The following is a 121,896-nucleotide window of genomic DNA, read 5'->3' as shown; positions in this document are numbered from 1 at the left end:
GAACGTAAATTTTGGACACCGATGGGTACGCAACAGAATGGCACTTGGAGATTCCAATCAGACCACGTGTCGTTACCAAACCTGTCACGGATCCTACTCCTATGGAATCCTGCCGTGTGTTTAAAATGCTTAACCCTTGCTATAACCCAAACAAGTCGACGTTATGGTCGGGATGGAGACTCGTCGTGTTATACAAAAAGAAATGAATCCTCTTCTTGGTTCTTTCGGTAAAGTCACGTAGGATGGAAATAATAAAATAATAAAAATAAAACATAATAAAATAATTCTCACGACGTTTCGGCCACAACGCAAGCAGCCGTCCTCAGGTGGAGAACAGGTCTGTCGGGAAGACAGCGTCTGACGCTATTTCCCTTCTACGTGACTTTACCGAAAGAACCAAGAAGATGAATCCCTGCAGTCACGAAAGCTTTAAATAGAAATAAATCCTTTAAGCTTGTACATGCTCGAAGTTGGGGCCCTTTTGGTGGCATTACTTTTGGGTTTCCAGTGCAGTTTCCTTACACGTGGCCAAATTCGACAAACTGTTCAAACGCGAACGCTCTGGTGGTAGAGCTGCCTTGCAGACGGCCACGCTCACAAAAGCACCTTGGGCGCATCTCACGTCCGGACGACAGGTAGAGGCCCCCGCTTATTTTTACAAGGGTTTAATAAAAAACTTTCAAGAGTAATCTTAAGGCACTTTTGGGGTTCTTTTTTTTAAAGTAGAGTATTAAACAACTATAAATATATATTTTTAACTATATACACTTTAAAACATATTGAAAAGTGCCAATAATAACACTGTACTGTAATGTTAATAAGCCGTCATTACGCATCATATAAATGGACTCCACGATTGAAATCATGGAAATTAAAGGCAAAGATATTAGACGAATATATTTTTTACTTACACGGACGATGGAATACAAATCATTGTTGTTGCAAAGGGATGGGCTTGCCGCTACTCCACCCATTAATGTGGGTGGGTATTTCTTTCCCTTCATGAACTGCTTTTCTTTGTAGGCTTCCCATTATAAAAACAAAACACACACAAACAAGGATTGCACATACACACAGCCTCTCCAAAAACCCCACACTTGTTTCTCACCACCCCCCCGCCCCCCCATAGCGATTTTACAGCAACTTCAGTGGGCAGGTTGCGTTTTAAACACTCACAACAACATTGGGGTCACTGCTCTGCAATGTTTTGTCCCACTCGCGACGTTCCCTCGGAAGAGAACAACTTGCGAAGAATTCTCACGGTGGCTGCAACTTCAACGTGGAGCTCCCCCCGATTGTTCATCGCACGCGCTGCACCCCCTTCCACCCCCGCCATCGTTCACGGCGCGGGATGCGGTGGGTCCGAGAAACGTACGGCGGCAGATCGACTGCTCTAAATAAACGTTGTTCGGGAAATAAAAAAAAATAGGCGGACGAAGGAAGCCGCCTGCATTCTTCCACCTTCACAGCTTATCCATCCTAAAGCCTTATTAACACTGCAGTGGTTGCCACTCGTGGTTAGCGGAAGCTGCTCCACGGACGAGCGGGATCTTTTTAGTGTTTGAACGTCCGTCCGCCCGTCCGCGCCCGTCCGCGCGGCGGCGGAGCGTGGCGGACCAGCGAAGAGGTACGCGCACGTGGCACGCCGCTTGCGATGGGACCTGTCGCTGTCGTCCTCGGCTCGGCTTCACGGTTGCCGATGAGACACCAACGGCTGGCTCCGGCAGAGGGCAGCAAGCTGCCTTCGAATGAAAAAACCCGGTTCTCTCCGACCACAAGTTTGCTCGTGGGCAGCGTCTCGTCTCGCCGCGCAGGTCAAATCGTAAAATGTTTGGAACGTTCCTCCTACCGCGGGCGGCTGGCCAGCGCCGCGGAGCGTGGGAGAGGGAACCGCTGAGCGAGTTGTTTGGGCGAAGGGAGAGTTTTTTGCTTTGTTTTTGCGGCTATCGACTCTTCGGGGAGGTTCTCAGCCGTCCTCGTAAAAGGGTGCCACGCTGCGGCGAATGTCGGCCTCGGAGCCGCAGAGGGGGATGAGCGAGAGGCCCCCGAGTCTCCGCAGGGTGGACTGCCCTCGCTCGTCTGCCGATTTCTGCGCCTCCGTCGAACGCCCGACGGGCCACACGTCCCCGTTGTGCTGTGAGATCGTCGGAAATTGTCATTAGCAACAACAACAACAACCGTCATTCGCCGCTAAGTGGAGGTGACGTCACCACGGCCCTTGTGCCAGGCTACGTGCACGTTGAGGCTACCACGTGAAGTGTCAAACGCCTGCTGGCAGGATGTCACGGGGCAGACCCAGGTGCCACGGGTCGACTGACTGAGACGACTGGCTGATGCACCACCTGTGCTGCCTACATCATTAACACCGCCATGACCACCACCACCACAATAATCATCATCGTCGTCATTATAGTTTTATATACCGCCATTGTCATTATTGTGAGTGCACTGCACTGCAAACCCAGTGATCCGAGTTCAGTTCCCGGCCATGACTAATATTGGTGACGATAAATAAAGTTTTGTGTTTAGTTTGTTGTCCTTCCCCCGCACCTCCGATTAGCACGGGTGGCTACGTACGGTGTGAAAGAATTTCAACATACATACATCTGATACATGTGCTGAGCTCCAATTTCATGAACCCGCACTGATCAGTCTGGTGAAGTATGGTTAGAGAACTGTCTTGACCGACATGGTATGTAAAGATTTGACCAAGGGCTGTATATTATTAATACTGTTATCACTACCGCATCACTGTAGTTTTCAATAATATCACCATCATCATTATTTGGCTCATCAGCGTAACCAAGGGTATGTGAAAGTCCTATTTCTTGAGCATGGTAAGAAAAAGTCTTCCCACCCCTGTTTTGCACAAACGAGATTCCATACGTACATATGTACGTTGACCTTCTTTCGCACCGTACGTAGCCAAGCGCGCTAATCGTAGATCAGATCTCATGAGGAGCATCACCTCGTCCTTTGGTGCCTGCGACTGATAAACTACGCAACTCCCGATCCTCTCGGCACACCTCACCTGCAGGTGGAGGATGCTCGCGTACAGCTCGCGCATGTCCGCCTCCTTATCACAGCACAGGTACCTGTGGGTGGCGGCAGAGAAACAAAAAAATGAAACAGACCAAAACACCTGCAATGCGCCTTGATCCCATCACACCTCGGAGGCCAAGGAGGTTTGAGCGTTGACAGTGATCGGATGGGCCACCACCAGGCTATACAATGTGCGCAGGAAGGCGTTGCGGGCAGTGCAGCCAAAATCCACCTTCACCAACCTGCCCTAAGGAGGCATGGTGAGGTATGGTCAAATAACCCTCAGTGACTGCATGGCATGGGGAGGCCCTCATCCAGCAGCGGATTGACAAACGGGCTCTCCATGCACTATTGTAGAGGTGCAATAGGCATTGCCCCACTGGGGTTTGCGAGATGTTACTACATGGCATGTAGGCGTGGAATAATGTGCCCCCCACCTCCCCTTGTGATTCAATGGTTGATGTTTAAGATAAAACAATGAAATCAAAGTACATTATATAGGAATGTTTGAACCAAAACGGATTCGTGCACACACGATTAAGTGCGTGCATTGCGAGATTACGTATCAGTAATCATCGATGCATCCCTTTCAGGCAGGGGTTGTCGTGGTTATTTTGTCGTTAACATTCTTCAATTGTATTGCCACTACCCCTGTAATGCATGTGGGCTTGAGTCAACCACAGAGTCTGCCTACCTTGGGCCGCTAAAGATCGCAAAATAAAGAACTTGTCTGCAGGTCTCTGCACGCTACTCGGTACAGAGATGAAAGATAAAAGGTGGAAACCCTCAACCAACGCAGGCCCCTCCCAGCGAGTCTAATTCAATGTTGAGCTTCACCGAATCTTATGACTCTTCTCCTCCAAATACATTATCCCTTGGCTTAATTCCCCCATATCTGAAAGATGATTTTGTGTGCGTGTGTGTTAACAACCCGGCCTTGGCATTGCTACATAATATATGCGCTTGTCATTTGAAGGGCAATGTTTAAAAAACAAAAATTCCGCATCATTACTTTTTTGTTGCACTGCATTTAATCCTGAGAAATATTGTCCCGCTACAGAACCCCGTTTGTGCTTTCGTCTGTTTTACTTTGCTCAAAGATGCTACTTTAGCTCTTCTGTTTTCATTGTTATAGACTGCGGTGAATTAACTTTGCCCAAACGGGACCATTTTGTAATGCTTCATCCGTATCGCATCTTACGCAAAACCCCTAAAGTGTGACGTGCGTCGGCGGTACTGAGCGCTTTGCGTGTCGTACCATTGCTGCTTGCCTTGAAAAATCGTGAAGCAATGCCTATTGAAACAAACACAGAGAGCAAGGGTAAGAAAGCAATGCACAGTAGCGAACACCTCAGCAGACATGCATGTAAACACGCACACACACACCTAATGTCATGTCGCATACACACATCGCGAGTCGTGAAGCCGTGGCCCGAATGGACGATGGCCGATGGTCGAGACTAACGATCGAGTGGCATTCAAAGGAGCGAACGCGCCCAGAGAGCGCTTCTAAATGCACGTATATTTGTTGAATTTCATTCGCACCGTTCGTAGCCAACCGTGCTAATCGGAGGTGGGGGTGAAGGGATGACCATCAGCTCATGTGCAGCAACTGGTGAGATTGCTGCATCGCAAGACCATGAGCGACGGTGAAATCTCGGTGAGGCTTTCAGCCGGCAGTGGACAGGCCACGGCTGATAATGATGATGCTGTTTGTAACTCACTCGGTCGGAGGCTTTAGCCGTTTCTTCATTCCCAGGTAAATCTTCAAGGAGCTGATGTTCCATTCCTTCTCCCCTTTATTGGTCTGCAGTGAACACGGGTAATGCGGTCAGAGTCTCAAAACGACGCAGCGTTCATTTGCGAACACACAGACGCACCCGGCCGACTTTTCCCACGTGCCCCTGGGGGGGCCAAGTGTGCGGGCACGGCACGCGCGGCGCATAGGCGGCTACGCGCCGTAGAGAGCTTGAGCGCGCCTGCGTACCCGCGTGTCCTTGTACATGACCAGCTTGTGCCCCATGAACATGAAGTACTTCTCCTGGAAACGAGACACCCGGAAGTCGCTCATCCAGCCGCCCTCCTCGCGGAACCGCAGGAGCCCGTGCCACGTGTCCACCTTGCGGTTCGCTGTTGGCGCCATCGTCACCGCCGCCACCGCCGCCACCCCAACCGAGAATCAACACAAACGTCAGTCAACGGAGGTAGGGAGAATTATTTGGAACTGAGTGGCAATCCATACTTAAAATCATGTTTATAGACTCTGCGGGCTCATACTGTGTCATAAGTACGTACGTGTGTTGAGATGGTGAATATATGTGAGTGATTGGTTTTCTCATCATGGGTGCCTTTTAGTCCATGAGCTCCATACCAAATATTTCATTTCTCAGGCATCCATTTCGTGGTTCCGAATTGTCTAAGTATGTATGTTGAACTTACTTCGGCCCGCCCGTAGTCAACCGTGCTTATCAAAGGTACGGGGGAAGTTACAACGAACCTAACACAAGAAGGCAGTTCTCAAGAAGTAAGTTTTCAATCTAGATGATTTAAAAACGCATAGCTCCAGTGTCTTCCTATTATCGGAATGAAGAGCGTTCCAGACGGTGTCAGAGGCACTGAGCCAACACTCCTGAGATACTGGGTTTGAATCCGGGGTTCAGCCACTGCCCACGGTGAGACCACGTGGTATGGTCGTGTGGCGACGATCGTGTGGTGTGTCCGTGCGGCGTGGCCCTGCGGTGACGCCGTGTGCTGGTGTCACGTGGTGTGGCGGTCTCACCCAGGTGCCGCTGCATGTGCGTGCGCGCGGGATGCGGCCTGACAAGCAGGTAGTTGGTCTGGAAGTTCGGGCTGTTGCACCACTGCAGCACCAAGTCCAGAACCTTTTCCCGGTAGTGCAGAGGACGCTCTGCCGAGCGGTGACCGCACGCACGCAAACACAAGATTTTTAGATCGGGCCTGACATCAAAAAACACCAAACCAACAACCTGTTTAATGTATTTTCTCTGGCAAATATCACTTAAATAAATATTTTTGTAGTCTCGATGAGGGGATTATGTACGTATGTTGAACTTCTTTCGCACCGTACGTAGCTAACCGTGCTAATTGGAGGTGCGGGGGAAGGACAACAAACTAAACACGAAAAAGCAGTTCTAATAAAAATTAGTTTTCAATCTAGATTTAAAAGTGCATAACTCCAGTGGCTTCCTAATATCGGAAGGAGTGTTCCAGACGGGCGCAGAAGCGCGTCTGAAAGCGCGCGATGCGGCGACCGTCTTTGTTCGATGGGATCCCTCCTTGGATCCACCACTATATGAGTATTTGCGGGATGCTGTGTGACGGTGATGCGATGGTCACCCGACGGTGCGTGCGTGCGTGCGTGCGAGCGGTACCCAGCTCTCCGTTGCTGACCACCTCGAACACATCCCAGGGCCCCTGCTCGGGGGAGATGCCCCGGCGTTCCAGGACCTCGCACGTCAGCTCCTCCGCCGTCATGAACGCCGACACCTGCACACAGGCGGCAATGGGTTCAGTGTTCGCCATGGCCAATCTTGTAGAGCCGGCTGGCAGATGTATTGCGTAGGGATGAGTTTTGGATAAAAAACAAAAACTTTTTGGATTTTGAAGAACCATTTTCGGATCTTTTTCTTATTTTTTTATCACTTGCAAAGTACAGTGATTTAAATTGTCATCGTGCTAACAATAGTGGCATCGCCCAATGTCTCGTGACATCACTTTTTGAGCAGAAGGCAAAGGCAGTGATGCGATGAGAGTACTGTAATACCACTTCCTGGGACCTCGTACCTTTGAATCAATTAGAAACAAAAAAATACGTCAAATCGTCCGAAATTTAGCATCTAGCCTTGACTCTCAGTTAATTGGATGAATCAACGATTTAGGAACACATCACTAACAGCGGGATATCTTCAATTACTTGGAAGACATTTAATCAGTTCTATTTAATGTGATGCAGCACACGATCCACTAAACCATGGAGATGCAGTTCTCCACGTGATCCAAGTGGACTTTGGAAATTTTTATTTTTTTTATTTTACAACATCCAAGTTTCGTCACCGCTATTCATATCGTCGGCCACCACATGTGTATCCATGAACCTGTTTGTACTGAGTAGCTTCTTAAAAATATTTTAACCGCTGTCGCTTTTTAATCCACGACGTAACTCCGGATCTTATTTTCCCATTTTATTTGACCTCGGTTGAAAACACAGATGCGGATCTCGCGCTGCTTATCGCTCCCCCCAGACGCTTGGAATCTCACCTTCAAACCGAGGTTGCAGTCAGTGTCCTTCTTCTGGAAGTAAACCTCAATGATCATGTCACCTGCCGGAGCCTGCTGCAACACGAACATAGAAAAGAGAAATTAATCATACCTCCATCTCCCCGAGGAACAGTACTGTCGGAAGCTAGCGATCCCGCGTCTCAGGTTTCTGTTGATAATGACCTTAACAGAACATTTCATGTAGCTAATAATACTAGATTTGAAGTTTTCGTGACTGCAAGGATCCATACTCTTTGGTTCTTTCGGTAAAGTCACGTAGGTGAAAATAAAATAAAAATAAATTAAATAACGACAAAACAATTGCTGACATGTGTTTTGTCGCTGTGGTTGTTTCCACCTGATGATGGACGCTTGTGTTTCGCCCGAAACGTCGTGATTTTTATTTTATTTTATTTTCTCCTACGTGACTTTCCCGAAAGAACCAAAGAGTATAGTTAATAATAATTTACAGCCCTTTGCCAGTCTACTTCTGTATGAAGGCCTTCTCAAGCCGTGTCAGACGTGAACATTTTTGACGATACTTCGCTACGCAAGGCCAGCTGGTGAAGGGGAGTACCCAGGAACCGGTTGAGATACAGTTCACCACTGATGCTAGTTACCACTCTGAAATCAGACTCGGGCCACCGGGTACATAGCGCAGTGCGTGAAACCTCTGCTGCCATCGCTGCGGCGACAAAACATTAGCCCCAAACAACAACAAAAAACCATGCCAAACTTACACGTGAGAACGCACGAACAATCTGGGCAAAACGTTACCGTGACCGCAACCAAATTCGTGGGATAGCGTTTCAGGGTCGAGGGTCGACGATCACGTTTTACGGCGGTGACGGGAAGTGTCGGGGGCGGGTGGTGGGGAGAGTGACGCACCATTACTCCCGCGGGTTGTGAACTTCCCAGTTTCAGTTTACCCCGCAGACAGCCGCGGTATGTCTCAGACAGCGTCAGAACATCGCACGGCAGACGCGGCAACCTCTTACACCGACGGACATCGATAACAACCCGCAGGGGCAAATGCGGTCAGCGTCCTCAAACCGTGGACCGTGTGCGTACAAGCAGGACACGCCACTGGCCCACTTCGATCGTTCTCCGGCAGCGTTTCAGATGTTCACCAGGCTACTCGCGAAGCTGTCCACTTCCTCACAAACCTCGACGTGAACATCTAAGCATTGCAAAACCACTTGTCCGGTGACACTGCATTGGCAGTGGTGCGCAAGCACACTTTCGTCCATGACATTGTGGCCTTGAAACGAAAAATACATATTATAGGCGAAATTTCTAGCAATGGCGCTTCTTCATGAGCTATTAAGAAACATTGCCTATCATATGTATTTCCTTTTTAGACAGTCTTCTAAATATTTCTGGTCAACTACCCCACCGTACGATGGAAGCAGCGGATTCCTGTGGCCGCTTTCCCCACTGCTTGGGCCTGGTTGAGTGCACAGGGGTGGGCTCGCACCTGCTTGAAGGCCGTGCCGCTGAATTTGTGGACAATGTAGTCTGTCTCCTTCTTCCTCTGCATCAGCTGTTCCTGCGACACCTGTTCAGTCGGAGATGGCAGCGGAGAACAACACGCTCATTCTCGTCGTCGTCATCAACTTCATCATCAGCATTTTATTTACAATTAACGTTGTTTCACAAAACGGGCTTCAGGAGGGAGACTCTGCGCGTGTGGGGAATGTGATCGAGCGTGAAACGAAAAACTAAACTTTAAACTATTTTTTATTTTACCAGGTAAGGCCCACTGAGCTATATTGCTCTTTTCAGAAGCGACCTCGCCACAAATGACATGTGGAAATTCATAGCAGCCAAATACTCTAAACGCATGTTTTTAAAATGAGGGAAAAAACGGAGGACCCATCGAAAAATCCTAGTGAGGGGGTGAGTGAGGGAGAGGGTGGGTGAGCACGCGGGTGGATGAGCGAGTGAGAGTGTGGGGGAGTGGGCGAGTGAGAGGGTGGGCGAGCGAGCGGGCGAGGGAGGGAGCGGGCACCTCAAAGACGGCCGCGTAGTTCGTGATGAGCTCCTCGAGCAGCGCCGCCTCGCTCGAACTGTCACCGTCCGAGTGGAAGATGGACGGAGCGAACACGATGGCCAGGTTCTGCGCCGTCATGTGGTTGATGACGGAGTAGAGTTGCACGCTGTGGGGCCACGTGGCATCAACGTCACACACACACACACGTAACATCGGTTTTGAAAGCGCCGTGTACAGAAGGAGACTGAATTTCAGATGCTGAGTTAAAATCCAAATTGCTACCAATTACGAGCATTTGAAATATCCCCATCTAAATGCCAATGGTTAAATCAGCCGGAATGCACCCGCCGTATTTCGTGAGATCCCGGCCGCTAAGCAGAGTTGAGTCTGGATAGCGCGTCCACGGGTGCCCACTGTGCACAGCTGGTTGTTACAGTAGGTGGCGACGTGGTGGTCAGAAGTGGGCATCATGGCAAAATTCATCTCATATTGTCACTTCTCAAATTACGGACCATTGCCGGAATCATCAGTCTATAGATTTTCCGTAATAATTCAGTCTTAATGACAAATGCAATAATTTTATATTTATTCATTATTTTTGAAGAGTGTTCTGCTTGTCGGAGGTAACCAGTTTAAAAGGAGAAAACCCATGCACACAAGTGGACAAAGGTTCGCACAGATGGGTTCATGAACCCACATTGTGTCCTGCCGTCTCCTGGCCAAGTTGCAGCATCACAAGTCTTGAATTTTCACTCAGTTGTGTTTTTGCCCACCAACCTTTGTGTCCCGGCGTCACCAGGGCTGTCTGATTATGGCAATGCTGACGTTGACACCAAAATCAACGGGGGCATGTGACCACGTGGTTCTGGCAATCACGATGATTGCAACTGCGCAATCGCTCCCGTGACATTGCGCAATGACAATCTTAGCGCAATGGTGCTGGGGGTAGCCGGCGGTTGATGGTTGCGGTGGTGAATGGTGGTTTGGTAAATTTTGGTGGCACATCCTTGCACACCGCCGCCGACGGCGTAACCAATGAAAATGACGATGACGATGATAACGACGATCAAACGCACTGGCGGCGGCCCCACCCACCTGTGCAGATGTTCAACGAGCGCAGTGAGGGTGGCACGGTTGACGCTCGGCAAGTCCTGCAGCAGTGAGCCGTACTTGGCGACTCTGGTCTGAAGGTCCGTATTCCCTGGGGTAGCGAAAAGACATTGTCAGGGTCGTCGCGAGCCAGCGCAAATAATTACGATGTGCGTAGTTGAGGTTCTTGGGTTAGATCGCGTGAATATAAATGTGTCGTTAAAACTGCCACCACCCGACACAGCCAATGACTAAGGTTTGTCACGTAAACAGAACGTGCCAATCACGATGTGCGCACGAACGCCTTCAATTGTGGAAAATGAATAACGAGCCACAGGAGTGAGACTGTGGCCATGCAACCCAAACTGCGGACCGCATCGTAGTAAACCACTGTTATTTGTGCTCCTTTAACGCAGGAATATCAAAACTCCACGAACTCTCTTCTGAAGCCCTCTCGTGGCTATCAGACCTCGACATTGGCGTTCGGCTGCTGAACGTATTGCCATACGCACGAGCAGAAGAACTCTTAAAGCTATGCTTAAACGGTTCGTGCGTTAATTATTACGGTGTTCTCTGTATTATTAGCCGCTACGGAAAGTAAGCCGCACCCCAAATTTGTGCCGAGAATCAATTACGTTCATAACGTTGAAACAACGTTCACACAACGTGGTTACAAAGGCACACACGCACACCTAGCGAAATATCAGACGCACCCACAACTTTTGCTTTCCATTACAGGGGAAGAGGGGGAGGGGCGGTGGAAATTGAGTCCTATAATACAAAGGCAACTCAAGTGCACCGAAGTTGTCCTGATCTATTCCCCAAGTTGAGGTAAGATGAAAGACAACTCCACGTGGTTGAAAAGTGGCGTTGCCCCGGTTATAATCGGAGTTGGTCGGTTTGCCACGCGGGTGAGGTGGGCTTTTGCAGAAACGTTTCCCAGGGCAGGAGAACTTTCAATACTTGCGGCCAAAAAAGGTCGACGAGAACGTATCGCTGACCGAATTAAATGTCAAATTAAATTGACAGTTTAATGTCCTCATTTCCGACAAACACATTTTTTTCTTTCTCGAGATGCTTGGTGATGCATCGCTGCTCAGCGCGACTCAACACTAATGTGAGCATCGTGTTCCAGGGAAGGGTCAATGTGACGTTAGTAGTTAACATGAGGGTTAGCGTGGTGTTAGGGGGTAGCGGTGGGGCTGGTCCAGTGTTAGGGGATAAGGTAAGTGTTAGGGGGTAGGGTAAGTGCAGGGTTAGGGAGTCGTGTTAGTGCAGGGTTAGGGGGTAGTGTTAGTGCAGGGTTAGGGGGTAGGTTTAGTGCAGGATTAGGGGGTAGTGTTAGTGCAGGGTTAGGGGGTAGTGTTAGTGCAGGGTTAGGGAGTCGTGTTAGTGTAGGGTTAGGGGGTAGGGTTAGTGCAGGGTTAGGGGGTAGTGTTAGTGCAGGGTTAGGGGGTAGTGTTAGTGCAGTGGTAGGGGGTAGTGTTAGTGCAGTGGTAGGGGGTAGTGTTAGTGCAGGGTTAGGGGGTAGGGTTAGTGCAGGGTTAGGGGGTAGGGTTAGTGCAGGGTTAGTAGCCCGACTTTTAAAGAGACGAAGCTGCTTGTGGAGCATCACGGCAAGGCGGGTACCGGCGGCGTCCACCCATCGCGAGCGCGCCGCGCACGGCACCACGGCGTCGTCGCTCTCGCGCAGGAAGCGCCTCAGCACCGTCGCCACGTCATCCAGCTGCGTCTCGCCGGCGCGCGGCTGGACGCTCCGCGCGTCCTCGCGGAACGCCGCCAGCAGCGCCGACACGCGAGAGCCCACGCCCGCCTTGCGGTACACGCCCTCCCACGCCAGGCCTAGAGCACGAGCGGACGCGCGCGCATGGTCAGGTTCCGGGCGCTCAACGGGCACGCGCGGAGACAAGCATCCGCCGCCTGCGCAGCCTCGACAGAGTCGCTGGGGCAAGCGCCGTAAGCGAGCGGCGCCTACGAAGTGACGGCACGGCACACGGAGGGGGCGGGTGGACGGCACCGCGCCCGGCCGCCTTTGTGGCGATGTTGACCACGTCGGCGCTCGGGCGGCCCCTCGCCCCGTTCACCGGCTCGACTTCCGCGGTGTAAAAACGAGCCGGCGCCCTCCCCCCGCCGAGGTGTGCCCGGTCCTGTCTCGGCGCTGGGCCTCCCCCGGGCGCTCACCGTGCTGCGTGATGAAGGCGATGCAGGTGTCGACCGTGACGGGGACGTCGGCGTCCGTGAGCTGCTGCGTGGAGAGCGCCCCCCCGCGGCCCGCCGCTCCCCTCCGCACGGCCGCGTGCCACCCCGCGAAGTCGGCACGGCCGCCGCACTGCAGGTACAGCGTCCTGCACGCGCGCGCGCGAGTAAGCGCGGTCAAGCGTACGCACACGCGTGCACAAAGCGGGCGGGGGGGTTGTGGTACGTGCGACGAGGGTAGATGGCTGCCGCGGCGTAACGGTCAGCAGAGGCGGCGGGTGTCGTTCAATCTCCCGGTGCGGCAGTTGAAACCAACGGTACAAGTTTCGTAAATCCCTCCCGCATCTGTCCACCCAGCGGTACAAAATGGGCACAACCCATTGGCGAGGTCGGGTGTGGTGGGGTAAAATGTGGGTAATCTCAACTCTTCCAAGAAGTGTAAACCAGCGTAGAAGAGCTCCGTCCAGCGGAGGCCCTTCCGCCAGAAGTGGCGTGAACCAGCAATTGCAGGGCTGCGCCTTTACATCAGCATTGGGATGTTTAGACAAATTCCAATTAATGGATTGTGGGAGGAACGGGTCGATCGCGGCTGAGGATGACGGTGGTGAGATACGAGCAGACGTGTTTGCTTCGCGACGCTTCATCGTTGACACCCCGTGTCGGTGTCAATACCAAACGTGTCAGAGCTACTGTTTATCTGTGGGCGGTGAAGCAGGCTGACATCAACAGCACAGCGCCCTACCGTCTTTTTTCCCGCAGAAGTAAAACCTCCTTTTGGCCATTGCGTTCCGCGGGGTTGGCCAAGCCTGGTGGTGGCGGGAAGACAAAGGGGTTCAAAATGTATATTGTTAAACATACACACAAAGCACAAATGTTTTTTTTATATATATATAGTCAAGGGAGCAATACGGAGCAATATATAATACATTTATAATTATTTATTTCACCGAGCCCCAACACCCTTTTCCAGAAATGGTCCTAATTTGGAATATTTGGTCCAATTCCCATAATGAGTGTTTTGCTTGTGTATGAGATAACACTCAAATGTCCGCATAGATGGGTTCCCAGATCCACTTGTGGCAGTACCATCTCACACATCTATGTAACCCACCGACCCTTGCCTCCAATGCACACGATGGCTTTTGCACGATCACGCCCCAAGATGATGATATCCTTTATGAGGCATCTTGGATGGGGCCCTCGGGATGGAATTGGAGACGACATTACAAACGTAACTTCATTGCGAGAAACCATTCTAACTAGTCAGATGTGTTTTTACACGCTCCGTGTTCAAGTTCAAGTTCATGTATTAGGTATAGCCCTGTGAGCCATTCGGCTCTTGAATCGGGTGCAACCGCAATAAACAAAAAACAAAACATGAACAAAAAAACATCTTAAAGTGAATATGTGACTGAGTGCAAACAGAAAATCCAAGAAAAGACAGCAAAATATTGCAGAAAAAAATCACCGACACCAACGCTGTGTGCAAAAATCCCAGTAGGATGCAAGTCAAACAACCAACAACAACCACAAGACAACTTAGATTAAGGCCATCAGTCCAACTCCGCACCACAACAAACAAACATGGCTAAACCAATACACTTTTCGAAATCACCAATCAATTGATCAATGATGATGATGATGGTGATGATGATGATAGCGATGATGGTGGTGATGGCGATAATTGCGGTGATGGCGACGGTGGTTGGTGATGAACCGTTTTGCGCGACCGGGGCAGCGAGCGCTCACCCAGCTCCTGGAGCTTGTTGAGCTGCAGCGTCTCGACGGGCGATGGCCGCAGCGGCGCCAGCGCCGTCGTCTTTCCGTCGCCGAGCGTGGGCTCAGCGCGGAAGTGCAGGCAGGGGCCGGCGAGCGCCAGCCAGCCCTGACGAGCCTCGCGAGCGCAGCCATCCCGCAGGCTGGCGCGGCCCACGCGCTCCAAGCCCAGTGGCATGAGCCCGCCGGAGCCCAGCTCCGCCGCCGAAACGAACGCCTGCTCGCGACACGCACGGCGACTCTCCGTGTTGACGACGCTACATCGTGCGTGTGTGTGTATATATTTACCAACTATGATTTTTATTTCATATTTTACCAGGTAAGGCCTGAGACTGGCCACAGGGCGAGGGAGGCACAAAGAGGGACGGTAGAGACTGGGGGCGTAGAGGATGGGATGGGACGGAGTAGTAGGATGTCAACTCATTGCACTTGAGAGCATGGTATAATAACGTGCGACTGAAACCAAAGTTCAAATCCAGGATCGGTTAGCCTCTCCGACCCTGGCCATCTGGCCATCTCAGGGGGGTGGGCGGTCTGTCTGACGGTGCCACGGGAGGCCCCGGGGGCCCCGGGAAGGACTTCACTCGGCCGGGCCTGGGGCGACGAACCTGCATGACGGCCGTGCTCCACTCCTTGTTCATCTCCTCGCTGTCCGTGCCGAAGAGGTAGACCTTCTCGGAGTCGCCCTGCCGCGCGTACAGCTCCATCGTGTACGGGAACCTGCAGGGCAGACCGGCCGTGGGGCGCGCAAAGCTCGACACCACTGCGCGCACGCACGAGTTCCGCAACGTTTTCCAACCGTGCGTTTTGTCCTCGGAAGGATTTAACCGGTGGTAATCGCGTTACCGCTGGAGCCGCGTAAAGAGTCGAGATGACGTCACGCGTAATGACGTCACGTGGGGGGGGGGTTGAGGCATGCGCATGGCATATGACGTCAGCTCCTCGGTCGAGAAAGCTTATCCAGTTGGTGCCTGGTTTTCGATCGAGGTGTTTTCAGTAACCCTTTGACCAATTTGGCCAGTTTCCAAAACGAGCAATAGCAACAAAACCGAACACTCAAAATTAGATAGAGTTTGATCACATTGACGAGGCGCACAACCTTAGCTGCAGGGCATCACTGGCTCTCTCAGTATTCTCTTTCAGGAGCCTCCTGCATCGGGACATTCTAAGGGCAATCGGCGAACGGGCGACCTGAACGGAAGTGGCACCCGCCGTGCCCGGGTCGTCGCTGGCTCACCCGTGCCGCACGTCCGAGTCGGGGGAGGTGAGCGCGAGGCAGCTCAGGGTCTGAAGGTCGATCTTGCCGCTGGGCGCCACGCTGCGGTCGCTGTCGAAGTAGCTCAGGACCCCGGCCTCGAGGACGCAGCGCCGGCGGCTGAAGTCTGCGCGCGCGCCGACGACACGGCACGGGAAACGCGTCACGACCGTCACAAAGAGCGCTTGAACGTCCACTGCGAAGCGGACGGCGCGCACTCCTTGTGCTAAGCAGGGTGGTCACCTGGGTGGTTCGAACCGCGAAACAGTCTCCAAACGAGCGGCGAAACGCCGGCTCGCGGCCACCGGCCCCCAGTTTCCTCACCGTCCCTGGCGCGCGGCTCCGTCACGGCCTTGCTGGAAGTCGACGCCTTGTGCAGGTATCCCGTGCAGAAGGGAGTCCCGGAGGTGTGCGCGATGGAGCGGTTGCCAACGACGGGCTCCGGCTTGTTCGTGTCTGCAGGGCGGCAGGGGGCAGCGCGCAAACACTAAGTCAACAATGGCAGTAGCTGAGAGGAGGCGTGTGCCCAGCTAAGCGGGATTATAACACCCGTGACAAAACCATCAGCAGTATATATATATAGATTTACAGGTTTCCCGGCCGGGCGTGGGGTTGGCCACCCACCTCCTAGTGTGGCGGGCCGACCTTCATAGGTGCTTGCTAACAGCACTTGCCCCAAAAGTCCGTTAAGGCTATACGGGTGATCTTTGTCTTTGTCTGTGTGCGTGCGCACCCAGGTTACGGTTGTGCAGCAGCATCTGCAGCTGGAGCTTCTGGCCGGCCTGCTCGGCCAGGAGGAGCGGGTCGTCGTCCGGGCTGCACCCCGGAGCGCCGGTGACGTCGGCGCCGCAGAACACCAGCGCCATGCTCTCCAGCACTTCCGAGGTCACCACCGCCGAGCACAGCGCCTGCGGGCCCGCCACGCGTCAAACCCACAGAGGTCCCGTCGCGGCGAGTTCACAGGTCACCGGCCTTGATGCTCGTGCAGGCAACTTGGATATCGGGCTACGTGGTGGGCAGCAGAGGGCAGTGATAATGATGATGATCATCATTATCACTGGTGAACAGCAGAAGGCAGTGATGATGATTTGAATGATCATCATCATCATCACCGCCCTCTGCTGCCCACCTCTTTATCATCATATAATCATCATTGATTTATTTAAATGTCATTATTCTCAGCAATCTATTACCCTCTGCTCTTGGAAGTCTAAGGTCAATGACACCGTTAAATATATTAAATAGTTGTACGATGACGACGACGGAGCAGGTGATCGTCAAGCAATCTCGGCCACGTTCCACTTGGCTCTGTGGAGCGAGCTCCGCTCACCCGGTTGAGCTCGGCCTGGTCCCCGAAGAACTCGTGGTAGCGCCGGTATTTCCCGCTGCGGTACTTGGCGACGACGAATTCCCGGCGCTCATTGGGCATCGAGGCGGGGTCGATCTCCTCGCTGGGAGGGACGTTCGCAGCCCAGAACTCGTTCACCCGCTCGTTCCCGATTTGGACAAAGAGCTGTGGTGGCACAGCGCAGCGGCGGGGGCAGGGAACAATGTTTTTACACTTTTCAAACGAAGTCGACACAGTATTGATGAGTTGGTAAGCCTGAACATTTGTTGGTGCACACGCGTGTGAGTCAGGTCCATCACGCACGCGAGCAGAGCACGCACACTAAGCTCTTTGGAATAACAATTTACAGTCCGTTGCAAAACTGGCTCAGACTCGAGGATGGATATGCTCTGTCCGTTCGTCTGTCTAGAAAATTCTTGGAGCAGGATAAAGATAAATTCAATACCTAACCAAATTTTAAATATTTTTTTACATGATGTTTTTTTTTGTGTGTGCGGTAAATTATAACCCTTCTAAAGTATACATATAATTGACATAATCGATCAAGTCAGTCACGATCGCTTCCATGTATGAGAAACAGAACAATACGGTGAAGATTATTACAAAATCAAGTTAGAAGACAACCACGCTTGCCTCGATCAAATCGTCCGTCCAGATCTTCTTGTCCATTTTGAGGCTCCGCACCTTGGAGATGTTAGGCCCCAAGGCTCGGTGCTGGCCTGCGGGAGGAGAGAGGGGCAGGTGCACTGTCAGGCAACTCCACTTCCAATAGTGCTGCTCACCTTGAACAGCGGGCAGGGGGTTGTAATGAATACACACGACGCTTATTTAACATTAAATATCAATATATCCATAATCATTAATGAATATATATAACAGGCAACATTTCGGGCAATGGACCTTCTTCTTTGCGCATCCTAAATAATGTATTTAGCCTTGCTCTAAAGAGGAGCAGAGGTAGATTAGTTCATACACTGCGCTACGAATCCGGCGACCCGGGTTCGATTCCATTTGATTCCTGACCAAGCAAAGCATCAGCGGTGAGTGACGTCCCAAACAGTACTGTAACCTCCCCCACCGCCCCTCCGATCAGGTGACAACAATCCTCCAGTTTAATCAGGTTGTTCTAGCTTTAATGTTACAATGATGGTCGCTCTTCCACCGTCATTAAGCAGTCACCTGAACCTTCAGATTACATCAGAATCTTTATTTATACTCGAGGAATCCGATGAGCTATGAAGCTCTTTTTCACGGATGTCAAGTATGGGCGGGTTAGAAAGTCCATTTAATAACAATGCTCCATCGAACTGCCGGAGGGGCTGAATCACTCAACCGATGATACGTCACAAAACCAAACATCGCCCTCCACCGCTGCCCCCCTGCCCCTCACAGCTGCATGATTCCTCGCGCGATCGCAACGCCTCTCCGCTGCCCGCGCGCGTGCTCACCCGCGCACAGCTTGCAGATGACGACGCACAGGTTGATGGAGGCCCACGCGGGCTTGGCGGCGCCGCAGTCGGCGCAGAGGCGGTTTGCCGGGAGGGCCCAGATGCGGTCGGCGATGTCGTGGGTCGACAGGGCCTCGGCGGTGCTCTCGCGCAGCGCCTCCATCCACTCCTCCTTGTCCGCCTCCACGTCCACCGTGAAGCTACGTCGGTACCATCGCGTCACGTTTCTGTTAGTCGGTCTGCTCTTGCGAATGAGGTCAGGGGATTGTTAGCGTCTGCCGTGAATCAGGCGGCGTGCGGTGTATAACGACTGTCACCAGGTTGGCCGCGAGATTTCGAACCGTAAACTTCTGCGAAGAGTGGCAAACGCGTGACTGCGAGGCTATGTGACCGCACAAACCATATAAATAAATGTATTGACTCTGTGGAATTACAAATGTATCTATATATAAAACAGCTTCATATGCAATCATTTGTAAGCGAGCTGAGACCATCAACCCTCTACACTCGAGAACTCGGTTTAATCTCGGTGCTAAGCGTTTACGTAGAGGCTGATCGTTGTTAAAAAAAAGATCCGTCGGGGTCATGTCCCGAATAGCCACAGCGTGTTGTGCTCTAGGTGTCACTGTGGTGGCGAGATGTTATCTCCCTCGCCTGGTATACAAGAGGTCGTGGGTTCGATTCCGACCATGACGCCTGTATATGGGAGTTTTCGTGTTTCTCTCCCCGTGGCCGTGTGGATTATTCCCTCCACATTTAGAAACATGCGTTTAGAGTATTGGGCTCCTATAAATTTACACATGATAAGCCACTTCATTGGGCTATCATTTGTGGCCAGGTCGCTTCTGAAAAAGAGCTATGTAGCTCAGTGGGTCTTATCTATTAAAAAAAAAAAATTTTAGTTTAGTATCAAATCATCTGTAAGAAAGATATTGTTTCCCGCACCTCCGGTACAAACAGATGGACAACACCAACTAATTTACGTCCCGGTGGTGTACGCCCGTAATCCAGCACTGTGGAGCCAGCGAGGGTTGGCGGATCATCTCACAAATGTTGTGAAACTCCCTTCCTGTGAGCACCGAGGTGCTACGCCCTGGCTCTCCAGGAGAAGGCAGTACAGCAAGTGGACTAATCGCCATCTGATTCCGCCTGTTCGGGGACAGAGTGTTGCCCGCTCGCACGCGTGAGTTTACTCCGGGTGCTCCGGTTACCTCCCCACATGTGTAATAAACAACCACCATTAATTGTACATGCATATGTACGTTGAACTTCTTTCGCACCGTACGTAGCCAACCGTGCTGATCGGAGGTGCGGAATTTTTTAAAAAACTTCTTACGTAATTGGCTGAAAACATCTTGAAATATAAAACCCAACGCAGCAGCAGAACCCTCCTGAAAAAGAAGTACATTTGGTAGTGACACCATTCTTATCGCAGGAGGCTATCACAAAGGGATGCAGTCTGCGGGGGTGGCGATGTTGCTAAGTAGCCCTCCCCGATTACAACAAAACACGTCAGCACACTTGTCAAGAAAATAGTGGCCTGAAATGGAAAAGTAGATAAGAGGAGACGTTTCAGCAGTTGCTCTTCCTCACAGCATATACAGAAGCCAGAGAAGTTGGATTGCTACCCACTTGGGTCATTTGCAACAACAGCAATTTTCGAATGCTTGCGAACGCAGCCTAATCTTTTACGAATAAACGGCAAGGAACCTGTAACGGCCAATGTGAACGTAAAGCAGCAGACAGGCGCGCATTTTTAGCAAACACACGCCGCAGAGTATTGACGAGGGCGGCTGCTGGGCCCGAAACACAAACGTACGTATGTACGCCGAACTTCTTTCGCGCTGTACACAATCCAACCGCAAACAAGCGGCGAACCGCGCTAACTACTCGGCCGTGAGCGAGACTCACATGAAGGTCTTGTAGGGCGTGGTGAGCTCGAAGGAACGCCGATCGACGTCTTTGACCGTCGCCACGTTCATGTCGATCGCCGTGATGCCCACCCCCGTGTGGAAGTCCTGTTGCAAGGGAAAAGCGGGCAGCGTATGCCCGCGATCTTTTAGCCGTGAGCGGAAAGGAGGATTTGCCCAGATGAGGGCCTTCCTTACGCCATGCCGGTGTAAGACAGGATTTTGACGGCCGTAGAATTCTGAATCCAGGGGCTTAGAATACGATGTATTATTTGAAACCTGTGGTACTTTAACCGCTCGGCCTAATTCCGACCACGGAGGTAGAGAACCCTAACCCTCATTTTGACCCCAAGGGTAGGTGGGCGGAAAGCATATTTTTGCAACAGAATTTGTACCTTGGGGTTAAAATAACAAGTAACATTTTGGCCCCAGGGTCTAAAATAATATTATCTCACACCGGTCGTGGGGGATATTTGAGCATATTTGTTGAAGGTGGGTGGCTTAAACGTGAAAGCATCTAACAGTGCAACAATGGAATCTGGTGCAATGCCCTCTGCTGGCTCTCATGTAGTCCCGCAAAAGCCTGTTTCGTGCAAGGCGGCCGGTCATCCAAGCACTGCCCTAACCCTAATCCCGCCTAGCTATCAGGATCTGACGACAGCGGGAAACATTGCAGGTTATTTGGTCATGGGCCGGTCTTGTTCATATTGAGCTCTCCGTGTCCTGTCGTGATATCACTGGGACCTCTCACAAAGTGGCGGCGCATCAACCCGTGTAGCAGAGGAAGGCCCGCCGAAGGCGATGTCACAGAACTACTTCTGGCCATCCCTTCAAGCGGTCTCCATAATGCATCACGTCCTTGGTTATCCACGGATGAAAGCCACCTTGCAGTGGTATCCCAAATGTTCTAAATCCATCCTATTGTCTGCATTTTTTGGCGCGCAAATGCGGGTACTGTTGAAGAGACAGCAAATTCACTCCATCGTCCGTGTCGATTTGCTGATCACCGTGCAGATATCAGGAGTTATTTGTTGCGGATAACAGGATCTGGCTAGCGGCGCCCCCCCCCCCCTTCATGTCGACGCTAAAACAAGAGAAGTCACACTCAAATTATTATTGACGTAAAACATATTTCCACGACAAACACGGCCCGTTTCCGCTGTCGCCCAAGTGACCGCATCGTTGTTTTCGTCGCAGCGTGTCATTGTTTTGTCGTTCCCGAGTTTATTTTTTCGCGCGACTTCCCCCCCCCATCCCCAGCGCCACCGGTGGGGACAGCTGCGCCGATCCTCTAGGGGGGGCGGCGGGGGGGCGGGGGACGGGACTCGCCTGCCGGTTCTTGTAGAGCCACGTCCTCTCTCCGGCTACGGCCACGAAGAGGGCCTGGCGGCAACCCTTGAGCTCCAGGAAGCCGGAGCGCTCGCACGGTGGCGGCCGGTAGGGCGACGTCGCCACGGGGGACGCGGCGGAGACGGAGGGCGGCGCGGGCGACGCCGCCCCGAGTTCTCGGCGCTCGCGGGCCGCCCTCTGCAGCACCGACACCCACTCGCACTTCTCAGCTGTGACGCGCATGCAGGCAAGCACGCACCAACGCACGCACCAACGCACGCACCAGCGCACACACGGATGGACGCACCAACACACGGGCACACACACACAGAGCAGACAGGCCACGCACGCGCACGCACACAAACGCACGAGCAGGAGCAATATATTAAACCCCAATATTTGTATTGACAAAGGTCACCATTTGTGACCGCTTCATCACAGGCAAAATCGTAAGGAGTCATCCGGTGGTCATGATCACGGTGCATGCATCAACTAACATGTCTAATATTTAGCTTATTCTCAGTTCATATTCGTTGTACGCAATTACCTCATGGAAACCTGCAACCATTTTTTAGATAAGAGAAGGCAGCACAGCATCAGGTTCTTTCATCTATTTGTACGAAACTGAGGATTTTTTTTCCACTCGACTGTATGGGTTTTCTCCTTGCACCCTGATTTCCTTACACATTACCGAACATCATAGGATAGAACCCTCCCGGATAAAGACAGGGCATCACAATTATATTCTGCTCGGGATTAATTTCACACGTAGTCTTTCACAACCAATGTTACGATTCATAGTTACCTCTGGGTTAGGTCATCGTGCAGGTACAATGCAAATGTTCAGACACACCCTCCACCACCCGACAGAGGCAATCAAATCAAAGTTTTGTCACGTGGTCAAAGTTGTCTCGTGGTCAAAGTTTTCACGTGGACAAAATACGTCAATAGATTCCTTTTTTTATATCAAAACCCCTGGAATGGTAAAAAGCAACAAAAAAATTGACAAACATAATATAGTATTCTGGCGAATTGCCCGATGATGCTGGATGCAATTACCAGCGAAACGTCGTACTCAAATTGTAAATGTTGTGGTTTCACGCTTCAACACACCGGTGGGCTAAAGCAGTGAACTATTTGTCTTTTGTCAACGTGACACTTTTTTACTGATTGGCCGTGTCGGGTGGTGGAGGGTTACGACACATTTTTAAATAACGCGATCTAAACCCAAAAACGTTGATTATGAATAAAATGTCTTGCTTTTTAACATTCTGGTTTGCTGAGAAAAAAACACCAAACGACAATTAACGACAGTTTAACGTGAGATGCCGTGCCTCCGCTGGTCTCAAGAACACGCGTTTTGAGTATTTGGCGGCTAGAAAATCCCACGTGATAAGCCACTTCGGTGAGCTATCATTTATGGCCAGGCCCTCTTCTGAAAAAGAGCAATGCAGCTCACTGGGCCTTAACTGGTAAAATAACAATAGTGTAATCATTAAGTTTAATAGGTGCGGCGTAGCTGTGTTGCCCGATGTGGTGTACATCACGGCAAGGAGTACGCTCTTTAGTAAGGCTGTGCACCGCTTGCCTGCCTGTCTGCCTGTCTGCCTGCCTGCCCAGTTTCACATCGCGCACACAGGCTCCAAAGTGCGAGAGGCGATGTCAGGTCAGCCGCGGCGCCGTGCCAACGCTGCCGCCAACGACCCCGAGGGCCCAAAACGGCCGACCCCGGACCTCCGATCGGGCACTTGCCTTCCGTGTCGGCCCGGAAGGTGAACGTCCGGTGAGGCGTGCGCACTTCGAACTTGGCGTCGGACGACGTGGAGTCCACCCGGAGGATGGCGGAAATGTGGATCACGCCCTTGGAGTAAACTTCCTGGAGCATGCAGCCAAGCACGGGCCGCGAGAACGCGCGGTTTGCATGATGTATTTTGAATTTATTTCGCATCGTACGTAGCCAACCGTGCTCATCGGAGGTGCATTGCAACAATTAAGGCGTGGAAAGATTCCTCTTCTACTGGGGGGTGCGGTAAATTGCCACCATTCAGGGTTGTCATTCGATTCGACAATGATTTTTGTTTTTAAAACATCGCCGTGAACGGTCAGCGCCTCTAGTGGCCGCAGAAGTGATGATGAGGAGACCAGGATTGCAAGAGTGAGCTGGGGAAATAGTCTACAGTGGGGGGAGGCGGGGCAATGATTGTTATGAATAATCCTAATTGAGTAACATGCATATAATTTACAAATGTGGCAAATTTAGACCCTGACGCCACCACACAAGGGTCTGCTCTTGCGAATGAGGTCAGGCGATTGTTAGCGTCTGCCGTGAATCAGGCGGCGTGCGGTGTATAACGACTGTTACCAGTTTCAATTTAAAGCTTTCGTGACTGCAGGGATTCATCTTCTTGGTTCTTTCGGTAAAGTCACGTAGAATGGAAACAATAAAAATAAAACATAACAAAAAAATTCTCACGACGTTTCGGCCACAACGCAAGCAGCCGTCCTCAGGTGGAGAACAGAGTCATTCAGACTCTGTCTCCTCGACAGACCTGTTCTTCACCTGAGGACGGCTGCTTGCGTTGTGGCCGAAACGTCGTGAGAATTTTTTAATTATGTTTTATTTTTATTATTTTATTATTTCCATTCTACGTGACTTTACCGAAAGAACCAAGAAGACTGTTACCAGGTTGGCCGCGAGATTTCGAACCGTAAACTTCCGCGTCGAGTGGCGAACGCGTGACAGCGAGGCTATGTGACCGCACAAACCATATAAATACATCTACTGACTCTGTGGAATTACAAATATATCTATATATAAAACAGCTTCATATGCAATCATTTGTAAGCGAGCTGAGACCATCAACCCTCTACACCCGAGAATTAGATTTAATCGCGGGGCAAAAGGCACCCAGAATCGAACCCACGGCGTCAGTGGTATCAGCGCAGTGTCTCCCGACTTCTGAGACACCAAGCCACCTCTAAGTTCCGCACACACTAAGGAATATGCACAAGGGATGAGGAAGTAAAGCGAGTTTGATGAACTTGCACCTGCCTGCACGGCATCACATTTGTCAACTCCGAGTCACCTCTTCATTAATCGGGTGGAGGGAATCCAGCAAGTAATTTGCTCTTGCCAGTATCTGCGTGTTCTGGGTTTGAAGCTAGTCAGTGAAAACATTTTTACATTTAAACATCGGCCACTTCCAATGCACCGTCTATAAATGTTTTGAATGCAGCGGCGATGTTGCAGCGTCTCACCTTCTCGTTGTTGTAGTACGTCAGGTAATCGCCCTCGAACTTGACCCAGCGCCGCTGGAATCGGTATCCACTGTGAAATAACAGCGAGGGAAGAATTGCCGAGCAGTGTGAAGTCGCCGGCTGACGACAACAGCTTTAGTTTATTTTGTTTCACCAGGTTAGAACTCCTAAGAGGTCGGGAAAGTCTCAATCTGCGAAAGGTGACCTCGAGAGGTGACCTTGAGAGGTGACCTCGGTCACCAAAACGACGACCTCGAGTAAAACCAAATAAAAGACCGCGAGAAAAAATTCAAAGCGAAATCAGAGTGCACCGACCGCATTGCGGGAGATGTGAAAACAATTTACCTCACGAATATTTACCGATATTCAACAAGATGGCGGGTCTTGTTCAATGTTGATATTAATTTCAAAACATTCACAGTAACATGCTGCGAGAGAAAGCGTTGCGCACATTTAAGGTAATCATTGCACATTGAGGTAAACCGGCCAGGGTATATATAAACAAAGACAAAGATCCCCCGTGTAGCTTTAACAGACTGTTGGGGCAAGTGCTGTTAGCGAGCGCCTATGAAGGCCGGCATGGCACACGAGGGGGTCGGTGGCCAGCACCACGCCCGGCCGCCTTTCTCTCCCTAGTGGCGATGTTTACACACCGCACCAGGTACTCATTTGAAGCTGAGTCGACCTAGGGAAGACCCAGGACCGGTTCAGATAATCGTCACCGGTGTTGGCCGTGATCGGGAATCGAACTCGGGCTGCTGGGTTCTTAGTGCAGTGCGCTCACCGCTGCACCGCCGCTCCTCTACAACAACAACGACGACAACGAAAACAAGGTAGGTAAAAATAAAAATAAATTATAAAAATATTAATAGAAATAAAATAATAAATCACGACGTTTCGGAGCCAACACAAGTCTCCGTCATCAGGTGGGACCGTCACAGCTAAATTTACTGATACAGTAAATTCATCAGGTGGGACCGTCACAGCTAAATTTACTGATACAGTAAATTTAGCTGTGACGGTCCCACCTGATGAATTTGATACCTAATGAATTTGATACAGTAAATTTAGCTGTGACGGTCCCACCTGATGACGGAGACTTGTGTTGCCTCCGAAACGTCGTGATTTATTATTTTATTTCTATTAATATTTATTATTATTTATTTTGTTATTTTTACCTACGTGACTTTACCGAAAAAAACCTAAGAGTATGAATCCTTGCAGTCACGAAAGCTTCAAATCTAGAACCACAACACAAGCACGTTGTTGAGCGGCACTCACGATCCGGGCGGCTGCTTGTCGAGCCAGCCGGCCTTGGAGAGCGGCACGGGGCCGGCAAGGTCCGGCGCCGAGAAATGGAACCAGCCGGCGCTGCCGCTATTCGGCACGCGGAAGCACGGGGACGACCCGGCCGTGCCGTTTCCCTGCGAGCAGCCAAACAAAATACCAACAAACAAAAACCGTTGGGGTGACGCGGACCGAGGTCACCGAGGCACAAATATAACGGGACACATCACGGGCGGGAGAACATCTGAGGATGCCAGAAGAGGGGAGAACTGAATGTGAAGGAGTTGCCTTGAGCGCAGCGTTATTATTACGCAACTGACCCAAGGTCAGGACTTTTAATGTGCAGGAAAGACTTGCAGATTTCCCTGGACAGCTACGTCCGAGCGGAATAAGCAAAGAATGAGGGAGAGGAATTAACCGGTCCCCATTGACAAGCATGCGTGCGGGCTGACATCGGCTCCATGTACAGTGTTCCCTTTTTGTTCGCGAACTTGCTATCCGCCATTTTTGGCTATCCGCGAATCGCATCTAGAACTCTACACGACTGCATCGAGAGAAAGAAAAAGTAAGTGATGAGATGAAGTGTTAACGTACGTATGTGCATTGAACTTCTTTCGCGATATATATGAACCTTATGGCGGTACCCCGGGGTACCATAGTACCCGGCAGAGGTGTGGACTCGAGTCATGTGACTTGGACTCGAGTCAGACTCGAGTCATGAATTTGATGACTTGCGACTCGACTTGGACTTGCATAACAATGACTTTGTCCCACCTATGAGATGTGGACTCGAGTCATGTGACTTGGACTCGAGTCAGACTCGAGTCATGAATTTGATGACTTGCGACTCGACTTGGACTTGCATAACAATGACTTTGTCCCACCTCTGGTACCCGGGCTCTCATATAATGTCCGTGATGCAGTAATTTTTAGTCTGTTGATGGTCGGCGATGCGGCCATCGACTTATCTCGACGAGCTGTACACGATGCACCGCTACGGTGCGTACGAGCGTTCAGGGTTTCGGCGCAATCGTCCTCGCTGCGTTTCGACATCGCGGATTGGCACTGATTTCGGATTGATTGGTACCCCAGTCGCGGAGTTAAGTACACCCCTGGAAAAAATAGTGTCCCAGAAATAAAATATTTAATTGCCTCGGCCATTTTGTATTATATGGTACCCCGGGGTACTGGCTCAAGGATCATCTAGCCAACCGTGCTAATTGGAGGTGCGGGGGAAGGAAAACAAACTAAAAAGTAGTTACGTGATATCTACTTCCACGGGCCGTTCTCTAACACAGGGCAGTGCACCGAAGCTCTACGAGAGCTCGCAATGGACACTTCATCTCATGACACAACACCGAAGGCACCACTGGAATACAAGTACAATACGAAATAACAACTTCGCGAAAATCACCGCAACGAAATGTTTAATACTTCAAAAGGAAATTCGGAACACTCCCTCCTCCCCCTCACTCCCTGGTAGGCCCACGCACAGGCCAAGTGCTTGCTCACTCGACCGTGAAGCACTCACTTAGCGCGCGTCTCTCTCTGCCCCCGGTGGCAACAGATTTCTTGGGCGTTTGGGCCCGCGTAAAAGCTACATTTCGTGCTCAACAGACCGCATAAACGAGGCTCTTGCTCTTGTGCGCCGTGTACCCTTTCGCGCGACGGTAGTAACACAGGAAACTCTCGCTGAGTCACCAAGTCCTGATTCCGCGGGTGAGCAGTTCTGATCGGGATGTTTGGCCAATTTGCTTCAAAGCTATTTACGCGTGGGAGGAATTTTTATTTTTTACTTCCAGACGCAACCCACGGCCACATACAAGAGAGACGAACACCGATGGCACACGCGGCAGCCTACTCGGTGAGCTGTCCCTGCATAGGTGCAATCTGGAGGGGGCACCGTGAGCTTGCGCATCGTGGAGGCACCATCACCGTGTGATTAACCAGTGCCAGCCAAAAAACCCGGTTAAGACGCAACCCATGTTAAAAGGTCCTTCTGGTCGCAAATGGGCGATTGAACGGAATTACACAACTTAACGCGGGCGGGTTAGATGCGGAGATGGAGTGAGTGGTTTAATGCGCCATGCCATCTCGCTGTGCAAGAACGTTCAGAAACGATAAAAAGCCCCGCAGCCCGCTTCATAGGCAACGCGACAAAATTTAGGCAGCTTCACAGTCGAAATTTCAAAATCCTCTGAATACACACCAGGCATCATGTGGATCTCATGATCTATAGTTCTCGAAAACACGGCCCATTGATGAAACACGTCGATGGCTTGACAAGCGTGCAAGCGGGTTGCAGCCAACACCATCATCCCAGTGTGAATGAAGTCGGGTTCGTCTCTGACGACGTGCGACACCACCGCAGCATTTCCGGAGCATTGCTCCCTCATCAAGACAGGTGGACAAATGATTTGTGTGTGACGTCGTCCTAACTTGTTTATATGCTATCCACACGTATAAAACAAACTGAGTGAATTTAATCATGATTACCCACACCTACATCTTTAAAGCTACAGAGTGTGCAGGACGTGCAACTGCATCTGGCCCCATGGGCCGGGCGGGGCGGGGGGGGGGTTCAGGCGCCGTGGGAAATTGGACAGGAGGCCCGATTTCGTTCCGAGCTACTAGGCCCATGGCAACCACGCGATGGTACCGGCCACAAACTCGCATTGACGTCACGCTCCCCGTTTGCGTGCTCACCTGAACGCCCGTCTCCCCGTCGGAGGCGCCGCCCCGGTGTCGCGGTGAGCCGGGGAGGTGGTCGTCGGACAGGGAGAGGAGCGACTGAGTGTCGCTACGCACGGACAGGTGCGACGGGGAGCGGTCAGGCAGGCCCAGCCACGTCCTGTTCCACAGAGGAGTTACAGTTCACCGTGGCCATTATCACTCTTATCGTCGTCGTCATTCCCATCACAATAATTGTGACCATTGTGACCATGGTCATTGCAATCATCTTCATTGCCGCCAATGTCTATGGCACCACCATAATCATCATGGTCACTCTCGTCAAATACAATCAACGTCGGCCTAAAACCTTTTCATGTTCATCATTGTCATGAAGGTCCTTGGGATGTGATGATCACTCACACCCCCTACAAAGCGAGTTGATAAATATCACGAAGCAGGATCACGATTCTGGTATCGTCCCCCCATCATCCATGTCAGCATGAACATCATCATCATCATCGTTAATTACATTTATGCTCACTTTGTATGCAATGATTCATCCCCCCAAAATGGAGTTCATCAATCACGTGTACAGGCACACGCTATTACATTACAGTACAGAGCAATGCGTCATCACAAATCTGCTCATGACGTAACCGGCAAGCACATGCTTAGTTGCCTTATGCTGCCTGCCACAAAAACACAAAAGAGGAACCCTCATGCGCGGTGGAGTTTTGACAGCTGCGCGGCTCGGCATTGGTCTCTGGAGGAGCCGGATGGAGGCCAGCTTGTGTGGACTTGGTAGAGGGAAATCGATGGAGGTTGCGTGCGTTCGCCCTCCTTACTTGCTGTCGTCGTCGGCATCCTGAACCTCGTCGTCGCTGAACAAGCTGTCGCCCTGCCGCTCCTTCCTCCGCCTGTTCCCCGGTCGCATCATTGCCTTTTCCTGGGCCAGAGGTTACACGAGTTGCGCATTGACCGACGGATTCGGCAAAACATTTTTTAAGTATTCTTAGGTTTTTTTCGGTAAAGTCACGTAGGTAAAAAATTAAAATTAATGAAAGTAAAATAAAAAATAAAAATAAAATCACGACGTTTCGGAGGCAACACAAGCTTCCGTCTTCAGGTGGAACCGTCACAGCACGATAGCTGTATCAAGTGAGAGAAATTCTAAGAAACAGTTTTTGTAAATATACTGATTGAGGGTGGGAGGAGCCAAGGTAGGCCCTGAATATTATTTTTGTGAGGTTCTGTGCGGCTGAAGCACGCTGTTAGGAATGAGCCTTTGTTGTGTAAACTAGGTGCAGATGATGTATTACACACTGGGCTACTGGTGGGCACTAAATATGGTAACGCAGCCCCAATCTTTCACAATGAAGAATCCTATTATATGCACGTGGATTTTTTTCCAATCATCTGTAACTTATAGTGGATAATCTAGTCGCCCTGAGGTGGAAGCAATTTCATCTTATTGAAGGGATTCGGCTCATGCGGTGTTCAGCAAAGGTCTCTTTATTGATGAGCCACAGGCAATGCACACGGTCATACAGCAGGTAACACACACGCCAGCAACTCCACACTCAGAACTCCCCTCTGCTCTCCCTACCTCTGCTTTAATTGCCTCAGCGGCATCGAATCTACTCCGAATCAGGACCTAAACGCCAGAAAAGGAGGCTCAAGCCAAATCCCCACGAAACAACAGCCACTGCGTTTCATCTTGACTCTCTAAAAGTGACCTTCTGCGGCAACACCATGCGACACTGCCCCACGCCAACCAATCTCGGAGTGAAGCTGGACCGTACGCTAACGTTCCACGTTCCACCTGAAAAAAAGGTAGCCGCCAAGACCAAAACAAGGGGTCAACCTGGTCCAGAAACTGTCAAACACAAACTGGGGAGCATCAGCACCCTGAGTGCTACGGACATCGACGGTGGCCCTCGTGTATTCTGTAGCCGAGTACTGTGCCAATCCGCTGCTGGATGAAGGCCTCCCCCAAGCTGTGTCGGTCAAGAGAAGTGTCTTGGTTTTGGGGAGCCCCGAATGACCGGTTCAAATATCACCCCATCGCTTGATGTTAGATACGGTCCGGTGAAAAAAACTCACGTTTGCCAGGGTTCACGGCACAAGCAAACGGAGGACAATATACATCGTGGACTATACTGTTTAACATGTAGGAAGCTTTCGCGACCGATATTATCCATAATAGAGGGTTTTGGGTTAGGTCGCATAAATATAAATGTGTCGTTAAACCCGCCACCAATTAGTAAGGTTTGTCACGTAAACAGAACGTGGCCAATTCGTTACTAGCACAGCACACCGGTGCGTTGGAGATTAAATCCACAACATTTACAATTTGAGTACAACGTTTCGCCAATAATTACAACTAGCGTCATCAGGCTCCTGTTTCGTTCTTAAAAATCCTCCTGTTTCGTTATTTAACGACACATTTAAATGTACGCAGATCTAACCCAAAAACAACCTCTATTATGGGGAATATACTACGATTGAAAATGTCATAATACGTCCCCTGTTTATCTTTTATCGAGGACAGTCCGAATGAACCTCAATATACTGTTTCAGTTGGGGTTCCTCGGTTGGGATGTTTGACTGAATCAATTTACGAGCGTTTATCCTGTGGGAAGAAACTGGAGTAGCCAAAGGATAAAAAAAACAATGCATGGAAGGACCAAGCTCTAAAAGCTCCGTACGGATAGATTCAACAGAGCGATTCAATAATTAATTACAAAACCGCGATTTCACGGCCAAATTTCAGTCCCAGCCTACAACACCTGATGGGGTGCCGGTTAACATCTCACCACCGGGGAGCGCCGCCATGGCTAGATGCTAGCTACCTCGTCTGGTAAGCAGGAGGTCGTGGGTTCGATCCCGACCCTGACGCTTGCTGTATATTTGGAGTTTGCGTGTTTCTCTCCCCGTGATCTCGTGGATTTTTCTTCGGGTCTCCCGGTTTTTCCCTCAACATTTATAAACATTTCTTTGGAGTATTTGGCTGTTATAAACTTCCACGTGATAAGCCCCTTTGTTGAGCTAACAATTGTGGCCAGGTCGCTTCTGAAAAAGCGCTACGTAGAGTTATATAGCTCAGTGAGGCCTTACCTGCTAAAAAACAAACTTATATTTACAGGCAGTCACCCATCCAAGCATTAAGCCAGACTCAGCGCTGCTTAGTTTCTGATATCGGGAACATTCGGGGCGAATTAGTCACGACAGTTATTCGAGCATACTTTGAAAAATACTTGGATCAAAATATATATTTTACCTTCCATCTTTTTTGACGATTGTTGCCGCGTGAAGGAGTTGTTTTCAATTGAAGTTTGTTTTCGTTGATTATTATTTTCTTCATTCTAAACGTCTGTGCTCAATAACTCTACGGTTTCCAGGAAATCCAAAAGCGAGTTGTGACTGGGAAATGTGTTGTCGGCTAAGTGGCGGTTATTAGTTTAAAATAATCCGGCAAACCTTCCCCAAGAAACACGCAATTCACAAAGCTCACAAATAACTGCGACTGTCTGTATGGACTCTGGGAGGAAAGTAAGGGGAGACCGAATATGAAGTGAGAATTTTTGTCAATCAACTGACTTGGCACATAGGAAATGATGTCATCGGCTGCAAAACTTGTGGGCGACCTCAAAATGTAAAAAAAACTAAAACAGGTCGGCTTATTTAATTTCTACAAAACACTAGAAAATAATGTCTCTAAAAAAAACCAACGATTTGGTTAAACGAACGATATCATGATGATCTATGAATATAATAGTATCAAGAGTGTTTTCTCACGTTTGTTTGGTTGTCAATAATATACGTGCAACATTTATGAGGGGGCAGGGGGAGGGTGGAAATAAGGAAGCGCTTTGCACTTCGAAGAATGTTTCAAAACTTTAACATGAATGACAACGTGATCACCTTGTGACGGAAACCATTATGAATCATTTATGAATCATCCGTCTGTCCAACAGGCGAGTATAATTTGCCATGAACTCATCGCTTACAGTTTTTTTTGTATCACACGGTGATGCCATTTTTGTGAGCACACTGGGACACGAACCCCGTGTGTACGTCATGCCGCCCTTAATGCGAAGCCGTTGGCTGACACCATCCACTTGCTACACTTGATAAACCAGTTTAATTATGGGCGGCTTGGAACGTGGGATTCGAACTAAGGGCTCAGCGATGCTGGCTCAGCATTGTGACCTGTCCATAACCGAGTCACCTCCTGGTGAAACTTTTAATTGGGACAGCGAAGCATTTATAGCTGCATTTGTGTCTTGTACTCTAATATATTTATTGGCATGTGCAGGTTTCTTATTCTGTCTTCTGTTCCCGTAAACTGAGACCATAAACAAACCAACACACGAGAACCAATTCCTGACGTCGGCCCAGATTCAAACCCAGAATCTCAGGGAGTTTCTTTTTACTCAGCATGTCTGAAATGGCACGAGTTCCCCAGGCTGCATGGCCGTCACGAAACAACAAAAACCCCACGAAACAAAACGCTGCATTAAACTTTTCTATTCTTTTCATGACTAGGAAAACCTGAAGGTAAATCCGTGGGACCTCAAATTCCAACATGCGGTGGCGAAATTTGGAATCGAACAGCACGGTGAGAGCAAGCAAAACAAACACCAAAAACCATGGGTAAAAGCGCGCGGGCCAAATCGACGCATCGACTCACCGGTGCAGGGAGGAGATCATGTTTGGGAGACGGAGAGTTGAAGAGACGCTCTTCCGAGGAGGCCCTCACTCTGCCCGCCCGAGCTGGGGGGGGGGGGGGTCACGGAGAAGGGAAAGGTCACGTGACACGGCGTGGGAGAGATGTGGGCCTCAAGAGCCCAGGGCGTGCTAGCGCTGCCGTCCAATAATTTGGCATCTTGCGATGGCCGTGTTGATAAATGAGGATATGTAAATTGGGAGGCAACCCATTGAAGATGGCATGGCAACGCCACGCATTTCTCTGCCCTAATTAAAATCTGCGTCACGCAATCAATGGATCCCCACGGACAAACGCACTGACGTAAACATTTTTCAGTTTCTCAATTAAACCCATATCGTGTACGTGGTATGTGTGTAGGCATCTGCAACTGAATGGAAGGAATTCCCGTAATGTACTTATTATTGTATAACAAACCCGTGAATGTAACTTGCATTAAGTGACGCAGGAGGGGTTCAAATATCGCTCGGGTTCTGCAGTGGAAAACACAATCTGGCGCCTTCTGAGCCGCGCCAGGCTGGCCCCAGTGCGGCTCGGTTGTGCAGTGGAAAAGAGGCACGACAGTTGTGCCTGAGACTAGGATGTTGGCAATAACTTGAGTTTTATGTGAGCTCACAGTGTTTACAAGGCTGCACAATGCTGACAGCAAACGCAGGATGAAAACCAGACAGGAGCGGCTTAAAGCCTCTCAAGCGTAACAAACTAATAAACGTTGAGGTTTTTTTTATAAACCCAGCTCCTTGTAAATTACATCAACAACAAGTGGGGCGCGATGACACTTGTTGCGGTAACTGGTTGCAAAAAAACTGCCAGTCTGAAAAACCCAAAAAAACAATTACAAAAGAATTCCCAGACTGTCCCCGCTCCGTCGCTCCGCGCACACAGCTGAAATATTTAACACGTGCGTGGAATGAAAAAAGAATAAACGACGGGGAATCTCGCATCGCAAACAATTTGAATGTTTTTCTCAACCGCTGGAATTAGGCTAACCGAGACGGAAAGGAATGTGCCCCTTAAGCGGGGGGCTCAAGGTAAGGAACGCCGCTACCGCAGAGTAAAAACGCTCTCCCCCGCTCGACAATCGTGAACGCAGATAGAGCCAGCCGAGACGCGGGCCTGCGGAGGCACCGCTGAGCGCGCACGTTGCCAGCGTTCCGCGCTGGCACCGACGACCGCAAACGCAACCCCGGGGAGACGTGGCAGACAGATGCACCGCACGCCGACGAAATTCTGCGGACACAGCTGCTCGCCCAATGGTGGCGGCCTGCAAGCACCAGCCTAAGCAGTTGGCGCAGCTATCGAGTGTGCAGGCGGTGCGACGGTCACGGGGAGGGGGGGGGGAGCCGAGGCGCTGGGCTGGGCTGCAAAGAACGGGAAAGGCGAATTGGGTTGGGAGGACACCGATTTAACTCCTTGCATGTGTCAACCATGAGAAGCCACTGCCATAGGATCACACAGAGCCCCCCCCCCCATATACTCAGTTGTGATTAAAATGGGTTATCCGATAACAGTAATTATTATGGTTCTTTAGGTGAATAAATTATCCTCCAGGTATTAGTTCCTCCATAATAGGTTTTTTGGGTTAGATCGCGTAAATATATAGATGTGTCGTTAAACTCGCTACCACCCGACACAGCCAACTAGTAAGGGTTGTCACGTCAACAGAACGTGCCAATTCGTCACTAGTACAGCACACCGGTGTGTTGGAGAGCCAAGCCACAACTTTTACAATCTGAGTACGACGTTTCGGCAGTAATTACAACTAGCTTCATCAGGCGACAGCCAGATTTGTGGAGAAGTCCACCTGTTTCAATTACATTACTTCCTGCTATTTGCTGCTCATCTGTGTGGGTGTGCCGATGGCATCATGTCACCTATACAAGGAGGACATTTTCACTTCAGAAGTAAATTTCTGGAAATTGCCCAATGATGCTGGTTTGAAATATCAGTGGAACGTCGTAGCTGATTGTTAAACGTTGCAGATTGTTCAACAAACGGTGATCTGCTGAAGTACTCATTTGAGGCTGAGTCGACCTAGGGGAGGCCCAGGACCAGTTCAGATAATCGTCACTGGTGTTGACGGTGAGCGGGAATCGAACCCGCGTCGTCGGGTTCATAGCGCAGCTCGCTAACCACTGCACTCCCGCTCACCATCGAGATAAGCCAAGGCACACTTGAGCAGATGGTGCACAGCACAAGATGCCTCGGTGGTCAGTTAAAGTCAAGAGGCACGTCTGTGCTCGTGTTTGCTTGAAGACAGACGGCAGTTTGGCCACAAAAGACCCACAACCCACATGTCAATTCCATGACCTATTTAAATCATCTGTAAACAATAGCTTTTAAAAAATATATACCCATTTACTTCAAGTGCAATCTTGACTTAAAGCTTTCGTGACTGCAGGAATTCATATTCTTGGGTCTTTCGGTAAAGTCACGTAGATAGGTTCAAATAAAATAATTTAAAAAATAACATAAAACTACGACGTTTCGATCGCAACGCAATTGGTCGTCTTCAGGAAAAAAGTGGTTATCTAATGTGTGTGTTAGCCTTTTTTCCTGAAGACGACTGCTTGCGTTGCGATCGAAACGTCGTAGTTTTCTGTTATTTTTAATTTATTTTCTTTGAACCTATCTACGTGACTTTACCGAAAGACCCAAGAATACTTGAAGTGCGTTGTTCAAAATGGGCAGCTGGAATGCAGAACATCTGAGGGCCCACACAAATAATCACGTTGAGAATGGTTATGCTGCATTCAAGAAGAAACGTACTGCTTAAAGCCAGGTGTAAGGGTTATCTAATGTGTGTGTTAGCCAGTGGTGAAATCTGGCAGCCCAAATACAATCGCCACCACGCGTTCATCCCAAACGTGTGGGGAATCGACAGTCTTGGACCCCTTCCTGCCCCGTGTCCCTTGCACGACGAAACTCCTTCGTCTGTCCTTGTGAACCACAAGCGCTGCCTCGGTGCCTCGCCCAGACACCAACTTCTTAGTCTCTCACATTCCATCCCTTGCCCTCAATCGCTCCAGCAGCGTTCAAGTTTGACAAGCCCTATTGTCCCAAACGCATAGCAATCCTCGTCGTCATAGCCTTTACGAGTGGGCGACTGTGTTCTGTTCTTTTTTTATTAATACTCCTCAATTTACTGCTCTTTCGACACCCGACGATTTTCATAATTCTCCTTGGAATCCACATTTTTGTGCGAGCCAGATTTTGTTCTGTTTGAAGCGTCAAAATGTGACAGGCCGCATCTCAAGACGGCCGCACAAAACCGCGCGACGACAATGCACGTTGGCATCCCGTGGAGAACCATGAGGGATGTTTGTTGTTCGTGTGAAATTGGAGAGTTAGCGAGAGCAGGGTGACGGGAGAACATGATTTAAGCGACGCTTAAGACATGCTACTTTTAAATGAGATGCAATTGACACAGTCATATGAGGCTGAGAAGAAGAGGAAGGTCTTAGGCTTGGACTCAAAAACAAACGGATGGATTCAGTGATGACGTCATCTTGCTCTATTTAAGATCGGAAGCGGGTGGATTGCTTCACTTTTCTGGCAAATCGCGCAATGATGCTGGATGTAATTACCAGCGAAACGTCGTACTACTCAAATTGTAAATGTTGTGGATTTACTCTCCCTGGAACTCACTACATCTGCGATGGAAAGTGCAGCAGATTGCTCAACCAATGGATATTCTCACAAACTCATAACACACCGGTGGGCTGAAGTAGTTACTAATTGGCGCGTTGTTTACGTGACAAACCTTACTGGCCGTGTCGGGTGGTGGAGGGTTACGACACAACATTTATTCTTACGCGATCTAAACCAAACACCTTTATTATGGACGGGATGGAGTCAGCAGTTCGGATGGGCAGAGGGGCAATCCGGTTCCCCGGGGACAGGAGAGGAGAAGCAGAGTGACCACCCACGGAGGAGTTTAGACGGAACGGGGGGGGGGGGGCTCGGTTAGGGGACGAGAGTTGGGCACGGTCGCAGACCATGGGACAGAGGAAGACTCTCAGGGGATGGGGGGGGCAGTAGGATGTTGATGTTGTTGTTGATGATGGAGGCTACGAGCCTGCTGATCCCACGTCAACTAGACTTACCAAGGCACGGCATTACTGACCATTGGTTGGAACGAATGCACCGTCCATTGTATGCGATGGAAAGTGCAGCAGATTGCCCAACCAATGGATATTCTCACAAACTCATAACACACCGGTGGGCTGAAGTAGTAACTAACTGGCGCGTTGTTTGCGTGACAAACCTTACTGGCTGTGTCGGGTGGCGGAGGGTTACGGCACAACATTTATACTTACGCGAGCTAACCCAAAACCTTTATTGTGAATAATAACTGTCGCTAAAGCGTACGTGTTAAACTTCTCGCACACACAGTGAAGCCAACGCGCTATTGCACGCCGGACTCTTGGGATTCTCCAAGCACATTTCTGGGGGAGCACAACAGTTCTGAAAGATGGTCGGCGAAAGTAAAAAAAAATTGGCACCGTGAGCCTCGGATCATCATCGGCAGTCAGACGAACGGAAGAATGGACGGACGGACAGCGTGAGCTGTGCAGCTTGGGACAAAAACCACAGGGGCCCTGCACTCACATCCAACGCCAACACGCACGCTCGGCAGTGTGCGCTAAAAAAAAAATGTGTACAGTGCAACTGACCACAACTGCTGCCCGGAGTGGTGAAGGTTTTCCCCGACCTCTCGACAGCCGGCAGGCCTCAAACGCTTAAAAGAGTTCACGGCTGATCTTTAACAGCTACAAAAAAGCATGCCCCTAAAAATTCGCTCTTCTTCGGTTTGTCGTACGAACGCTTGGACGGGTAGTTTCACTCACGTCAACGTACCCAGGGTTTCCCAGAGCTGTCCACAAGTACGGTAAACCTTGTGCGCCGTTATGCGTGAGAATCTGCTGCGCTAAGCACGTGGTAGCTCCATCCAGCAGTGGGTTGATCCTGGCTGAAGATGATCGCGACGACGATTAGTTCGACAGATTTGCGGCGTTTTCGAAGCGTCTCGCGCAAATATGTATGGAGCACCGCCATGTCCCGTTTTTTTTTAAAGGAAGACACAACCCACAAAAAATATAAACAGCCCTTATCTTGTTTTGTCATTTTCTCATTCGGGTGACCCGGGTCACTCTTGGCCAAAATCGTTAAGGGTTACTGTGCAGAATGTTAACGACAGAGTAAATAGCGCGCCCTCTTCCCATATGTATCTCTTTACGTAAAAACAAATTGAAGTACCGTGTTTTTATACTCAACCCATGAGACACTTTGAATGTCAAAACCAGTCTGGAGTTTGCTGGCATTTTTTTGCGTACACAAACAAAAACTGTGTATTTATTTGGAGACAAATATGGGAAGGAAGCTTTATTTATATTGAAAATTAGCCTCTCCTGGTCTCTAGAGTTGTGATGTGCTGAAAGAAAGTTCACTAAACTGACTTGTAGATGTGTACCCAGCCTGTGTGTTTCTATGCTGTTGATCACAAGTTTGAAGCCTTAATGAGCAGAGAAAAATAGGGTTTGTAAGTTATATCTAGCAGTGGCCTGGTGCCAGTTCTAATATCAATACAGGGACATTGTTGAAAAGCCACACAGTAACTTGTATTGTGACTTTGATGTCTTATTATCATTAATGAGGCTTCAAACCCCACCAGACAGTCCTGGAACACACCATAAGCGCATATCAAGAGGATGAGCTGTTTTTGCTCTGGGTTACATTTAGCTTTAAATGCCCCGCAGTGATGTTTACACTCTGCCAGGCATTTCATCCAAAGAATGACAGCGTTTTCATTCAAATCAGAGGCCATTTAATACATCGCCTGGAATGTGCCCAAAGTTGCTAGATCATGGTAGCTAAGCAAGGCTGAGGGCTAGATTTTGCTCCGATGGGCGATCACCATTCGCAACAGGTTGTTATAGGCTGCACTTATATTCTTCCACGTCTATGCTCTCCGCCCTCGTCACCATTCCGCAGTGGCCAGCGCGGGGAGGCATGGTCAAATAACCCTTTACGACCCTCACGGCATGGGGAGAAGGCCCTCATCCAGCAGTGGATTGACAACAAGTGCGAGTGCGCGTATTGCGAGCCAGATGGAATGCATCAGGGAGCGCATTGCCACGGACGAGCGTCAAATTGCCGATCGGAATGTCCGAGCATTTCGGACGACAAAGCTAAGGGGGAGATTACATTTATAGAGCCCTGCACATTTAAACGGCGATCGTGAACGTTCACCACCCCACGCGCTTGCACGCACAGCACATACATCCGCACAGAGTTTAAGAGCCGACCACCTTGCAATGTCACAGATTAGGGGCCGTCCATAAATGACGTCACGCACCTAGGGGGGGGGGGGGAGTCAGACATTTGTGACGATGTGCGACGAGGGGGGGGGGGGTTGAGAAATGTGACGTCGCATCAAAATGCGCAACTTTAAATATAGAATTGTTATAACAACACTAATTGTTATAACAACACTCCTACAACATCAGAGTGCAGCGCCACATTAAATACGCACTACAATGACAACAGTTTAAATCGATTTGAAGCATGTTTTATTTTCAAAATGGAAATATGGTTTTGGGGGGGGGAGGGGCAGAGCTTTGTGACGTCATATTTGAGGGGGGGTCTGACTTTTTGTGACGCCGTGTGACGAGGGGGGTCAAAAATCGTCCAAAATCGCGTGACGTCATTTATGGACGGCCCCTTACCACGTTTTTATAGGGAAGGCAAAACGGTCTCCTCCACCTTCGCCCTTTGCCCGATCATTTGCTCAAGTGGCCTGGGCAAGCGGCCTAGAGAAATAGGGGATGTCCACTTCGGTGACTCGAATCTAATTGGGCCAAGACCGGCGGCTATAACAACAGAGGTGCAGAAATTTCCAAAACCGCAGATGCTGGCCTTTAATTTCTCTTTCTTACAATCCGTAAGTCGGTTTGCTGGCGGTTATCGCACATCGGCATCTTGTTAGAGGAGTAATTTTTTTTTTAAATGCGTTCTAAAAAAAACGTGTTCAAGGGCTCTTTGCTCGATACATTATTCGTCTAGTTTACACGATGCAACAAAAATGAGTTTGCATGCCAACTGTCGGGGGAAACAAATCGCCAGAAAAAAATGACAACACGTTCATTGCTAACCCTTTTATGAACGGGGAATATATACATGTATATGTTGATATATTTATGCAATAGGCGACGTTGCGGGAAATGACCCCTTCACGTGCGACGGAGAAGGAAACCTCGCGAATTATAAATATACCTTCTGTTGTTATTGCTTTTTCGGGCAGTCTTGTTGACAAATGGGTCGAGTTTTCATTGAGCGGGCTTGTGCACCGCTGCCAATGCAGCAGTTTAACACGGTAATGCGTCTTCTTGGTTCTTTCGGTAAAGTCACGTAGAAGGGAAATAATAAAATAATACAAATAAAACATAATAAAATAAAATTCTCACGACGTTTCGGCCACAACGCAAGCAGCCGTCCTCAGGTGAAGAACAGGGCTGTCGGAAAGACAGCGTACGAATGAACACCACCAAGCTTGGCAGCGTATATATAAGCTAACGGTAATGCGTTTAAAGGGACAAGGCAAGGTTTTCTTCATATATAGTGTCAAGCTATTGACATTATCATCATTGAAACACGTGACTTTACTAAATACCTGTTGCCACGTGAAAACGCCCGAGAGTTTTGCATACTTAAAACACGACTGCCATCGCAGAAATCAGCAATACTACGTGATGAAATGTACATTCATTTCGGTGGTTAAACGAGGCTGGTGTGGAGTGAGCGAGTGGCAGTGCAACGTTGAGCGCACTGTGCCATGAACCCAGAGCACAAGGGTTCAATTTCCGGCCACAGCAAACGTCGGTGGTGACTGAAATCTGAACCGGATCTGGCCCCCCCCCAACGCTCCATTTACCGGACCACACTGACCAGCGTGATGAAGTATTGTCAAACAGCTCCCATAACCATCACAGCATTAAAAGGCCTTTAACAATCAATGAATCAACAAATGAAGCTTATGGCGGGACCCATAAACCCCCAGCTCTCGCATAAACATTATATTATAATGTCAACAAAAACTTTGCTCTATTTCACCAATGGGTTTGAAGGATGGTGGCAAGTGTTGCCTTGTTAAACTATGCCTTTAAAACTGAAAATGACTTAACTGCAGTACCTCGATTTAAACACACTATCGAAAAAAATATTTACACCCCTCCGTCAATCATCGTGTTTCTCAGTGTGGATTTGTGAACACACTTTGTAAAAAGTACATACAATAGTACGCGTTTTCAATGCGCTGTTCATATTGTCACAAGCGTTTATACCAATGTTACTCTACAGAGTAGTGGGTCGCCGCTCCTCTTATCCACATTGATACGAGCGGTATGTGGGGACTGGCTTAACCGCAAAAAAAACCTATCTGCACAGATGAATACGGACAAGAGAAGTATTATCAAACAGGAGGAATCAACGGTGCAAAGCATCTCATCTGTTAAATATCTGCAGGTAATAGTATTGTCATCGATTGATCCTGGCTGCAGACATTGGTAGGTCACAAATAATATTGAAGATAAGAGAGCAGTTTCACTGTATTACGCATCCCGTTATGACAAATAAAGGACTTTAGTCGTGTAGGCAGTTTGAGCAGCTTTGGATAAGACTTATGATCCTGCCCATACCCGAGCATGGAGTGCATTCGCTTGTTCAGCTCTTTGCGCATTCGTCCTCGCTGCTGCGCTTGGACACGACATGACCACAGATCGATCTGAGCCAGGCGGGTCGCGGCATTCATGTGCGCGGTGGGATGGAGTCGCCAAAAATAAATTCATTAAGATTTTGACTTCCGTTTATTCGGGACCCCGGGGTCCCGCCATAAGGTTCAATTGACTGTAGGCCATTATTATTACTGTATGACTATATTCAATCATCCAGATCCACGTTTTATAGAATGACCATGTACCCATGTATTTATATAATAGAGAAACTGTTGTCCAGGAATAAAAGGGAAAAAAACTGTGTTAATGTTATTTGTCACACAATGATATAATCCTCCCTAAATCGGCGACTCAATAAACACACGGGGGATTCCCCAAAGCTCACTGTCTGCACAAAGACGGTTTGTAAACTTACCTAGGTGGGACATTTCTGGCACGTCATGAAGCCACGGTGAAACCTTGAAAAAACTTAAATGGTAAAGGTGCAGCCCTGTAATTGTTGGCTCAACCCACAGCTGGCAGAAGGGCCTCAACCAGTGACAGCTCAAGAGAATCTGGTGTACCCCACCAGAGGCTAATAAATTATAACCTATTTTCTTATTTCACCAGGTAAGGCCCCATTGAGCTACGGAGTGCTTTTTCAGAAGCGACCTGGCCACAAATGATAGCTCAACAAAGTGGCCAATCGTTTGGACATTTATAGCACCAAAATAATCTCAATGTCCAGTAGGGGCGGGTGAGAAAGTTACAACAAACAATCAACAAAAAACAATAGGAGTGCAAAGTGTAGGAAAGGTAAGCAAATCACGAAAAATAAACAAACTAAAACAAAGCAATTATTTTTTATTTCACCAGGTTAAGGCCCACTGAGCTATGTAGCTCTTTTTCAGAAGCGGCCTGGCTATCACCAATGATAGCTCAACGAAGTGGCTTATCACGTGGGAATTTATAGCAGCCAAATACTCCAAATGCAGAGGGAATAACCGGAGGACCCGGAGAAAAATCCACCCGACAACGGGGAGAGAGAGAGAGACACGCAGACCACAAATATACAACAGACGTCAGGGTCGGAATCGAACCCATGACCGGGCGAGGGAGTTTACATCTCGCCACCGTGGCGCCCTAACCTACTCCTCTTCCATGCTGGCTAGCCGTCTGGGATGCAGATGTGGAAGTTTCCACACTCTACCCCACCACACGTGACCTACCAGATTGACTAAGTGTGGTGCGAAACCGTGCAGGATGTTGAACGCTATACCACGGCCAGGAATAATTGTTTACACGACTTGGAAACTTCACACAAATGAGCACAGCCGTTACTGACTTTTCGACAGGGTGGTGCTCTCATTTTTATTGATGTCCGCGGGATGGGTAGGCCCGAGTTGAGCCCTGACGGCCCCACCTCTTAACTCACAACCTTCTCATCGCGACGCCGATAAATGACGCGGCCTCGTTCCGGGAAAGGAGCGCGGTGTGGAACGGTGGTGTCACAGAGAGGCAAGATTAACTAAGAAAATCAGAATCATTGTCTTTGCTTTGGCCAAGCAAGCCTCGCCGAGTCTCAACATTCCTTTTTTTAAAGGTGGATCCTGCATTGGGATGTATGACCAAATCCACCGATGAGCATTGTGCATGTGGGGAGAACCTGTTGTGAGCCAGAGAAAACCCACGCTTGCAAGGGGATAACAAATCAAATCCGCAGCGCAGATCCATTGAAGAATCCACTTGCTGCACTAATTCCTGGGCACGACGCAGCGCAAGCAGGTTTTTGGGAGTTCCACAAATGTCTGCGTCATCCACCAACCTCTGCCTCCACGCCCGCCCTTACGTGTGCAATTTATTAGGATTTACACTTACAAGGTACGACAATGCCCGGGAGGAAGTTGCGTGTGCATCCGACGCCGAAGCAACCGTGAGCGTGTACAACAATGCACCTTGTTCGCCATTTTTTTTAGAGGGTCGCCAAGATGGGCTGCTACGGCCTCGAGTGTGAGACTCGCAAGGCAAGCGTTTGCATTTCATTGCCAGATTATTTCATGAGTGCAGCGCGGGGGGTGTTATCGTTCTCGCCGCGCTGCCGTGTGTTTGTGCACAAGAGGGCGAACGTAAACAGTTTGTTGCTGAAAATCAATAACAAAGTGGAAAAAGAAACGGCAATAACCAGCGGAATTTACACAGCAGCAATGAAGAGGTGATCAGGTCTCAAGGCGCTTCACGAAGAGGAGATTAAATACAAATATAAACTTTTTGGTTGTATGTATGTTGGGCTTCTTTCGCACCGTACATAGCCAACTGTGTTAATCGGTGGCGTGGGGGAAGGCCAACAAAATAGACACAAAAAAGCAGTTCTAGAGAAAAGAGTTTTCAATCTAGATATAAAAGTGTATAGCTCTGGTGGCTTCCTTATATTGGTCGGAAGAGCATTCCAGATGGCCGCAGAAGTGGATCTGAAAGTGCGCGATGCAGTAAAACGCCTTTGTTCGAAAACAAAGGAGAGGCGGCTGGAGCCCATTGACCATTATATTTGACTTGTTTTCCGTTCTAAGGCACCGAATTTACTGAGATCCGTATTTGAATTGCGATGCGGACGCACACCGAGGCACTCTAAATCCAGAGTGCGAGAGTTGCAACTGCGGAGAGAGCCGACAGCCAAGGCACCGTTTGGTGCCTTCCCGCGAGCACTGCGGTTTAGGGACGCATGCCAAATAAACGTGGTGGTGGCGACGACAACGATGTAATTGTATTTATTGTACGTTCATGAATGCGGCCCAAGCACCGGCTCACCTGCGGGGATGTCCAACGGCACGGTGAGGAAGCAGGCATCGGTGCCGATCTCAGGTGACCGCGTCGCTGGAGAGTCATCGGCGCCGGCCGCCTTCAACTCGTTGCACTCCGGAGGGACCCTGCCACACATTTCACCCCGTGAGTTCGTCAGCTCCGTTCATTCGCAAGTGCTCGGGACGAGACGACGGTTTTGCGTCGGTTGTTGTTGCTGTTGTTTCGCTTTCCTCCCTGGTTTGTGCCCGGCCCGACTGTGCATCGCGTGACACACGGAGATTTAATCCTGCCCTCTTCGCTCTTCCAAAAAGCGCGCCTGGCTAGGAGGCGGGTGACGGAAGTCAGGATCTGCGTGTGCTCCAAGATAGTTCTGGTTATTTAATTAATTTTGTAAAGAATTAATAAAATGAAGGAAAAATGTACGCCCGCAAATCGAAGCACACCGGCGGTGGCTTCTTGCAGCAATTTCCTGAGCTGGGTTGTGGCCGACGCGTTCGCATGCGAGTGCGTGTGTGCGTGGGCCAGTGCCAGCGAGAACGCGTGTGTGCATGCGTGCATCCTGCTTTGCCATGAACTGTATTTGCAAACAAACGGGAGCGTTTGTGCATTTGCGAGTACGTGCCTTTGCAATTCTTCAGCCGAGTTCATGTTTGCGGACCGCCCGTTAAGGTCTGGCTAAGCACGCGAGTAGACGGCGGGGTTGACACTACGCCCAGCTAAGTGGTGCTGTTAGTGAGTGTGCAGGCGGTGCAACTGCACCGAGCCCCTTGGGCTGGAAATGTGCAGGCGCCAGGCATATGAAGAGGATGGAAATTTGTCAGGCATCCCCTCCACCCCATTTAATTCTTCACACCAGGACCAATGCCAATCACACTACGCCACGATGCAGACACACGAGGTACCGTGCCACTTTGGGCTGAGTAAAACTAACAAAAGCCTAGGCCAAGCTTACATACTAAATTTCCACCGGTGGGGTACAGCTGTGTGTACTCAATGTGTGCTCTACGCATGTGTGTGTGTGTGCGTAATGTAGCGGTTAGCGCGCTGCGCTTCGAACCTGGCGACCCAGGTTCGATTCCCGCCCACAGCCAACACCAGTGAGGATTATCTGAAGCGGTCCTGGGCCTCCCCTACATCGACTCAGCCTCAAATCAGAACCTGGTGTGGTGCGTAAAAACATCGCCACTAGGGAGACAAAGGCAACTGGGCGTGGTGCTGGCCACCCACCCCCTCGTGTGCCGTGCCAGCATTCATAGGTGCTTTGTGTGCGGTGGAGTGAGGTGGAGCGATACTGACACACGGCAAAGCGGTACAGTGGGGAAGCACATGTGGTGCATCTGCCAGTCATCTGGGTCACTTCAGCAAATAAACTGGGTTTGTGCCGTGACCTGCTGCCAACAAGCCTTCGACACTTCACTTAGCTTCAAACGTCGCCGTCGCTCAGTGGCGATTGGCGGGTGGCCGATTGCTACGTGCGGATCGGCGAATCTCTCAGCTTCGATCACGCAAACTCGCGTCTGGTCTGCTCTGCACCGCTAAAAACACTCTCGCGTTTGCGCAAACTAAATAATGAAGGGTCAAGCAGGTGGGGAAACCGAAGAGTTCGGCTACGAGACGTGTTGGCCAAGTCGAGAAGGCACGACACGGGAGTAAACACGTCCAGGCGTGGCGTGGACGCTGCCACAAACCCCCGGGCTCGCTCCGTCGCGAGCAGCTTTGAGCCGCGTCTTGCTCTGGTTTCAAGATCAGCGCTTCACACAGCCGCCGCCGCCGCCGCCACCGTCTTCACGGGGTTCTCACCTACGAATCGCTCCCCCGAGAGGTTGTCGTTCATGGCACACTGCTGCTGGTCCGCCGGTGATCAAGTCTACTTGCCAGTGGCGGCGCTAAGGCATAAAGCAAACTAAGCGAAAGCCAAAGGGCACCGGGTCTCACGAAGAAAGAGGCCACGGGTTGGTGAAAAAATAGGGAAGATCTAAACCCCCGTATCAGCTCGAAACTAGGATGTTAAAAAAAACAGAAACAGCTCAGCATTCTCATAACACTACTAAGATATTGCTCAATTAAAGTACGTTATGCAACAGTTGTATAACTAACCGATGTAGCATGTCCGGAATATAATGTTTGTAATTTACACGACTCAGCAAAAAAAAATGTTGATGCTTCGGGCCCCCAAAGGGCAAAGAACCTCCGCTGTCTACTGCTAATCAAGTCTGCTCCCACTGCGTGCGGTTTGTTAGCCCTGGACAAGATCAAGATCTTCCCAACCGGGTGACGAGCGGTGTGCCGAGGGCTCTTCAAGAAGAACCCCTATTACGTACGAGTCAACAACCACAGCTACTGCCATACCCCTTCACGATTCCCAGCAAAAATTACAAACAGTTTTTATTGACTCTTCTCCATCTATGCTACTCCCACCCTCTCCTGCTTCCACTCTCTGTCCCTTCCTACCCCGCTGCGAGCTTCTCCTTTCCTTCTCGTACGTATTTGAAGAAGTTCAACGCACACACGTTACATTCCACTCGATTACCCCGGAACGCCTCACCGAGTCTCGAAGCTGCTCTTCAAGAGGGTCCTGCCAAGTGCCCTCAGTGGCGTGGTGGCAATGATCGCTACGCGTTTCCCGATTAATTTACAGTACTCGGGAAACAAACAATTTCAAAGCATCCTGAGACAGAGCCAGGCCACTGACTCCATCTGTGCACTGAACCCAATCCCTGTGCTTGTCACCCGCTAGCCGACCTTTGCAGCCGCAGAAAATGGAATTACGCAAAAAAAAAGGGGAACGCACTCCATCTTCACTCGGACCTTGGATACGCTACAAGCTCCACTTTCCCGACAAATAACGACCGCTGCGCCAGGCTTCTTGTCTCCTGTACCACGCACGGTGCCAAGGCCTCGGGTGTTCACAGCCACGTGCAGCAGCGCGAGTTGCTTTGAATTCAAACATCTGGCTGTGCTGTCGACTGCCCAAGTGCTAAGTCGTAGACCAAAGTTGAATAAGAGTGTATCGGTTCATTTTTTGTGAAGTCATATCTTACGCACACAGCACCACACACTCGTTACACGCAAAGCGCTCGCCACAAGTGAACCACAATGCCTTTGCTGGTCTCGGCAAGGAGCGTAAATCATCATCACGCGAACTTCGGTCATCCTCGCAGCGGCTTTTGGCTGGCCGTCGAACAAAGACGGCCACTGCATTGTGCGCCGCATTCAGATGCACTTCTGCGGCCGTCTGGAACGCTCTTCCTTCCGATAATAGGAGGCCACTGGAGCTACGCACTTTTAAATCTAGATTAAAAACTCATTTCTTTAGAACTGCTTTTTGTGTTTAGTTTGTTGTCCTTCCCCCACACCTCCGATTGGCACGGTTGGCTATCTACGTTTAAGAAATAAGTTGAACATTTATACACACGCGTGCGGTGAATCGATTATTATCATCGCTCCGTATTCGCTGTGCGTGCGAAGTACCAAGCGCTAGATAACGGCCAGTGTTCGATACGAATGGTGGAGCGGCAGGCAAAGGGTTGAAAGCACCCGAGCGGTGAATGGAGTGATGAAATCAGAGATTAGACGGATCTCTGCGTAGCGAGACTGCTGCCAAATGGTGACAGCTTTGGGAGGACTTCATCCAGCAGTGGAATTGTCATGGGCGACGATGACGACGACTCAATGCAATTAGGTCATGTTGACCTACCACTAGAGGCGCTGCGTCCACCACAATCTGGTTCTTGGCTAAGAAAGAAAGAATCTGTTTCTTGACTTAGTGACTTTTGAATTGTGATGAATAAAATCGCAGAGGGCGGCAGCGGTGGGGGGGTGAATTGTTGGAGGTTGAATAATTGGTTATGGTCGACGATGCTGTTGCTGACAACACTGTGTAACCAAAAAATATTTTTTTTGTCCCTGGGTAGTGTTAATTTATAATTGCTTATGCCTCAAAAGTACAGAAAATTGCTATTATTCCCCACAAACTTTGCTTTTGTGACCAGGACAGTGATATTTTGAAATGTACCTATTTTCAATGAGAAAACGTGTGCATTTGTGTCATTCCTTCACGTAAAGTCCTGGTCACAAAAGCAAAGATTGTGGGGAATAATATCCATTTTCAATACTTTTGAGGCATACGCAATTAGAAAAGAACACTTACTACCCAGGGACAAAAATCGTGTTACATCGTGTAATCAAGGATGGAGGTTGACGATGGCTCCAACGTTTGAATCGTCGAGCACTCCTTGAAGAGACTCGCAATCCTCAACCACTTTCACACGAAAGGCTTCAGCGACCAATATTATTAATAATAAAGGATTTTTTTTTTTGGGTTACGCGATCTAACCCACAGACCTTTATGATGAATCCTCAACCACGGACGGCAGCATCTGAGTTTGCCGAGATAAATATCGTCGGGGGGAAACATGTCGCCGGTAATGGTCGTTACGCTAAAGCGACGGTCTCATCTGAAAACGGAGGAAGTGTTATTTTTTGTTGTCGATTAGAGACGATAATATTTACACTCGACAGGATGATTGGCACGATTTGCAGCCGAAGCACAAACAACTAATTCGGGGTTTTCAACGAGAAGCAGCGGAGAGATGAAGTGGGACGAGTGTAGGGGCATCCGTAAATATAAAAAAAAGAAATCCAAGCCAGTCGATTCACTTGATCATTTCCTGACCTTGATGTCCCGAAATATCGCTCCATCCTGTGCGCGGTGACCTTAAAGTTTAAAGCATCGCCGTTTACAGTCGGGCTTCCTGTTTGGCGGTTGGCTCGAGGGAAATGTAAAAAAAGAGGCCTCCGCCTCTTTAATCTGCGATTATTTTGGCTGGGACGAGGTGCACTGATGCCACACCCGCGACAAACTCCAGACGGGCTACGTTTGGCAAGCGCGCATCTACCTTTGGTGACTTTTTTTTTACGCTTTCCAACAGGGGTTGAAAGCCTTTAGCGCGTCATGCACGCGCGTCCGTCCGTCGGGTCCATGAGTGGGGTCACGAAAAGTCGTAATGATGGTCCAATACAAATTAACAACAATAAAACTCAACAGCACACAGAGAAATAGGCCTTCTCTGGCCTCTGCAGGCGCTGTGAAGAAGGGTCATTGCCAAGAAAGTCGTCTATTACAGACTCGATATTAATTCATTGCTATATTGACGTCGTGTTGCTATTAGGCGCCGACCCTTTCAACAACGGGGAAAATTCATCTCCAGTAATTTTTAAAATACTTTTTTTATCTCTCCAAATTAACTTCGCACGAGGTGAAGACATTTCCATTCGGAACTCTCCGAGCTAACCGCAGTAGTTGACAATTACGCGTGTGAAGTCACTTCAATATATAAGAATAGGTTTTACCCTTTCTGGCAATTGAACAGTTGTGTTAAGATGTTCGAACACCAAAAAAGAAAACTTTTGCAAGGAATCATGTCTGCATTAACCACTTATACTTGTGGTGAACGTGCAAACATAAAACATGCTCTGATAATAGATGCATTGTCTTTGAAACTGATTGGTCCACACCAAAGACAGCTTTCTTTGGAGCCTCGTCTCAAAGTGTTAGACCAGAGGACGCCAAAAGGCGAACAGCACAAAAGACAATGCCACTATCAGGGCATTTATAGCTGGGGGTGAGCAGCTGCAATATAAGACCTATTCTTATATTTTTATTCTGAAAAGAAAGGGCTCATGTCACATCAATATGTTTTTTTTTATCCACACTACGAGCACTCCTTATTTACAGGGTGGGCCAAAAGTCAGGAGACAGAGGGTCATTTCATTTATTTTAAAACCGGCACTAAAACAGTTTATATTCTTGGTTCTTTCGGTAAAGTCACAGATAGAAAACTAAAATCTTCCACCTGAAGTAGACCGCTTGTGTTGCGATCGAAACGTCGCGAGTTTTTTGCTTTAAATTTAGATTTTTGTTTTCTATCTACGTGACTTTACTGAAAGAACCAAGAACATGAATTCCTGCAGTCACGAAAGTTTTAAGTGTAAGTTTAATTGTTAATTATTTAAGTTAATATCTATTTTTATTTTCCCTGTGGGGTCACCTCAATGCCGCTGTTTACAAAACGTGACCAAGCACCATCGAATGAACTGAGACAAAACATAAATTGATGACAATTCAAAGATTACAAAACTGTCATCTTAAAAAAAAAAATCCCGAGTTCATTTCGGAAGGTTTCGTGCATCCGTTAATGTTAACGGAAGTCAGTTTAGACATTTGTCAAATACATGAAATAACCCTCTGCGATTTGTTAAGCTAAATCTAATAACCCTACGTGTCCTGACTTTCGACCACCTTGTATACATGCACCGGCGAAGAGTGTTCAACCCGCGTGAGTGAAGGCGATTGTATTATTACGCGAGCTGGACTGAGTCATATTCTTAGGTTTTTTTCGGTAAAGTCACGTAGGTAAAAAAATTAAACTAATAAAAGTAAAATAAATAATAAATAATAAATAAATCACGACGTTTCGGAGGCAACACAAGCTTCTGTCTTCAGGTGGAACCGTCACAGCACGGTAGCTGTATCAAGTGAGAGAAATTCCAAGAAAACAGTCCTTATATATACTGGTTGAGGGTGGGAGGAGCCAAGGTAGGCCCTGGATATTATTTTTGTGAGGTTCGGTGCGGCTGAAGCACGCTGTTAGGAATGAGCCTTTGTTGTGTAAACTAGGTGCGGATGATATAAAGGTGCGTGTAAATCATCATCAATTTTACCGAAAAAACCTAAGAATATGAATCCTCGCAGTCACGGAAGCTTCAAATCTAGAATGGACTGAGTCAAATGAAGTGTGAAAAAAAGCATAAATTAGACGATTGCTTTTTTTACTGAGCAATCAATGCCCGCTGGCTCACTGCGCCGCGAGGAAATCTCGACGGCAAATTCACCCTCAGGATCGCAGCCGATCTCCTTCACCGCTCTGACAGCCAGAGGCACACAGCCACCTTCTGGTAACACTTTAAATTGAGGAGCCACTTAGAAGCCAATCGCGTCTAACGTTGCCCAGTATTGTAAATAACATCGTGATAAAATAGAACAAAAATAATCCCATGGACCTCTGCCAATCGACTGCTTGATGATGGGCCTACCATCATGCCGTTGTTTGACCATACTTCACCACATTGGTCAGTACTTATTGGTGAAGGGGGCAGCGGGGCCAGGACCGCTGTTAGGTTCAAATATCTTTCGGATTTGTACAACAGCCCTTCCATGCCAGGTCAATCGAGATCGCTGTGCCAAAACATATTCACGGTTTTACTACAGATTAGAATATAATTGTTAAACATGACGGAAGTCACTGTGGAATTTACAGTCTTACGCGATATTATTCATTGACTGGGTTTTTTTTCATTTGAACGTGTCTGGCTAATTGTCACCACAATCAAAGTCTTTTATTCAAGTCCGTGTAGATTGTATCTGCGTGCCGAGCAGCCAACGTCTACTGACGTTGAATAAGCGTCATCTGCAAAGGAGTGGCTCTTATCGCGTGCGGAAGACAATAAGGCATCCTTAAACCTAAATTTTATTTCATTCAAAGTGCAGTACTCTGACCACCGCACCACCACTGCTCCCCAGTTCGACTGCATTGCACTGTGCTATTAGCCGGACAGTGGCCATGCATGCTTGTAATCCAGGACTGTGGGAGGCAGTGGGAGTTAGTTGGTGGATCACACAAATGCTGCAAAGCTCCCCTTCCCATGCGTGACATGGAGCTAAAATCCTGGCTTGACAGGACAAAAGCAGGTAGGGAAAAACGCGGGCTCGTATCACCTGTCCCTTCTGCGTGGGATAGCGCGTTACCCCCTCGCATGCGTGGGATGTCTCTGGGTGCTCTGGCTTCCTCCCACGTCTATAAACATTAATTCATTGGTTGAAAACATCTCAACATAGAGAGGAACGCAGAGCTCGGGCTATTGTTGGCACCGGCTCACCGCGTGGCCGCTTCTGCCTCCCCGCTCGTCTGTGGTCCGTCCTCGCACCTCTGAGCCGTTCTCTATCTATTTAAGATGTTTTCTTGTTCATGTTTTTGTTTGTTGCGGTTGCACCTGAGTCAAGAGCTGCATGGCTCACAGGGTTATACCACCGGTGACGATTATTTGAACCGGTCCTGGGCCTCCCCTAGGTCGACTCAGCCTCAAACGAGTAACTGGTGTGGTGTGTGAACATCGCCACTGGGGAGACAAAGGCGGCCGGGCGTGGTGAATCCAACTCCTGGGCGAAGCCGGGTAGGAAAGCTAGTACCTAATAAATGAAACTGAAAACCGAAATCTATGAGAGCGAGAGAGTACTGTGCGGTGGCGTATTAGAAGTTGAAATTGTTATTGTTAGTCTATGGACACTCACAGGCTTCCCTTTCTTCTTTCCCTTATTCTCATTATTCGGGCTCAGATTTTTCTGCCAGCGTCTTCCAAATGTCCTGTTCCCGGTTGTTCCTCTATCTTGCTCCTTCTGATTTGCCCCTGCCGCATTGCAAACGTGGCCAACGTAATCTTCCCCAGATCCTGAAACCTCCTTCCCCCTTGCCGCAGACTTTCTTCACAATGTTATCTGCGCCCCAAGGAGGAAAACGCGCCTCGGAAAACGACCGCAGGAGCAAGCCCTTGACTGCGGTGCCGCGGGACTGTGAGCAATGGCGAGGCCGGGAGGCCTTCCATCCAGCAGTGGACAGAAAATGGCTGACGATGAAAAGCATCTCCTGAAGCCAATTTTTACAGCAGGTCCGTACCATCTCAATGTCGCTTCCGTCACCTCACGCAGCACTGAGGTGACGTCTGCCCTCACCGTTATCTTCTCCGCCGTGATGCGTTCCAGCAGGATAGGTTGTGTTATGCTGGCTCACAGAAACGTGAACGAAGATAACAGATCAGAGCTGTCGTGTCCATTGCGCTTGCTCAATCAAATCGACTGACCCGACTAAGAGAGCAGTGCACCACCTAAATCGGAACCTGATGACGTACCTCGTTTTCCTCTGCCTATGACCGACTTGCTCCTTTCTTGTATTTAATAAAAGTATACCCGCTGTTACCGTGCAGTGCCCTTGAGACGCGGTCGCATTTAGACACACCACGTGAATCTCAACTGTGTTGCATAGGCACAGCGGTGGGAGCAAATCGATTCCATGAGTGAGTTGTACTGCGAGTATCTCATTCGCTTTCCGCAGCCGTGAGAGCAAATCAATAGGGGCAGTAATTGATGAACGTCTCGTCCAGCGCGACCATTTAAAATTCCAAATTTATCCGTAAAAATTCCACACAAGCGGCGCATTCGACCACCCGAAGGACCCCCCCACCCCACCCCCAGTCCCTTGCTTCGAGGGCTGTTCAAAATAGCCTGGGGAATATTTACGCAGCAGCAGCAGCCAGCCAGACAGCCAGCCGTGCCACGTGTCGACCGGGAGACTTGAGGGGATCATTATAACGCCTTCAGATGCCGGCACGAGCGCGGTTCCCCCCCCATCACCACCCCGATTCCGTGCCAGGCGTAGCAGGCACTTGGGAAGGCGCGGTACGGTTTTTTTTTTCCATCGCAGCATGCAAACCAAAGCGAGCCGCGCTCGCCGTCGCCCCGGTGGCAAGCGAACGCGCGCTCAGGCGTCAAGCGGACGCCAACGCCGCAGGAGATTCGCCGAGGTGTTCCGCCCTCACAGGGTCAGCCACGAACATTCCACCTGAAGTTGAAGTGTGCCCGCTGTACTTTTACCCACTCTCTCCCAAGTACACGCGCACACACCCACCCACTCGCACGGGCGCGCGCGCGTGAGGTCAAAGTGTAAATCTTCACCTCCGCTGTTTAGTAGTTTTAGAGCCGGCGCTGTGAGACCGAGGGTTTAAAAAAAAATCGGAAAAATGGGTCCGATTCTGCACGGGTGGAAAAAACCCGATTTTTCCAGTTGGCAGGCATCGGGTTTTTTCTTTAATACAATTAAACCCGATTTCGGGGAATTACAGCCTGGTTTAATGAACACGAAACTCTGATCCAAGGCTTAGGCTGCTTCCTCGTCGGTGCTGCTATCGTACTCGGGGGGGTCGTCGGGCACGGGCTAGTCGTAGAATGCGGCGGGCAGGTTTGTCTTGATGAACACGAGGAGCTTCTCCTCCACAATCGTGGGCGCCAGTGAGTTCCTTAGCTTGGAATGGATGAAGCCCATCGTTGAGAAGTGCGTTTCTAAAATTAGAACCAATTAAACCGGATTTCTCCCAATCTCAGACGATCGGGTTTAATATAAAAAGACAATTAAACCCGATTGTAAAAAAACCCGACTGTGCCACCCTTGCGATTCCGAGGGTCAGCGTTCCGCGGCGGACAGAATTAACTCGCCCGCATTGCGTGCTGCGTGCCAGTTTGTGGAGAGGGATGCCACTTGATGTCTGGGCTGCCCGCCAAGCCGAGCCAGCCTCTCGATCCCTCCCTGCAAGCGAGGGCGTCAGCACGGACAACGCCATCGAAGCGAACACCGATCCGCGATCGAACGTACGTAGGAAAACAAAACAAAAGCGACGGAAGGAAAAAAAATGTGTCCCAACCAAACAAGCGACGTCAACCTGTCTGAAAACGCCGGACGCTAAACAATCAAAAGGGTTGTCACGCGAAGAGGCGCGGTGAAAGGCGGAGGGGTGAGGCGTCGCTCATGTTACCTTCACGGTCACAAGCGGCGTGCGGACAGCCGGTAGGAGAAGTAGCCACAGCCGGTAGGAGAAGTAGCCACAGCCGGTAGGAGAAGTAGCCACAGCCGGTAGGAGAAGTAGCCACAGCCAGCGCTTATTAAAGGGCTTCCAGATTCCGGGTCCACGGCTGAAGAGTCGGCAACTCCCTCTCGATTCAGTTCGTACGGCCGCACTCTCTCACGATCTCTCTCGCTCTCTCGCACTCTCTCCCGATCTCTCTCTCTCTCGCTCTCTCGCACTCTCTCTCGCTCTCTCGCACTCTCTCGCGAGCCACTATCACTCGCTCGCCGATGCTCTTTCTCGAACGCTGGATCACCCACCGAGACTGCCTCTCCTCAAACCCCCGCCAGCGAAGTTTTGTTGGGGGTGGAACAAAAAAAACCGATGAAAAAAATTGAGAGAGAGAGAAAGAGAGGAAAAAAAATCCTTAGAAAAACAGCGGAGCGCAGAATTTCCTGCCTAAATGTTTGCCTCATATCCTGAGCCGCGCGCCTCGGCTGTGCAGCACGGCTCGTTCCCAGGGGATGGATGGAGGGGGTGGGGATGGGTGGGTGAGTGGTGGGGGTACTCGGGGGTGAGAGGCGCAGAGGGGGGTGGGGTGGTCGGGGTAGATTCTATAAACCCATCCAGATCTCGCCTCTCTCCTCCCACATGATGGAACCTACAGCTGCAGACGAAGCCTCTTGTCCCCCTCCTTCAAAACGATTGGAGGGAATGAAAGAAAAAAAGGTCCCAAATGATAACAAAGACACGGGAACAACAAGCGTGACTCACCCAGGCGCGCTGTAAGTGCGCTGTACACTGTGAGTGTAAGACCCCGGGGGGGGGGTAGTCAGGGGGATTGCTGATGTTGAGCAGACGAGTTCGTGTCGCTAGCAGGGAGAGCGTTTTGCTCCTAGCGAGCGTTTTGCTCCGCGCGTGCAGCCCTCGAGCAGAGAGCGCCTCCGCTGGCGAGGAATGTCGCTTCAACAACAACAACAGCAGCAACAATCACCGCCCCCCCCCACCACCACCACGGCTCCCACAATAGCCGAGACGTGCAACTCAACGCCGCCTCCACACGGCCCCGCGTCTCGCTCGATCTTCAACAACCACTCCGCGGACGATCTCGAGGCATCGATGTGGATCAATAAATAATGTCCACCATCCAAGCTCGATATCCACCTCACGGCCCAGACCCAGAACACAAAAAACACAAAGATCCCCCGTAATAGTCTTAGGGGCCGTCCATAAATGACGTCACGCAACTAGGGGGGGGGTTGAGAAATGTGACGTCACGTAAAAATGGGCAACTTTAAATAAATGTAGACAACACGTTCTACTTAATTAAATAGACTTTTCAATAAATGTTTTCTCCTACAACATCAGAGTGCAGCGCCACATTAAATGCGCACGACAATAACAATAGTTTAAAGCGATTTGAAGCATGTTTTCTTTTTTTTTGGGGGGGGGGCAGAGCTTTGTGACGTTATATTTGAGTGGGGGTCTGACTTTTTGTGACGCCGTGTGACGAAGGGGGGGGGGTCAAAAATCGTCAAAAATCGCGTGACGTCATTTATGGACGGCCCCTTAACAGACTGTTGGGGCAAGTGCTGTTAGCGAGCACCTATGAAGGCCGGCACAGCACACGAAGGGGTGGGTGGCCAGCACCACGCCCGGTCGCCTTTGTCTCCCCAGTGGCGATGTTTACTACACACCGCACCGGGTACTCATTTAAGGCTGAGTCGACCTAGGGGAGGCCCAGAACTCGGGTCGCCGGGTTTGCAGCGTAGCGCGCTAACCGCTGCACCACCGCTCCCCATGATGCAGCACACACACCCACACACACCCACTTTCGGGGGGGAGTATTTTTAGAACTCAACACTTCCTCGCCCCAATACTTTGTAGCAAAACACCCAGGATGCAGCAGTTAGTGGTTGCTGCACTAGAGTCCAGGCCGAGAGCTAAGGGGCCATCCATCGAGTACGGGCTCCCTGTACGCAGGCGTACTTAACTGTTTACACCCCCCTCCCCAACACCTGCGTACGTACGCTTGACGCACCCCCCCCCCCCCAGAATCCTATAGAACGGCCGATATTTCATCTACGCAGAAACGATCAAGGATTAATCATTAACGCGGACATTTTAAGGCCAATATAGACAAATTATTATCGAGGCTTTATCCCCCCCTCCCCCCGTTTCCTATACGTACATTGTCAGTAGACCCCCCATACGCAAGCGTGCGCATTTGGGTTAACCCCCCATCCCCCAACAATGCGTACGGACTCAATCGATGGCCCCAAAGCAGTCGTTCTGCAGTCCAGACCACGTGGTGGTCTCCACAACTCGGATCTAGCGCCCAACAACGATGACTCGGTTGTGTTTGTTTGTTTTGTGAACGAAACATCCACGGAGATGGTGGGGTCTTTTTGTTTCCACAATAGAGGGTTGTTGTTTTTGTTGGGGGGGGGGGTTAGATCGCGTAAATATAAATGTGTCATTAAACCCGCCACCAATTAGTAAGGTTTGTCACGTAAACAGAACGTGCCAAATTCGTTACTAGTACAGCACACAGGTGTATTCGCTAGTAATTACTACTAGCTACTTGTAATCACTGGCGAAACGTAGTATTCAGATTGTAAACTCTGTAGATTCACTCTCCAACACACCAGCGGTGTGCTGGACTAAGTAACGAATTGGCACGTTCTGATCACGTGACAAACCTTACTAGCTAGTGGCGGGTTTAACGACATACTTAGGCGTTCTAACCCCAAAAACAAACCTGTACTATGGATGATAGTGGTCCTACATGTTAAACTGGTCTTGTTGTTGTTGTTGTTAAATTGCTGCTGTTAACGATCGGCTTCTGCCCACGGCTTCTGTCACGTGGCGTACAGGGGGGATAGCCTCGCGGAACGCAAAGCGATGGAGTCTCGTGTTAAGTCGGCAACAGCGGAGAGACGATTGACTTTAGCACAATGAGAGATGATTGACTTGAAAACAACGGTTCGAGCTCCACAATGAAAACAACGCTCAGTCGATCAGACAAAGAGGTGGAGCGGTGGCGAGGCAGGTTAGCGCATTGCCCTGTGAACCGCGGTGGCCAAGGGCTCCACAACCTGTGTTTTGATTTAGTGCGCTGATCTTAAAGGAACATTTTTGATACTCCGACTGATGCTCCTGCTGTTGTGGAGCGACTCATGCAGCCAGCTATGACTGCAGGGTTTTGGTGGTACATGTTGTTTATGTCGTTTATTGTGAAAATTCGGTCACAGTTCCTATGATCGCTGTTACATTGCTTTTATGGCTTTATTGTGGTGATTTCGAAAAGGTTTTTTGGTTTGGCCATGTTTGTTTGTTGTAGTTAGACTGATGGCTTTAATCTAAGTTGTCTTGTGGTTGTTGTTGTTGTTGTTTGACTTGCATCCCACTGGGATTTTTGCACACAGCGTTGGTGTACGGTGCTTTTTATGCAATATTTTGCTGTCTCTTCTTGGATTTTCTGTTTTCACATAGTCACTTTAAGATGTTTTCTTGTTCATGTTTTTGTTATTTGTTGCGGTTGCACCCGATTCAAGAGCCGAATGGCTCACAGGGCTATACCTAATAAATGAAACTGAAATTGGAACCCAGCTCACTGCTGAGTGATAATTCTGAAGCGGTCCTGGGCATCACGTCTCATTCCCCAAACCGCATTCACCGGCGTGGTGAAGTATGGCCAAAACAAGCCCCTCCCGGGACCCCTCCCCCCATCCACCCCCGTGGGATCACCGCGAGTTTAGATAAACGGAATTGTCTAGCGTCACGGCATCGAGGGGTAGGAACGCAAAACAAAATCCAACACCGCCGACATACAAAAAAAAGGACATAAGCAGGAGAGCCAAGTGTGTCCCCGGGACAGGGCTCCTGCTGCTGCTACTGCTGCTGCTCCTGTTGCCGTGGCATAACTTCACCGGCCCAACGCAACACCGCGCACCACTGGACACCCGTAAAAGATCGAACAAAACCGAGAGCGAGCGGTGGTGTCGGCACGTCTGGCAACAAAGACTTCCGATTGTTTCAAAAGCGGCGGGGCGGAATTTTGTAGTTTAAAAACAATAAATCGAAATCAGATCGAAGATTCTCTCGAATGCTTTCATTCGGAATGCTTTGATTAGGCTGCTGCTTTTGGGGGGGGGCACTCGTTCAGACATCGTCTCCAAAAAGCAGCTGTTGAACTTTGGGTGGTGAGGGGGGGGTGAGGGAGGAGGAGGGAGGGGGAGGAAGAGGGGGTGGCAGCAGAGGGTGGAGGGGGCAGGGGAGTTGGGATGGAGGGGTGAGTGGGAAACTTTCAAGTGCACGGGGGCCTAACTCTGGGCACCCTTCGGGAAACGGGGATCGAGGGAGCAAAAAAAAGCCCCGACGAAGCAGTGAGTCAGAAAGGAGTCTTGGCTGGCACATTCCCCACGTGGGGATCTGCGTGTTTACCGAGGGCCGGTTTACATTAAAAGAGAGAGCCGTGGCACCAGTGGTGAGTGTGCTGCGCGATACGAATCAGGCAAGCACCGGGGGAGTGATACGTGAAATGGCTCTGCGCCTCCCACGAGGTGGACTTCTGGTGCGGGATGAAAATTGTCAGCTACTGGTGTAGACAGTAGCTGAGTGTTGTTGTTGTTATTAACCATGGGAGTGAACCGAAATAGGACATTCATGCACACCGGGGGGAGAAGACAAGAGAGATGATCAAGTCACGGGTGAATCGAACGCAGATCCCCGTGTCGCTGCGAGGGCACGAGAGCTGTTTGTTACCAAATGCGCCCGGCCACCCTGAACTCGCAATCTCGCAAACAGAAAGCAATGTCGACCCCCTCCCCAACAACCAACTCGCCCGCTTGCTGCCCGTGTTTACAATGAACTTTGATACAAACATTGAATTGCAACACATTCGTCAATAGCACGGTGGCCTTAAAAGATTGAAAAAAAAACACTTTTTTTTAATAATAAGCTAACGTTTGGGGTGAGTGGTCCTCATTCGTAGTACATCAAAGGCTATTTGCTGGGAATTGTCACCTCTTGTATATAACATTTATGTTTAAGATGGTGTAATTGATGTTATTTGTACACCACTGCCAATCCAGCAGCAGCATCACCACATATTTTGGTAAAACTGGTCGATGTGAGTGGCCGTTTTCAGGGCTTACTTTGGATATCCGCATCCTCAGGTGTTTCCTTGTAGATTGTAAAAAAAACAGAAGGAATTTGGCTCCTTGAAAATATTTAAATGTGGCCCACTGTACACTTTTACTTGCCTTCAGGGCACTGCTGGCTCCCCACATCAGCCAAGTGAGGTTTGCTTGTGTTGAACCACTGCTCCTGGAAGTATGCATTCCCAGAAGGCCGTGTGGCTGACAGGATGTGTTTAAAAAAAAGATACGATACCTGTTTTTGTTGTATTCTAAGGGAACGGGTGTGCGAAGTAGGCCCATTGTTTGCTTTGTTTGTCTTGTTGCCAAGTCAACTCCTCAGACAGGCTGTTAGTGTCCGATACAGTCTATTTATTTCAGAAATATTGTAAACAATAAAAAAAAACTTGCCAAATGTAAATTAGGAGTACGTATAACCGTACAGCCCTTTAATCAATCCACTGCCAGATGGGAGAGAACTTCCCCGCCACGCTGCGTAAGTCTTGTCAGTTATTCGACCATACTTCACCGCGCCGGTTGGCGACGGAATGGGGCATAGAAGAGGAAACATAGAAGTACAACACAACAAGCGGTGTGGCACGCGTCTATGTTGAACTTTTTTCGCACCGTACGTAGCCAACCGTGCTCATCGGAGGCGCTAGCATTGCGCGTTCAATTATCCTCGCCCATCCACGCACGAGCCAGGCTCAAACATGCTTAGCTTCTGGGATCTGACGAGATTTGGGTGCCCTCCGTGTGATTTGGTCATTGGAGGGTTAAGTCTGGAACGTGACTTGGATGAACGACCACCATGCATCACAGATCTTATAGGGCAGTGCTTCTTGACCTGTTTCACTCCACGGCAGAAAAAACAAGCACCGTTGAAGGCCGGCACGGTACACGAGGGGGTGGGTGGCCAGAACCACGCCCGACCGCCTTTGTCTCCCCAGTAGCAATGTTTACACACCGCACCAGGTACTCGCCAACAGCACTTGCCCCAAAAGCATGTTTAAAAATACGGGGTATCTTTGTCTTTATCACTGTGTTGCTTCGAGTCTTTGTGTCTCCATGTCTCTGCATGTGCCTCTGTGTGTCTATTAAGGCCATACATGTCTGTGTGGCCTTAATAGGTTGCTACTCGCGAACAGCACTTGCCCCAAACAGTCTGCCCAGGCTATCTCGGGGACCTTTGTCTGTGTGTATGCGTGGGAGCACGAACATGCTCCCATATGCTCCCACGTCTCTGCTCTCCGCCCCGTCTTGCCTTCACCGATTGTCGCAGACCAGCGGGATACGCACACCCGTCAACCCCTTATCAGTGACCTACCTTTACACCATTGGAACCTCATTTGCCAGAAGAAAAAATATTATAATAGTTTTTTTACCCTTTTATCTGGCAACAAAACTGACACCTTTTTTTACAAGGAGTCATGTTTGACCACAATACCTGCAGTCATAATGCAAACAAAAACACAACTCTGATAATGTACGCACTGTCCTTGAAGCTGATTGGTCCTGTCTTGGGTGTGGGCCAATCAACTTCAAGGACAGTGCACATACATTATCAGAGTTATGTTTTTTGTTTGCATTACGACTGCAGGTATTGTGGTCTATGCAAACATGACTCCTTGTAAAAAAGGTGTCAGTTTTGTTGCCAGATAAAAGGGTAAAAAAAACAATTATCAGTGCCCGACCTTATTACAGACCAATTCAGACCTTATTGGTCACCCAGTGCCCTTATGAATTTCAACGTTCATCCTACAAAGTCCCATCACAAGGGAGAAACACAAACAAATAGACAAAAACAATTCCCCGTATTGCAACGACTGTACGCGCCGTATCGACCTGCAAACTCAACGTCCCATGTACAAGAATACGGGTAAGCCGTACGGGTTTGATAGCTATGGAAATGTATGAATTATTATCTGTTACGATTCTAATAGAGCCGTTTATTGCTGGATGCTTTCAGTTGCTGGGCCTATTTGTGCCTGCGCTCAGCAACCGTGCTATAAAAAAAAAAGATGAAGACACATTGATAAATCAAACGCATTAAAATTGCATCGGTAGAGTGATTCCATCTCCTCATGAACGTGGACCTGTATAGAAATACGGGGTAAACCGTGTGGGTTGACAGCGATGGAAACGGTAACAGTCAATCAGCCCCCAAGACCACGTTTCACATGGAAAGTGCCCCTCCACGCAGCGGCGGATTTATAAAGGGCACTCTTGTTTCGCATTATTATTATCACTTTATCCCTAACAATCACGAGGCGTTGATGATTTAATTTAGACATGGGGCACAGAAGGGAAGAGGGAAGAGAGAGAGAGGGGTGATCTGCAACTGAGACGATGGCGGAGGGTGGAGTTCAGTCAACGCCGGGGTCAGGGGGTTTACCATTCTGGTCATGGGCAGCTCACAAGAGTTAAAATATAAAGCAGCCGTGTTGACAGAGAGAGAGAGCGTGTGTGTGTGCTGTGTGGAGTGTGTGTGTGTCTGTGTGTGTGTTGTGTGTGTGCTGTGTGTGTGTGGAGTGTCTGTGTGTGTGTGTCTGTGTGTGGAGTGTGTGTGTGCTCTGTGTGGAGTGTGTGTGTGTGTGTGGAGTGTGTGTGTGTGTGCTGTGTGGAGTGTGTGTGTGGAGTTTGTGTGTGTGCTGTGTGTGTGTGCTTTGTGGTGTGTGTGTGGTGTGTGGATGTGTGTGGAGTGTGTGTGTGCTGTGTGTCTGTGTGTGTGTTCTGTGTGTGGAGTGTGTGTGTGTCTGTGTGGAGTGTGTGTGCTGTGTGGAGTGTGTGTGCTGTGTGTGCTGTGTGGAGTGTGTGTGTGTGTGTGCTGTGTGGAGTGTGTGTGTGTGCTGTGTGGAGTGTGTGTCTGTCTGTGTGTGGAGTATGTGTGTGGAGTGTGTGTGTGTGGAGTGTGTGTGCTGTGTGTATGCTGTGTGGAGTGTGTGTGTGTCTGTGTGTGTGGAGTGTGTGTGTCTGTGTGCTGTGTGTGTGTCTGTGTGTGTGTGTCTGTGTGGAGCGGTGGTGCAGCGGTTAGCGTTGCGCTACAAACCCGGTGACCCGGGTTCGTTTTCCGCTCACGGCCAACACCGGTGACGATTATTTGAACCAGTCCTGGGCCTCCCCTAGGTCGACTCAGCCTTAAATGAGTACCTGGTGCGGTGTGTAAACATCGCCACTGGGGAGACAAAGGCGGTCGGGCGTGGTGCTGGCCACCTACTCCCTCGTGTGCCGTGCCGGCCTTCATAGGTGCTCGCTAACAGCACTTGCCCCAACAGTCTGTTAGGGCTATACGGGGGATCTTCATCTTTTGTACGTGAGTGTGTCTGTCTGTGCGTGCGGAGTGAGAGTGTGAAGTGAGAGTCCGTGTATGTATGGCATGCGGGTCTTTGTCTTTGGCGTGAGGGCGTGTATATGTATGGTATGAGAGTGTGCCTGTGTGTGTGTGGACTGAAAGTGTGAGCGTAAAGTGAGAGTGTGTGTATGTATGGTATGAGAGTGTGTCTGTGTGTGTGTGGACTGAAAGTGTGAGCGTGAAGTGAGAGTGTGTGTATGTATGGTATGTGTGTGTGTGTATGTGGGGAGTGATGGTGTTGCAGTTAGCGCGCTGCGCTACAAACCCAGCTACAAGAGTATTCCCACTCACGGTGAACACCGGTGACGATTTTAATGCATTTGATTTGATTGAATTAAGCCTCAAATGAGTACCTGGTGTGATGTGTCAACATCGCCACCAGGGAGACAAAGGCGGCCGGGCGTGGTGCTGGCCACTCACTCCCTAGTGTGCCGTTCCGACCTTCATAGGTGCTCACGAACAGCACTTGCCCAACATTTCGTTCAAGGCTACACGGGGGATCTTTGTCTTTGTCTGTGTGTGTGCTAGTGTGTTCGTAACAGCGACACAAGCTACAGGGCTCTGATATCAACTCCACTGCAATACCCGGGGTCTCAAGGTCAGAAGGTCACCGCGCAGGATCGAGTCGGCACCCGGTAAATGTGCTAATTGAGCGGGTTTATGACATCTGTGGAAGTTTTACAGCCTCCTCCATTTTCTGTAAACAAATTAGCTATTGCAAGAGCCATTCCCTTCCCTCACCCCCACTCACTCACTCACTCTTTGTTGTTGTGTTTCTCTCCACCCTGACCCCCCCCTATTTTTAAACCGGCCTTGACAAGACGCGCGGCTGCTGGAGTTTGACAGAGCGACAATCACGTTTGGAAGCGTTGCGTTTCCTCGCCCGCCGGCGCTGGGGGTGGGAGGCAAAGCCCAAAGCCATGGAACCCGGGAAGAGGGGTAACCCTTGACGAGGGAATCCGTGGCGTGCTGGTTAGCAGCCGAGTTCAAGGCAAGCGGCGTTTCCATCGCCGAGCAAATGTGTAACGATCCTCAAAACCAGTTTCGTGTTAATGGTACAGTTGTTTCTTGCTGAAGTTGTCCCACCTGATGACGATTGCTTGTGTTGCGATCGAAACGATTTCTACCTACGTGACTTTACAGAAAGAACCAAAGAGTATGGATTCCTGTAGTCACGAAAGCTTCAAATCAAGATTGGTACTGGTGGCTGTGCTCGGACCAAAAAAAACGCCAAAACTGGTGTGTGTTTTTGTGAATATATATCATAATACACAAGTTAATAAATCCTGTCTTCAGCAGGAAAATAAATTATGAACCTGATGTGATTTTTTAAAAATCTACAATCAGACACAAACAACTACTCCAAATTTATTTTATTTTTCCACAAACAAATTGTTGACGACTTGATTCAACTTATTATATTTAAATACGTACCCATCGGAAACCGCTCAAGTAAAAAAATCCGTAATTTTTTTTTATTAGAAAGAAAAAATGAATGAACTTAATAGTCTATGAGGGGAAGCTCATATCTTTTACTGTTTTCGAATCATTCTGATTTGAATATCATAAAATGCGTATTTTTTTTCATTCAAACCCGCTTTAATCCGAAATATCTCAAAAACAATAAAAGATAAAACAATGTTTCTTAAATGTTATTTGCTGCTTAACGCTCTACCAAAGGAACAAAACCACAATATTATATTTTGAACGTTTTCTGAATGACACGCACAAACATGTCTATGGTGCACTTAAAATCGATTTATGAGGGCCTTAAAATGAGAAATCTCGGATTTTCGTAATGTTCCTGTTATCTGTGTCCTAAAAGCTACTTATGTACCAAATGCCAGCTTTCTACCTTGTCGATAAGTACTCTAGAAGTTTTGAGCTATACATCAAGATTAAAGTCTTTATTTATATAGATTGTATTTATACTGTATATTATAATACTGCAATCCTGGGGTGATAGGGATTGTGCTGGCGTAGCTCGCAAGCTTTGGAACGCCTTTGCTAATTACACAATACAGAAACGTTTGCTATTTTTTAAAAGTCTGTCTTGAACACTCATCTGTTTAAACTGCCCTTTAGCCTCTAGCTCAGGCCGTTCAACCCTAGTTATGTTTATTTCCTGCTTTCCGTACACGAGGCTCATTGGAATCTACGGATGAAATACGCCTTACAAATGTGAATTTATTATACATTTCATCGTTATCATTTTAATAAATGCATACTTGTCAACCCCTTATCAGTGCCCTACCTTATTACAGACCTTATTCAGATCTTATTGGTCACCCCGTGTCCTTATAAATCTCAACGTTCATCCTACAAAGTCCCATCACAAGGGAGAAACACAAACAAAGACACAAATTATTGTGTGCCCGTATTGAAACGGCTGTACGCCGTAATGGCCTGAAAACTCAATTTCCCTGTACAAGAATACGGGGTCAACCGTATGGGCTGACAGGTATGGAAATCTATTCATTATCTGTTACGATTTTAATCGAGTTGTTTGTTTCTGGATGCTTGGAGTTGTTGGGCCTATTTGGGCCTATGCTCAGCAACCGTGATAAAAAATAACAACAAGATAAAGACACATTCATAAATCGAATTCATTCAAATTGTATCGGTACAGTGATTCGATCTCCTTGCGAATGTGGTACGCAACCAAGGACCATCTTGGTCAAAGGGAACTCTTATGCCGGAATGGAAAAGCCCACAAGAGCGTGGTGGTGGATTCGTCCAAGATAAAATCGCGTTCACTTTGAAACTTCCTGACATTTTAAAATATTGCATTGTGATTACGCAAGGGCACATGATGAAATGCAATGGTGCATTGGTGGCCTTCATCCAATAGGGCATAAACAATGCCAGATGATGATGATTTCATTTTTACAGTCATAATAAGTACTGTATATATGATTGCCATATTGATCCACGTTCAGTTACTTTACTTTTGAGTATTACCTCAATATTTGAATTCTCAATGTAAACACAACTATTTCACAGTAATCAATTGCAGATTCACTCACATCGGGCCAAACCACAGGCACAATCAAGGTGCATCACAATCGACGATGACTTAAGTGGACAAATGTGGACAGACCACACACGCGCAACCCACGACCCACATGACCACAGCAGCTCAAAAGCAACAATCGCCAGTGCACCACCAAGTGGGCAGTGATGTCACCACGGTGTTTGTGCCAGGCTAGGTGCACCTTGAGGTCCCGTGCGTGAAGTGTCACAGGCTCGCTGGCAGGTCAGACGCGGGTGCCATGGGTTGACTGACTGGCTTGCAGATGCACCACCTGTGCTCCCTACTGTACCAGCTTGCTGTGTTTCAGCTGCCCGGGACTCGTTCTTGCGAGCGTCGCTCCTCTGCCCTTCTGTCGTGGGTGGAGGGCGACTGCCTCCCAACAGCAAAGTAGCATCCTTCACGAGCCTCCTCCACAGAGGGCGATATGGACACCACTGGTACCAGTCATCGGCAAGTCCACTCAGCTCCACAGCTTTCTGTACTACATCAGTTAATCTCTTCTGTAACCCCTGCCGCACCTATTTAGCCCCCTATATCCAGCCAAATAGAAGCTCCTTGGGCATGCTGTGGCTGGGTATGCTGGCTACACGACCCAGCCAACGCAACCTCGCCTGCTGGAGGAGTTCACTGATGGGAATGTGTCCAGATCTTTCAAGCATCTGTGAGCTCCTCACACAATCCAATTTTATGTAAACCCAGGATGGAATGTCGGCAGGCCAGCCTGAATTTTTCAAACCGGCGCAGATGGTCATTTAAATGATTTCACAAGCAAAGACAAGGGAGGGCATAACTATGGCCGAGAATAGGCCAGATAGCCCCACATATCAGCTCATTCACAGGTCCAACGGTCAAACCAGCACACCATCAGCCCCAGCAGCAAACACATAGTCCATACACCCACACACATACCTGTCAACCCCTTATCAGTGCCGACCTTATTACAGACCAATTCAGACCGCATTGGTCACCCTGTGCCCCTTATACATCTCAAAGTTCATCCGACAAAGTCCCATCACAAGGGAGAAACACAAACAAATAGACATCTTTTTTTAGTTTTGCCCGTATTGAAACGACTGTACGTCGTGTGGACGTGACGTCTCAATTTCCCTGTTCAAGAACACGGAGTAAACCGTACGGGTTGACACGGTATGCACACAGAGTTAGACTGATGGCCTTAATCTAAGTTGTCTTGTGGTTGTTGTTGTTGTTGTTGTTTGACTTGCATCCCACTGGGATATTTGCACAGGGTTGGTGTACGGTGCTTTTTCTGCAATATGTTGCTGTCTTTTCTTGGATTTTCTGTTTGCACATAGTCACTTTAAGATGTTTTCTTGTTCAAATTTTTGTTTTTTGTTTGTTGCGGTTGCACCCGTTTCAAGAGCCGAATGGCTCACAGGGCTATACCTAATAAATTCACTTTTAACTTAACCATTTCTCTCCGCACAGTAACAATCGAACGATGGGAGTCACTCCATGAGCACTTGGCGTGTTTATGTTCCCGTTCCTGCCTCGTGCCAACAACGGGCGGGGAGCTCCTACGGGCGGATCCTGCCTCGGCAAAAACAGAATCGGGGAGGGGGGGGGACGCCGTCTTTGTCGCGAGCACTCTAATTGCGTTCTAAATAAACACGGGCGCTAGTAAACGCGGCTTCCTGGCGCAAACAGAGTAGGCCTTCCTCATGTTTCCGAATTAGAAAATTACCTGCAAATTACTCAGTTGAAATCTACGTAGCAATCATCGCCATCGCCCCCCGTCCTCCCCCCCCCCCTTTCTGCGAAAAAAAACACACTTGGGAGGACTCTCCTGAAAGAGTCCCCGAGACTCAGCGAGGCTTACCTGGGTAGACAAACCACTAAAAATATACATCGGTTGTTTTGTACATCCACTATAAAAAAAAACTATAACAACTACACATTAATAATAATAACGACGGCCTTAATCATCATCATCATCAGCAGCAGCAGCCTTGATCTATCCACTGCTTAATTAAAGCCTACCCATGCCATGATAATAGGTTTTCCCCCTTTTTTCTGGCAACAAAACAGGTGTTAAGATGTTAAAACACCAAACTGAAACATTTTACAATGAATCATGTCTGCATTAACCACAATGCTTGTGGTCAGAATGCAAAAAAAACATACTCTGATAGTATATGCATTGTCCTTGCATTGTCCTTGAAACTACCCATGCCGTCGCTAACTTTTATGGTCCTGCGACGCATCCACCCACCCAGCACTGGCACACGTGCTGATCTCATCGCCCCATCTCCGGCAGCGAATTTGGCCCGAGAGGGTGACCCACCGTGGAGACGGGGAGACGACATCTGCTCATTGACGACATCTGCTCATTGACGACCGCGATGACGAATGACGTTGGTAACAGGGCTGAGGCCGTTCTATTTCTTACTCTTCGTACGATGGCAATGCGTTCAGGAGCTAGTTGCCAATGTCGATGTCTGCTAGCCACGACGAGATGGCTTCAGGAGAGAGTTCGTGTAGTTTTGCTGTTCCGCCGTTGAAAAAACACAGACTACAGCGGTTTACTGTATGGTCACGGTGGTGAGATGTTAACTACCTCGCCTGGTATACAGGAGGTCGTGGGCTCGATCCTGACCCTGACACCTGTATAATTGAAGTTTGTGTGTTCTCCCCGTGGCCGCATGGATTTTTCTCCGGGTCCTCCTGTTTTTCTCTACACATTTAGAGACATGCGTTTACGTGATTTGAGTGCAATACATTTCCACACGACACGCAACTTCGTTGAGCTATCATTTGAGGTCGGGTCACTTCTGAAAGAGAGCTATACAGCTCGGTGGGCCTTACCTATTAAAATAAAAAGTTTAGCTTATAGTTTTAGTTTAGGTGGCTGTCACCCAGATTCAAACCCAGGCCCCTGAGGGGTACAGGCTCGGTGTCTCTGACGATTGAACAACCCTGGCCACCTCCAACGTGCTCAACGTTTTTGTTTATCGCCACCAGCCATCGTTGAGATTGCTGAGCAGAAGACACGACACTTGACGTGAGATTGAATGCAGATGTCCGTTTGCCAAGACACCAGTGAGCAATCAATATAAAGATACCTTTCCCCTCTCAAAAACAACAAAACGAATATTTCCCTTCTAAATTAGCGTGAATGTGCTCCTCTGTCTTCGAGGCCTTTCGTCATAGGGAGTAAAGAAATAAATAAATCCGTGGAATTTAATGTTTAACATTTGGACGGCAAATGCCACAGCACCAACCAACCCCTTCCCATCACCACCGCCAACCTACTCTCCACCCTCCCCTGCCCAACTCCACAGACCACAGCAACCACCGCGATCCATCTGGATAAATTTCCTATGACATTATGCCGGTTAGAGCTGAATTATATTTCACAGTTTCATTTGCATATTTTATTACAAGAATAACAGCGCCATTTGTTACCGCTAACTTCACCAAACACGCACCGGCTAACCAGCGTGGTGAAGTATGGTCAAACAATTCCCGTGACCGACGAGGGGTGGAGAGTGCCTGCATCCAGCAGTGGACTGACCAAGGATTGGAAGTTATTGTTTTCCTACGACTCGCAAGAACATTTTTCAGGAAGCTCATGCTGGGAATATTTGGCAAATTCCTTTTTGGGTACGTGTGTGAAGGAGACTGTATTACCTGCAAGAAGAAGAAAAAGAAGAAAAAACTACCGAGCAAGTGAGGATAACGCTCAAAGATCCACACAGATGAGTCATCAACCTGCTTCTATGTTGTTGAACTTCTTTCGCACCGTACGTAGCCAACCGTGGTAATCATAGGTGCGGCGGGGGGGAGGGGACAACTGTGCGATCAGCCAAAATCTGTGAAATACTGGACATCTGTGAAACGGAGCTTCATAAGCTCATCGGATTCCTCAAATATAAATCAGTGTTTTGATTTTGAACATGGCCAGTCTGGTCAACGTGGTTTACCACTCGACCAAGCATCGGGGGCTCGACTCTCCTCCATACGATTTACAGCTCCTCATCCAGTGGTGAAAATTCCACATTCCTTTGGTGAGGACAAATTTTTCCGCGGCAAAACAGTTCCCGCTGAAACCCCGCCGCCAAAGTGCACGGATGTGTGTTGCATGCACGTTGAACTTCTTTCGCACCGTACGTAGGCAACCGTCCTAATCGGAGGTGCGAGGGTGCAGGACGAGTGGCCACGCGCGTTATGGATCCCCGGGGGGAGAGATGAAGGGGCAGAGTTGACCCCCTGACTGGGACTTGAACTCACCCGGCAACATTGAAATAGACGGTCACACACGCGACCGTCAGCCACCCCCGGCTGATTTACAACACCCAGCGAGAAAGAGAGCCTCCCGCAAGAGCCGAGGTTTCACCGAGTCCATTCATCCACGCATCGTGGCCATTCGCAAACTATTCTCCGCAGTTGCCTCGCCGATGCTGTCTGATCGCAGATTATTAAATATAAAGAGCGCCGAGTGGTTGGTGCGCGGGTTTGCGTGCCGCCGTATGAACCCCGGTGACTCAATTTCAATTGCCGAGCGAAAGCTATTAGCAGTGGCGAGTGACAATTATAATCTGAACCATTCCTGCCGCCCCCACACATCCCCCGTCCGCGAACCCGCACTGACCAGCATGGCGAAGTAGCGCAAAACAATCCCCCTCCACCACCACCACCACTGACACACGGGGTGGGGAAACCCTCGACATCCATTGGTGGACTGAGAATGTATCGAATTTATTTTTATATTATTGAAGAAAAAAAACTTTTGGCCGGAGGGGCAAAACAGTATTACTACCCACGCCGTCATGGACCCTACCCCCCAACATCCCAAACCTCCCATCCTCCACCCACTCTCTCCTCCACCCACTCTCTCCTCCAGCACAAATACAATTTCTCCAGACCACCGCCTGCCTGATGGGGAGAGAGAGCGAGAGAAAGAAAAAAGAGAGTGGCCCCAGATGTCGGTTCAAGTCCAGCAATAAAAAATGTTTTTCCAGTATATATTTTTCGTGTAGTTACAAGTCGAACGGGGAAATTACTGTGCTTCTTCCCGTAAGCCGGCAAGGGGCGTCATCCATAACTCACAGCTGCCCTCTCTATTTTTTTACGGGACCCTGTGTGCGACGTAGTTCCTGGCCTTCACACCCCTCGCAACCTGGGACCCCCGGCATTTCACATTTCACAGCGCTCACAGATGGAGCCTTTCATGCCGCCCGTTACTTTGGAACATCTGCCAGTCGTTACCGTGGGGCCGCCCGTCCGCGTGCCCGTGAGCAAGTGGGCGTGCGTCCAGGATGAGGGCCCTTTGAGAGCGCGCGGGCTCGCCCAAAAGAAATAAATCCCGAATCGTAGTCGGCAGGTGCAGAGCATTTCACCGTTGTGAAGGGAGGATGGGGGGGGGGCAGAGGATGACTGTTTCACGTTGTAGGGGCGCCGCGGTGGCTAGGAGATGTTAACTCCCTCGCCTGGTGTGCAGGAGGTCGTGGGTTCGAGCCTGACCCTGACGCCTGCTGCTGTATATTTTGAGTTTTCGTGTTTCTCTCCCTGTGGGCGCGTGGATTTTTCTCTGGGTCCTCTGGGTTTTCCCTCCACATTTAGAAAGATGCGTTTAGAATTTTCGGCTGCTATAAAACTTCCGCGTGATAAGCCGCTTCGTTGAGCTATCATATGTGGTCAGGTCACTTCTGAAAAAGAGCTACATAGCTCAGTGAGTCTTACCTGGTATAAGAAAAAAAATACGAAATAAGTGCTGCTTTACAACTCCCCAATGTGGTTTTCAGGTAGTACTGCGTGTTGTTTGGAACAACGTCCGATGTTTCGCTGCTTGGGAGCTTCTTCAGGAAATCGAATTCCTTTGACAAGCTCCCAGCAGCATGCGGCGCAAAACGTTGGACATCGTGCCCCGAACAATACGCGGTACGATCCGAAAATGCGTCGGATGAGCTCGGACAGAAGAATGCGTGCAGAGCCACCTCGCGATTTCCCCACAAAGTAGTACCGATTTTATCGACCCCCCCCCCCACCAGGATGTGAACTACCTTCCGATTGCGAGTTGCACGCTCTCTACTGCCGAGCCACATGGCTGGATAACGTAAACTGATTCACCTTCCCGTCCCAGCAATTTGATGAATCATCCCAATTCGTCATCTCAACTCGGTTAAATGTATTTTCTTATGGAATGGTGGATGACCATAACACGTCTTGTTGTTAACCGATTGCAAGAAATAAGAATCCAACTTTGGTCAACAACCTAAGGATAAAGGCATCATACAACGATCGATTTTGCTCCACTGCTTCCTGGAGCCCATAACGTAGTACTTATTATACACACTGTAGGAGACGTTAACAGCACGGTGTTAGCAGAACTAATAACTTTATTTACAGACGCCGCCAATACCACACACCGTATGTAAAATACACGCGGTCATACGGCGAAATGTCATAGGACATTCTCCGCATTGTTTATATCTTTGTGCCAATGGAACTTACGGGACTTGCTAAGTAAACCGACGCACCAGAAACCAGTTCCCTGATGAGAAACCTCAGCAACGACAGCAGAAAAAAAAGTTGAAGTCACACCTGGTAAAGAAGTTAATAAAAGGTTAAAGGTGCAGCCGTGTAATTGCCGCTCGCAACACTGCTGGCGGAAGGCCCTCCACTAAAGGGAGCTCTTGGTGAGAGAGTTCCCTCTCGGGGGAAACGTTGCCTTCGCTTCCACGTTGGCGGATGTCTTGAACGAGGGTAAGAGTACCCGCACTTAACCTCACCACCGACTATGTACTCATTTATACCGCCGAGTGGTAGACAGATGTAGAACACCTCGTATCCCAGGCTGTCTGCCATCCAGGGGCAGTTCTAACCAGGCTCAACTGTGCTGAGCTTCCGATATTGGACAGCATCTGCCGCATTCAAGTTGATGTGGTCAAATGAGAATAATAATACAAAAAAATACACATTTTCCGAAAAGACCCATCAACTCTCCATTTACATCGACCGCTGAAGGGTGACTCCCGGCGGGACCCATAACCGAGTTGGGAGCGCCGTGGCAAATGTTCGGCTTGCCCCAGCAGTTGCCGCGTCTCCGGCAACGCGGGGCCTTCTGCAAGCCGAGCGAGCGAGCGAGCGCACTGGCGGTGGAAGCGTTCACGGCGCGCCGAGCGGCCGATAGCGATCGCGGCGTGCCAGGCAGCAGGAAATGAGGCGAAGAGGGAAACGGAGGGGACGCAGTGCACCGTGCTCGCGCCCGCCTGCGTTCAGCCGGCCGAGCGAAGCCACCACCACCACCTCCTCCTCCTCCTTCCACCTCCTCCTACTCCAGTGGCTCTGTGCCTCCTTGACCGAGACGACGCAAACCTCTTTACAGCATCCGAACCCCCACCCATCTCTGTCCTCCCCTTCCAAAAAATATGGGCCGTTTGCAAGAGATGCTGCCACGGGCTAACGGTCAGCACACTGGACTCGCAATTCAGAGGTCAGAGGTCGCCGGTTCGACCTCCCTGTGCGGCAGTTGAATAAAGGGTGCGAGTATTTTTTTTGTCTCTTTAAATCCCCCCCCCACCTCCTCACCCGGCCCCGACCGCCTCTGCCACAGCCAGCAGTATAAATGGGTACAACCACAGATATATAAATCAATCAGGTCGTGTGTGTGGTGAGGGTTCAGTGTGGGCACTCCCACCTCTTACAAGATGGCTGGCTAGCGTGGAAGAGTAGGCCAAATGCTCCCCGGATAGGGTCTTACAGTAGAGGTCCTTCGAGTGTAGGCCCGTCCGTCCGCAGTCACGTGAGCAAGAAATTGCAGGGCTGCGCCTTCACCCGTTTACCAGAGCGTGCCATTAATCACGTCCCCGTCGATAGACATCACAACTTCCAGCCGCTTGTGGAGGCTTTCACTGGACTTGGTTGTTTCGTGTCGGGTGTTTTTATGTTCATTGTGATGAAGGTCAGGGAAACAATTGACTGCTGGCAGCTTAGGGACAGTGGAGTGGCTTGGAATTGCTTTCCATAATTTTATTGTTGTTGTTATGCTTTTTTACATAGGGTCTCAACTCAACTACCAAGCTTGTCCGCAGTAGATGACGACGCTGCTATGTGTAACTCCCAGTTAATTCATTTGCAGGTCATTTTTGAACGTTCAGAAAACCAGGAGAACCCAGAAGAAAGCTCGTGCAGGACAGGAGGAGGACACAGCAACTCCGCACAGAGAGGTGCCCGAGTCAGGAATCGAGCCCAGGCACCTTCTTGCTGTCTGTTACCACTGCGCCAGCCTGCCGCACCATCAGGGGTATTTGTTTTTTTGTCGTCGTCGTTGTTGTTGTTGTTCTCTCGGGAAAGCGACACGGCCCACGCGTGACAACGAAGCGGCAGCCCCCTTAGTTTAGCTCCATCACAAGGTCGATTTCCGGAGCCGCATACAGAAGCTGCATTGACAGCTGCGGTTAGGAGGCCGCTGTGTTGAAGCCATCGCCACACAGAAAAACAATGAATGCCCTTTGCTTTACCCGGCGAAAGCCTCGCCCGAGTCTCAAAGATCCTTTCGCTCTCTCTCCCGGCGCGGCAGTTTAAACATTGGCGCAAGCTGCTTGACATTTTTCCCGCCGCCTGTGTGTCTTTCTCTGTGTGTCTCTGTGTTGTCTCTCTCTGCTTATGTGTCTGTCTATGTGTGTCTATGTTGTGTGCCTCTCTCTGTGTGTCTCTGTGTTGTCTCTCGCTGCTTGTGTGTCTGTCTGTGTGTCTCTCTCTGTGTTGTTTCTCTCTGCTTGTCTGTCTGTGTGTCTCTCTCTGTGTTGTTTCTCTCTGCTTGTGTGTCTGTCTGTGTGTCTCTGTGTTGTCTCTGTCTGCTTGTGTGTGTCTGTGTGTATCTGTGTTGTCTCTCTCTCTGTGTCTCTGTGTTGTCTCTCTCTGCTTGTGTGTCTGTCTGTGTGTCTTTCTCTGTGTTTTGTCTCTCTCTGCTTGTGTGTCTTTCTTTGTGTCTCTCTGTTGTCTCTCTCTGCTTGTGTCTGTCTGTGTGTGTCTCCGTGTCTGTGTTATGTCCCTCTCTCTCAAATTTAGTTCTACCCGATGACGATTGCTTGTGTTGCAATCGAAACGTCGTATTCTATTATTTAATTTATTTTCTTTCTACGCGACTTTACCGAAAGAACCAAAGAGTATAAAACGGGAGTTTCGATCGGGCAGGCCATGTGCGTGGTGGGGTAAAGTGTGGGTACTCCAACCTTTGCAGAGTGGGCCAAAAACCCATGAAGAGTGGGCCAACAACCCACCAAGGGCTCAACAGTTTCATCCAGTGGAGGCCCTTCTGCCAGCATGGGGATCTGGGACCAATTTTTTGTAGCTTCTGCGGCCATCTGGAACGCTCTTCCTTCCAATATTAGGAAGCCACTGGAGCTACGCACTTTTAAATCATCTAGATTGAAAACTCATTTCTTTAGAGCTGCTTTTTGTGTTTAGCCTGTTGCCGTTCCCCCGCACCTTCGATGAGCACGGTTGGCCATGTACGGTTCTAAGAAAGTTCAACGTACACACTTACAATTAAATATCATTGAGTGTTGGCTTCATACCCCAGAGTACTCGGGAGAATGTCCAACGAGGAGATAAAATACCTGTCAACCCCTTATCAGTGCCCACCTTATTACAGACCAATTCAGACCGTATTGGTCACCCCGTGCCCTTATCAATCTCAATGTTCATCCTACAAAGTCCCATCACAAGGAAGAAACACAAACAAATAAGACAAAACATTTTGCATGTATTGAAACGGCTGTACGCCGTATGGACCTGAAAACTCAATTTCCCTGTACAGCAATACGGGGCAAACCATATGGGTTGCCGGCTATGCACTATCTCCCGCACCTCCGCAACTTCGTATAGAAACGCACCGTCTCCCAATCTACTACCGGTGTCTATTCAAGCTCCCTCTGCTGGTGTTTAGAGCTCGTCACGGCCTCGCCCCACCGTCACCTCGCTTCCCTCGCCTCGTTTGATGTCCCCCTCCCGCCCGCTACGCCCTCAATCTCTCCTCCAACTCCTCACCCCCCCTTCTCCCTGTGCACATTCGCCGTTCCCGCTCCTTTTCCCTACATGCCCCCCCCCTGCACTGGAACAAACTTCCCCTCCGCATGAAGCGGCGAGCAGCACCCCCTCTCCCTGCCGAGTTTCCGCTCCTCCCGCAAGACCCCCACTTCTTCTGCCTGGCCATGTCCCCTTCCCTCCATCCCCAGGCAGCCCCGTAATCCCTTACCCACTAACAGTCCTTCCTATACCCCATGCTTATTCACCATACACCTACTTTAAATAATCACCTAGGAATGTCCTTAACGCTCGTGACCTCACTCCACATTGACCAGTCCCCGCCATTAATATTCATGAGCAGGTGACGTCCTCCAAATGGACACCCCCCCCCCTTCCATTCATAATAATTAGTGGGTGACGTCACTCCACATGGGGGGGCGAGGCGCCTCCTCCCCCCTCCTCGGCGTCAACTTACAACCCTCACTACAAAGGCAGAACCCTCACGTCACGCGATCTCCGTAACGCTGTTGAGACATCAAGGTAAAAAGGACGTCGTGATGAACAAAGGGATTTTAACCTTTAAATGAAATAGGTCTGTGTCACCGCGCCCTTACAAATTGCACACGAATTGATGCAATGGATATCACGTGGCGGTCTGTGCTTTTCGCTTGCAAGTTTCAGATTTACTGCAATCCACCCGTCCTTGGACTGGCAAGAGGCTAGCCACTTAAAGTTACCCTAATTGAACCACTCATAACCCTTGTAGCGCGCCTTAGATAAAAGTGCTATATAAATATATAAGATAAGACCTCACTGGCAGTCATTCGCCTTCTCATCACTCTTCTATCACTGCTATTTATAGCTACACCCTCACCCTTGTACTTTGCTCTTTGATTCCTCTGCCCATGTTGCGACTGACTGTTCCCTCTCATCTGCACTCGTCACTTTTGGCATTCCCTCTCGTCATCTATTTCCCCCAAGTCCTGAACGACCTGTTGCTCAATTCAAGATGCACGTGAACTCTTGTCCCGTTATATCTCAGTCAGTCGGTTTATTCTGGGTAAAGCCCCTTTGAGTTGAGAAGCTCTGTTGTAAATGGCAACTATTCAACGGTGCCGCTGTTTACACCATTGGAACCTCATTTGCCAGTAAAAAATATGGCAACAAAACTGACGCCTTTTGGCGTCATCTGGTCCAACCCATGTGAGACTAGGCTCTAAGGAAAGCTGTCTCGGGTGTGGACCAATCAACTTCAAGGACAGTGCACATTATCAGAGTTATGTTTTTTGTTTGCATTATGACTGCAGGTATTGTGGTCTATGCAAACATGACTCCTTGTATAAAACTGCTTTCAGTTTGCAGGAAGCTTCCCTTTGGGTGCATTCCTATTCACCAGCGCCCTCTGCCTCTGAGTGGTAAAATCAACTGCACTGCGTTCAAGCTAAAACGTACACACACACAAACGATTAATGGGGTGAGCAAAATAAACACCCGCCGCATTCTAAAATAAAGGACCGACAGATCGATCGATTCGTTCGTCACCAACACTGCCTCACAATAAAGACTCAAGTTTGTAGGCAATGACCAAACAAGGAATCTCGCAGTTTCCCCAGGACACCAAAATGTGTGAAGCGCGACGATCGGTGACCTCCCGACTGTCACGGTCATCGTCAGCAGCGGACGTGAGCCATCCTCGTTTTTTGGCGTAAAAAAACGACAACAAACTCAAAATCACGACGTTTCAGAGGCAACACAAGCCGCAAGCAACACAAGCCGGAAGCTTGTGTTGCCTCCGAAACGTGGTGATTTAATTTATTTGTTTTCTTTTAACCTACGTGACTTTACCGAAGAAACCAAAGAGTATGGATCCTTGCAGTCACGAAAACTTCAAATCTAGAACGACAACAAAGTGAAGCTCAAAATGCAGTCGCTTAGGTAAGGGCTAAAAAGGGCATTTACTGAAAGAGACTAATTTGGCTGAAAAGCGAAAATCCTCCTTTCCTCTCAGTGTCAGCAACACAAAAGCCTTTGGGTTTTTTCTTTGCCGCGTTATCTTCATGGACTTTTTCAGGAGTATAATGAAATCATCATCGTCACAACCATGATCTATCCACTGCTGGTCTAAGGCCTCCCTCCATTCCTGCACAGGGGCTGATCCCATCGCTCCATCTCCGTGGCGGATGACCTCTCGGATGCGTTCTCTTTGGCCGCCATTCCATCACCAATCTTTTCCATCAACCATCATCCCTTCAAGTGACGTATCCCGCCCAGACCCACCCTAATTTAACAGTTACCATGGTGTCTATAACTTGCATATGTTCTCTCATCCGTCTGTGTTCCTCTTCCTCTCTTTTCCCCCCAAATATAAATCAGTCATTCTCTTTGCACCTCACAAGATGTCAGCATACTCCGTTACACGTCCATATGTGCCACGGTGATGATGCAAGTGGCGGGGATTTGTGGTCACCACCGGCACATATTGGAGACCATTTCACACGTCCAGCCAGATGGTTCAGTGGTTAGCGTTTGGCTCACATTTGGAAAATACCGAGGTCAAATTCCAGTCAAGGGGCCTTGATTCAATCCTTCGTCTTTCCCGGGTCCAAAAAGGTTTTTGCCACTTTTTTTTACGTTAAGCGAGTACAGATATACGAGACTGTACTCACCGCAGAGAAGTGTAGTGCCACTACCGCACTCTACGATAGCTGGCACCAAACTGGGTCACACGCCCTCCCACGCATTGGCCTTTTACTTTGGATTATGATCATAAACCACTTTGACTTTTCACTGTCTCAAAAAGCCAGTGTAAGTTGCAGCCTGGTATCTCAAACCCACCATTGGGGCACGTTTGCATGTTGAGCAATCATCAGGTATGTGAGGTGTACAATGGCATATTTAAATACGAATGGAGAAGGCTGCAGAATATGGAAAGGAAGATCGAGTGAGGTGGTAGGTCGCGTTTTGGAACACAGTTTTGGTTTCCAGCTCTGCACTACATCCAAATCTCCAGTTCAAAAAAATTCCAAGAGCCCGGAGACAACAATATATACGCTTGTTAAAGATGAAATGACAATCCAATACGAAGCATAATTTAAAAAAAAAACTGGGACATTTACTTGTGAAATAAGCAAGCAAATATAAACCAACAGCTGAACATGATTTCAAAAACAGAGTTCAAGTTGAACGCGACATGAACCAGCAGAACTCTGCTGTGCAAGTCTAAATAATGACGGCAAAACTGAGAGCGGGCACAGGATGATAAAAAAAAACACAAACAAACCTGCAAGCCGGTCCATTACAGGGGCCTTAGTTTGTAGCGGCGCATTCGCCTGTACAAAGAGACGTGGCTAAAGGGTCACGCAAAGCAAGCGAATCATCGATGCGAGTGTCCGCCACGTGCTCATCACCACCCCACGTCCAAGGCACGTGCGTTAATTGTGCCGGGAAGCCAGCGACCCAACGCACTCCCGTTTCACGATCGTCTGAATTATCTTCCCCAAAGCCTCCAACTTCTCTGAGGTTAAGAGTTTGGGAACGCTTTTTTGTAAACTGCAGGGGTGAAAAGAAACCACATTCTGCGTAAGCTCTCGAGGGACAAACGCGGATCTGTGGCAGGGACTTAAATGCGTGACATTTTCACGGGCAATTTATAGCAAACGCCAAGAGCCCTTGCTTTGCTGGGTACTGCCGGGGTCTCATCGGTACGTTTAAATGCGCATCAGTCGCCACGTGGCCTCCTGTCCGTCTGCCAGCCTTGCGTCCCCCCGCGGCCCCGGATATACCGCGCAGCCCAGCAGATCTTAAAATACAGCGTTCGCGTGATGCAACGGGAAGGGCGAGAGGAGGTCCTGATGTGTCCCCGAAGGAGGGGATGGCGGTGTGCTCTCGCGAGCGGCCGGTATGCGTGCTTCTATTCCCGGTTCCTGGCCCGCAGAGAGGCACAAGGGCCCGGCTGAAGATAGAGCAAAGCTCAACAGGTTTTCGGCTCCGCTCCACACCAACCCGTAGCGCGTGACCTTGTGTCAAAGGTCAACGGTTAAAACAAACCTCAAGACGAATGTTGAGCGCGAAACGGAATGAAGCGGCGACACAATCTGCCGCTGGCGAACGACACCGCCTGTAGTGCGTTCTGCTCTGGCTCTCACCCCCCCGGTCTGCAAGGGAAACGGCTGCGACGATCCATCCTGCAGTTGGACTCATTTATGCGCCAGAATTTTTTTTGACTTGTCTGTGAAAAAAATTTCAGGGGGCTGACTCGACATCCACACACGCCGCTTTCACAGCGAGACACCTACTATGCAGCACCCCGCTAATTCTTCACGTACGCACCAACACATCAACAAAGATGCGTCCTCATCAAGCCGTGATCTACCCGCTGCTGGATGGAAAAGAAAAGCCGTCGCCACCGCTCAATCTCTCCAAGAGGCGTTTGGCAAGTCTGAGTCATCGACCAGCACTTGCCTTCCAAGTTCCTGCCTAAACCTTCACACGCGAACCCAGTATTTAGAGTACAACTACGCTACGATCATCCTCGTCAGCAGCAGCCACGGTCTACTGGACGAGGTCCTTCTCCAAGTCATTGCCATCTCTCACTATCCGGCGACGCAAAAAATCCACAGAGCTCCCGATTCGCACGGTTGACTACGTACGGCGCGAAAGAAGTACAGCATACGACCTTACAGCCCCACCTCCGGGGTGCGATACGGAGACGGAGCCGACAACCGGAATTATTTTCTCGCACGCTTCCAGGTCACTCGCAGTCATCATCATCTTGCGGACGCGGGGCGATTGAAACAAGAGTCGGCGTGCGGATTAACGGGGAGGCCCACGCGTCGACAGAGGAGAGTTTCCGCACGCTTTGCTGGATGTGGCTTTGAGCGATACGCGGCTGAGAATAAACCCACGCGTCCCCGGATCTGGTGCCAGCCGCACGCGTTGTTCGGGCGCGCGCGCGTCACCGGCACAGCAGCGGTGGTCGCCGTTGGTGACTGTGGTCAGATCGGCGATGCGCAGGCATGCGTACGCATATCTGTCAACTCCTCATCAGTGCCCTCCTACCTTATTAGAGACAACTTCAAAACTTATTGGTCACCCCGTGCCCCTTATAAATGTTTAAGTTCATCCAACAAAGTCCCATCCGCAAGGGAGAAACACAAACAAATAGATTTTTTTTTTTAGTTTTGCCCGTATTGAAACGGCTGTACGTCGTATGGACCTGAAAACTCAATTTCATACTCAATTTCCATGTACAAGAATGCGGGTGGGTAAACCGTGTGGGTAATTACACGGTTTGCAGATGCGTCACGTCCAGGGTGCCGTGCGCCACGCGGGTGCAGAGCATTTGGATTCGCGCAGAAGTGGTTTGCCGGCTGTGTGAATGTGTGTGTGTCAATTGCTAACAATTTGAATTTAGCTCCAATTTGTTCGCAAAAAAAAATGTGCAGATGTTCGCGTAGCGAGCGGCAGGGGGCGCACGGCCGCCTGCCGTTGCTTTGTTGCGTACATCTCGCCCTTTCAGATGCGCTTCCGCCACCGTCTGGAACGCTCTTCCTTCCGATGTTAGGAAGCCACTGGAGCTACGCACTTTTAAATCTAAATTGAAAAGTAATTTCTTTGGAACGTTTTTTTTTTGTGTTTAGTTTGTCGTGCGAAAGAAGTTCAACGTACAGTACATGCAACTGCGTGAATGTGTGTGTGCCGACTGTGTGTGTGTGCTGAGTAACAACACCAAATGGGCAGCAGTAGTAGCGGCAGTTGTAGCAAGTAGCAGAACTAGTTATTAAGTAGTCACATTTCCTGAATGTGGTCGGTGTTGTCAGCAGATAACGTGCCCGCTTGCACATCGTTGGCGGTGTGAAAACGCCCGTGGGCGTCGCACATTCAGCGCCCTGCGTGTACTCGCCAGACTATCTGACCCGGACGCAGTTGAGCGATTTGCAATGTCCTGTTTGTGCCGTGGTGGCCAGTGGGACAGGAAGGTGACCTAACGTCCGAAGGCTTACGACAAGTAACCGAGAATGTGCTCGAGTGTGACAGCCGGCGACGAGCACTTCAGGTGGAAACGAAGCTGCATAACCTGAAATGAACTCGGTTTTTTGATGGATCGTTACAGAGTGACATTAGTACTGGGTATAGGACCCCACCCACTCCCCACCCCACACCCCCCCGTTCAGCAGCCTGCACTGACCAGCGTGGTGAAGTATGGTCAAACAGCCCACACTATAGAAGTGGCATCGGGGATGCCTTCATCCAGCTGCAGATTGACACATTTCTTTAAGTAATTGTCCAAATTTTATTTCAGCTCAGCTGTGTAAGGTTTCCACATGGAGTTACGGTTGACTGGACAGTAGTGAATCATGCTCGTGCAAGCCTCGTCGATTAAAATATAAAAAAAATGTGTTACCGCTCAGAATACCCGCAACATCATGTCACCTGTGTGAGGATAGATTATTATTTTTAATTACTGCAGATTATAATGTTCAGACGGAATTCTCACGACACATTCATACTCGGGGCTCGTGCTGAGCAACAGCGTAACAAAAATATCACACTTACAGCTCTGCACAGATGGGTTCATGAATCCACTCGCTATAATATTCCCTACCCTGGCTACGGAAGAGTCCAAATGCTTTGAGAGCCAAATAGAAATCATTCACCAGCGGGCGTCCTCCAATCACTGGATTACAGGTGTTGTGTCTGTAATTCTATTCTCTACAGAACGGTGTTCTTCATCGCAAGGCCCGCGCGGCCTTTAGTGCGGCCCCTGACGTGGGCACCCCGACAAGACACACAGAGTGACAACACCACCCCCATCACCATGATCATCGTGCTGCTGTCAAACCACAAATGGTTTCGAATGTGTGGCGGCCCTCGCAACTGATGTCTTATCGGCAAAAATCGCTGCCCCCCTCTGAACATCAGTGAAGAACACTGCTACACACAGAGCTCGCCAGCCAGGTGGTTCAGCCACAGGGCGAGTTACTCGCAATCGGAAGGTTGCGAGATAAAACCATGGATTGGGGTTGACTCAGCCAATAACTCCCGCTCCGATTGATAAAATGAATACCACTTTGTGGGGAAGTCCACAATGGTTTCCCGATGGATACATTTATCCCTGCATTGAATGTGAAATTGCCTGCGCTGGCTCAGGGCTGTAAGTGGGAGAAAAAGCATCACATCTGACGCTCATTTGATCACTTTCACTCTTTGATTATTCATATTACAGTGGCATGCATTGAGTATGTGGTGATGGGTATGATTGATATGTGATAGCTGGCCTTCTTCTGGCACACTGGTACGTTGCTTTTTCATTTTTAAGTTCGCTTTTCCAAAATACTCCCAAGTTGCTCACATCCGCCTCTTGTCAAGGCGCTCTTCCCCCTCCAACCCAGCAGCTTAAATATACGCTGCCAAGCCTGGTGGTGTTCATTCAGACGCTGTCTTTCCGACAGACCTGTTTCTTCACCTGAGGATGGCTGCTTGCGTTGTGGCCGAAACGTCTTGAGAATTATTTTATTATGTTTAATTTGTATTATTTTATTATTTCCCTTCTACGTGACTTTACCGAAAGAACCAATAAGATGAATCCGCCTCTTTAGTTCATCATTTTGATCGAGGTCTCACCATCATAATTGTCCTGGGTTTTTCAGTGGTGTCCTGCTAACATACAGCTCGAACAGTTTAGCAAACTTGTGGTGCAATGGATTTAGTTTTATCGCATTTTTCCTGCCTTGCAGATGTCCTTGTTAAGTTATTCTCTCTCACACAGAGCAAGTTCACCCGCGGAGATGGAGCAATACATGCGATAAATTCGGCTCGTGTGCCATGTGCTAAGTAGATCGGTGCATCGTAGGACCATGAGAGAGGGCAACAACTTGAGACCTTCATTCAGCAGTGGATGGACCGTCCCTGATGACAGTGATTATATAGTCCAGTGTATGAAAAGTGAGAATACTGCAGTGATAGTTTTCCTATGTTTCCCATCACTCGTCTAGCAGAAGAACTAAGGGGAAATGAAAAACGGCAACTTCCATATCATGGCAACGGGACGGTCAAGTAATTTTCCAAGTTTCGAGTTAAAATATGTTCAAATACATGACTGGTATCAGCATGGAAACATTTTCAGGTTCCTAAACTGTTTTGTGGTCATTGGTGAACTTTTTTGGAGAGCAGTGTACATTTTTGTTCCCACATAAGTTTCCATTTTTTTGGGATATTGACGCCTTTACATTGCTTTCTTTCTTTCTTCGTGATGGGTCCCGAATGTAAAATTTTCCGATACATTACTTTCTATAGCACCTACCAACAAGTCCGTTTGAATCCGCAGACTGCTTATGATACCATTTTCACTGCATTCCAATTAACAAAGCGAAATTAGTTGTCAAAGAAACGATTTTCAATTTGTATTAAGCGGCGCAATTATCTCTGAAATAGGGGTGTGTGGTAAAATGAGTTTTAAAAATTGTCCGCCTACCTACCCGTTATACTGTCGGGAAGGTGGGCGAGTTTGCTACTATGTGAACCAAATTTTAGCCATCAAAATTTTAGCCATCAAAATGCCAGAGCTAAATTTAACGAATTTCTGAGTACGAAACCACAAGCCCACAGTTTCTGCAGGTGGGTGGCCCTTAAACTGGCGATGCTAAGATTTACATTTTATTGTTGATGACTGTACAATTTGTGTATTTCACTAATTCGCACATTTTAAAAAATGCATTATTACATCCAAACATATGTTCACTACATTCATCGTGAATACTGCTTTAACATAAATGAATAAATACATTTCACCAATTCTCAATCTAGCCATGGGTGAAGTCCTCCCCACACTGCGTCGTCAGCGGGGGTTCTCTGACCATACTTCACCATGCTGGTCAGTGCTACATGATTATAATTAAGTGGATGTAGTGGGGAGAGGGGGAGGAGGACCAGTTTAGATATCACTCGCTGCTGATGTGAGCCACAGCCGGGAATCAAACTCAGATTGTTGGGACCATAGTGCAGTGCGCTAACCACTGTGCCACTGATCCAATATACCGCCGTCGTGACTTTAAACTCAAAGGACATCACGTTGGAAAAATACGTATTGTGGGCTGACGTTTCAGGCAGTAGCTCGTCTTCAGGCACTGCTTTCACAAACGTGTCTTTTTGTAATTTCACGTGCTCAACCACTGCTGATGCAGTGCCTTAATTGTTCTGTTCAAAATGACAGTGCTCTATTACAGCATCACCGTTATCCTTGATCAAACTCTCACTTCAACTCTCTATATATAAATATATCACCGCTTAAAAGTTTTCTGGAGGAAGAACCTAAAATTGTACATTTTATTCCTGGCTGCGGAAAAAAAAAGTGAATGCAGGAAACAACTCCCATCCTTCGTTCCCCCCAAATTTGCCTCTGATTCGAGTGACGTCAATAACGGCATAACTTTGCGTACGAGTCGGAAATATCTGTTCGTACGTTGTATGTGTATGTGTGTTGAACTTCTTTTGCGCCGTACGTAGCCAACCGTGCTAATTGGAGATGTTGGGGAAGGACAACAAACTAAATATAAAAAGCAGTTCTGTAAGAAATTCGTTTTCAACCTAGATGATTTAAAAGTGGATAGCTCCAGTGGCTTCCTAATATCGGAAGAGCGTTCCAGACGGCCACAGAAGTGCATCTGAAAGCGCGCGATGCGGTGACCGCCGCCTTTGTTCGACGGCGAGCCAAAAGCCGCCGCTGCTGCGAGGATGACCGGAGTTCGCGTGATATTCATTCGGCCACGTCCGAACGAGGACTTGAAAATATTCCCGTAACAGGAATTGACCGGCATTAAGGTAGAATAAATATAAACGAACGCGTTGCTTGTGTCACAGCGTGTTCAACAAGCTTCGTCGCTATACCGCTTCAAGCTCGGTCTCATCAACCGATGGCAAGGAGTGCGCGAAACCTCCGAATTGTTGATCCCCGGCTCTCGTTTTCGTCCCACATATCTCGGGACTCTGCAGGTCCTCCTACATCAAACCTGCATTTCAATGCCGTCGTAAGCCCCGAACTTGTACTACGTTGTAGCGTCGATCGGGTGCGAAGGGTGCGCTGCAAAACTCGATCGATGATGACCAATGAAAGCGCGATTAGCATTTCAAGAGGCGCGCGGTGGGAAACACGGAGACGAGCGGAAGACTCACCGACAGTAGAACGCCTCCTGCAGCCCCGGTTTGTGTGATGGCGGAACAGGCATCGACTTCTCGGGCTGAGTCGGGTTTCCTTTGACGGAGACACCTGTGAGTGACGGAGACACGGGGGGGGGGGGGGCGGGGGGGTGGTCTCAGTACAAAATCATCGCGTGCTACAGAGGCAGACGCCGACGACAGCGTGGTGCTTGCAGCCCTTTGTCGATCCACCGCCAGTGTTGGCACGCGGTTGGACCGTCGGACCGACGTTGGCCCTAACGTTCCACGTTGACTGGGAAGGCCTCCCCGCATGCCGCGTTTTGCAAAAAGGTAAAAGGTGCAGCCCTGCAATTTCTTGCTCACGCCACTGCCGGCTGAAAGGGTATTCACTAAAAAGGAGCTCTATAGAGAGCCCCTCTGGAGGGTATATTGGCCGCGCCGGGAGATCGAATCAAGCTGGCGACCACTGGGTTTCAAGTCCATTGTGCTAACCATTATACCACGGCCGCTTCCTTCAAAGCAATCAAGCAGTATCACACTCAAAAGGGCCCAACGAGAGTGGTCGCGTAACTTTTTTCCAACAGAAACCTGAGCAGGCTTAAATGCAGATGCATCGTAGAGGCATAAGATCGGGAGCGGTTGTTGTACAGAACAGGAAGGGAAGCGCGAGCGCTCCTCGCGAGACTCACGTTGCGCCGTCTTCACCCCTAGCTTCTTACTCCGCGGCTGCGGCACGGGCCGCTGCACTGGCGACGAGCTGGCGCCGCCATCCACCGTCAACGGCGACGGCTCGCGCCGCGACCCCGCGGCGCAAGGCGAGGTCGCGGCGCGGGCGACCGTCTCCGTTTGCGTGGCTGCGTCGCTGGTGACCGCCGGCTGCGCCTCCTTTTCCACGGCGATGTCCATCTTGTCGTAGAAGCAGATGCCCTCCGTCACCTTGCTCCTCCAGCCCCGCCGACTCTCGTGCGAATGGCACTCGGACCGCGAGCCGTTGAGGCAAGCCGAGGATTTACGCAGCGCCGGGCCTTTGTGCCCCACCGGCGCGGGGCCCTGCAGTCCGCTCTTCTCCCGGAGGTTCCCGTCACGCGTGCGCCTCCCGTCGCCCTGCGTGGCCCTGCGGCCGAAATCGACGGGAGCGGCGGGGAATCTGTCGGCGGGGCCGGCCTCCCACCCGACCTTTCCGGAAGGCCGGAGTTCGGGGCTTCTGGCACGCGGCTGGCGGCTCGGGACTTTGACAGGCGGCAACAAAGTGGCGGGCGATCCGACCTCCGGCGAGTGCTGACCATTGGGCCTGTGTGAGTGAAACAGTTGTCGAGGTGTCGGAAGCGGCGGCCTCTGAGAGATGTTCATGTAATTGCGGTTCAACTTCTCACCGGCCAGCGTGGCGCCCTTGTTGGAATTTGTTGGTGGACACAAGTAGCCCTTACCGCACGAGTCCGGCTTGTTGGTCCGAACGCGAGAGTTGGCATTCTGCTCCGCTACGGTAATCCAAAAATCTCTGGCAGCTCGACTTACGGAGGGTCCCACACCTTGCCTCTCCCTACCCAAATCGCAACATCGGTCCAACTCATCGCAGCTTGAGGAACTGGTCAAAGACGGACGGCCAAATCCTCTGTCGTTCAGATTCCCGTACTCCAGGCTGTCGAGCGACGACTGCTTTTTGCCGGCCAGATTGCTCCTCGTTAAGTACAGGGGTTCGCTTTGAGCGACGCCGCCTGCTGCCGCGCGGTACGCGTGCCTGCCGTCCCACAGGTTTGCCCCGGGCTCCACCACGTCCGTGTATTCCGGCTCGACGGTGTTGAGCGGCCCGTCGGCGCACCCGGAGCGACGTGCCTTCGAGGAGCGCCACCTCTGCTGCTCGTCTCCGATCCCGGGCGCGGCGGCGTCGACGTCGTCGAGTTGCCGGAACACCATGGCCGCCTTGCAGAAGCGCGCGCGGTTGAGGATGCGCTTGCGATGGCCCGAGAGGCCCACGCCCAGAGCCTGCAGCGCCGCATTGTCCAGGCTGACCAGGTCGGTGGGGCAGCGGTAACCGTGGGCGATGAGCGGAGCCGCGTACTGGCGCAGGCTGATGGCCTCCAGCCAGGCCACCAAGGGAGCCTCAGAATCCGTCATCACACGCCTCCGTGTCACCTGGCCCTCGGCGGCGGCGGGCGGTGTGACCCAACGTCACATCACAGGTGTATCCTCATGAGCGCTTCCTGTTGGGGAAATGTTTTTTTTTAAATCGCGATTTCCCCCCCCCTGCCCCACCCCCTCTCTCAGTATGGTACGATGGCAAACCAAAACAGCAAAGGTCTGTCTCCATTTAATAATACTGTTGCAGCTTTAAAAGCTTGCAAATTGAATAAGCCTTGGCAAAATACCATGTCGTTAATGTTTTAGATGCAAAGAACGGCCCTTCTTGCAATTATTATAATCATTATTATATTTTTTAAATCTTATTTCATGACAATAACCAGGATCAAATTGGCAAATGTTTTCTCACGGAAACTTCTAGAAAATTAGTCCCGACACTCAGCTCGAGTAAATAAATGAATATTATATTGTGGTGGCAAGCAAAGGGAATTGCAGTCACATCTATTTTTTGTACAGTACTTCCATGCTCCCACGTCTGTGCTGCCTGCCTTTACCACCACCATCCCAGTTTCGTCCAGACAATGGCTGAGGTGGTAGTGACCAAATCACATGGGCACCTAGAATAGAATAACAATAATAATAATAATAATTCAAATTTAGAAAGCGCATTCCATCCTAGGATCCCAATGCGCCCAATCCCATGAGATCTCAAAGGCTAAGCAGGATTTGAGCTTGGACGGCGCTCGGATGGGCGACCGCCGCGAACAAACAGATGCTATAGGCTCCTATGTGACTACGTTGTGGGCAGCCTGCGAGCAGGACTCCATGAAGCTCCCTCCTCCTTCACCCACGCACAGTGGCCAGCTTGGGTGAAGTACGCTCAAACCCCACCCCATAACCCACAGGCACCAGGAGGCCCTCATCCAGCGGCAGATTAACAAAGGGCTTTACTTGGACGTAACAATTATTGTCAATACACGAATGCAAAGACGCGCGCATTCACCGAAAGGTAATATTTGTGCTTCATATCCCTCTCCGTGTACCGTGTGCCCGTTCATTTGTACCGCACATTCAGCCCCGTGGAGTGTACACGAACAAGGCTTGGATATACTCCTCACATCGATGCCCTCTATTCGTATATTTCGTCGTCAGCTTGTGTGTTTTTGTTGTTGTTGGTATTTAAGCGATGACCCCCTCGCACAGGCAGAAAGGTTTAGCGGTAACAATGCGGAGCGTTTGCAGATTGCCCAGCGCGCGCTTTTGTTTTGTGCCAAATCCATAAAGTTATTGCGGCCTGCTTTCCACAACAGCGACACGAGTTGCAGTCGTGCAAATGTGAGTCATCGAGGCCACCGATGGATATTCCTCTGGCAGACATTCCAAGTCACGCTTCTTGGAAAAGGATGTGCATTTCAGCGCATGTGACTCACAGCTTCGTGCTTTCTGTAAAAACGACGAGTCTATAAAGCCGTTCATTCATTCCTTCGCCCTTTTGTGTTTTCGACAAACGTGAGCGTAAACTTAGACCGCTTATTGAATTTATCATCGTTGCTTATTCTGGCTGCTTGCTATGTTTGAATTAGAGTTGAAGTGAACTGTGGTGAACATGCAAACAAATGCAGACATGATTCCTTGCAAAAGACTTATCTTTGGTGTTTGAACATCTTAACGCCTGTTTTGTTGCCAGAAAGGGTAAAACCTATTCTTATGTTTTCATACTTTAATACTGGAAAAACACTTCCATGTTATTAATAATAATATACAGACATTTGTCAATGTGCTATTGGATGAAAGCCTCGCTGTGTCGATAACGGGAGTTAACGGGAGTTATCGACACACCTCTGTGTGCCTATGCATGTGTCTCTCTCTATGTATCTCTGTGATATCTGTCTCTGCTTATATGTCTGTCTGTATGTCTCTGGTTCTGTGTTTTATCTCTCTCTCAAATTTAGCATTCTCAGGAAGAACGTAATCAACCAGGTAGGGTGTTGACTGTTATGTTATCCGACTCTCTGTTGTATTACATTACATTTCCAAGTATACTAGATTTGTGTTTATATTTCATTTATACCTGATGATGATTGCCTTTGTTGCAATCGAAACGTCGTATGCTAGTATTTAATTTATTATTTTCTCTTTATACGTGACTTTACCGAAAGAACCAAAGAGCGATAATAGTTTTTTTCCCTTCTATCTGGCAACGAAACTGACACCTTTTTACGAGGAGTCATGTTTGCATAGACCACAATACCTGCAGTCATAATGCAAACAAAAAACACAACTCTGATAATGTGCACTGTCCTTGAAGTTGATTGGTCCACACCCGAGACAGCTTTCCTTAGAGCCTAGTCTCACATGGGTTGGACCAGATGACGCCAAAAGGACAGTGCACATTATCAGAGTTGTGTTTTTTGTTTGCATTATGACTGCAGGTATTGTGGTCTATGCAAACATGACTCCTCGTAAAAAGGTGTCAGTTTCGTTGCCAGATAGAAGGGTAAAAAAACAATTATCATATTTTTACTGGCAAATGAGGTTCCAATGAATCAAAGAGTGATAACGGGAGTTATACTTCACTACACTGGTCAGAATGGGTTGGTGGTGACCCACGACCAGTTCAGCAAAAACTTCACCTCTGGTGTGAGCTGAGGCCAGGAATCAAACTCAGGTCGCTGGGTACACGGTACGGTTCGCTGACCTCTGCGTCAATAGGCTTGGCAAGTGGTAAAATTAGCGTTGCCAGGGCAAACTGCGGAACGGCAAAAGCTGTGCCAGCGGAGGTCACCCACTCCCATAGCTTCCTGGAGCAAAGCCAAAGCAGGTTCGAGCTGCCGGGAACTTACGCTGGGCACAGATGGAGTGACGGCAGCGAGGGAGGAGAAACATCCACCCCCACAGATTTCGTAGGTCATGGCCAATTTTTTTAGTTTGGTTTCCAAAACCAGTGCCGGTAATAGCAGCACCCACAGCCAACGCAGCGCATTTGTGAGGTCGTTTAAAAAAAATCTCTTTTCGGCGTGAACCGCGCTGTTAAGCACGAACGCGGACGCAATCGAACCCCGCTAGCAAGATGACAGTCACGCCCAGAAGGGCATCGTGCACACATAATTCAAGGATGCCGGCTCTCATGAGTGGCAGAATGGGTCTCAGGCAGCACGTGACGTAAGATTTAGCGGTCGGCGCTACTGCCAACGGGTAAATATCACTTGTGCATTGCTGTGCCAGCAGCAGCGGAGTCGAACGACAACAACAAAAATGTTTGCGGGACAGTTTGCATGAGAGTACTGGTTGCGTGTGATTTGTATGTGTGTAGACATGCACGCCTACACGGCGGTGTAGCGGTTAGCACGCTGCGCTACGAAACCGGAGCCACCCGAGTTCAATTCCCGCTCACGGCCAACACCAGTATCTGAACCGGTCCTGAGTCTCCCCTAGGTCGACTCAGCCTCAAATGAGTACCTGGTGCGGTGTGTAAACTACGCCACTGGGGAGATAAAGGCGGCCGGGCGCGGTGCTGGCCACCCACCCCCTCGTGTGCCGTGCCGGCCTTCATAGGTGCTCGCTAACAGCACTTTCCCCTACAATCTGTTAAAGGCTATATGGGGGATCTTTGTCTTTGTTATGCATGCATAGTAAGGCGCACAGGTGGTGCATCTGCCAGTCATCTCGGTCAACCCACGGCACCTGGGGCTGTCCCCGTGACCTCCTGCCAGCGAGCCTCCGACACTTCACGTGGCCTCGGAGTACACCTAGCCTGGCACAAGCGCCGCGGTGACATCACCGCCACTTAGTGGCGAACGGCGGCTGTTGTTGGGTGTTATGTGTGCTTTTGTGTGTTAGCATGAGAATGGTAGCGGTGGCCAGCTAGGTAGAATGTGGTACCGTGGCCGGCATGGGACCCTGGTGCACGAATCCCTGTCCAATTCCCCCTCTCTCTTAGTAGCCCGGTGTCCGGTGCCCCGTGGGCGCAGTTGCACCGCCTACGCTTTTCAAAGCTCTGCCCATTGGGTGGTAAGCACCATCAATGAGCGTGACGGTGGGGTGCTCGCTATCGCGTGTGTCACAAGCCTAGTGGTGCCAGGCATTGGCATGCCAGCGCGGATAACGGCACGTGCCCTCAGCGTAAATAGAGTGAAAAGTCCATTCATACGTGACACTTCATTCATTAGTAGACGCGTACGAGCAGCGTGCTTACATGGTGAACTGAAGGGTATCTACATGAGCATTACACAGTTCCGGTGCAGAATATGTACGAGGATTGTGATGATATCTTGATATGCAAAGTATGCTGGGATTCCTGCTAAATACTGCGACTGATGATAGTTTGAAGATTACCCACACACAGAAGGTCACATTCCGTAGATAAAAGAGCATTTCATATCGTGCATATACATACGCACACAGCGTTATTTCTAGAAATTTGCCAAAGATTTTCAACCCATTGTTGGCTGAAGGCTCCGAGCGTGGGGTGTTGATTAGGGGGTTTAGGATGAGTTGTTGTTGTCACCGATCAGTGAGGGTCGGTGACAGGGGGTGACTTAGGACCGGTTGCAATATGAACAACCACCGTTTGACGTTTAATAGCGGAAGTGACTCTGTGAGTCGAAATCGGATCACTCCGGTTCACAGCAAAGTGCGCTTACCTCTGCACCACCACACGCAGTCCGTTATCGTAAACAGTGTCGCGTTCCTACACGATTGTTTTATAATACAACCTTGCATTGGGCGAAGCCCTTCATCTAAGTACACTTTTTATTGTGCTGTTTGTGGCTGGCCTCTTTTTGAGTTTTGGGCGTGCGCTCTTTGCACCTGTGATTTCAACAACAACAATATTAAACTGCGATGCACAGTATGGCAATTTGACACGTGTACACACGAAGTACACTCCAGTATTACAGACACTAAATTACATTAAACACAACTTCGCATAGTGCATTAGATCCTAACACACAGTGGACTCGTATATATGACCACACACAGCACCACATTCAAGCATCGTGGTGTATTACGCATATTACACGGCACAACGAGAACACAGCGTCACATTCATACACAGCGTCACACAAATAGCCCTCACAACATTTCACAAAATGCATCATTCACACACAAACAACGATCCCCCGTGTAGCCTTAGCAGATTGTTGGGGCAAGTGCTGTTAGCGAGCACCTATGAAGGCCGGCACGGCACACGAGGGGGTGGGTAGCCAACACCACGCCTGGCCGCCTTTGTCTCCCCAGTGGCGATGTTTACTACACACCGCACCAGGTACTCATTTGAGGCTGAGTCGACTTAGGGGAGGCCCAGGACCGGTTCAGATAATCGTCACTGGGTGTTGACCGTGAGAGGAAATCGAACTCGAGTCGCCACCGCTCCAACACTCACACACTCACACACACACAGCGTCACACACACAGCGTCACACACACAGCGTCACACACACAGCGTCACACACACACACAGCGTCACACACACACACAGCGTCACACACACACACAGCGTCACACACACAGCGTCACACACACAGCGTCACACACACAGCGTCACACACACACACAGCGTCACACACACACACAGCGTCACACACACACACAGCGTCACACACACAGCGTCACACACACAGCGTCACACACACAGCGTCACACACACACACAGCGTCACACACACAGCGTCACACACACAGCGTCACACACACAGCGTCACACACACACACAGCGTCACACACACACACAGCGTCACACACACACACAGCGTCACACACACAGCGTCACACACACACACAGCGTCACACACACACACAGCGTCACACACACACACACACACAGCGTCACACACACACACAGCGTCACACACTCACACACACACACAGCGTCACACACACAGCGTCACACACACACACAGCGTCACACACACACACAGCGTCACACACTCACACACACACACAGCGTCACACACACACACAGCGTCACACACACACACAGCGTCACACACACACACAGCGTCACACACACACACAGCGTCACACACACAGCGTCACACACACACACAGCGTCACACACACACACAGCGTCACACACACACACAGCGTCACACACACACACAGCGTCACACACACAGCGTCACACACACACACAGCGTCACACACACACACAGCGTCACACACACACACACACACAGCGTCACACACACACACAGCGTCACACACTCACACACACACACAGCGTCACACACACAGCGTCACACACACACACAGCGTCACACACACACACAGCGTCACACACTCACACACACACACAGCGTCACACACACACACAGCGTCACACACACACACAGCGTCACACACACACACAGCGTCACACACACACACAGCATCACACACACAGCGTCACACACACACACAGCGTCATACACACACACAGCGTCACACACACACACACACACAGCGTCACACACACACACAGCGTCACACACTCACACACACACACAGCGTCACACACACAGCGTCACACACACACACAGCGTCACACACACACACAGCGTCACACACACACACACACACAGCGTCACACACACAGCGTCACACACACACACAGCGTCACACACACACACAGCGTCACACACACACACACACACAGCGTCACACACACACACAGCGTCACACACTCACACACACACACAGCGTCACACACACAGCGTCACACACACACACAGCGTCACACACACACACAGCGTCACACACACACACACACAGCGTCACACACACAGCGTCACACACACAGCGTCACACACACAGCGTCACACACACACACAGCGTCACACACACACACAGCGTCACACACACACACAGCGTCACACACACACAGCGTCACACACACAGCGTCACACACACAGCGTCACACACACAGCGTCACACACTCACACAGCGTCACACACACACACAGCGTCACACACACACAGCGTCACACACACAGCGTCACACACACAGCGTCACACACACAGCGTCACACACACAGCGTCACACACACAGCGTCACACACACACACAGCGTCACACACACACACAGCGTCACACACACACACAGCGTCACACACACAGCGTCACACACACAGCGTCACACACACAGCGTCACACACACACACAGCGTCACACACACACACAGCGTCACACACACACAGCGTCACACACACAGCGTCACACACACAGCGTCACACACACAGCGTCACACACTCACACAGCGTCACACACACACAGCGTCACACACACACAGCGTCACACACACAGCGTCACACACACAGCGTCACACACACAGCGTCACACACACAGCGTCACACACACACACAGCGTCACACACACACACAGCGTCACACACACACACAGCGTCACACACACACACAGCGTCACACACACACACAGCGTCACACACACACACAGCGTCACACACACACACAGCGTCACACACACACACAGCATCACACACACACACAGCGTCACACACACACACAGCGTCACACACACACACAGCGTTACACACTCACACAGCGTCACACACTCACACAGCGTCACACACACACACACAGCGTCACACACACACACAGCGTCACACACACACACAGCGTCACACACACACACAGCGTCACACACACACACAGCGTCACACACTCACACAGCGTCACACACTCACACAGCGTCACACACACACACACACAGCGTCACACACACACACAGCGTCACACACACACACACAGCGTCACACACACACACAGCGTCACACACTCACACAGCGTCACACACTCACACAGCGTCACACACTCACACAGCGTCACTCACACAGCGTCACACACACAGCGTCACACACACAGCGTCACACACACAGCGTCACACACACACACAGCGTCACACACACACACAGCGTCACACACACACACACAGCGTCACACACACACACAGCGTCACACACACACACAGCGTCACACACACACAGCGTCACACACACACACAGCGTCACACACACAGACAACATCACTCACTCAGATCACTCACACAGCGTCACACACACAGCGTCACACTCACAGCGTCACACTCACAGCGTCACACTCACACAGCGTCACACACACACAGCGTTACACACACACAGCGTCACACTCACAGCGTCACACTCACAGCGTCACACTCACAGCGTCACACTCACACACACAGACAACATCACTCACTCAGATCACTCACACAGCGTCACACACACTCACAGCGTCACACTCACAGCATCACACTCACACACACAGACAACATCACTCACTCAGATCACTCACACAGCGTTACACACACATAGCGTCACACACACACATAGCGTCACACTCACAGCGTCACACTCACAGCGTCACACTCACAGCGTCACACTCACAGCGTTACACACACACAGCGTCACACTCACAGCGTCACACTCACAGCGTCACACACACAGCGTCACACTCACACAGCGTCACACTCACAGCGTCACACTCACAGCGTCACACTCACACAGCGTTACACACACACACAGCGTCACACACACACACAGCGTCACACACACACACAGCGTCACACACACACACAGCGTCACACACACACACAGCGTCACACACACACACAGCGTCACACACACACACAGCGTCACACACTCACACAGCGTCACACACTCACACAGCGTCACACACACACACACAGCGTCACACACACACACAGCGTCACACACACACACAGCGTCACACACACACACAGCGTCACACACACACACAGCGTCACACACTCACACAGCGTCACACACTCACACAGCGTCACACACACACACACACAGCGTCACACACACACACAGCGTCACACACACACACAGCGTCACACACTCACACAGCGTCACACACTCACACAGCGTCACACACTCACACAGCGTCACTCACACAGCGTCACACACACAGCGTCACACACACAGCGTCACACACACAGCGTCACACACACACACAGCGTCACACACACACACAGCGTCACACACACACACACAGCGTCACACACACACACAGCGTCACACACACACACAGCGTCACACACACACAGCGTCACACACACACACAGCGTCACACACACAGACAACATCACTCACTCAGATCACTCACACAGCGTCACACACACAGCGTCACACTCACAGCGTCACACTCACAGCGTCACACTCACACAGCGTCACACACACACAGCGTTACACACACACAGCGTCACACTCACAGCGTCACACTCACAGCGTCACACTCACAGCGTCACACTCACACACACAGACAACATCACTCACTCAGATCACTCACACAGCGTCACACACACTCACAGCGTCACACTCACAGCATCACACTCACACACACAGACAACATCACTCACTCAGATCACTCACACAGCGTTACACACACATAGCGTCACACACACACATAGCGTCACACTCACAGCGTCACACTCACAGCGTCACACTCACAGCGTCACACTCACAGCGTTACACACACACAGCGTCACACTCACAGCGTCACACTCACAGCGTCACACACACAGCGTCACACTCACACAGCGTCACACTCACAGCGTCACACTCACAGCGTCACACACACAGCGTCACACTCACACAGCGTCACACTCACAGCGTCACACTCACAGCGTCACACTCACACAGCGTTACACACACACAGCGTCACACTCACAGCGTCACACTCACAGCGTCACACACACAGCGTCACACACACAGCGTCACACTCACAGCGTCACACTCACAGCGTCACACTCACAGCGTCACACTCACAGCGTCACACTCACAGCGTCACACTCACAGCGTCACACACACACAGCGTCACACACACACAGCGTCACACACACACAGCGTCACACACTCACAGCGTCACACACACAGCGTCACACTCACAGCGTCACACTCACAGCGTCACACTCACAGCGTCACACTCACAGCGTCACACACTCACAGCGTCACACACACAGCGTCACACTCACAGCGTCACACACACACAGCGTCACACACACACAGCGTCACACTCACACAGCGTCACACACACACAGCGTCACACACACACAGCGTCACACACACACAGCGTCTCACACACACACACACAGCGTCACAGACACACACACAGCGTCACAGACACACAGCGTCACACTCACACAGCGTCACACACACACAGCGTCACACACACACAGCGTCACACACACACAGCGTCTCACACACACACACAGCGTCACAGACACACACACAGCGTCACAGACACAGTGTCACACACACACATCAAACACATTCATACTCCAACATATACCACGCAGTGCACATTACACAGCCTTCACTTCACAGTCATGTACAGCAAGCATACAGCGGGCGTGTCCTCTACGTTGCGTGCTATTAACGTCAAGGGGTAACATCAAGGGGTAACATCAAGGGGTAACATCAAGGGGTAACATCAAGGGGTAACATCAAGGGGTAACACCAAGGGGTAACTTTAAGGGGTAACTTTAAGGGGTAACAACTAGGGGTAACTTCAAGGGGTAACATCAAGGGGTAACATCAAGGGGTAACCTTAAGGGGTAACATCAAGGGGTAACACCAAGGGGTAACTTTAAGGGGTAACTTCAAGGGGTAACTTCAAGGGGTAACATCAAGGGGTAACATCAAGGGGTAACACCAAGGGGTAACTTTAAGGGGTAACTTCAAGGGGTAACATCAAGGGGTGACATCAAGGGGTAACATCAAGGGGTAACTTTAAGGGGTAACAACAAGGGGTAACTTTAAGCAGTAAATTTAAGGAGTAACAACAAGGGGTAACTTCAAGGGGTCACATCAAGGGGTAACTTCAAGGGGTAACATCAAGGGGTAACATCACGGGGTAACATCAGGGGGTAACATCAGGGGGTAACATCACTGGGTAACATCAAGGGGTAACATCAAGAGGTAACTTTAAGTGGTTAACATCAGGGGGTAACATCAAGGGGTAACTTTAAAGGGTAACTTGCCTGGCTTGCAAGACGAGGAGGGCACGGCAACTCTTTCTCATCCAAAAACACGCGCCGTTCCTCCGTTTGTCAACACAGCCACCACCACCACCCCCACCAACCACCACCACCACTGCCACCACCACCAACCACCACCACCAACCACCACCACCACTGCCACCACCACCACCACCACTGCCACCACCACCACCACCAACCACCACCAACCACCACCACCACCACCAACCACCACCACCACCACTGCCACCCCCACCAACCACCACCACCACTGCCACCACCACCACCAACCAACGCCACCAACCACCACCACCAACCACCACCACCAACCACCACCAACCACCACCACCAACCACCACCACCAACCGCCACCACCACTGCCACCACCACCACCACCAACCACCACTGTCACCACCACCACGGCAGTGCAACACGCAGCGGCGGCACAGCTTAGCGGCGCAGAGACGAGTCAGCGAGAGGGAGGGACGGGGGCAAGGAAGTTCACACGAGAGGCGGACGAGAAGGAGGAGGAGGATGGAGGAGGAGGGGGGGGCAATGGGTGGAGTGACGTCACAAAGATGGGGGTTCGTCAAAACGCGCTCAGGTGTTTGACGTTTCAAAATAAAAACATTCTAACAACGGCAGCAACAAAGTTACCCACTCGTATCGCCGCGGCACGGCACACGAGGGGGTGGGTGGCCAGCGTCCACGCCCGACCGCCTTTGTCTCCCCCGGTGGCGATGTGTTTGTTTGTTGTTACACGACAGCATCAGGGTAACTCATTCGAGGCTGTTGGCGAACTCGGGGGGGTGGGGGGGGGGAAAGACCTTGGGGACCGTTTTCAGAAATTCGCCACTTTGTTTTCGTTCATTTGGTGAGCGAGGCAGGAATGGCGACACAGAGATTCATCACCCGGGTTTTAGAAACCCTCTCGATCGATCACGACGACAACAACAAAGGAACGAAGCATGAGGACTTCTCCACAAATCTGGCTGTCGCCTGATGACGCTGGTTGTAATTACTGGCGAAACGTCGAACTCGGATTGTGAATGTTGTGTCTTGGCTCTCCAACACACACCTGTGTGCTAAAGTGACAACCCTTACTTGGTGCCTGTGGCGGGTTGAACGACACATTTATATGAACGCGATCTAACCCACACAAAAAAAACCTGTATTATAAACTTAGCCATGTGCATGGATATGCCAAAAAATCCCATCGGGGGTTTGTGATGAACTGCAGTGTCTGTGTGGTTTTTTTTGCACGTGTTCATTGTGCGTTGTTTTGAAACGTCACGATTTTTTTTCCGGCCTTGCGCAATGTTTCTGTTATGATGATGGCATACCTGTGAACCTGTTATCAGTGCCCTACCTTATTACAGACCAATTCAGACCTTATTGGTCACCCCGTGTCCTTATAAATCTCAACGATCATCCTACAAAGTCCCATCACAAGGAGAGAAACAAACACAGACACAAATATAAAATTGTTTTTGTTGCCCGCATTGAAACGGCTGCACGCCGTACGAACCTGAAAACTCAATTTCCCTGTACAAGAATGCGGGGTGGGAAACCCGTGTGGGTTGACAGCTGAGTGATGGTGCTGGGGGTGGTTTCTTCTTCTTCTCGTCACTTAACAGGTTTCATTGACGCTGGTCAGGGTGGGTTGGTGGAACGCGTGGGGATCGGTGGATGTGGAGGGGATTACTTGCCTACCAGGATCGATTGAGATATCGATCGCCACTGATGCTGGCCTCGGCTGGGAATCAAGGTGGCCGCGTGGCAATCGCACTGCTTTCACTTAAGGATCAGAATAATTATTAATAACTGGAGGAATCCGATGAGCTACAAAGCTTTTGTTCACATTGGTCCAGTACGAGTAGCATACAGTGTTAATGATTACATCTCTTGTCCTGTAGATACAGCACATCCCCACGATGAGAACAATTACTTTAAATTTACTTTCACGAGTGCCCTGACGATGTTGTTACATGACCTTCAAGTGTTGTTTCGATGATGATGATTATTATTAACGTAGCTTCTTCGTACTCGTGTTCGGACAGCTCAAGACGCACAATCCGAGGCGTTGTTACTTCCGTAGCTACCAAAGATAGATAAACTAACCTGTTTGGTTAGTTTATCTATCTTTCAAATTCGTGTGAGTGACACGTGTGTGTCTGTGTGTGTGTGTGCAATGTAGTGGAGCGGTTAACACGACGATTATCTGAACCGGTCCTGGGCCTCCCCTAGGTCGACTCAACCTCAAATGAGTACCTGGTGCGATAATGTAAACATCGCCACGAGGGAGACAAAGGCGGCCGGGCGTGGTGTCGGCCACCCACCCCCCTCGTGTTGCTCTGCCGGCCTTCATAGGTGCTCGTGAACAGCACTTGACACAAGTTCTATTACAGGCTATACGGGGGATCTTTGTCTTTGTGCAATACCGATATGCACGGAGATGCAGGTAGGATTGATAAGGGGCCGTCCATAAATGACGTCACGCGATTTTGGACGATTTTTGACCCCCCCCCCCCTTCGTCACAAAAAGTCAGACCCCCCCCCCTCATATATGACGTCACAAAGCTCTGCCCCCCCACCCCCCAAAAAAACCATGCTTCAAATCGCTTTAAACTATTGTCATTGTAGTGCGTATTTAATGTGGCGCTGCACTCTGATGTTGTAGGAGAAAACATTTATTAAAAAGTCTATTTAATTAAGTAAAACGTGTCGTCTATATTTATTTAAAGTTGCGCATTTTGATGTGACGTCACATTTCTCAACCCCCCCCCCCCTCGTCACACATCGTCACAAATGTCTGACCTCCCCCCCCCAGGTGCGTGACGTCATTTATGGACGGCCCCTAAGGCAAAGTCACTGTTTGAGCAGCAACGTGTTGTTGTGTGTGTGTCACTGCCCGTACTGAGTCATTCACACGTTATTTTGCCTCTTAAAGAGCCGCGTTTCACAGTTTGCAGACACACAGACACCTACGTCCACGGGACATTGCAGGTGGGTGATGCAAGTCTCTGCAGGTAACTCGATTGGTATGTCCAAACGCGAGTGCAACTCAGGTGCGGGGGGACATGCTCACGAGGTAAGAAATAAATAAAATTCGAACCCAGAGTGAACTACAAAGTGCTGTACACGGACACACAGAGGCGACCGTGTACACCAATTGTAAATGAGCGACGATGCTATGAAAATAAAGGGCCGTAACATGAGACCGTTTAAAACCAGTCAAGCATGGTTCGCAAACGGGTACCGACGAAAAGGGTAAGAAAACGAGATGCTGGTACGAAAACTATCAATTGTAAATCTCATTTCAAAGCACATCATGACTACTCTTAGGTTGTTTCGGTAAAGGCACGTAGGTAAAAAACAAATAATAATAAAAATAAATATTTAAAAAATATTTTTTCTATTCTTTTTATTATATTTGTATTATTTATTGTTTATTATTTATTTTTTACCTACATGACTTTACCGAAACAACCTAAGAGTATGAATCCTTGCAGCCACGAAAGCTTCACATCATGACTGACAATGCAATGGTAACTAGCAGTTATTGTGCGCCCTGTGTCAATTTACATGCGCTTGTGTGCGCGTGTCTTTGCAGCTGACGGGATTTGTGTTGTCTACTGGAGGAATCCGATGAGCCATGAAGCTCTTTTGCACAGATTTGAAGGGAAACTTGGAAGTCCCTTCATCGTCATCATCATTATCACCATCAGCCAAGGCAACACCGTACTTGGCACCTCTAGGCAATCAAACATGGCTCAAGATTAATAACAACAGCAATCACAGCACAATGAACTTTGGCCAATCCAGGGCCCCCGTGTCTTGCTCATAGACTACCTGTTAAAATCTTGATTTAAAGCTTTCGTGACTGCAGGAATCCATAACTCTTTGGTTCTTTCGGTAAAGTCACGTGAGTAGAAATAAAATAAAATAAATCACGACGTTTCGATCGCAAAACAAGCGACCCTCATCAGGTGGCACCGATACAGCAGGGCCAGCGGTTGTCCTGTTTTAATTTATTTCTAACTACGTGACTTTACCGAAAGAACTAAAGAGTATGAATACCTGTTAAAACTCGCTCATCTCAAACACGTGGGCCTGCAGACCAACATTCCAGTTGGTGATCATAACAGCCAACCTCTGTCAAACCACACCGATAAATGAATGCCACTCCACAGTATGCTGGTCATGGGGGTTTTTTCTTTTGTTTATACAATTTCCACCACACTGATCAGGGCGGGTTGATGCAGCACTCATCATCGCTCGCGCACTCGCAGGCTCACATCGCCAAACTCGCAAACGCTTTGCGCGAACTCCAAATCCGAGAAAGTCGCCCCGCGGCGAATTGTTGTGCAGCGAACTTAGCGCAGTTTGCAACGAGGCACAATTGCCGAGTGAGGAAATGTGTGAACATTTGAGTTTTTGGTTCCTAGGTCGTGTGCCATGCGTATGCGAGTGAACTAAACATTTCCACAAAGTTAGTTTCACTTGAATTGTGTGTGCGTGACACAAACACCCCCCCCCCGTATAGCCTTAATAGACTGTTGGGTGAAATGCTGTTTGCAACAACCTATGTTGACGAGCACGGCGCATTCGACGGGGTGGGTGGCTAGCACCACGCCCAGCCATGCAGGCTGAGTCAATCTAGCGGATGCCCAGGTCCGGTTCACATATTCGTCACTCTTATTCGTCGAGACGGAGAATCGCACCAAACCTTTGCACGCGTGCCCACGTGAGTCGTGCCCACGGCGATTGCCACGAGTCGTACGTGTAGGATGATGACACGCGTGAAGAGAAAGCGCATCTTTTTCGATTTAAAGCTTTCGTGACTGCAGGGATTCATCTTCTTGGTTCTTTCGGTAAAGTCACGTAGAAGGGAAGTAATAAAATAATAAAAATAAAACATAATAAAATAAAATAATATATTATTATATTATATTATTATATTATATTATTATTATGTTATATTGTTTTATTATGTTTTATTTTTATTATTGTATTACTTCCCTTCTACGTGACTTTACCGAAAGAACCAAGAAGAAGGCGCATCTTGCACGGATGTAACGCGTTGCCTTCTGCGGGCTCTGTGCCAGCATGAGTAACAGGATGAGAGGCCGCGCAATAAACTCGGGGTTTCGCCCACGATTTTAATACTTCAGGAAACAAAAATAAAGGGTGGCTCGCGACGAGGTCCGATGGACTTCTGCCACTCCTCCATTTCTGTGGTCACTGCGATCGCTGGCTGCAGACGTACGCACTTGTCATTTAAGTATTCCCTCGAGCAGCTATGTATACACAGCAGAGGTGGGACAAAGTCATTGTTATGCAAGTCCAAGTCGAGTCGCAAGTCATCAAATTCATGACTCGAGTCTGACTCGAGTCCAAGTCACATGACTCGAGTCCACATCTCATAGGTGGGACAAAGTCATTGTTATGCAAGTCCAAGTCGAGTCGCAAGTCATCAAATTCATGACTCGAGTCTGACTCGAGTCCAAGTCACATGACTCGAGTCCACACCTCTGATACACAGGCTCTAATGCAACTCAATGCACATCTATTATATACAAACAATATAAGATGATCGTGGCTGAGTGGCCGATGTAAAGTCGGTTATACAGTATCTTCCAAAAGGTATATCAAATCGTGCATCTTTCCATGTTTCTTTGGACACGTTTGTAAATAACTATTCTCACAGCATGTTTCATCAATACGAGACTGGTCGCTACATACATCTGAACAAATGCAAGATTTGTTGAGTTATCGTCACTGTATTTTCTTTTTGCGAGCGTAATCACACCATGTTTGGTTTTAAACTCAAGGATTTCGCGGTTCGTTTGTGACTCTTATAATCATCACTTGAACACGTGTAGTGCTGGCCTCACTTTGACCTGCAAGAGGCCACGTCATATCACATGGAATGCGTTATCATCCAATGTACATAAACTAAGTACGAAGGTTGTCGTTATCATGTACACACGAAGCAATTGCAGTAGTATCAAGATATTATTTGGGTCTTTCGGTAAAGCCACGTAGATAGATAAATACAAAAAATATCACGTTTCGATCGCAACGCAAGCACCATGAGTATATTGATTGATAAGCTTTTCTCTCGTATCTCTTGACGTAGAGTAAGCTGCCTATGCACATATAATATCGTATTGTAAGTTAGAGTACTGGCGAAGCGTACTCAGTGTTTTGTATCTCCTGCACTTTTATTATCGATTTGTACCGTTTGCTTATGGAATATTGTATTGATTCCTAAGTCATGGAATCTATAATATTTTATTATTATTTTTTCTATCTACGTGGCTTTACAGAAAGACCTAAAGAATATGAATTCCTGCAGTCACGAAAGCTTTAAGTCAAGATTTAGTATCAAGATCTTTAACAGGCTGGTCACCCTGCCAAAGTCCTTGAGAGTGTAATCACGTTACATGACATAATAGCTCTGCAGAGATGCATAAGTTCATTGATTAATTATTATTCTCCAGTATAGATTCTCTGCACAGAACATGACAGAAGAGTAAGAGAACGGATAATAAAAAATAGACACTGTAGGTGAGCACAATAAACACTTATTTGTCGTAAAAAAGTAGAAAACTCAATTGTTATAGTCACATGATTACATGATCAGGCTTAGCTACAAGCAGCTTGCCACTGATGGGAAAAGACTAGGAGTACAGTAAAAACTGGCTCAATAACATCAAAAAATGTCCCGCTTAATACGTTAAAATCTATGAAGCATAGCTAAGGTACCTTCACCTGAGGACGGCCGCTCGTGTTGTGGCCGAAACGTCGTGAGAATTTTATTATGTTTTATTATTAATATTTTATTATTTCCCTTCTACGTGACTTTACCGAAAGATCCAAGAATAAGGTACAAACAGTACGCAGATAAATGACACCCGTGGCATCTAAGTGACACCCCCAACGATCGTCAGGGTCACGAGACAGAAGATGAATAAGTGCGAAATGCAATCAGAGTGCACGTGCGAGAATTATTGTTTTCTGAGGTTCTCCGATCTGGGCTCACATGGCCACTGTAGCTGGAAAAGGCCAATACATTCACCGTAATGTGAAACATCAAATAGATTACTCGATTGGAATTGCGACAATGAATCTTGACGGTTGTGACTGTTAGTACTGTAACGCAATGGGAGACTGCCTGGGAACACAAGGTGCTGTACACTTGGGCTGCAAGGTGACCAAGAGATGGAAGTACAACATTGTATTTATTGAATCCATCTGTGCGGAGTTTTGATGTTGATGCCTCGTATGCACGGGGTTTTTTCTGCGAGTACTCTTAAAGAGTGTGACGTTATCGCCAATAGAGTTACCAGTGGTGTAAAGCAGCCAATGGGCTTCATGATGTCGTGTCTGCACACAGCGGAGTGGTAAAGCGAATAAATAAATTAAACATTTTTGCTCGTTTTTATTTTCTGTCCATTTCCTAAACTGGGCGATCACCTCATTGTTGTGAATTTTGGCCAACACTCTGCCAGGGGCGTCTGTGTGAACGGATGTGAGAGGGCATTGAGCTCGGTCAGAAATAATGGCTGGGTCTCATGACTTTGAATTTTCAAGGCCCTCTGTGCCATAAAATAAATAAGTATAACCCGTAAAAAAAAGTTTTTCACTATAAATCCTTTATATGCGTGGCGGCTAGAGTCCTCTCGTCCTCTGGCTTGAGATGGCTGCCACCTATGGGTCAGATGATTGCATTGCACCATTAAGCAATTGGTAATTAAATATAATATTTTTGTCCTAAAAAGTGTAACATTTTGGGAAAAAAATTTCACGAACATTAATTGTTACGCACAACGAGTCTGTGTGGAAAATGTCAGCTCGATTGGATCACGGGAAGTGGGTTAAAAAACGACCGAAAGATTTGCACGGTCCTAAGCAAGCAAGCGAACTTAATATAAAGGATTTAAAAAGTGTTTAAATATGAAAAAAAGCCTGTAAAAATGTCCCACAGATCATGCCAGTTTAGAAAAAAAATCGTTCCCAACCTCTATCCACCCCAACAGTATAACTGGGCACACACCACCACAGTGAGAAGTTCAACGGCACATCCTTGTGTGGTGGGGGGTAAAGTGTGGATACTGCCACCTCTTCCAATGTCTGACCAGCGTAGAAGAGTAGACCAAGATACCCGGGAAAAGGGACTCTCTAGAGACCCCTCGAGTGGAGGCCCTTCCGCCGGTATTGGCGGAAGAAATTGCAGGGCCTGCAACTTTACCTGCTCATTGAAGACCGATTTCTGTACATGTTATTGACATTTATATTAACCCACATTGTGAATTCAGCCACTCACACAGCTATGCACTAAAACTAACAATCCTCACGATAGACACAGACACAAACACCTTTGTGAATTACAACTCAATCAACCTTCATGACACACACACACAGCCAAGGCGCAATGGTTAACACTTGTACCTCGCAGCAAGAAGGGCCTGAGTTTAACTCCCCATTCAGGCAAGTTGCTGTGTGGAGCTTTTATGTTCTCCCTCTGTTCCGCGTGGGTCTCCTCCCATAGCTAAATAATAACATATCATACGATGTAAGTGGTACTGCTTGAAACAACACAATGCTGAGCAATAGCATTGCCCAATTGGGATTAAGTAGAGCAACGTTCGTCTCCTGGTGCGAACACTTTGCAGGACCCTCAAGACAAGATAATAACAAATCTATAAAAACCACATGAGTTGAAGCGAAGAAGGCTTAATGACACACACAAACAACCTCATGAATTGAAGGTAATATGCCCTTATGACACACACACAGTTAGGAATTAAAACTAATCGGCTCCCATGCCTAATCCCTAATTGTGCATGAGTAAGTATTCAATTAAACACAGCACTGCTGTTGTACCGTGCAGATTTCTGCCGACCTGCTGGCATGTGTGTATGATGTTGGTGTGTGCTGTGTCTCCTGCATATCTGTGAAAAGAGCTTTATAGCTAATCGGATTTCTCCAGTATAAATACAGCATTCTGATTCTGTCTTCTGTATGTGTACGAGTTGTGTGTGTGTGTGTGGTGTGTGTTGTAATACGCGTGTATGTGAAAGTATTGTGTGTGAGCATTGTGTGTGTTGTGCGTGTTATGTGTTTTACTTGTCAATGACACTGTTGTAGATGTACGTGTGTGGGTGTTGTGTTTTAGTTGATTGTATTTTAGTATTGTGTGTGTTACTCTTGTGTGTTTTGTGTTTAATTGTGCTGGCCTTCATAGGTGGCTCGCTAACAGCACTTGCCCCAACGGTCTGTCAAGGCTATATGATGGGGGGGAGATTTGACATTGTGTGCATGAGTGCTGCAAATGTGTGTATGTGACTTCTGTTACGCGTGGGTGCTGCGTGTATACGCGTGTTGCACGTGTGACTGTCGCTGTGTGTGGGACTTGCACATGTGTAAATGAGATTGCATCTTTGCAGGAGTCTGTGTATTCCTTCGGTGTACCTTCCTTAGAGTTCCCCTGATACTACAGCCTCCCTCAACACGTGTACCTGTGTGTGTGTGCGCGTGCCGATAGAGTGTGTGTGTGTGTCACTTCGGGTGAACCAGGACAGGCAATGTGTACATATTTAAATCATTTGGCCGTGCTGCATTTGGCAGTGATGCACAAGCACATATACAACGACGCAATTCAACACATTCGCCATCAACACTGCCTTAATTACAGAGCGCTTAAAAAAAATGTTAACACTTACATGGGACTATCGTTTTTAATGGAAAAAAAAACGGATAATACACTGTAACATGATAACAAATTAATGTTAATAGTTTCAAAAAGTCAAAGAGTCTCCATTTGAACGTCAACATTGTCAACGCGTGCCTGGAATTTTCTCCAGGTGATCTCCCGAGCCCGAAGGAGGCACATTTCATTTGGTGCTGTTGCAAATTCTCAGAAGTGTTTCACATTTATTTGAAGTACCCTGTATTATACAGTAGATCCCATATGGGGTATTTCATTTGAAGGCAGTCAGTTCTTGACATATGCATTGAGTCGTGTTGTTATTATACATATTTTGCTAGGTTATTTAATTTTAGTGTGTCTCTCTCCCGTTCACCTAATTTTCAAGCTTGCGTACCGTACCACGTGTCGTCGTACTCATTGACATGCAAATTTTTTCTTTGCCCCCTCCCTCTCTCCGCCCCCGCCCCCCTCTCTCTATTTAAGGCCTCGTCACAGAGACGATCTCTCTCTTTGTGCCGATACGTGTTCTCTCTCTGTGTATCGTTGTGATATCTGTCTGCTTATATGTCTGTCTATATTTCGATTTGAAGCTTTCGTGACTGCAGGGATTCATCTTCTTGGTTCTTTCGGTAAAGTCACGTAGAAGGGAAGTAATACATTTTTTAAATTATTTTTTATTATTATTTTATTTTTATTATTTTATTACTTCCCTTCTACGTGACTTTACCGAAAAAACCAAGAAGATGTCTGTCTATAGTTTTCTGGCTAGATTTTTGTTGCTATTTCTTTTATACCTGATGATGATTGCTTGTGTTGCAATCGAAACGTCGTAGTATGCTATTATTTAATTTATTATTTTATCTTTATACGTGACTTTACCGAAAGAACCAAAGAGTAATCCCTGCAGTCACGAAAGCTCCAAATTAAGATTATACATACTGTCGCGTCTGGTGAAACCTATGGGTCGCGAGCTGAACACGGCCCGAGACTTCGTTTCAGACGGAACGTGGCCACGTGAAGTTTTCCACTGCATAACGACGCGCCCAGTGGACATGGTACCCGTTTACAGTTACTGCAAGCATCCTCGCTGCACTAATCGGGTACTAGAGGGGAGGTTGCGTGTGTTAAACCTCGTCACGAGTGTGTGTGCAGTTTTAGCACGATCAGTCACCGCTAAAAAGGGGAAGAGTCGTAAATATTGTTCACGTTATGATTTGATAATGCCGAAGAACTGAAAAGTCCTCTTAGAACTTCAGTTAAGAAAAAAAAGGTTAACTCATCCCTGCCGTAGACTAATTCGCTGCAACAGTAGCAACATAGATGATGACCATTGTTTTACTTTCAGCCGGAGCTTTTCGGGGCTGAGCTTCGGAAAATATTTAAAAAAAACGACGACATTAAGCTCTGCACATGAGCACGTGGTTTCCACAAGTGTCTGTCATTGTTGAGGCTGTGACGATCAATGGGCTTAACTTCGATATTCTTTTAAGCTCATTATATGTACATTGGGCGTGTAAAATACTTTTTCTAAAGCATATATCTTGCAATGGGTTCGTTCAGTCACTAGAGAATGCTACTTTTACAAAAAAAATCGTTAACAATCGATTTTGCATTTAATCTCCGGGAATATTTGAATCACTACTCCACCTTCTAGGCATTCGGCCTCGTATTGTAACAGTGCTGTACTTAGTAGATATCTTAACTATTGATTAATCGATTATAATTATTTGCTACCCCGTTAACGATTATTGTGTGTCTAACAATCGATTATTTGGTATGCCGGTGCTAATTTACACGTAGGCTCGTTGAGTAGACAAACCCGTTGGAAAGATACAACACAGACGAGAGAATTAATACAAACGTGAAGGAAAAAAAACATTAAAGCAGCGTCTCATTTTGTGTGGAATCGAGACTCCATAATCGTGTGGTAGTCAAAATGCAAAACGGAGAGTTTTGATATTTGAGAATTCCGTGTGATCATTTAGAAACATTGATGCGACGTTAAAAGTTACAATATACCGTCGTGAAATTGTAACGCAGCAGTGTCCTGCATTTTTTTACAAAATGTGTGTTGTTTAACGCGTTGGTCATGAATTAGGTAATGGAGTTAAAACCACATCGGGGGTTTTTTTTATTTAAAGCTTTCGTGACTGCAGGGATTAATATTCTTGTTTTTTTCGGTAAAGTCACGTAGAAGGGAAATAATAAAATAAAATAATATAAATATAAAACAATAAAAAATATCTTGCTATGGATTTCACACCTGATGATGATTGCTTGTGTTGCAGTCGAAACGTCGTGAGAATTTTTATTGTTTTATATTAATATTATTTTATTATTTCCCTTCTACGTGACTTTACCGAAAGAACCAAGAATATGAATACACATCGGGTTTGTTTTTTTAAACCTTCTGGGTCTCCGATTCTGTTACCACAGAGCCATTTCCCTTGGCTCTGTAATAACAGAAATACAATGATTAGAGCGGTAATATACCGTGCATCTTTAAGACTCACAAACGAATCTGATCTGACCCTCCCCTAGGTCGACTCAGCCTACAACTAATACGCACATGTCCTCTGTACCGCGCTCCCGGATTATAATGCGCTCGGAAGGTTGACAATAGACGCATGCGCCACAAAAAGTGTGTGCGCGCTCAGTATCAATAAAAGTCTCCAAATCTGACCGGGCAATAAACAACGGATTACAACTTTTGCTTAAAAAAAAATAGAATAGGGGAGCGGAGAGAAACTGTCGCGTCTTATATTCTGGAGGAGAAACAAAAAAACCCAACAACAAAATGCAATTAAGCATCGGGAACGGTGCTGGCGCGAGCAACAGATGATCAATCCCAGTTAAAAGTTTGACGATGTAACCGGAATCCAAAACATGATTAGACCCGACTGACAAGGGTGAGGTTAATTTGGGGCTGAGTTTTCTTTTCTTCTTCTTCTAGCAACAACAACTTGGTAACTAAATCGATAAACACACCTGCGCGATTTGGAACGACCGCAAAGTCCGCAGAAGATGATGGGTTGAAATCGATGCTGTTATTTTATTAACGAAGCCGCTGCTGTGAACGCATGATGCGCGTGTGTGGGTGTCTTCAGTGTGGGGAGCGGTGCTGTAGTGGTTAGCGCTACGGCCACCGACGCCAAGTTACGATTATCTGAACCGGTCCCGGGCCTCCCCTAGATCGACTCAGCCTCAAACGAGTACCTGGTGCGGTGTTGTCGTAAACATTCACCGCTCGGGGAGAGACAACGGCGGTCGGCATGGTGCTGGCCACCCACCCCCCTCGTGTGCCACAGCGATGACCTTCACCACAATGTGGTGCTGCTCCTCGCTAACAGCACTTGCCCCGGCAGTCTGGTAAGGCTACACCGGGAGGAGGATTGCTGTTTGTCCTTTTGTCTTTAGTGTGCTGCGTGCAACGAACGGTGTGCACACCAACAGACAACACTCACCCCACTACAACTGGTCGCGTGTGCTCGAAGATGTATTGATTGTGACTGCCGTGTGTGAGTGAGCGAGCGAGGAGTGTGTGAGTGCGTATGCTGCTGCTGGTGGTAGTGGTGGTGGTTGTTTCCTGTTTGTGAGAATCAACCTGAGCTCCTCCAGGGAAGCGCCAGGTTCCATCACATTCAAAATCGAGTCAACACGCCCAGGCAGGCAGGCAGGATTTAACAACGATTAGCAAGCAGCGCCCTTTGGGGTGGGATGAATGGATGGGGGGGGGGGTGTGCCGGTCGTGCACGTACCGTATGCGCGTTGAACTTCCTTCGCACCGTACGTAGCCAACCGTGATAATCGATAGGTTCCGGGAGGGTGGCGAAGGACAACAAACTAAACACAGTCGTAAAAGAAAAAAAAAGAGTTCGTCGATCTAGACGATTTTAAAAGTGCATAAGCTTCTTCCTAATATCGGACGGAAGAGCGTTCCAGACGGCCGCACAAGCAGCGTATCTGAAAGCGCGCGATGCGATGGGTAGGTACTAATTTGACTGCGAGCGTGGTGCTGGTCACCTCCCCTCCCCCTTCCTCGTGTGCCGTGGCGACTTTTAATAGTTGCTCCTCGCTAACAGCACTTGCCCCCAAAAGTATGTTAAGGCTATCCGGGAGATCTTTGTCATTGTGAAGCGCAAAGGTGTTGTGACCTGTCAGTGCAGCACAGAGTACAAACAGAAGGAGCCACCTGCTGTTTCCGTATCACCTGCCAGGGCAAAACTGTCCTGTCCTGGCTATTCTATGCAAATTCAGCAATGCAACGAGAAACCAACAAGAGTAATACAATCACAACGAACTTGTCACACAATAGTGGCGACCTCCTCGTCTTGTCGATTGATCATATCACAAAATATTTCACCTGTTTAAACTTGCTGCTGCTGTATGCTTGGGGGCTGAATGTCAAAATTCCGGTCTATAGTAATAATAATAGTAATAATTGTTGGCACTTTTTCAATCTACGAGCTGTTGTAAGAAGTTCTGACCTCCGCCGGCTCGGGCGTGTGGGGGTTGTTTGCCGGCCATACTTCACCACGCTGGTCAGTGTGGTTAGATATTTTGGGTTCGCCCCAACACCGGTTCTGATATCACCTATTTTACCCGTGGCCTGGAATTGAACTCAGCTTTCCAAAGCGCTTCCCACCGCTGGGACCGCCCACATTCGCTAAGAAAACGATACTAAAATCCTGCAAAGAAGGTACAATCATTGGACACACTCCGACTTGCAACAACAACAACCATCATTGGGGCTGACGCATGCAAGGGGATGTTTTGCTCTGCAGTACAGCAAGTAGGTCTCTGTCGAAGGCCCATCTGTGTGGAGTTGTTTGAAGTGCACTGGTCTATGCGTACTCATACGTTACACACCATCGCACGTGGACAACACCAGGGCCACCTGCAAAAAACACATTCGCCAGCCCTGATAAAACACCGAAACACTGCAGGCAATTCCGATTAAGCAGCCCTCTCGGTCTGTGGTAAAAGCCACCGCGGTTCGTTCACCTGGCCTCAGTTTCGCAACCCGCGTTGTTCCAAGAGGTTTATACTAATGGGAAAAAAGCACGCGATAACAATCGCTTTCATAAACAGAACGCGTTCCAGGTTAACCGTTTTAGTTCATCGGTCTATGCATCCATCAGAGATTGACGAGAGTCAAGTTTGTTTGCCGTAAGGCTGGAAAAGACTGCGCACGAGTGAGATACATTTTTTACTGGGGTTTGAAAAAAAAAATCCTTCCACTTACAACAGCCCCATCGTAAAGGTGGAATGCTGCCGCCAAAAGCTTCTGGCGACCCAGCAACCATCGCTTAACAAGTGTGACGGCTGCTGATGGCACCCAAGAGGTCAAATGTCCTTGGATCGCGTGCTTAAACAAATGTGGTCGAATGACAACATTGAGCCCGAAGACGCATGGGCCGATGGACTTCGACTTAGTTTTTGTAAGAGATTAAAGTCTCTATTTTACTACCAATCACGTGGAACAGCAACTGCTGCATGCTCAGTAGAGAGCCAGCAGTAGTCATCTACAATCCGTGCGTTTATTGCTCTGCGTGTCCAGCTGTGGCTCGTTAATAATTGAAACCATTTCATTTGACGAAAAATAAAACTCATTACAAACCGGTGTAGCTCAAAGAGGTTGATACCCTGGGTTCAACATACCAGTGATTAAACCGGATTCTCAAATACAAGCAGGTGGGGGTTGTTTGCACATAATTTGACTAAATTCCAGCTCTTCAAAATACAGTAGAGTGCTTCGCTTGACCATCACGTGACAGTACGGACGGCTGAGAAAGTGCTGCCACCTCGTGTGGACAAAAGCTAATTACGGGGACCTCGGATGCAGTTATTTGGCATCTGCTTCTGCGGACCGTTTTCGAACACTGGGTGTTGCCACAACCAATTCTGCAATCAAGCGAGATTCTACTGTAACTCATTCCTCGTCAAATGGCGTGACGCATAAAGCACAATTTTGGGATGACAATTGGAGATTAAAGAGCAAATAATTAGTTTGCAAAAAGCTGCATCGAAAGAAGAAACAACTTATGACGAATACAACATTAACAGTGCAGTACTGTAGTCGCAAATGTGAAAACACTGTCCGGGACATTGCCCAATGTCTCCTCTCCGACTCCCGCTTTTATGGTGTCCACTGCAGTCATTCTCTTTGATGCGCGAGGTTCGACAACACTGTTTGACAAATACACACGCGACCTTGTGTTTTGACACTTTGCGTTATGAGCTCCCCAGGGCAGGCCACGGACCACACACTGTTGCCAGGTGCATATTCATTGGCCCCCATGTCTCAGCAAAGCAAGCCTGTCATTGATAACTGGACTTCTTAATCAGGAAATCCACGTCAAAGGCCATAGTTGAAGACGCTAACGTGGACCAGGGAGGGATAATACGCTAGTAGTGTGTACACCAAGGTGGTCACGTGTCAAGCTCATTCGCAACGGTGGAGTGATTCTCTGCCACCATGTGGCTGGGTCGCACCACTGCAATTCTAAACAGGTGACCGTGAAGAGAGATTTCGACGTCTGTCTTCACGTCGCCAGATAGGACAAGAGACACGGGGAACATGGAGGCAGATACTACTACAACAACAACAAAAATACGAGACCGGAGACGGGACAAAGACAGAGAGACACAAAAAGATTTGTAGACTGGGAACCACTGAGATTGAAAGGTGACAGGGAGACACAGGGAGAGACACGGAGACATAGGGAGACATACACGGGGATACAGAAACAGAGACATATAGGGGAGAGAGAAAAAGCCCAGTTGGAGAGGCGAGTAACTCCAATAGTGCCGCATATATGAGCGGCTCTTCTCTGCTTTGCAGTGCACTTAGATCAACAATCTACATTTACATATCGCCGAAGGGTTCACGTTGAGCCAAGTGCAGTTACATGTACAGCTTATCTACAGTACCTCGGTCTCCATCGTTGTGTTACTGCCTCCACGTCTCCTGTTCTAATGTATTTCCATGTCTTCACGTTCTCATTGTTCATGTACTCAACTTCCTGATGCTGGTACGTGACTTATATATTTATTGTTTTGTTAATTAAAACAAAATCGCTTTTCCTGTATGTTGATTACGTCCTCCCGATGTACCGAGCTAATGGCAATTGGCCCAAAAAATCGTCTGAACGTGTCTTTTTGTCGATGAGGTGCTCATGATGAATGCGATTGTTTCACTTATTTATTGAACGCTTGAAGGGTAAATTCCGAATCTTGTGGTGCAGCCACAGCCTGGCCAGCTTGTACGTGTGATGATGCAGCTTGCATGGCCCCGAGAGTGTGCGTGCAACTCATGTCTCAGCGTCAGGTCTAAAGTAACAAGTCAATGAATGAGCGGTGTCAAATGTTTACTTTGTAAATGAAATAAATATATGTGTGTCCTTGCATTGTTATCATGAACCTCTTCAAATTTATGATCCAAAATGCCGCTGCCAGACTGCCCTCGTTCCACCGCACCTATAAACAAAACCCACCCAAATATTGTACAGGGTGGGAGGAGTGGTCCATATGTCTTGTGACCCTCGATTTAATTATAATCTAAAAACGTAACTTTTTCAAGTCAGGTTTGTTGAAAACCGAAATGAATATGCAAATGAAAAAGATGTGAGGGGTCAATTAATTAGAGGTCGCAATACATCTGGATCACCCTGTACAGGACTCCGTTCCCTCCGTGAAACCGTTTTTATTTTAAATGTTATATCACCTCCACGCAAGGGGGCATCGAAACATCGTACACTTAAAATAAAATATGCAAAGACAATGAAATAATGTGTCAGTAAAAGCCATGATAAAATAGTGAGTCTTGCACTCCCTCCTTGCACACACTGAGGCTCGGAGTGCAAACCTCTCAACCCCTTATCAGTGCCTTGCTTATTACAGACCAATTCAGACATTATCGGTCCCCTCGTTGCCCCTATAAATCTCAACGGTCATAATACAAAGTCCCATCACACGGGAGAAACACAAATAGACAACAAAAAACGTTGCCCGTATTGAAACGTCTTGCACGCCGTATGAATCTGAAAGCTAATTTTATTCCTGTACAAGAATACGGGCAAACCGTTTGGGTTGACAGCTCACCGCCGACAAGACATTCCAGATCCTTGGGGCAATACCTGAGAAGACTCAAACCCCTAGGGTCGAGGGCAAGAGCCGAGGCTGGGAGAGTTGTAGGTCCTGCTCGGATGAGCGGAGTGTATAAACCCCCAGTCGTATGACAGATGAGTCAGGCTCACAAGGTGCAATGGTCCAAGACCATGCATATAGCTTTATAGACCAGAATAACTAACTTATACTGGATGCAAAAGCTCCCTCGACCAGAGTCCCAATCCTTATCACTTTCATGATGGCACTATTCACCACAGTCAAGATTCTCCATGGCCTCGCCCTTGCTTTCATCTCCCATCTCATCTCTCGAATCTTATCCTGCCTTCCCCATCTCATATCACTCTCCTGATGTACCCCAAAAGTAGAACACTATTTCCCCCCCCCTCCAGCCATCCGTGCTGTCGACTATCTCTTCCCTCTGTTCAAGTCAATGGTGAAGGCCTTCCATTTCTTCTCTGCCCCCTCTCTCCACAAAATAAATATTCCCTCTTGTTTCTGTACAGCATCCTGAGATGCGGTCACATTTAGACGATATATACATTGTCATATACGGTAAACCCTCGTTATTTCGGTAATTTGATCATTCTGTAATTGTGGATAATTCGGCACGGCTGCGCTTGCGGCATATATAGTTTTAGTGATTCGCCACGAGCCGAATTGCCGTGCCGAATGGTCAAATTTCGGCATACACGTGGAGCGACGTCGCGTGCCACAACCTAAACAATGACTCAGTCTCGTGGCAGCGCGCGTGGTGAGCGTGAGTGCAGACCTGTTGCTTTGGACTTTACCTTGTTGATGCACTCTGTGCAAGCCAACCCTCTCAGAAATGTCGTCTACACTCACATAGAGAAGTAATGGAATGGGACTGAAGCATACATCCCTTAATCTGCGAGACAAAGCCAACGTTTTGGATAGAATTGTCGCAGGCGTGTCAATGCGGCGTTGGTGTGTGAAGAGTTTGACGTAAAAATCGAGCACCTTTAATGACATCAAGAAAGGCCGGGAGAAAAGACTTTTTGGAAAATAAATTTGGGGGAAAAAATATTGGGGCAGGAGTCACTGGGGAGTACCATTGTACATAATTCGGAATATTGGATAATTCGGCAAGGCCAGAGCCCTATTTGTGTCAAATTAACAAGGGTTTACTGCATTTCGATTTATTTACTGCATTGTATTAAGACTGCCTTGCAGCGTAACAATGCACAATTTGGCTCATTGGCCCTTCTTTAGAGCAGATATTGTATCACTTACAGCTGAGAGACACAATTTACACTGAGGTCCTGAGAAACATTGGTACATTTAATGACATTTTATAAACGCACAATTCTGAGCAGTCTGTTCATGCAAAACTGCATCACGAGAGAGAGGTTACTCCATTGTACAGCTCCCATCGTTATACTGGTAGGAACCTCCTGGTTACACCAGCCCACAGGGGATTATTGTGTCCGTCCGTCCGTCGTGCATCCAAAACTGGGAGGGGTGGGGCTGGGTGGAGAGGGGCTGGGTGGGGAGGGGCTGGGTGGGGTGTGGGAGGGGTGGGGCTGGGTGGGGAGGGGCTGGTCACCCCGTGGTGCCCTTATAAAACTCAACGTTTAACCTACTCACGCCGGCTTGTGCCCGCCCTCACAGTCGGCCATATTTGCGGAATACACCACGCCGCCGTTGACCCTGGCCATTGACCGAGCAACCCAACGTTCCTACCAGCTCCCTCCGCAGGAATGTGTTACTGTACTGGGTCGTTAATCCGATCCTCGTTTTCTGTAATCGTGAACCAATGCACATTCTTTGTTATTGTCGTAACCATTTTCAGTTGAGACAAACAAGGCTCGAACTTGGTCGTGAATTCCTTAAAGTGCTGTATGTTGAACTGTGGACGCTAGACGGGATGTAGGGTTATATCTTATCACCAAGTGGAACGCAAACATAACTCTGACCATCAAGAGTAACCTTAGTGTGTGCGATCTTACAAACACGGATGCTGTAGTTGTTTACAGAGTTGAATTAATGTGCTGGCGCTCATGTGTAGCAAAAACAACTATTTATACGTTGGGATATTTTAGCTATTTTTTTTAATTGTGCCATGTGCCAATCAAGTGTTAGCAACCACTGTACTAAATATCTCTCGAAGTTACAGCCACGTTTCCTACTGCGGTGCTAAAACAGCGGCCCAGTTTGCCAAAGCACTGTGCAGCATTGAATGATTTTGAAGATGCAGTATCAACTTTGTGGTGTCAGACAGGACCCTGAATAATTTATAATCGCATGAATGTAGCATCTAAATGTCTAAATGCAGCGGCATTTGCAAGATGCTGGGGGCATATGACAAGGATACAGAGAACACGGATCAGACAAAGATCCCCCGTATAGCCTTAACATACTTTTGGGGCAAGTGCTGTTAGCCAGTAGTAGCACCTATGAAGGCCGGCACGGTGACACACGAGGAAGAGTATGGGTGGCTAGCATCACGCCCGGCCGCCTTTGTCTCCTCGGTGGCGATGTTTACCCACCGCACCAGGTATTAATTTGAAGGCTGAGTCGACCTAGGGGAGGCCCAGGATCGGTTCAGATAATCGTCACTGGTGTTGGTGGTCGTGAGCGGGAATCGAACTCGGGACGCCGGGTTCGTAGCGCAGCGTAGCGCTAACCGCGACACTACCGCTCCCCACTATCAAAATGTCTAAATGCAGCGGCATTTCCAAGATGCTGGAGGCATATGATAAGACTCAGAGAACACGGATAGAACACACACACACGTGTTTATATTCCCAGGGTCAGCCGTATGGAGAGAAGCTTTGAGCTAACATGACGATACCAACATGTAACGTTCGTTTTCAATGCGCATAGCTGCATTGACGAATACATTTCAACGTGAAAATACAAATTATATTTTACAGTAGTACAGATATAGGGAAGTTGTCAATTTGAGTCAGTTTGCCCGTAATTACAATTACAAGAGTAGAGTACTGTAGATGTTGTTGTTGTTGTGTGTGTGTGTAAATCGAAACGCAGAATTGAGCATAGTTTTTCGGTGCCTAGGCACAGGCAGTGGTCTTCACCAGGACGCAAGGACGGCACCTCTGAGCACACCCGGCCTCTGTACCGGCACATGTTAGTCATCCGCCTCCTCCACCACGTTTGTTTCCACAAAAAGAGAGAAACGGCAATCGACACGTGGTCTGCAGGTGGAACAGGTTTCATGCCGAGGGGGGGAGGACTGCTGCATATCCATTTCGAACACTGTGCATAGGCACATTTCACGATTGGTACGTTTAAAGAGACGCACCGACTAAAAATATATCCAGTGCAGAGGTGTGTCGTGTCAATGTTAGTGTACTGACGTTGTTCGCACCAAGTATGCCGATGAGACTCGGAAAGTCAAAAGGGATGCAGTTTTACACTTAAATGCTGCTTGACATGTATCCAGATGTTAGTGAATTCCGTGAAACACACTCGTCTGCTTATTTACACATAAAATTACATACGTCTTCTTG

The 121,896-nt window shown here is 48.9% G+C and overlaps 1 protein-coding gene across 8 annotated transcripts; it reads right to left on the bottom strand.

Moving 5' to 3' along the window:
* Positions 1-993: 993 nt before the first annotated feature.
* Positions 994-87,566, bottom strand: LOC144937633 (arf-GAP with Rho-GAP domain, ANK repeat and PH domain-containing protein 1-like). 8 transcript variants are annotated; one of them, XM_078864987.1, is made up of 32 exons: positions 87,480-87,566; positions 45,128-45,246; positions 33,576-33,658; positions 29,728-29,828; positions 28,916-29,060; positions 26,204-26,346; positions 24,923-24,992; positions 23,417-23,540; positions 21,665-21,894; positions 20,337-20,443; positions 18,426-18,625; positions 17,611-17,696; positions 16,960-17,142; positions 16,363-16,537; positions 15,954-16,085; positions 15,612-15,756; positions 14,983-15,094; positions 14,348-14,591; positions 13,341-13,404; positions 12,584-12,747; positions 11,984-12,244; positions 10,409-10,514; positions 9,332-9,479; positions 8,798-8,878; positions 7,321-7,395; positions 6,435-6,549; positions 5,822-5,950; positions 5,030-5,172; positions 4,767-4,849; positions 4,301-4,336; positions 3,032-3,095; positions 994-2,134 (listed from the first exon to the last, which is right to left on the bottom strand). In XM_078864987.1, the coding sequence occupies exons 1-32, from the start codon at positions 87,530-87,532 to the stop codon at positions 1,967-1,969; spliced, it is 4,089 nt and encodes a 1,362-aa protein (XP_078721113.1). In that variant the 5' UTR covers positions 87,533-87,566; the 3' UTR covers positions 994-1,966. The 8 variants fall into 8 exon arrangements, with proteins under 8 accessions (XP_078721113.1, XP_078721114.1, XP_078721115.1 ...); XM_078864988.1 differs by having other exon boundaries at positions 7,321-7,392; XM_078864989.1 differs by having other exon boundaries at positions 12,032-12,244.
* Between the last annotated feature and the right edge of the window lie 34,330 nt (positions 87,567-121,896).

The sequence above is a fragment of the Lampetra fluviatilis genome, chromosome 19 (genome assembly GCF_964198595.1).
Source record: "Lampetra fluviatilis chromosome 19, kcLamFluv1.1, whole genome shotgun sequence".
Classification (NCBI taxonomy): Eukaryota; Metazoa; Chordata; class Hyperoartia; order Petromyzontiformes; family Petromyzontidae; genus Lampetra; species Lampetra fluviatilis.
Note: the sequence above shows the minus strand (reverse complement) of the source record. Positions and strands in the feature narration are given on the sequence as shown.

Coding starts and splice junctions, on each gene's coding strand:
- LOC144937633 (XM_078864987.1), bottom strand. CDS start 87,532: ATGCCTGTTCCGCCATCACACAAACCGGGGCTGCAGGAGGCGTTCTAC. Junction 16,086..16,362: donor GCTGCACAACCGTAACCTGG/GTGCGCACGCAC, acceptor GCCGCCCTGCAG/ACACGAACAAGCCGGAGCCC. Junction 8,879..9,331: donor ACTACGCGGCCGTCTTTGAG/GTGCCCGCTCCC, acceptor CCGACTGAACAG/GTGTCGCAGGAACAGCTGAT.